This window comes from Anolis carolinensis, chromosome 5 (genome assembly GCF_035594765.1).
Source record: "Anolis carolinensis isolate JA03-04 chromosome 5, rAnoCar3.1.pri, whole genome shotgun sequence".
Classification (NCBI taxonomy): Eukaryota; Metazoa; Chordata; class Lepidosauria; order Squamata; family Dactyloidae; genus Anolis; species Anolis carolinensis.
Window position 1 is genome coordinate 7,506,183 of NC_085845.1, and position 119,221 is coordinate 7,625,403.

The following is a 119,221-nucleotide window of genomic DNA, read 5'->3' on the forward strand; positions in this document are numbered from 1 at the left end:
ACAATATATTATATAATACTTATAATATGCTGGTAGAGTATTATATATATTGTGGCAGAAATAATATAGAACAGTCTAATAATATAATATAATTGATAATATATATAATTTGTGCTACAAAAACAAAGTTTCTGGACTAGAACAACTACTTTCAAAGTAAGGAACACACAATTATCATTTATATATCTATTATATATACTCCAAGTTATGATGTAGCACTATGTATTATATGTTACTTATAATATACTGGTAGAGAATTACATATATTGTGACAAAAATAATATAGTGCAATATAATATAATAGTATAATAAATCTTTATTTTTTAACCTGCCTGCTCTCCCCAAAGGGATTCAGGGTGGCTTCCAAAAGCAAAAAGGCAAACATTCAATATTAATATTACTAATAATATTGCAGTATAGTGGTATAGTACAATATAGTAATATATAATACTAATATTGTGGTATGCTAAGTGGGATTTATATATATGTGGAAAAATGAACAGGGTGGGAGAAAGATCTCTTGTCTGTTTGAGGCAAGTGTGAATGGTGCACTTAGCCACCTTGATTAGCATTGAATGGCCTTGCAGCTTCAAAGCCTGGCTGCTTCCTTCCTGGGGAAATCCTTTGCTGGGAGGTGTTACCTGGCCCTGATTGTTTCCTGTCCGGAAACAATCTTTTTCCCACCCTGGACATTCCACAGATATATAAACTCCACTTGCCTAGTTTCCAACAGACCTCATAACCTCAGAGGATTCTTGCCATAGAAGTGGGCAAAATGTCAGGAGAGAATGCTTCTGGAACATGGCCATACAACCCGAAAAACTCATAGCAACCCAATAATAATACTGTAATAATAATAATAATAATAATAATGTAATCCCATATCCACATTTTAAAATTAATTTCCTTCTCTACTTAAAACAATAGTCTTTAAATAAGAAGTTAAAAAGTTAAAAGGGACTTTCAACCTCCCGCCTTAAAGGCGTGTAATTAAAATATTACTTTTATTTGCTAGCTTAGCTTAGACAATTCCTTTATTCTACCTTATTATTTCAATATTTACCTTCCAAACCCGCAAGCATTTTTACGTTTTCTTTTGCATTGTTTTGTAATGTTGTGAGCCACTTCGTATCTCAATCAAGAGACAGAAGTGAGCGTTGACAATAATGTCAAAATAATAACAATAATAGCAATAGTAATAATAGATACAAATGACTCACATTCTTTAAAAAAAGAAGTTCCCAGTTGACTTCTCCTTTACCAAACAAGCAAACTTGTCCATTTCTGGCCAGGTGTGTTTTTGCAGGTAGAAGCAGGAAGAGCTTACCTGTTGCTTTGTTGTTTTCAACATTCAAATGGGTTTTTCCCCCCAATAGTTCCGACTAATGTCTGTATTTTCCCAGTGGAGTTGTGACTTGTTACTGTAGTTGGTGGTTTAATTTATCTATATTGTTTTAAGCCCTAATTTTGGGACAAAGGTGTTGTTTTTATATTATTATTTTATTATGACACAGCAAACAAGATAGATATGCTGGATTTCATATCACAAAATCACAAGTCGAACACTTCCCAAGTGTCTAGGATTGTGTGATGTATTTTTGGATATTATTATTATTATTTCCAAACTCTGTATCTCAGCTTTCAAAACTAGCTGGACAGACATAGTGTTGCTGGATCTTTGGAGTACTTTTTGGAACTCATGACATGCAGGGTTTGAAGTCAGAAAATACCTGTAAAGAAGTTTGTCTTTGGCTTAAAATACCAAAAGTGGAAATTGATTGCAATTAACTTAGCCATAGAATGAATATATATAATGTGCATCTTTATGGTGCATGCTTTTCTATGCGTATGAATGCACCACGGCCCAAATATATGGGATTTCCCCAAATCATGTTCAGTGTATGTCCAGTGTTCCAACCTTCAAATACCATATAATCCAAATACCAAAAACCCAAGAATCCTACCTAAACATATTTGAGTATTAGAATTTTAGAAAGGGAAGATAAGAATTTTTAAAAAGTTGTGTTTTGGAAAGATAGAGTTACAATTTGAATTACATTTAGAACAATATTAACAAGTTCTCAGAACTACCTGGGACTTTTTTATTTGACCAAAGCAACCACATTTTGAGATTGTATTTGTGTTTGTGAACCAGCAGTTGATTCAAACTAAACAACAAGTTCTGTTTTTAGTCCTGAAATTCATATTGCTGTTTGAAGCAAATGCATCTGTAGGGAATGAAGTCATTCAGGAAGAGTAATTTGCACTCTGTATATGCTCAGAGAACATGATAATGATGATGATGATGATGATTGACACAATGACATAGTAAGACACAGCAAACAAGAAAGATATGCTGGATTTCATATCAGAAAATCGCAGGTCAAACACATTATTATTATTATTATTATTATTATTATTATTGACACAACGACGTTGTATGACACAGCAAACAAGATAGTTATGCTGGATTTCGTATCACAAAATCACAAGTTGAACACTTCCCAAGAGTCTAGGACTGTGTGATGTAATTTTGAATGATGTGCGCAGATCCCAGTAGGGTGGCCTTTTGCAGTTGGCAGATCGTAATTTTGTCGATGTCTATTGTTTCCAAATGCCGGCTGAGATCTTTCGGCACAGCACCCAATGTGCCGATCACCACCGGGACCACCTGTACTGGTTTCTGCCAGAGTCTTTGAAGTTCAATCTTGAGGTCCTGATAGCGGCTGAGTTTTTCCTGTTGTTTTTCGTCAATGCGACTGTCACCTGGGATGGCAACATCAATGATCCAAACCTTTTTTCTTTTCCACAACTGTGATGTCTGGTGTGTTGTGTTCCAGAACTTTGTCAGTCTGGATTCGGAAGTCCAACAGTATATTTGCATGTTCATTTTCCAATACTTTTGCAGGTTTGTGATCCCACCAGTTCTTTTCTGCTGGGAGGTGGTACTTGAGGCAAAAGTTCCAATGGATCATTTGGGCCACATAGTTGTGCCTCTGTTTGTAGTCTGTCTGTGCGATTTTCTTACAGCAGCTGAGGATATGATCAATGGTTTCGTCGGTTTCCTTGCACAGTCTGCATTTTGGGTCATCAGCTGATTTTTCGATCTTGGCCTTAATTGCATTTGTCCTGATGTCTTGCTCCTGGGCTGCAAGGATCAGGCCTTCTGTCTCCTTCTTCAGGGTCCCATTCGTGAGCCAGAGCCAGGTCTTCTCCTTATCAGCTTTTCCTTCAATTTTGTCAAGGAACAAAACAATTTTGTCAATGTTTTGTTGTGCCAGCTGTCAACTCTAGTTTGTAGTGCGGTTTTCTTGTACTGGTTTTTTGTCTGCTGTGCTTTGAGGAGTTTCTGATTTTTTTTTATTATTATTATTATGTGCCTTCAAGTCATTTCCAACTTAAGGTGCCCCAAAGGTGATTCAATCACAATGTTTTCTGAGGCTGAAAGTATGTGACTCTCCTAAGGTCACTCGTTGATTTTTAATGGCTGAGTGGGGATTTGATCCCAGATCTCCAGAATCATTGCCCAACATTCAGTTTACAATGTTGGTGCAGATTCTTCTCTTAACAGATTTTGAGGTCAGATTTCACCCTGGTTGTGAGTTAATCGTGGTCCATAATTCGGGGGAATAATCACACAGGTGGTTGTCTCAACTTGGAAAGAAAGGCCGTTGGGTTTGTTTTCTGGCATTTTCCCCTGCATTTCAATTTTGTATTAAGATAGGTGGCAATTAAGTGGGCGAACCCATTGCCAGGGCTGCATTGTTCCTTGTTGTGTGGGACTTAAAGGCACAGCGTCCATGCCAAGAAAGAGGCTGGCGACTATAGCTATCTATAGTATCTCTTTTCCTTTTTAGGCTTTAACTGGGTTAGCCTTTTGCAATAGGTTTGGTGGCCTCACTTTTATTAGTAAATAGATGTTTGGGCTGGAAGTGGTATTTATAGGTGGTATTTAGGTGGCCTCCAACAGACAAGAGTTCTTTCTCCCACCCTGGACTTTCAACAGATATATAAACCTTACTTGCTTTGTTTTTTCCAACATGCCTCACAACCTCTGAGGATGCCTGCCATAGATGTGGGCGAAACGTCAGGAGATAATGCTTCTGGAACATGGCCATACAGCCTGGAAAACACACAACAACTCTGGTATTTAGAGAGATGAGGGTTCAATGGAGATGCAAAATGCCCGAATTTCAATAGGGACAAAGGCTCTTTCTTATGCAACCCTGTCTTCATCAGATGATCAATTCAAGAAATACGAGTTGTGGTAGAACTTGCTGGGGAGCAGAAGTTGGGTTGTCCTGTTGTGCTCTTGTCCTGTGTATGAGTGAGTCAGTTGGTTGACCATTGTGTGAATAGAAATTGCACTGACTAGAAACAGAAATTGGTCTGATCCATCTTGGTTCTTCTTAATCTGTCATAGAATCACTGAATAATAGAGTTCGCAGAGACCACATGGGCCATCTGTCAAGAAGGAAAAGCACAAATTGGGATGGATGGATAGGTAGGGGATTGAGTCCTCTTGATCAGTGGTGCAAGTCTACCTGGGGTTCATTTTTTTCATGTCAGGAGTGACTCGAGAATCTGCAAGTCACTTCTGGTGTGAGATAATTGGCTGTCTGCAAGGACGTTGCCCAGGGGATGCTTGGATGGTTTGATATTTTTACCATCCTTGTGGGAGGCTTCTCTCATGTCCCTGCATGGAGCTGGAGCTGATAGAGGAAGCTCATCTGCACTCTCCCCGGGTTGGATTTGAACCTGGCAACCTTCAGGTCAGCATCCCAACCTTCAAGTCACAAGGCTTTAACCCACTGCGCCACCGGGGGCTCCTACCTGGGGTTCATGCCAACATATTTTATATATTTGACTAGCATATATAGCATTTCATATATTTGACTAGCATATCTACACTGCATTGCCCATCTTTTGTTGAGACTGCTGGCTGCCTGCTTTCTCCCTTCTCCAACACCGAGAAGGAAATGTCTCCATTCCAATGCTTTGGGCATCTTTCTTTCCTTCCTCCATTTCTCTCATGCATCTTCTGCTTCGTTTTGTTCCTTTCCCCAGCTCTGGGCTCAAAAAAAGGTGTTTCTTTTTGTCCAAGCCTTACAATTGTTTTAAATTGGGTAATGAAGAGTCTGTGTGACAAATCTGGTTCAGATCCATCAAGCCAGGTAGGACCCTTAGCAGTACAAACCAACCAACATACATTCAATGCTTTAACTTTTGTAGAGAGAGATGCTGCATAAAGAGCAGTACTTCCTTGCATTGGGGTTTTTGCCAAGTGGGTGGCCACTGGGTATGGATTTCTCCCCTGGCCCAAACGGGAGAAATCCGAATTATTCCATCTTCTCTTGTCTCCTAATTATTCCATCTTCTTTCATGCCCCTTAGTACACTTAAACCACTGGTTTAACTTTATAATTACAGCCGATCCTCTGTGTCCATGGATGTGTATCCAAAGATCCCGCCATCCAAAACTTGAAAAGATTAAAAATTCCTGTAACGACTAAGAACGACTAAGGCTCCTTCAGGCAGGGGGAATCTTTTTATCCCACCGCTGCCACCAATTTGTAAAGATGCAACCACCAAAGACGCAGGGAGATGTTTACTTTTACTTTAAAGGGTAGCGTAACTTGGTTTAGAATATATGTGACAGAGGCTTGGATGTTGAAAGAACAATAACAAGTTTATTCAGGCACAAGCTTGGTGGTTACAAAAGATGTTTCACTTAGAGGTATTCTTATTAACAGTTACAATACTAGAATGAAATGAATCAACTCTCTAAAGTATCACTTCTTTTACTTAAAGTAGTTAAAACCTATTCCTCTGCTCCTTTCTAACTGTTACTTCAATGGAGCTCTGTGAGTCCAGCTGGGATTGGTTCCCAAAGTCTGAAACTTGGACTATCCAGTGACTTCAAACCACAGTCACCACTGTGATATACTATCACAGAGTCTCTGTGCCTTTCCAGGACACAGACTACATTAAATAAGTCACCAAACTTATTTAAAACCGACTCAAAATGAACAATTGAGTCTCCTTGATCCCATCAACCTAGAATCAATCTTCCCTGTGCCTCATCAGAGCACAGACTGAGATTTGAACTTCCCTGGTTTCCCTAAACCTGGAACCAGTCTATTCCCTGTGCCTCATCAGAGCACAGACTGAGATTTGAACTTCCCTGGTTTCCCTAAACCTGGAACCAGTCTATTCCCTGTGCCTCATCAGAGCACAGACTGAACTTTTTTTAAAAAAACATTCCCTCCTTTTTCATCCAGCTAGCTCCGCCCCTTTCTTGCTAACTTCAAAATAGTTACATTTCTACAGAAGCAGCTATGTTTCTATGGCAACCTGCCTCAGAATGCTGAGCTGGCTACCATCCCCCACGCACTGGTAACTCTAATACTTACCCTTTTAAAACATATACACACAATTTAATATAACATCTGTAAACCAAAATTCATACTTCATTACAATTCCCAAAAGCAAACCTTGGTTTTGCCATTTTATATAAGGGACACTATGTTGTTACACCATTGTGCATCATGGGACTTGGGCATCCACAGATTTTGGAATTTACAACGGTCCCTAGACCAAACCAAAAATCCCCTGGACACCAAATAAGATCTCAGATGTGTATTTTTCTTACTCTGTTATTGTTTTGGAACAAAGGGTCTTGTGACACCTTCAAGACAAACAAGTTTTCTTTGGCATGAGGTCTAGCTGGACCGCAGCCTACTTTATCAGATTTATAAATAAAGTCCGCTTCATTGGGCGGCGGGCGCTTCTGTTGGGTGTTATGTTTCGGGCCGTTTGGAGATTAGGATGATAGTTGGACAGTTCTGGAACTTAAAAGACCACTGAAGCAGAATAATTGCTCAGCTCTGCCTATACCCAAAACAACGAGCGGTGCAAGAAAGCTATTCCTGGTAGAAATGTTGAAATGAGGTGGTAAACAATTCCTTTTGGAGCTGTGGTGGCCTGTTTGTGTGCAAAACAGAACAAAAATAATTTACAGGAATGGAATGGAGAAAGAAAAGAGCCACTGAGAAAGTGGCAGGGCATTTAGAAGAACCAGGTAGTAGTAGTAGTAGTAGTAGTAGTAGTAATAATAATAATAATAATAATAATAATAGTCTATCAGCTCTAGAGTTTGGGACCTACTCAAGATGCTAGGAATCAATAAGTTCATGCAAATATACATACATAATCAAATATCTCAGAGATGGAACCCAGGTCTAAATCTGCTTCATATATAACTTATACACATAGCCTGAAGATTATTATTATTAATATACACTAGAGTCTCACTTATCCAACATTCGCTTATCCAGTGTTCTGGATTATCCAACGCAGTCTGCCTTTTAGTAGTCAATGTTTTTGTAGTCAATCATTTCAATATATTGTGATGTCTTGGTGCTAAATTCGTAAATACAATAATTACTACATAACATTGCTGTGTCTTGAACTGCTTTTTCTGTCAATTTGTTGTAATTTGTTGGTGCTTCATTTGTACAATCTTAACATAATTTGATGTTTAATAGGCTTTTCATTAATCCCTCCTTATTATCCAACATTTTTGCCTATCCAATGATCTGCCGGCCCATTTATATTGGATAAGTGAGACTCTACTGTAATAATAGTAATGAGTACCATCACATTTATTGCAAGAACTAAGACTCAAAGCAGCTGAGACCCAGCGGTAATTTAATATATAACATTTTAATACTTTTGTGCAAAGTTTATGTACAAAAACTGGTACATTGAACCATTGGAGAGCAAAGATATTACTATCTCAAAAGTGTGGCAATTTTGGATTTGGGAGTATTTTGTATTTCAGATTTCCAGATAAGGGGTGCTCAACTTCTATTTCTTTGGAAGGGTGAGCGGTATCTGAAATGTTTGAGTGTACAACAGGATTAGGATCCAAAAGTGACTTTAAACCCTACTAAAGCAAATGGATAACATGAATTTCAACAGGCATCAATGTAAGTTACTGTATTCTAGGCAAGAAAAAAAACTGAAATGTCCCAATATAGGATGAGCAAGCCCTGGTTTGATACTGTGTGAGAATGATCATCGTAGAAGATGGGGTGAGCTTGAGACTAGGACATGGAGCACTGGTTTTCGAACTAAAGAAAAGATGCTTCACCCTAAATATTAGGGAGAACTTTGTGTTGGTAAAGGCTGTTCAACACTGTAATATGCTGCCTTTGAGTCTGGTAGAGTCTCCTCCTCTGGAGGTTTCTAGGCTGGATGGCCATCTGCCGGGAGCGCTTTAGTTGTGTATTCCTGCATGGTAGAAAGAGGTTGGATTTGATGACTTTTTGGGTCCCTTCCAACCTTGATCTACTCTATCTTTGAATTGAGAATGGGAAAGAGAGGTGATTAAAGCAAAACGAAAGTACGAACTGCTATCTCTAATGAACTTCCACCACGTTCCATTCATGGTTCCAGGCTGGTTTTGGAGCCTCCTTGGGCTTAACTGCCAGCAATGAATGAATAACTAGTTCCCCGCTCCCTTCTTCCGTTTGTCTATCACTGCCCTTGAAATTCTTCATGCCGAGTTAATGACAAATCTGAAATACCAAGGGGGTTTCTGAAAGTATGCTTTGCATATGAGCGGCTTTCCACGGCACAACATTTGAATCGGAGACTTGGGAGTTCTCTTTTTCATTACCGTTATCGTTCTGCTAATAATATCACCGGCCACCTGCAACACAACCAAAGATGAAATCTTCCATTGCAGTGCAGACACGTTGGGAATGGTGATGTCAGAGCTTGGGGTGCCTCGACACTGTAGAATTAACACAGTTTGACACTTTAACTGCCATAGCTCAATGCTTTGGAGTCATTGATTTGTATTTTGGTGAGGTCCCAACTCTCTTGGGCAGAGAAGACTAAAGACTTTATAGAACGTCAACTCTCAGGATTCTATAACACAATGATGGGCAAACTTTTGCGCTTGGTGTGTCAAAATTCACCAAAAAACCTAGCATGACTTGGGTGGTGTGTCACTTTGAGAAAAAACCCCATAATTTCGCAATATGTATAGTTTAAATAACAAAAATATATAATTGTAATATATAACTGTATTCAATAAATCAAAAACTATTTACTACCATTATTTCCATGTACAACAATCTATGGCACCTCTTGCAATTTCCACGTTGATTTCTCTCTATTGTAGTTTCAATGTAGTCATGAATAATGAATATAATAATAATAATAGTAATAATAATAATATAGTAATAATATGATAATATACTACAATAATAATAGAATAATAATAGTATATATATGTATATATATATACACACACACACACACACACATATATATATATATATACACACGGCGACCCACAAAACAACAAAACTACAGGCCCCCCAACCTCGAAATTTGACAACACAACCCATCATCCACGCCTCTAGGTTGATAGAACAAAAAGAAAAGAAAAATAAAGTCCTAATTAGAGAGAGAGGAATAATTGCTTTTATCCAGTTCCTGCCAGTTAGAAGGCTAAGCTCCTCCAACTTGGTCTCCTAGCAACCCAATAAAAAATAATAATAAAACCTAAAAATTAACACAATAAAATACTATAACAGAAAATAACTAAAATAATACAAGAAAATAATAAAATATAATAAATAAAAAGATAACTTACAATAAAATTAATAAAAAATTGCAAGTAACGTCAAATAAAAATTGCACAACAATTTTTAAACAATACCACCACCACTTTGCCACAGCAACGCGTGGCCGGGCACAGCTAGTATATTATATAAATGTAATGTACATAATTCCCATGGAGTAAACAACAAAACCACTGGACCAAATTACACCAAATTTGGCCACAAAAGACATAGTCATCCAATCAATCTGCATGTGGCAGCAAAAATGGCTAAGCGTGTCAGTGTTGACACGCGTGTCATAGGTTGGCCATCACTGCTATAACACAAGCCATTGGCATTAAAGTAGTATCAAACTGTATTAATTCTACCGTGTCGATGCACCCAAATGCAGCAACAAATGGCAACTTCTCCCTCTCCAAACCATCATAGCTAGAGATTTGAGTGTTGGACTATAAATCCCTGATCGGCCACTGGGTGACCTCAAGCAAGTCACACTCTCTCAGCCTCAGAGGAAACCCCCTCTGAATGAAACCTTGTGATAAGTTTGCCTTTAGCATCGCCATGAATTGAAAGCAAACGACTGTAAGGCTCACAACAGCATCTGACGCTATCAAATAAAGAGTGTCTAGGAAGATGCAGCAGACGAAATATTTTCTCCGTGAGTCAGAAAATCCCACGCACGTTGTCTCCTGCCATCCTCAGCCATAAAAAATGCAAAGATAAGCAACTCATTACAGCGGGCCTTTGGTATCTACTGGGGTTTGGTCTGATAGACCCTGTGGAAACAAAAATTGTATTGAATACAACAGCACAGTAAAATGGTGTCTCTTTTGTAAAATGGCAAAATCAAGGTTTGCTTTTTGTTGTGTATGTGCGTGTGTGTGTATACACATATATGCATGTGGACATGCATACATGCACACACATACACGTATATATTCTAGCTGTCTATTTCACTTTCATTCGGTCCTCTCTCTGCAGGATGGGAACATTTTCCTTCTACTTTGGAGTCTGGGCTCTTTAGAAATGTGTGCACTAAGTACTGTATATACTTAAGTATAAGCCTAGTTTTTCAGCCCTCTTTTTAAGACTGAAAAAGCCCCTCTAGGCTTATACTCGGGTGAGGGTCCTGGTTGGCTTATATTTGGGTCAGCTTATACTCGGGAATATATGGTACATTTATTATTTTTCTCTTATTATTGGTATTATTACATTTATTATTTTTCTCTATTATTGTTGCTACTATTACATTTATTTTACTCTATTTTTATTATTATTAATACATTTATTATTTCACACTGATCTTATTATTATTATTGCATTTATTGTTTTACTCTATTTATTATTTCATGTATTATTTTACTGTATTTATTATTATTATTACATGTATTATTTTACTGTATTTATTATTATTATTACATGTATTATTTTACTCAATTATTATTCAAAGGATACATAACCCCATTTACATTGAAGAAGATGAGAATAATGATTTGATCAGAGTTGGACAGTCTTATCTTAAATTTGAGCTTTATGTAAATATTCAAAAACATTTAACCTACTGATGCCTCAATTAATGTAATTTTATTGCAATCTATTTTTATTTCTGATATTTACCAACCTTGGCTTATACTGGAGTCAATGTCTTCCCAGTTTTTTTTGTGGTAAAATTAGGTGCCTTGGCTTATATTGGGCTCGGGCTGTGGCGCAGGCTGGAGAGCAGCTGCAATGAATCACTGCAATGAATCACTCTGACCAGGAGGTCACGAGTTCGAGGCCTGCTCGGAACCATGTTTGCCTTGTCTTTGTTCTATGTTAAAAGGCATTAAATGTTTGCCTATATGTGTAATGTGATCCACCCTGAGTCCCCTTCGGGGTGAGAAGAGCGGAATATAAATGCTGTAAATAAATAAATATATAGATATATATTCGGGTCGGCTTATACTCGAGTATATACGGTAATTAGTATCAACAATATGCTGATTTTACCCCCAACAGAATCCATGGCTAGGGATGCATCTACGCTGTATGATGAATGCAGTTTGATGCCACTTTCGTGGCCATGGCTCAATGCTATGAGATCCTATGAGTTATAGTTTGGCGAGTCCCAACACTAGCACATTAGCAGAGAGGGATAATCACCATGTAAAACTACAAATCGCAGTAGCACAATGCATTGCACCATGGCAATTCAAGTGGTGCCAAACTGCATTCATTCTACAGTGTGGATAGTGTTTTGGTACCAGATGCAAAAGTTTCCCAATACTGTTTTGCAAATTCTGCATGGTGTGTGTACTCTTGTGTACTCTTGTGTTGTTGACAAATGAATAGACTTTTAGGCAACAGAATAATGTCACTGTCCTCCTTGTGTCCACTTGCTCTGCGCAAGAGCGGCCTTTCATTTGTCTTTTGTGTAGTGATTATGCCTGCAAAATAGATGTTGTGGCCCTTATAATGGAGCGGTTGTTTGCCCAAACAGAAAAGCCTGCCATTGGCTTATTGCTGGGATGGAAGGAGGCTGGGGAAGAAAATTCAAACCCTTTCCTCTGTTTGGTTTTGCACTCTGCTAACATTGGAGGAGTTGACACTGTATTTATTAGGCTGGTGCATTCGAGAAACAGATTTAATCTCTGGACATTTGGACATGTGCAAGGTTGCATTCCCTTTCGCATTGCACAGGTGAAAACTGGGAAGCAGCCCACATCGGAGTGTGATTAAGATGGCAAAAGTTATTAATTACTTTCTTCAGTCTACTACAATTGATGCGGACTAGAATGTCATTGGCTTTTTTAATTGCTGCATCACACTCTTGACTTATGTTCAACTTTTGGTCCACTAAGACTCCTAAATCCCTTTCACATGGACTGTTTTCAAGCCAGGTGTCTCCCATACTATATTTGCATTTCATGTTTATTGCCTAAATGTAAACATGCCGTAGAATTTAGTAAAACCATGGATACAAGTTCCATGTCATGTTGTAATGATGTCTTCAGCACAATTTCTTTATGAAAATGATAATAGAGGAGCCAAGAATGATCTGCCCTTGAAGTCTTCTGCTGACCATCTTCTCATGTAGTTCTGCAAGGTTTACGGAGAGAAGTTTCCCCAAAACTTGGACGTTCCTTCCACCCTGATATGTGTCTTTGTCGCTATTGATGGATGAATCGATGTCCTTGGAAAGTGAGTTATACAGTAGAGTCTCACTTATCCAACGTTCTGGATTATCCAACGCATTTTTGTCGTCCGTGTTTTCAATATATCGTGATATTTTGGTGCTAAATTTGTAAATACAGTAATTACTACATAGCATTACTGTGTAATGAACTACTTTTTCTGTCAAATTTGTTGTATAACACGATGTTTTGGTGCTTAATTTGTAAAATCATAACCTATTTTGATGTTTAATAGGCTTTTTCTTAATCTCTCCTTATTATCCAACATATTCGGTTATCCAACATTCTGCTGGCCCGTTTATGTTGGATAAGTGAGACTCTACTGTATTTGAGTTATGGTACAGGCAGTTCCACAAGTTACGAACAAGATAGGTTCTGTGGGTTTGTTCTTAAGTTGAATTTGTATGTAAGTCAGAACAGGTACATTCTGTAAGTGTTAACTCCAGAGATAGATAGATGGATAGATGCTCCCCTCTGTGGAGTTTGTTTTGCTGTTTGTGCCCAATTTTGCTGCACTTTCTATCCCTGTGATAATTTGATTGTTGTTCAAACAAAGTTTGGAGATAAAGCTTCAGTGGGGATCCCTTTTCCCCATGATAATAACTCTTTCAGATGTTGGAAATAGCAACCTCCCAAGTCTTTCACTATTTATTTGTTAATCTATATATTTGCTAACCTTCATGTGTATATTGATTTGCCAGTTTGACTGACCTTTTTGGTGTGGGAGGAGTTATAGACGTGATTATACTGAGCATGTTCAGACTCAAGACTCCATTTTATTTTCAGTTTGCACCACACCTCAGTAGAGGTGGGTGTGTGTCTGCTTTACACCTCAGTGGAGGTAGATGCATGTTTTGCATCACACCTCAGTGGAGGTGGATGCATGGCTGACTTTTGGACTTCAGTGAGTACAATTATACCTAAAGACTATGGACTACTGATTAAGAATGATACTCTGTGTTCATAACACAGAGAGAAACCACATCCTAACTATAATTGAACTTTAATAAGAAACGTGTTTGTATTTGTTTATGTTTATATTTGCTAACCTGTATTCTATGTGTATGTTGATTTGTCAGTTGGACTTACCTCTTTAATGTGGGAGGGGTTATAGACATGTGATTGTACTGAGCATGTTCAGACTCAGAACTCCATTTGGTATTCACTTTTGCATCAGACCTCAGTGGAAGTGGATGCATGTATGTTTCTCTTTGGACTCCAATATAGAAGAATGCTTATGGACTTCAGCAAGTACAAGTATACTTAAAACTATGAATTATTGATTAAGAATGATACCCAGTGTACTCAACATACAGAGGAGCTACATCCTATCCGTAACTGAACTTCTATAAGAAATGTGCCTGTATGGTGAATTAATACAAGATGTTCGTGAGTAAACAAGATACATTATTTTTTCATAGAAGACTTTGTTTCTATCTCTGAGTGCATATTTTAACTGAGTGGTTTCAAGGGAGTGTATATCTTCTTTGGCAACAGCAATTACAACTGCAAAGAAACAACCATCCTCTGCTAACCAAATATATTTTTGTAATGCCATGTCTTTAACCTTGGTAGTTTAAAGACATGGTTCTTCAGTCTAACAGCTGAATTATCTGTGTGCCATTACATGAATGCTTATGAATATCACTTGTTAAAAGAGTTGACTTCTAACAAGGTCATGCTTTTCTTGACTAGTGGTTTTGAAAAGATGGTCTCCACATGTTCATGGAGATTTACATTTGCCAAACAGATGTGACATCATTTTCTTCCTTTTCAATAAGGTTATGATTGCCAAAAGGAGATGTGCCCAGAGACTGGGTGTAGTGATTCCCAATATCAGAAGTGGATTTCCCTTCCGAGGGATAGATTTCTCTCATTTCGTATTGTCTCAGGCCCGTTCTTAATTGTGAATCATTTGTAAGTCAGATGTTTGTAATGCGGGGACTGTCTGTATTGTGCATTGTCCTTGGATCGATGTCTGGGGATTTCTCACTTTACCACTTTCCACCCAAACATTAATGATTAACCCACCAAACCCAAAATAGGGCTGCTGCATGCTCTTATCAGGAGAGACACTTAATTTCTAATAGCTAACAAATTTTATGGCTGGGAGTTGGGGTTTTTTTAAATTGCATTTTTTTCACTTTTATAGGAGTCCAATGCCTCTACATGTGGCACAGTATTTGGAGGGTTGGCTGTACTAATTCTTTGTGACTTTCATCTGTAAATCTTTATACATACACACATGTGTCTGTTATTTAGTTCTGCATACTGTATGCACATTTCCGGAAGGCCCACCGTTGTCAAGATACATCAGTATGGATGCAGTGTATAAAGATGTTAGCAAGATCAAATGTAAAAAAAACAGATTTCATTATATTTCAAAGTCAGATGCACCCATTCCATAATATTTCTGATTTTTCTGTGTGGGTGAGGGAAATTGACAGAAAGGAAAACAGTGCAATCATGCTGTAAAAATAAAAACCAGGGAGCTAGATAAGAAAAGAGGAAGATTGCTTTGCAGATGGATTAACAAAAACAAGGCTCCCGTATGAGGCTGTTCATATCCAGCTTCCTTAGAAGTCTCCCTTTCATAAGTTGGCCAATGTCAAAGTCGACTTGATGGCACATAAGAATGACCACGGCAAATTTGAGGCAAGGATATGATCCCACTTTTATCATAGAGTTGGAAGAGAACCCCTGCCTCCTTCTGCCATGCAGGAACACAATCCGATCCCTCCTGACAGATGGTCATCCAGTCTCTACTTAAAAACCTCTGCTGGACTCCAGTGCAGCAGCAGATTCCACTGTTGAACATCTCTGAGCCTCAAGAAGTGTAACACTCCTAAGCGGCACGAACACTGGGAACCAACATAGAAGCCAATAACAATATAATACCTTTATTAAAGCAATTAAAGTTCCAAATGAAAATAAGCAGTAAGGTAGAAGTAGCAATTGACCTTCCAGGAAAGATCAATTTTAGTCCAATAATATAAAGTCTTATGTCCGGTATTAGAGTTCAAAATCCAAATCCGAAACACACTCAAACTCCGTCTGAGTTTTGAGCGGGGAAAAGAGCAGGGAGCAAGAAGAGTCCTTTAGAGAAATGTTCCAAACAGGGATTCAAGGCAAGGCAAACTGGAAGTTCAGGAGCTGAAACGCAGTCCCAACATGGCAAGAAGGTAAACCAACACCCGGTCTACTCCAGAGTAAGCGCACCGTCAGGCCGCTTGGAAAATCAGGAACAAGAGACCACGATGCTTCTTCATCAAAAGTTAAGTTGACACCGCACAGAAGATTCTCAGCGCACAACTTTTAATGAAGTTCATAGCTCCCCCAAAACAGGTGTTAAACTCCCCAAAATGTCCCAAGAGAACTGAGCCTCCAAAACATCATGCCAGGTGCCTGCCTCCCTAATTCTTCCCAAGAGAACTGGGTTCAGCCACAATCGCCTCGCTCTGCCAATCTGGCACTTCTTCGTAAACTTTGCCTTTGAGAGCAATCTGTTTTCAAGAAAGCCCTTCTATCAAACAGTAACCCCTCCGGAGAGCCAGGAAGAGCCGGCACCTTCTCAAGGGTGTCCCTACTTGGCTCTGGTACGGAAATGTCAACAGGAGGTATCTGGAAAGGAATTGAATCTTGCTCACTTGGGAAAAAACCCAAGTCCTCTTCAGTTTGGTCAGCAATGGCTGTGGGGTCAGAAGCACCCTTTGCGGTTGGCCTGTCAACCCATTCCCAATCTACCCAATATTAGCATTGTCTAAAACACATATTCCTTATGATAATATCACGTGAGACCTTATCAAAAGAATGACTGAAATCCTTACTTTACTCTGACCACCTGCTATCTATAGGTTTGATTCCGGAACTTCTGGAGTAGGACTTGATCTTTAACTCAGGCAATTGAGACCATTATCACAGTTTATAGCGCTCTTAGTAGAAAAGAAAATATTGCAAAGGAGGTCTCCCTTTACTATAATCCTGCTGAAACGGGGATTCTTTTCAGAGTTGTTTGAATGGGGAAGGGGCGAACTAGACAAACAAATAACTCCGACTCAGCTCCCTGGAAACAGAAAACCAGACCGGTTCCAATGATGGAAAAGTTTTCTTTTTGTTTCCTCGGTGGTGGGTGCCCGGAATCTCTTAATGCAGGTTTTCAGCTGAGGAAATCAAATGCCTTCGGAGCGGTGAGGGAGGAGCCGGTTAAATATTGACTGTTGGCTTAGTTAAGTTTTGTAGGCTAAATCCTTCCGAGGTTCAGCCAAACATAACAAGCGCATTCCGGATGGGGCTCGTAATAAAGATGGAAAACTTTCTATCTCTCCCCTGCGAGAACTGGCTGGAAAGTGCCACATCGAATCTGTTCCGCTCAAACTGTGATTCGGAAAGCAATATTTTATCATTCAGGATTTAAGAGTCGGATGGAACTCACATAATTTAATTGCACATTCTTGAAAGAAAGCAAAATGCTCTGCAAGAAACGGGTATCTTCTGGTAGTGCTAAATCCCTCCGTTTATCTATATTGAGGCTGCTGTTGATTTATGGCAATCTCATTAATTTCATTGGATTTTTGTAGGCAAGGAATTGTCTTTCAGAGGAGGTTTATCCAATGCCTCCTTCTGAAATAATAATAATAATAATAATAATAATAATAATAATTATTATTATTATTATTATTATTTTGTACCTGCCTCTCCTCATGGCTCAAGGCAGAGCACAACATACTGTATATACTCGAGTATAAGCCTAGTTTTTCAGCCCGTTTTTTAGGACTAAAAAAGCCCCCCTCGGCTTATACTCGGGTGAGGATCCTGGTTGGCTTATATTTGGGTCAGCTTATACTCGAGAATATATGGTACATTTATTATTTTTCTCTATTATTATTGGTATTATTACATTATTATTTTACTCTATTATTATTACATTTATTATTGTATTCTATTGTTGCTACTATTACATTTATTTTACTCTATTTTTATTTTTATTATTAATACATTTATTATTTTACTCTGATATTATTACCTTATTATTATTATTATTATTTTATTATGACACAGCAAACAAGACAGACCTGCTGGATTTCATATCACAAAATCACAAGTCGAACACTTCCCAAGTGTCTAGGACTGTGTGATGTATTTTCGGATGATGCGTGCAGATCCCAGTAAGGTGGCCTTTTGCAGTTGGCAGATCGTGATTTTGTCAATGTCTATTATTTCACTCTGATATTATTATTATTATCACATTTATTATTCTACTCTCTTCATTATTACATGTATTATTTTCCTGTATTTATTATTATTATTACATGTATTATTTTACTCTATTATTATTAAAAGGATACATAAGCACATTTACATTGAAGAAGATGAGAATAATGATTTAATCAGAGTTAGACAGTCTTATCTTAAATTAGAGCTTGATGTAAATATTCAAAAACATTTAACCTACTGATGCCTCAATTAATGTAATTTTTTGGTATCTATTTTTATTTCTGAAATTTCCCACCCTCGGCTTATACTTGAGTCAATTATTTCCCAGTTTTTTTGTGGTGAAATTAGATGCTTCGGCTTATATTCGGGTCGGCTTATATTTGAGTATATACGGTAGTTTAAAATACATCATTATAAATACATATATTAAAATAGATCCTGTGGCAACTAGGTTTGTCAGTAGTCTCCGATTCAAGTAGTAACCATCGCTGACCCAGTTTAGCATCCAAGATCAGATGGTATCCAGTGCCTTTATTTCTACTACAATCCACATTTTGCTGGAGCAACCACCAAGAAGGCTCAGATCCTCACCAGGTGTGAGTTTAATAGTGCTGGGAATGAGAAAAAGCCCTTCCATGAAGACATTAATACTCAGATGGGGCTCATCCGTATGTGTGTGTGCCTTCAGTTTGCCTATTGACCTATGGTGACTCCGTGATTGCATAGCTTTTCTTAGGCAAGGAAGACTGATAAGATTTTCCCAGTTCCTTCCTGAAAAATGGTGCCTCCAGCACCTGAGATTCATCAGTGGTCTCCCATCCAAGTACTAACCAAGACTGAGCCTTCTGAGCTGCCAAGATCTGGTGCTTTTAAAACATCTTCTACCATTAAGGGTGGGTCTTTCTGTCATTAAGAGACAATGGTCAGTCTTTACTCAGCACTGTTTGCAGACTCATCCTTTATCTTCTTTCAGCCTTCCTTTCTTAGTTTGTATCCTGATCCTAATATCCACATTCTCAACTCCTGTGTTTGTAATGTGGGGGCAACTTCACGGTCAGGATCTGGAAATATTGGAATTTCCACACTTGGCATCCTTCAGGTGTGTTTAACTACAACCCCCATCACTCCACAGTCAATATAGCCTCAATAAAGGAATATGGGAGTTGCAGTCCAGTTGAAAAGCACAGATTGGGAAGGACTGTGGAATGTTCTGCCTTGTTTGCATCCTTCCAGAAGTTGCGTTGTCTGGTGAATAACCAGGGAAGGTGCATATTGTTCAGATGAGTTTTGTGGCTGCAATGTGTTCAGATGTTAAGCATAAAAAAATACAAAATGCAATTAAAAATAAATATATTTTAAATGACTTCCAAATGTCGGGGGTCTTGTTTTAACCTATCTTCTTCCATTCCTGTTTTTTCAGCACCAATAACCAGGCCTTTGAATGAACGGGGAACATTTGAAAAACTAGGAGCTGCTGGGTCGCAGCCGGGATTTTAGGCTTGAACCGGCTCATTCAAGTAAATAAAACCGTTGTCCTGTCTTGTTTCCAGGTGGGATAATACATTGATGTTCCAGGCTCAGGAGGGAAACAGATGGTCGCCCACATCGTTTATCCTTCCGTTGTCTCCTTTCAGAATTTCAGGAGGATGGTGAACCTACTCCAGGTATTAATGCAAGCTACAAAGGAGCTTTCCAAGGTGCTGAACCTTATTACTAACAAGGTTCAGCATCATGGACAGTTCCTCAAATCCTGAAGTGGGTTCACCACTCCATTAGCATGGAAGCTGTTGGCGACCACGATATACGATTATACGAAAGTCCACACCTTCATGACTTTCCCAAAGCCAGAACCTATAGGCCAAGATATTCCCAGGACAGATTCCATACAATAAAATCATTCATCACCTTAAAGAATGAATGAGTAATTTAAATTATTATATTTGATAAATTGATCGCAATCGATCTATGCAAATGTCCCAGACCCAACTGTATGATGGAGGAACATTGGCAAGTCTGACCATCATCCTTTTATAGCCCCTTGCTGTGTTCACTGATTTTTTTTTTTAATTCAGGGCCAAAAAAAGACGATCCTCTCACCCACTTGTTTAGCATCTTGCAAAACAAACAAGTTTTGACTCATTATTTCCTTATTTTTGTGCCTTTATCTCCAATCAGTGATTAGAGATAAAAAAAAGCTGTTTGAAGGCTTTGCATCGAAACAAGCTCTAGTTTGCAGCCTTGAGATGTTTTGCATGGGGCAAGAGATCTTGTTTATGGGGTTTTGCATGGAACAAGTGTCTTGGTTTGCAGATTGGCATGGTTGTGCATGAAATGGTAGTTATTTTTGACTAAGTGGCAAGCATTTGCATGGAATGGGGATCCTAATATGCAGACTTGCAGGGCTTTGCATGGGACAAGTGTGCTGTTTGCTTCCAACTAACGATGCTAACAGTAAGCTAAGCTGTTTACAAAACTACACATAACTTATCTACATTCCTGAAGTTGTGCTGTAACCTGCTTCTGCTGAAAACTAACATAATTTTGCGTGTCTGCAAATTTGCTTGCTGCAATTCCAGCGAATCAAGTAATACACTAAAGTCACTGATGCATAGTCATGCATAGTCCATTAATGTGCAACCACGACTCTAACGGTTGCACTTTTCAGAGCTCCACCTATGCCACTCTGAACTATGGATATTACACTATGTAATATGGATATCATATCATGTAAGCATACATGTAAGGGAGCTTACATGTTCATAAAATGCCAACAGGATGTCAGCTGCTATCGTTCCAAGCTTTGAAGCTAGTTTCTTTTCCTTCTTAGTCTCCTGATATTTCCTTTCTGCTTTCAGTCAAAGCTTGATGGGATTTCCAAGGCAATGGACAATGAACCCCAGTGATTCCACCACTTATATGTATTTTGGGAATCCTTGGATGTCCTTTATTTAGGATAAGACAACATCATTCAACCACAAAAAACAAGGATATGGCTTGATCCTTTATCACTGTGGAAGGTGGCACTCATTTGGGGAGGTATCCAGCAATTGGTTTTAAATTTAGGGCTGTTCTCCCCAAAGTCTCAATGCTATTGACAGCTAAATGAAACTGGACTGATGGAAGTGACATTTAGAACTGACAGATAGCGAATCTTAGAACTAACAGATCGTAGAATTGGAAGAGAGCCCAATGGCCATCCAGCCCAACCCCATTTACCATGCAGGAATACGGAATTTGACCACATTTTGGTGACATTTTAAACTTGCATCATTTCGGGACACAGTGATTCAGTTTTACTAGCAAACCGGACACATACAGAAGAGGTGCAGTCTCATACATAGATTGTAATGATGAAATCTATGGGGACACAACATACCTCACAGAAAGCTTTCATTTACATTTTTTATAAATATATAATTTATAAGATAACATAAGTTTCCAATTTTTTTGTCATTTCCAGTTAGATTTCTGTGGCATGCCTACATACTGCAGCTGACAGATTAATGTGTCGCGACCCACAGTTTGGAAAACTCTTAAGCCTCAAAACTCTTATCTCTATGTTATTCATCCTAATACTTGTAAAACCCATTCTTCAGCCAGAAAATTAGTATTAGCAAATAAAACTTAGTCAAACACTAGTGTTAAGATAGCATCGTCCACTATATCCAAGGGCAAGAATAATGCATATTTGTCTATGTTACTATGAAGACCCTGAAAGTCACTGTGAATAACACAGAGATGAGAATTTTTGGCATCTTTTGCCTGGTTTTCATCTAAAATTATTTGAGATATATCTCTCTTCAGAAATATGTAATGGGTTGTTCTGAACAAAACTTGTTTTTATGTTGACAAATACATTTTGTTGTCCAAATACCCTCCACTGTTTCCAGGAACATACATCTTTGTGCAAAAACCTATGAGAATTATAGTTATTGTACAAAAATATGTATATTTTTAGAAAATGTTTTCTGTGTGTGCAAAAGCCAGTCGCTTTTTCACAATGAAATATATCAAAGTCCAGAAGAACATAGTTTTGGGCAAACCCCTTTTCTAGTTAGGATATAATCCAGTGCCAATCATAATAGCACTGGATGTCAGAAGCGACTTGAGAACACACTGCAAGTCGCTTCTGGTGTGAGAGAATTGGCCGTTGAGAGAGAAGTTGCCCAGGGGATGTCCAGGGAAGCTTCTCTCATGTCCCCGCAAGCTAGAGCTGACAGACGGGAGCTCACGCTATCTCATGGATTCAAACCGGCAACCTTTATGTCAACAACCCAATCTTCAGGTCAGCAGTTCAGCCAGCACAGAGGTTTAACCCATTGTGCCACTGTGGCTCATATGTAATAGCACTGATCATATGAGATTATTTTTGTTGTTGATGTAATTTATTTACACAGAACCAAAATAACAACAAAATAACAAGCTTTGTCAAAGGCATGTCATTTTAAATATTGTATACACACACTGAAGGAGGATAGGGGAAAATTGAATGATACAGCTATAAAGCTATATAGTAGTTATAAAACATTATCCAGATATAATACAGAAAACAATACAAGTAAAGCCAAAGGACAAATACACCAAACAATCCAGGATAAGAAAATAAATTAAATTAAAACTCTGAAAGCTATATAAAAACAAGGAAGTATTCTATTGGGATTTAAAAGCAACCATGTCATACTTTTTAGGCTTAGATTTGCCATATTACTACTACTAATAAATAGTAATAAATCTTTATATCCTGCTTTTGTCCCTCACAGGACCCAAAGCGGCTTACAACATATTAAAATCATGTAAACAACAATCCAAATACATTGATAATAAGTATAAAACATCATAAAATAAACAGTTTAAATCAACAATAATATACAACCACATTCTTGTGACATGTCAGATTATATTGGAGGGAACGACTAAGCTAGTACTAATATTGCAATGAGAAACTGCAAAGGAGGGCAACATTTAAAAGGTGTATTTCTTTCTCTCTCTTCAGTCGGCCACCCTTTACAATGATCAGATAACAGAAATTGCCCTGGGAAAAGACCGTTAACCATCTTCAGGCCAAATTAGACTTTTGCATTTATTGCAGATGGTTTTTCCTGAAATGCAATAAGGAAGGCTGATAAGACTGCAGTCAGTGGAGGGGAAACAGAAAATTAACCCTTTCTTACCTACTATAGGTATCATTTGAAAAAGTACCCTCCCCAAGCTGCTATTTTTATTAGGCATAAAGCTCTATTATGGCCAAGATGGATAGGTAATCCCACCATATGATGTATCTCTTGCTATAGAAAGACAATGAAAAGTCCTGCAGGATGCAAGCAAAGATATATTCAATGCTAAGATATATTCATAACGGAGAGCTAACTGAGGGTGCATCTACACCAGCATGGGCAAACTTTGGCTCTCCGGGTGTTTTGGACTCCGACTCCCACAATTCCTAACAGCCTCAGGCCCCTTCCTGGGGGCCTGAGGGGGGAAAGGAAGAGGCCTGAGGCTATTAGGAATTGTGGGAGTCGGAGTCCAAAACACCTGGAGGGCCCAAGTTTGCCCACGCCTGATCTACACTATCGAATGAATGCAGTTTGACATCCCTTTAACTGTAACAGCTCAGTGCCATGGGGGATACTTAGCCTCCTTCTTTGGTGCATCACCAAACTTCAAAACCCACGATTTCATAACATTGAGACATGATAGTCTAAGTGGTGTCAAACTGCATTAATTCAACAGTATAGTTGCACTCATAAACCTGGAACTGCAGCAACCGGCTGCAAGATTAAAAATTGGAGTGAGTTTACCATCTTACCTGAGGATTTGAAATGTTGACCAGTGGCTTCAAAAAGGCTGCTTTGCTTCCTACCTGAAACGAGTCACAAAACATTACATCTTCTCTACAGTCTTAACCTTGTTTGTGTTGTGATTGTTTGTTTAGGGTTTCTTAAGAACTCCCGTTCTTTTTTCCTCTTTCTTTGCACATTTCATACAAACTAGGCTCAGTATGAAAGAGAAGGGGGGAACAATATCAGCATAACCGTTGTGATATTATCTGGTATGCGTAGTCAGAGTGGCATTGGTGTCTTGCGCATATGGTAGTGCACTTGTATTGAACTATTACAGTGAAAGTTTCTGCTCTGTAAAGTCTGTGTTTGTGAGTATGGCTGCATTTGTAGTTGCCTGGAAGATGCATGTTTGTCGTACGATAGGTGTGTGTTGCACGGGGAAGTGGTTGTTCTGTATGAGTGACTTTGTAGTTGCGCACTTGTTGTGACATGCGGCTGTACGTGAAGGTTAGCTGGGGTTTTTATGGTGCTTTGCCTAGTAAGATACTAATGTTGCAATGGTCGTTGGGAGCATGAGAAAATGCATGAGAATAAGGTGGGAGAGGGGGACTGAAGGGCAAATGTATCCCCATAGGCCACCATGGTTGAACAAGAGCTTGTGGAGAGACATTTTGGGGTACCTGGGCAGACCACGCTGCTGCCATTCTGGATGACTGGATATGATGCGTTATCACTACTTGTTGCTTTGTGGAGGGGCATTTCTGGAACCTTTTGGCTGTTTTGGTGTCCCCAATAACATTTTGCAACAAAAACCGCTCCTGGGAAACTTCAGCTGAAACATTTGGGTTGATTTGGAGGAACAATCATTGCATGGAATCTTCTTCTCAAAAGTGACTTCCCAACTGTTGAGTTCTCGCCTCTATCTTACAGTTTTCGAGACAAACAGAAATTAGAAGAAACCAAAACACGAGAAGCTTTACCCTCTGCAATCCTCCTCCTCTTCTTTTTAATAAAAAGACATTATGTGCTAATTGTCCTAAAGAGCAATTGGTGATTCCAGCCTCCATCATAAAACTTAGCTAAAGATGACGGAGATATTTTGTCCAGTTTGAGGAGAAGTCTTGAGTGTTGGATCCTGTGTTGTCTTTGAGGAATAAAGGACATGTCTCGTTGATCTTTTCCAGTTGGAACAAATGGGCATGGTGGCATCCATCTCTTTTGAAGGATAATACAATCAACATAGTTTGGCACTTTTAAGAATAACAATCCACGTGGATGCTGCCTGGGATTGGGGAAAGAGAGACGGTGGCCACCAGCTAATAGGAGGATTCGCTCTGCTAGGATTCCCCGTTCCGCCCGAAAAATCACCAAAATCCCACTCTTAAATTTCTCCCATCAGTGAAATGTGAGGAATACTAGATGGTGAGAAGACTGGGGTTACACATGAGTCATAGACAACAGAGCACACAAAGAGTTCAACTGTGAATCCCTGCATGCTTAGATATATCAGATGGGAGATTGGTCAACCCAATTCCCTTTTATACCACACACTTGCTGTGATTCCATTTTAACCACCATGGCATTATATGGAATCATGGATTTTGTAGTTTGGGTTAGGGTTTTTTGGTCAGCCATAGTGCCTCACCAAACAGTCCTAGGATTCCATACGATGGTGTCATGGCAGTTCAAAGTGGAATCATAGTGACAGAATTATATAGTGTGGAAGGCACCCTGGGGTGGCCCTGAGCATGAGAAACTCAACTAATGTAGGGCTGGAATGAAGCAACATAGTAAAATGCTAATAGATAGTAGCAATGTAGGCGCCATCCAGCCTAAGTAGGGTTACCAGGATGGAAACTAAGGAGGGCCCAAGTACTTTTGATGGCTGTGTAGAAGAGGGCATCTTCAGAAGCTGTTGCTTGCAATTCGGCCAGATCACAAATTACACCTGCTGAAATTCCCTCTTCTGCGCAACTATTAGAGATATAAAAGCTGTCCCCAGTTTCCACTCTGATAACCCTAACACTAATACAGTCATGCTCTTTACTCTTCAACTCTGGTGCCACTTCGCTTCTCTGGGGCTGCGTCTGCACTGTCAAATTAATATAGTTTGACACCCCTTGAACTGCCATGGCTCCGTGCTATGGGATCATTGGGAGTTTTAGTTTTATATGATCTTTAGCCTTCTTTGCCATTCAAAGTGGTGTCAAACTGCAATAATCTGATAGTGTAAATACAACATAAGGCTGAAGAATTAGCTATCTGCAAGCACATGAGAAATGTTTGCTTTACTCATTTGTTTTTCTTTCTTTCCCTCCTCCTCTTCCAGTGCCACTGACTCGTGCCTCAACTTCCAGACCTTGCCATGGCCAAACTAGAGGCCCTCTCTGTCCTTAGTGACCCCAGCTACCGCGGCCAAGAAGCCTTCCGCCCCTTCGAGCCCAGGCTCTCCGAATCCGCCTCCCAAAGCAGCATGGGAAGCGTGGGCAGCGGCGTCGCCGGCGAGCAGGAATTTGCCATGAAGAGCGTAGGGACCAGGACTCAGAACGGCGGGCGGCAGGTGGACGGGTCCCGGAACAGCTACATTCCACGGGAGATCACCAACCGCTACTCTGGGGAGGAGAAGACCTACAAGTCGGAGAAGATCTACATCAACGGGGACCTGCGCAAGAGCGAGAAAGTGAAGGCGGATCTCTGCGGGAACGTGGCAGCCAACAATGAGAAGAACATCCCACCACCTCCCCAGTACAGAGAGCCCAATAACCCACCAAAGATATTGCCAATCTCTGGGAAACTAGACCAGGTGAGGTGCCATTGATCTCCCCAAAAGAAAGGGATTCCTCTGTCTTGGTTAGCGAATGTCCCACCAAAATTGTATTGCAATTGTGCAACAATGAAAGAAGGATAAATGTTCACAGGAGAAGCAATATCCAGCATAGTGTTGGCCCTATTTCCCTCTTCTTGACACAAAGTTGGCATTTAATTTTGTATTTATTTATTTTAGAACACTTTTGTGTTGCATTTCAGTTCTAGGAAAGTTAGCAGAAAGGACTGATACCATGAAGCGAATTGCTAATCATAATAATAACACTATGTAACAAAATCTGAAAATTTTTCTGTTTTGAAAGTGTTATTTCTGATTTAATTGTGTGGTACTTACTTTGAAGGTAGTTGTTATACTCCGGAAACTTTGTTTCTACGGCTGCCACAAACTAGGCTGAATTGGTTGAGACTCTTTAAGATACACATTGAAAGACTAGAGTGAAATGTGCTTTTCCCATGTTTTTATGATAGAACCAATTTGGAAATTACATTTATAACCCAGGATCAAAAATAGTGTTACATAGTGAATTAGAACCATAGAACCCCAGAGTCATCCTGTCCAACCCCATTGTTCCATAGAGAAATACCCACACTGACCACTCCTGACAGATGGCCATCCAGCCTCTGTTTAGAAAATTCCAAAGAAGGATGCTGAAGATGCCCAGAAGAGCCTATAGAAAACATCTGAATCAAAGCAGATTGAGAGTACTGTGTAGACAGAGTACTATTGCTACAACAACTACTACTAAAAATAATAATAATTTTATTACCTGCCTCTCCTTGCAGCTCGAGTATAGTCGACTCTTCATATTTGCTCTGGTTGGGCGCACAGGACCCTATGAAAGTGAAAAAGACACAAATAGAATAATAGAATGATAGGACTGGAAGAGGTCCCAAGGGCCATCCTGTACAACTCCCTGCCATGCAGGAACACAGAATCAAGAACACACCTGACAGATGGCCAGCCAGCCTCTGCTTAAATTGGCGTTTTTAACTTGATAGAACATCTGTCTAGGAATTTCTAGGACATCCAACATAATCTTATTGACTTAATTCCACTGGAAGCTGACCATAGAATTGCACTGGAGAACCTAGAGATTGCTAGGGAGGTGTCCTCTCTAGAAATGTCTAGGTCCTTTAGTATGACCAGATGAAGATAACTATAGAGTTACACTGGAAGACCTAGCGATTCCTGGAGAAAACATTTTAATATAATCTGAATAATCAAGATTCATGAAAATCAGAACCACAAATGTGAACTTCCAATTGTAGCAACTTAAGTTTGGTCCTCAGCTTACTTCAATAGAAGTGTTTCATAAAGTCAAGGAATGGAGAAACTCAGGCCGTCAAGTCATTTCCAATTCATGGTGCACTCCTAAGGCAAAGTACACATATGCAAAGTATGTTTTTGAAGACACAATCCCATGCTGAATTCCATCGACTGCCTACAACAACATTTCATTTTTCTGTTTTTTTCTTTGCAGAGCAACGAGCCCTTAGTTAGACCTTCAGCCTTTAAACCTGTCGTTCCTAAGAACTTCCATTCCATGCAGAATCTGTGTCCACCGCAGAGCAATGGAATATCTGAGAACCGAAAGACCTTGAACCACACCAACAGCAATAGCCCTTCCACTGTCAAAAGCGGCCTGGAGAAGCCCAGCCTTAACAGGACTACCAACCCAGCGGGCGGACTCTCCGATTCGGGCCGCAACTCTTTGACGAGCCTGCCCACGTACGGCACGGGCTATAGTCAGCACGTCGGCCCAATGAGCGCATCAACCAGCCACATCAACCGCATTGGGACGAGCTATGGGGACAAGAACATTGTGGGATACAATGGGATATCTACCTCAGACAGCGGGCGGTCTTCCAGCAAGAGCACCTCTTCCTTCAGTCGGCTCAACCATCTCAATGAAACGATGCCTTTCCACTCTCCTTCCACGGACGACATCATCCAGGACTTGGAGGACCGGCTGTGGGAGAAGGAGCAAGAGGTCCTCCAGATGAGGAGGAACCTGGACAAGAGCGAGGCGGCCATTTACCAGGTCTTTGAGGAGAAGCAGAAGATCTGGGAGCGGGAGATGGACGACCTTCGCCAGAACTATGCCAACAAACTGCAACAGGTCTCCAAGAAGGCCCAGAGGGCCCAGCAGGCTTTGCAGCTCCAGATCTTCAAGCTCCAGCAAGAGAAGAAGAAGTTACAAGACGACGTGGCTCAGCTCCTGCAGCAGCGGGAAGAGCTGGAGAAGAAATTTGTAGCGTTCAAGAAAGAACAAGCTGAGTTTCTTCCCAAGATTGAAGAGACCAAGTGGGAGGTGAGAGACAAATGCCGTTGAGATCTTGCAAGGCAGGGGTGGGGAATATGAAGTACTCCAGAGGTTTTGGAGAACAACTCTTGCAATCCCTTATTAGCTATGATAGCTTGGGACCTGTGGGAGTTGCAATCCAGGTCACTCTGGACAGCTGTGTGTAGCCTACCCTAATGAAAGATATATAATAGATGTTCCATTTCTGTGGATGAACGTGTGCCTTCAGGTTACCTGCTGATTTATGGTGACTCTCTTACATTTTATAAGGTTTTCTTAGGCAAAGAATATTTAGAGGTGGTTTACCATTGTCTTCCTTTGAAATGTAGCTTATGTCCACTGGTTTTCTTTAGCAATTCCTCATCCAAGGTCTAGCCAGGCTTGACCCAACCTAGCTTCTAAGGTCAAATGGGATCTGGGACCTTCAGGGTATTAGCCTTTTAATGTTTCATACCACCCAATATTTGACAAATGAAAACTGAGACACATGTGGCCTAGTGAAATAATAACAACAGCAGCAATAATAATAATAACACCATGTAACAAAAGTTGACAAATTTTCTGTTCCTGGTTTGAAAGTGTCATTTCCTGTTTAATTGTGCTGTACTTGCTTTGACAGTAGTTGTTCTACTCCAGAAACTTTGTTTTTGTGGCTGCCACAAACTTACGTTAAATTGGTTGAGATTCTGTTAGATGTTCATTGAAAAATGAAAGCAAAATGTGCTGCAGGATGTCCCACAAAATAAAAGTTTTTGCAATTTAATAAACCTTTTCCATGTTTTTATGATAGAACCAATTAGGAAATGACATTTATAACCCAGGAACAAAAAATGTGTTACATGGTGTAATAATATTGCTTGTCTCTCTTTGCAAATCAAGGCAGGGTACAACATCATTTTTAAAAAGTGATAAAACACAATTAAAATACACATAGTTAAAATGCAGGTAAAATTCATGTATAAGAGCATGGTCAAGAGGTGTGAACAGGTAGCCAAAGACAAGCATTATTACTGAAGAAGAATGTACTGTGTTAAGCAGAGAAAACTTGGGAGTCTATGTACTGAGTTTAGGAAGGGCAAAATGCCAGTGGTTCTCAACCTGGGATCTCCAGATGTTTTTGGCCTTCAACTCCCAGAAATCCCAGCCAGTTTACCAGCTGTTAGGATTTCTGGGAGTTGAAGGCCAAAAACATCTGTGGACTCCAGGTTGAGAACTACTGCACTATATCTCTCCCTTTTGTGTCCCTCCTTGCTGAATTGAGGGCAATTTACTTCTACTCTTTGAACTCAGTTCGCAGCAATATAAGTAATCTGGGGCTGAAGGAAAGGGAGGAGAGGAAAAACTGGATATATTGAGGAAGGCATAGCATTGTTTTTATGGGGTAACCCTATGGAATCCTAGAATTGGAAGAGTCCCCAGCCAAACAAATGTTGTGCTCACATTTCCACTTCATAGTCCATGCATATGCAATAAGTCAGAGGTCTGAGAAACTGGCAAAAACTCAAGCTTTAAACATATATCCTCCATATTGGTCTTGGCCCTGTAGCTATTGTTACACGGAGAAGCATGAGAATATATGTAGGGCAGGGGTTAAGCAGTCCTACTCCGAATAACATTATTGCAATGTGTAGTTTTGTATTTTAAGTCCAAGCTGGAAAAGAGCTTGACTGGAAGCTGCAGTCCAAGGCTGAGCAACTGCAGCAATTTTATTCTCCTGTGACCCTTTAAGGGCCAAATGAATAGGCAAAAATGCCCCAAAGGGCTAGCTGTGGGTATTTTTGATGTAAAAAGTAAAGCATTGCTACCTGTTTCCTATGCCTGGAAATGTGCACATGAGTCAAGTTGTTCTTTTGAGATCTGATAGTGTGGGCACCAGAGTGGAGAAGCCTGTTCTTTAAGCACTTAAGAATAAACACATTCAAAAATCCTCCATGTGTTCAGGGCAGTGTTTCTATGCTTTAAGTTTTAATTTATTGTTGTTATGCTTTTTATTTTTAGTGTTAACTGCTTTAAGTCATTTTTTGGAGAGAAAAAAGTGGGATGCAAACACTACTAGTACTACAGTAGAGTCTCACTTATCCAACGTTCTGGATTATCCAACACATTTTTGTAGACAATGTTTTCAATACATCATGATATTTTGGTACTAAATTTGTAAATCCAGTAATTACTACATAGCATTACTGCATATTGAACATATTCGCTTATCCAACGTTCTGCCAGCCCGTTTATGTTGGATAAGTGAGACTCTACTGTATTTCTAATTCTTCTTCTTGAGGCAACATACCATGTGTAATAGCCATTATCCATTGTCAGTTCTTGGTAGGAACAACTTGCTTTGATTTTACTATTGCTTGTAGTGTTGCTTGTGGCTTAATCAAAATAGTCAGTTAGAAATGAAAACTGGCAGGTAGACCTAAAACAAAGGTACATTTCAGACATCAAGTTTCTCTCTGATGTCTTTAAAGCTCTGGAACATCCAGAAAGGCGGGTGTTGCAGACAGAGGTGCATGATGCCACAATGCCGCTATTGTCCCACTGCGAAACATACTGCAAAGAAGAAATGCTCTCGTAGCAAGCACTGGTTGGCACTGCTTTTGCATCCCCTTGCAGGTTTCTGCATCCCTGCAAAAACTTGGGGAGGGGGTGGTGGTGGATGAAGGATGCTTTGTGGCATGATCAGAAATCTGGCCAATCGTCACCCAGATCTCATGACACTGAAGGCTGTTGTAGCAAATCCTCATTCAGAATCCTTCGGTGCCCTTCGCTCATTGCTGGCTGTTGTTAGACCAATGCAGGCTCGGCTTCCGTTTTTAAAGAGAGAGTGCTCTGAAAACCTGAGAATGCCATAAGGAACCGTTTGCGCTTCCCTCCTCCCAAGGATGGGGCATAGCTGAGGAATGCCGTAGGAATTGCAAGAGCTGAATTGTACAAGTCCTTGGGGATTTTAATTTATTTTTTCTGTGCCATGGCCTGGATTTTTTTTAAAAGCACCTCCAAATGTCACTGCTGGTGCTGAGAATTGCTGCTGAATGATCCAAGGCAACAGAAACATGGGCTGGCGTCCTCTATTGTAGTTGTGATTTCATATCTTGGAGCTGCAGATATGTATTGTGTTACAGTCAGCCCTCCACTTTTGCAGATTTGATTATTCACAGATTGGAATCTATATGATTGAACTCCAGAGCTGCAGAGTTGCGCTGCAGGACTTAAGCTCTCATCTACACTGCGATACAATACAATTTAAAATTGCATTATATGGTAAACATGGGCTCATATAACACAGTTCAGTGCAGCTAAACTGCATTATAGGAGTAGATACTGATAATATAATGTGGTTACAAACTGCATTACATAACAGTGTAGATGGGGCCTTGGAGAGAACACTTTTCAAGGCATTTATAACTCCTCCAGAACAAGCTCTAATCAATTTTAAAAAAAGACAAAAACGTGCCCTTCACAACACAGGACTAACTCAGCAAACCATGCGTCTAAAACTCTTGCCTTAGTGTAGATCCCAGGAATTGCTACAAACAGCCCTCCAAAAGAGTGGAAGAAATGGATGCAGATGCGAGAATAACCAGCAGAATCCAAGGAGTGATGTTGCAAGACTCTGTGCATCCTTAGAGCCATCCAATAGATCAGGCATGGGCAAACTTTGGTCCGTTAGGAATTGTGGGAGTTGAAGTCCAAAACACCCCGAGGGCCAAAGTTTGCCCATGTCTGCAATAGAGCCTTCAGTTTGTATTGAAAAGATGGGGAAAGGAGAACCCACAAAAGAAGTTTTATTTAAACCTTTAGTGCATCACTCTGCATTTACAATGTAGAACTGATGTAGGTAGACACCACTATCTGCCATATGGGAATTGTAGTCTGGTGAAGCACCAGCGCTCTTTGGCAGAGGAAGCTAAAGGCTGTGCCAAACTACAACTTCCATGTTTCCCTAGCACTAAGCCATGGCAATCAAAATGGTGCCAAACCTCATAAATTATGCAGTGTAGATGCACTTGCGTGTAGTGGTTGCCAATAGTGAGGAATCGGCTCCTTTTAAAAATAATTTCATTCACACATATGTATTCATGCTTTTTAGGGTGGTATTTTATGAATCAGTCCAGGCAAAAAGGCTGATGTTTGTAGCAGAATAGAACCAATTAGAAAGGGACCCAAAATACCATCTAGACCAGGGGTCCTCAAACTTTTTAAGCCGAGGGCCAGTCTACAATCCTTCAGACTGTTGAGGGGCCGGATTATCATTTGAAAAAAAAAATACAAACAATTTCCGATGCACACTGCACATGTCTTATTTGTAGTGCAAAAACAACAACAACAACAAGAACAATGAAAGAACGATACAATATTTAAAAATAAAAACAATTTTAACCAACATACATTTATCAGGATTTCAATGGGAAGTGTGCTCCTGCTTCTGGTCAATGAGATAGTCAAGTTAATTAGGATTGTTGTTGTTGTTGTTGTGTGCCTTCAAGTCATTTCAGACTTTGGGCGAGCCTAAGTCTAAAATGTATTTATTTATTATTTATTTATTTACTGCATTTATTTACATTTGTATCACACCCTTCTCACCCCAAAGGGGACTCAGGGTGGCTTACAAATTATATGTACATACAATATATTATTAGCATAGCACAATATTAGCATTATATATTACTATATTGAACTATACTGTAATATTATTAGTAATATTATATGTAATATAGAATATATAATTAATATTATCATATGGTATTATTATTCGTGTTATATTGTATTACATTATAATACTATTATCAATATTATATGTATATACAATATATTATATTATAAAACTGAGGACGGGGGCCAGGTAAATGACCTCGGAGGGCCGCATCCGGCCCCCGGGCCTTAGTTTGGGGACCCCTGATCTAGACTGACTATTAACCATGGAGGAATGTACAACTAAAGCACTCTTGAAAAATGCCCATCCGTCCTCTGTTTAAAGACCTCCAAAGAAGGACGGTTCTTCTGGATCAATCCCAAGAAGGATGAATTCTTGATACAGTATTATTCTTTGAGTTTTGACCATTTGCCAGACCTTTTCTAACCTCTGTATCCTCGTTCAATGCTTTTATGGGCTCCTTGTAGTGGTTTCTTGGATCCATACCAGGGCTCTTCCAAAGGCTGTTTTTAAACCATTGTGATGTGAGCTTACGATTTGAAGCATGGCTTCTCAAACTTTTCCACTCCTTTTTGGCCAGAGAAATTTTTCCTCGGCCTTGGGTACACAGGTGTGCAAAATAGGTATAAAAATCAAACATTTAATGATAACAAACCAACATTTGCAAAACTTGCTAAATAGGCTCAGTTTCCTTTTTACATACAGCTGAAGCTGCTTCTATGGAGTCCAATGTAAACTGCAAAACAGATTCATGCAAATGCCTAAAACAGCTACGAGGTGGCATTCAGAAAGCTTTTATGATTGCCTATTTTTGGACCCCAATACTGAGCTAAAGGGACCCCATTTAGGGTTGAGAACCACAGTTTAAGAAGCACTGATTTGAAGAAGAAATGTTCTCTGCTCTGTTCTTTATTATTTTGCAGTTATAAGGCACATCTACACTGCAGTGTCCAAGCATTAGCCCAGGCCTGTAGGCTGTTAGGAGTTGTGGGAGTTGAAGTCCAAAACACCTGGAAGGTCAAAGTTTGCCCATGCCTGCATTAGCCTCAACTGAAGGAACTCTTACACTAATCCGACCAAAACAGGGTCCAAGGTGTCTCATCCAGACATATCTCTTTCTCTTCATTTCTCCCAGGTGTGCCAAAAGGCAGGTGAGATTTCCCTGCTGAAGCAGCAGCTGAAGGATTCCCAATCCGATGTCTCCCAGAAGCTAAACGAGATCGTAGGCCTGCGGACGCAGCTCAAGGAAGGCAAGAGCTTCCTCCGGGAGAAGGAAGAGCAGATGCTGACTCTGAAGGACTCCTACAGCAACAAGAGCGTCAGCCTGGACATCTGTGAGAACGAGCTGCAGCAGAAGATGACCGAGGTGCAGATGCTGAGGGAGAAGCTCAGCCAGTGCGAGGCGGAGGTGTCCAGCCTGAAGCAGGCCTTGGCCAGCCTGGGCAGCCCCCACGGCCACACTGACCCCTCTGAGCTGGCGGAGAAGCTGGCTCGAGGGGACCCCTTGGCCTGTGAGAGTGACGAGGCCAAGATGAAGCGGCAGAGCGAGGAGAACCTCGGCGCCCTCAAGAAGGAGGTGGAGCGGCTCCAGGCGGAGCTGAAGGCGGAGCGCCAGCAGCGGGAGCAGCAGGTGGCGGACTTCGAAGGGGAGCGCCGCACTTGGCAGGAGGAGAAGGAGAAGGTCATCAAGTACCAGAAGCAGCTGCAGCTGAACTATGTGGAGATGTACCAGAAGAACCAAATCTTGGAGCACAAGGTGAACGAAATGACCAGCAAAGTCGCCAGCTCGCCGCACACTGACGAGAAGAAAACATGGACTCCATCCAGGTTGGAGAGGATAGAGTCCACTGAGATTTAAGGAAAGGACCAAGGTGTTTAAAGTACGTTTGTTTTGGGTTTTCTTCCCCTTTGCCCTAATTACTGTGCATGTACTTCAGCCGGTGATCTTCCTAAAGAGAATATGCTATGTAACCAGCAGCAGCATAGGTTCGTTTGCACTGGGTCTCCTCCAATCTGCTATGGTGCTCTACAGGTTCCTAAAAAAAGAAAAACTACAAAGGTGTGCTTTCATGTTGGATGGATGATCTGACGTGAGGAGTGTATGTGGTTTGTGTGGGGTGTTTTACTATTATTTTGCTAACTCCATTGAAAAATGTATTGGCAATTTATCTAAAGGAGAGATGGGCAAAGAGCTGGCTGAGGGTTTCATGCAGGACCGTCTTTGTGGCTCCTAGGTTCCTGAAAAATATTTTTCAAAGGGTATTATTTTGTCCTCAATTGCCTTCCAGGGCATATGTAGAGAGGGATTTTGCCATGTTTACTCCTCTGGGTCATTTTAAAGTCCAGAAGAGATTTTTAAAAAACTAGCTACTGAATAGGAATTTATTTTGGGACACTTCCTACTATTAATATGGCCTAAGACATGGTGAAACTGACAGGAGTAACCCTCCAAGGTCACATATTGGGGGTGGGGGCAATGTGGCCCCTTAAATGGTAGTCTCTCTTGCACTATAGTATGATTATCATCATCCTCTGCCCCCTTTTTATGTTCTGCTGATGGAGGCAGTCCTAGATGCATTTGCCAGGGCATTTTAGCTGCACTGGCCAGGGAAGTTGAAACCAATGCACTTGTGGCACATGTAGGTTTGCCATTCTTCTTCCCATTAACATATCAGGATGGGGGGGGGGGGGGCTAAGGGCAAAATGCAACCCTATGATCTCCAATACATGCATCCACATAGCTGTTTTTGTAGCTCTTTTTTTCTAAAATATTTTTCCTTGTTCCCCCACTCTCCCAAAACATTCTAAAATAGAAATATATTTGGGTTGCTGTGAGCCCCTTTGTGCTGCATGGCCATGCCGCAACAGCACTCTCTCCTCAAGCCATCTTCTTCGTCTTCTCCTCCTGTTCTTCCTGCTCTCTAGCCTGTTTCACCTTGAAAAAGCACCCTTCGTGCTTCTGCTACAGTTCTTCTTGTTGCTGTCTCTTTTCTTCCTTCAGTTTCTATTTGCAAAATTTTGTGGCCTCTTCTTTTTTTAAAAAAAGATGTTCCAGGAGTTGCCACTCCTTTAGGAGTGGATGATTATTCAACTCCTTTGGCTTGCAGAGCTTGGCATTCCCAACATACTTGGTTTCTCCTGCATTCTGTTTTTAAATGCCTTGAATGGGAGAACCTGGGCAGTGGTCTTTACAAGAGCGTTTGGCTTGATCAATGATTTAACGGCTTTGGCTCACAGAGCTTTCTTTGTCAGACATTGCATATCTAACTGTCTTCAATGGACGTAGGACCTTGTTGACAGGGTAAGGAGGCAGAACCTTTCTGTTTGGTGGACAGAAGTTATCTTGTTTGTGCTCTATATCACCAAGCACTGTTGTACAGCTTCCTTGTCCCCCAATGTCTTCATTCTTTTCAGGGCTGCCCACCTTTTGTTGTTCTCCTTCCTGCTGATCTTGAGCCTGGAGACTTGCAATCATGTTGGTCTTGACCCAGACAGACTCCCTGAACCACCTTTTAGCTGATCTCCAAAAATGGTGTACCCAGGAGAGGGAATCCAGCTTTTAAATAAGATGTAGAAAACCCCTAACACCTCTTTTGCAAAACCTCAAATTGACTTTTGGACACTCCTGCCCAATGTGCAAAATCTATGTTCAGGTCTGGAGAAGCAGAATTGCATATGTCATGCTACTGCCAACATTTCACATTGGAGAACGTGCAAGATGAAAACTGGGACATGTGTGGTCAGGGAACACCAGAGAGTGGACAAGATGGCCAAAGTTATTCATGAGGTATAACAAGCTGGGAGAGGCTGTAGCAGTTTGGTTTTGCTGTAAGCTACTGGTAATGGTAAGATTCCTCACCTTCCTTCTTTCCCTCCCCTGCTAAGTTAACGGAGTACAAACTATTTTTGCAGTTTGTAGTAATTTAAGCAAATTGAGGACAAAGGGGAGAACTGAGAGGAGGAGATGGAAACTGAGCATTTAAATGCAGCTGGAAAGATGGGGTGACTCAGGACTGTCTCTGCCATATCAGGACAGTTGGGGTGTATACATTGTGCATTGCACATGGATGCATGTCCTCCTTTGTTTGCACATTGGGTTTTCCATTTGCTTTCTTGGTTCAGTCACACAGCCTTGCTGCTCAAGATGCAGAACAATTAATGTATATTTCTTTATGCAGAGATTTAAGCAATACAACCCAAGTTAGGCTCTCACATCCACTTCGGCTATTGTTTTCTTCATTTATTTTTTACAGTGTATATGTTGTGCATATGCACAGCATCTCCAAGAATAGAAGTTATACAGGATGAGTTTCCATAATTCCAAAATTTGACGTACTCCAAAACTATCCAAATGGGTGGCTGAAATAGTGATGTTTCAATTTATATAAGGACATGAGAGAAGCCTCCCACATGGATGTTAAAACATCTGGGCATCCCCTGGGCAACGTCTTTGCAGACTGCCAATTCTCTCACACCAGAAGCGACTTGCAGTTTCTCAAGTCGCTCCTGACACGAAAAAAATGTATATAAAGGTTGCTTCAGGCACAAATTACTCAAAATATAGTATACTTTCACACTAGGTAGATGTCTATGAAACATCAATGAATTTCATGTTTTGACTTGGGCCTTTTCTCCGATACCTCATTAAGTACATAATTACAAATATTGGTATTCCAAAATTCAAATGAATCCAAAATATTATTGGCCTCACATTTCGGATAAGGGAGATTCAACCTGTATTGTTGCACCGTCTGTTCGCAAAAACCTGTGTCAAAGTTTTTTTCTTGTTTTTTTTCCTTGGGTTGGTTTAACAGACTGGAATCAGAGATGAAATATCTGTAGAAATGGGTACAGTATGTTGTTTTTGCTGCTTCCTGGCAGTGCTTCTGTTTGCATACAAATGCAGTTCATGGTTGGGTACAGCCTTGACTGAGTTGGGAGCCAACTATGTAGACAGGAGAAAAATGCTCAGCTGGATATGTTGCAATCACACAGTGAAAGGCATATAAAGAGTTTTTTTCTCTGCTGGGATTCAGGTATACGAGCTCAGTCTGGGTCAGAGCCATTGGGATTTTGCAGGGCAATAGAAAAAGGGCTTTATCACACAAGGCAGGCAAATTGGCATTGCAGCTGGACCATCACAGTCCCTATGAAACAATACTGTGTGCATCCTATTACAGGTTGGGCTCCTCCCAATAATTATTCTCTCCTCTGCTGTTAACAAGTTAAATACATCAATAGCTCACAATCACCTACATTGGTTCTTTCAGTTACCTTGCTATTCTGTACCAAAATGCTGGCAGTAAAATGACATCGGGGTGGGTTTCTCCTCCTCTTCCTCCCCCCTCTCCTCATTATTCCCAAACTTGCCATTTTTAAATTTTCATATTTTATCATAGACTTGCCTTTTTATTTTTAAAAGCTGGAATTACACAATTGCACTAAAAATGAGGAGTGGTTGGAAGACAAGGATATATAGAAGGATGATCGCAGGACCATGAATGGGAAAACTGATGCAATTTCGCAATTGAAGGGAGGTGCAATATCGAAGGTGCTCAACTCGGTGTGTATCTGCTATGAATGATAGAAAGTCTGGAGTGGAATAGCAGATTTGTGTGATAAAGTCCAGCGGCCTTAGCGGTCCCAGCTATACCTGCAAAAGGAGTGTGATTGAAAGAACAGCCTCTCCTGAGAACTTCTAGGCAAACTTACCTAAGAGGATATTGGAAAAAGTGGTCTCCCACATATTTGCAAACATCTTCATTTGGTGCTCTGGAAGGTTAGGTAGCCTTCAGACCAGAATTTCAGGTGTTGGTGAGAACTAGTTTTGGAGGGAAAGGAAATATTCCTTGCAGAAGGGAGGAAACTACATCTTCCTTTGTCTTCTGATGGGGATCCTTTCGTCTGTATTACTACATCCTGACTTCTGTTCTTAAGGTTGTAATGTGTTGCTAGGATGGATTGCCCTGGCTGTATGGTTGCCACTTTTCACACACTCATAATGGAACTTCTTATCGTAGTTTAGAAAGGGAACGTTTGCTAATACAATCCGATTATTTTTTTAAAGCGGGTTATTCGCTGCAATGAGGCAGAATTCAGATAATTTGTTCTGCACTGGAAGTACGCAAAGCATCTGGGTTGCAATGTCACTCTGGGGAAGATCTTGGCATATGGAGGAGGCTTGAAACACTAATGCTGACTGCTTTTAAAATAAATTTTCCAATATCTGGTCCATATAATCTGCCCTCTTGCTTTTCCAAGCAGCCAGGTAAGTACCGCCAGGAAGTCTGCAACTAATGTTTAAAAGCAACAGTACTGTTCATCTCTTACTTCAGTCTTGGAGAAGTTACTTTGTGGAATATAGTTCCCAGAATTTCCAAGACAGCATGAGCACAAGCCATGATAGCTGGGGGATTCTGGCAACTGTGATGTAAACAAAATATCTTTCTTCTGCCTGTTTTGCTGCTCCCTGCAGCTGATATTAAGTGGTACCTCACTTCTTAATATAGGAGTTCCAAAAGTAATGGCAGCTAAATGACCGTGATAGATTTGTCAATTTCTTTTTTCAAAAGGTTGTTTAAACCAATGGTTATTGCAGTGTATTTAGATAGTAAATTGTGTTGGTTAGGTGATGATCCCCTTTTGAATTAATCTGTCCTGCTTCTATTGCCAGCCAGTTTTATTGGGCCAAACAATAGACTATGACATGCAGGGGTGATTGAAAGAGACACAAATTCTCTCCAGGTTTTGGACCATAAATGGATAATCTGCACACACAGAATGCTTAGCACATTCCCAACATTTGACCACAGGTGATGGCTATGAGGTTCTGGAACCATAGTCCAAAAAGCCACTTTTTCCAAGGGCAGAGAGGGATCTCTGATGTCCAGCCAATTTCAGGCTGGTAGGTAATTTCAGTGTGGATTTGCCTTTGGATCCATCACAGCCAAACTATTGTGCAAGCCATGGTTTAAGTTTTTCTAGAAAACAAGGTTAACAATGCATTGGTTACAGTCATTTTGGTTTAATTGTGCGTTCTTGCACTTCAGTAAATCGTTTACCACCTTCTTTCCCACTTGTAGCCACCACGCGAAGATCTATGGCCATTCCTGTGCCATATTGGTGCTTGAGGTTAAAGCTACAAACCACATGCAGAAATACACATAAAGCACCCGTGCCACTTGTGAACAGTGCCCAAAAAGTAGCGTTCGAGATAGTCCCCTTCTTCCGCCTCAGGGCAGGATGGCCGTTGCAAACAAACCTTGCTGTTGATAGTAGCACCAGACCGCAGGAGACTTACTGCTGGGTTGTCAGTATGTGAAAGTGCTTATTAACTGAAATAGGAAAGCAAACCGTTTACTTATATGCTGCTACGTTATACAGAGACAAGTGTACTTGGATGTAAATAACTGTTCTGTATATGTATATATGATTATTAAAGCAAAACGTGTACAAAAAGAGAGAGAGGATGTAGGAGGACTCTCTTAGCAACTGAGTTTTACAGTAAGAGCAGATCTTTGCTGTCAAGAACTGTGCTTTGGAGACTGACTTAGGGGTTCGGAAAAGCCCCATGGATTTCATACAGCATCAAGGTCACAATACACCTCCCTGAGGTTATGACAAGGGGGTCTTGTTTTGGTGTCTGTTTCGTTAACCTGTTGACAGTCGTATGGGGGAACCTCCAGGTTTTTGTTTGTTTTTGACCATTTTGGTGTATTTTTTGATTTGTGGTTGAAACCAAGCTCACTTCAACGGGGCCACAGGGTGCCTTCATCCTGTTTCCGAGGCCTCTGTGAAGTTCCTGACGAGAGCCAGCCCTTTCCTCCTTGCAAATGGGCGGTTGACCGAATATGGCCATGAAATAAAAAGATGACCCCAGAGGACCTGGAAATTCCCTCTGTTGAAATAGCACTTTATAATCTTTGCTTCCGCTTCCTGGCCAATGTGACCAAAGAACTGATGGGAGGATGCGGGATGTGGTAGGAAAACATTGTCTTTAGCACAGATCTGAAACATAAAATTATAACACTGTGGCAAAAGGAGCAGATGCGCACACACTATTTGGGTGTATGATGTGACAAGACTTCTGGGCTGGGTAACCCCTTATCGATCAAAATAACGGGTACTGAAATGTGCACATTTAAGAAGTTACTAGGTGAGGAAGAATGGCTCCCTTTGTTTTCACTCTCTGTTTTGCCAGCTTCCTTCGATCTGTGAGGTGCAGTCTGTACCTTTTTAGATGTTTCTCTTAGCGCCCATGAGGGTTATATCCTCATTCATTCCTTTTCCAAGCAAAAGCACAGATTCTCAGGTAGACGGGTGCTGTGTTGAAACTGGTCTCTCTGTTGGGCATGAGCAGACCAGAATCTGGAAACACTGATCAGAATCTGGGTGATATGTGTAATGCAACAGTTGCATTCAGTTCATGGTTGCACAGGCAGAGTTCTGCTAGTGTAACTATTGCCCATGCAGTTGTACTATCACTGAAAGTGAATAACTGCTGCTAGTGTCTTCCATGTACTGGGATTGCTTATTTCCTCCCTTTCACTATGGGACAACAAAGGAGGCATATTGGGAAATACCTGGTCAGTTGTACAATGTTGATATTCAGCAAAAGTATGGATTAGTCCAAGCATCACCACTTAGATGTGTCTCTGTAATTTTGTGTACAATGTAGGGCCTGGGTTAGTACAATTTTAAATGAATGCTCCCAGAATCCTATGTCCTGTGGACATGTAAGTTGAGCAGTTCTTCGAGATGCAGTTCAAATGATTTACTTTTCCAGGCTCTGCTGCCTCAAGTGTTTTTGATGTTTGTGGTGAGTTTCATGCATGAAAAAGGCCTCATTTGGATGACCCCTTTTGCCTAAACTCTGGGTTAAGAAAAAGCTCAAAATAGCTAGACCTGAGCGCTCACTCACAAGTTTTACACTGTTATAAAATACCAGTTTTTGGGGCAAATAACCACTGTGATTTTGGATAAACAGTAAGCCTTTTAATAACTCAACCCACATAAGTTATGTGGTTGTAGGAGAGTTCTGTGTTGCTCTTGATCACAGGATATATAAGAGAAATATATTTTATATACATTTCACTTTTTGTCCTTGAGGTGCTGAACATTGGGAAGAACATCCTGACTGTAAGGATAGCTGTTCAGCAGTGGAATTCTCTGTTTCCTCGTAATGTATTGGAGACTGCTACTTTGGAGGCTTTTAAACAGGTTGTATAGCCATCTGTTGGGTGTGCTCTGATTGTGCTTCTCCTGCATGGCAGGGGGTTGGACAGGATGGTCCTTTCAATTGTATGAATTTAGGAGAGAATGAGGACCCCCACCATCACTCCCTTTTGGGGCATGTGAAGGGCCAGGGAGACAGTCATTTTGGTGTTACTTCCTCTGATGGTGTCACCTAGTGTGATCCAAACTCAATGCACATATCTAGCAACATAATATATATGTTAAGAGAACTCTTGCTCCTATGGACCTCTTCAGCAGATCCTTTTGGAAGAGAGGTGAGACCCTAGTTCACTATCCAAAGCCCTTTTTTCAGAGTGCTGCCCTGGTTAAACTAGTTCCTGGCCAGGCGGAATTTGCAAAATCTCTCTCTCAACCCAAGTAATCTTTTCAAGGACCAGTCTATGTAGGTGTAGTAAGCAGATGAGAAATGTAATCACAGTTGGTAGAGTGTCACATGTAGATAACACCCCCGCAAAATCTGCAGAGGTGTATGTCTCTCCTTGTGAGCACCAAGATGCTTTGCAAATGCCACACACAGAAAAGACAGAATATGTGGAGTAGAATTTCTGGTGTCTCTACAGGCTGATTGCTATGGCTAAAATGCATATGCACACACCAGTGAATGTGATCACACAAGTGTGCCATTGGAAAGGGCACACAAGTGATGTTATAAACCAGGGAAATGGGTAAATCTCATCACATGGTTGTACATTACATGTGCCGTTGACTTGCACATTGGTTCCTGATGCTTACAGTTAAGAACAAACAATAAACAGCAAGATTCCATTCCAGGGTTCCTCGAAAATATACTACTAAAGAGGGAAAGGAGCACAACAAGTCATGGCTTTAATTTTGCCAGATTTACAGTTGCCTGTGAACCTGAAATACTCTTAAAATAAATGGCCAATGCTTCCAAAGCAAGGATTTGTAGTATGCAAAAGATCAGTCCCTACAACTGATACTACCTGTCTTTTAATTGGTATTAAATGGGGATGGACAGAATATTCAAAAATATGTGGAAAATGGTCAGAATATATGTTTCTCTGGTGTCAAAAATATTATCAAGAAGATTCCTGAACTGACAAAAATTCTGCAATTCAGGCTATATTTTGCACAAAATTTACACCATTGCGAGCTTTGTCACAAAACCAATTTTTTTAATGCAGAACAACAACAATACAAATTCGTTTCTTGTACAGAAAACAAAGTAAGTTCTAAATGGTTTCTTGCAATGGGAAGAAAGTAAAATTACTCATGGCTTCTTTTGAGAACATAATTTGCAGAGGAATAGTTTTCTATTGTGGTATAAAATCAATGAATGGTTGCACTGTGAATAGGACTGGAACATCATCAAATGGTACGGAGTTTGAACCCAGAGGCTTACAAGAACCCTTTGCTTTCTATAAGCTGAGCACGAGCAAAACATCTTGAAATCTGAGGCAGAAAATTCAATTGGAATCTCCCCCATCCACAGAAGGAAAAAAACAAAGTACAAACTGTAGAAACAATAAATAAAACCCACTCATACAATATACATACACTAAAACAAGACTAATAAACTAAAAGACTAGTGTACAGACTTCTCACTCTCTATCCTTTGGTTTTCTAATACTAACAAGTCCATTCTCTTAAGAAATGTTACTTCACACTTCTACATTTAATAATATAATACAAACTCATAAATCCTACAATAATGGGAGTTGTCATTCAATAACACCTGGGGACCCAAATGGGAAAAACTAAAAAGCACCAAGCACTATGTAAAAATTTTTAGTTGGCTTTCTGAATCCACAGATTCTCCATCCATGGATTCAATGGCCGTTTGAAGGCAACCACAATAAGGCTGATGTGGCCCTTGGTGATGAAAATGAGTTTGACAGCCCTGTAGTAAGGGCATCGGAGCCTGGAACAGTAATTTTTCATTTTGGAGGGATTTGGTGATTGAGAGAGCTGTAGTTCATCCCATCCAAAAACCTTCCAACTTTTTCAAGCTCTGGAAAGAATGCACAAAATGTTCAGTTCGTTGTTGAGATATTCCAGCACAGTATTTGATTTCACCAGCAATAATAATAACTGCCAGTCTATACACATTTCGGATTTTATACGGGATGCACCATCTTTCCAGCAATCGGGGGGGGAGGGGAATCTAGACTGGCCCTGCGTTAGCAGTTTGGAAGTGAAACTGCCTTCTTCAAATCCTTAATTTATAAAACAAAGCCTCAATTTCTTTGTTTATCTGCTCTTACTGTGAATTTAAAGCCGGAAGTGTACTGATCAAAACTGTTAATCTTTTGTCAAAAACACTGACTGTTGATGGTTCTTTGAACTACCGTATGTCTGAAATTTGCAAAAAATAAAATTAAAAGGGGGAAATCTATATACATATGTACACACACACACATTTATAAAATGACAAAAATAATAAGATTTCAGAACAGTATAATTTTGGGTTAGCCTCTCTGCTTCTTGCATTGCAACATTGTTCTATCAACTTTGTTTTTACTGGTTATTGTATTTAATAGAATGAAATAAAGTCATTACCTTTTGTTTGTTTAGCAGAGGTATCATTCTAGAATGGTTGCTTATTGCACATTTCAGTCTCCTATTCTATTGTACATCTTCATTGGGAACAGTTATTGCCTTTGGAGTTTTTTTCCTTAATAGTGTAAATAGATATATCTATATAGAGGTATGTGTACATATGTGTGTGTACATATATAAATATATATAAATACATTATACATGTATCTGTCTATATCTCCATCTGACTGTGAAGAGTTTTTATTCAAGCAAAAATTAAAAAAAATGGAGAAAGACCCCCTTTAAAAATTGGAAAGTGGTTGTCTTTTTGTTGAGAGAAATGGGACTGGGGTTGCATCTGCAGCAGGCATGGGCAAACTTGGGCCCTCCGGGTGTTTTGGACTTCATCTCCCACAACTCCTAACATCCAGCTGTTAGGAATTGTGGGAGTTGAAGTCCAAAAAACCTGGAGGGCTGACGTTTGCTCATGCCTGATCTACAGTGTAGAATTAATGCAGTTTGACACCATTTTAACTGTTTTGGCTCAATGCTGCGGGTTCATGACATTTGTAGTTTTACAGGGTTTTTATTCTTCTTTCCAAAAGAGTGTTAGTACCTCATCAACTCCCAGGATTCTATAGCATTGAGCCATGACAGTTAAAATGGTATCGAACTGCAACAATTCTACAATGTAGATGCATCCCTAGGACAACCCCCATTATGGTAGATGGGCATGTCTTTGTGAAATGAATGTTTCAGCTTTGGGGGGAAAATAATCCAAGTGTGTTCTGCATGGACAGCTTTGCACTGTTAATAATTATCCTTTCATTCACACCCTCCAACATTTCTCAGATCAAAACCAGAACATGTGCAGCCAAGAAACATCATAGTGTGGTCAAGACAGCAAAAGGTTATTAATGAGGAAATAATACCCAGTTGGAAAAGGATACAGCAGTTTGTTTTTATCTATTCAGAAGAGCAAGGTTCAACTTCTCTCCTCCCTTCTGCTGAGTTAATTAACAAAAAATAAAACCCTCACTTTTACACTTTGAACTCAGTTTGCACCAACTGTAGGAAGCTAAGGAAGATGAAGAAAGGAAAGATAGGAAATCGAAAATTTAAAAAGTAATAGAAAGGGTGGGACAGTGGGAGTTTAGAAGGATTATCATTGCCAAATTGCAATAATTGGAGGGTAGGGGCTCCTACTTACCTGGCAGCCCTCTTTGGTTGCACCTTTCAGGTCTGTCCTTGTGCTCTTGCAAGGCCTTTCTCCATTTTCTGGCCTTGAGAAATGAGTTCTGCGGAGCAAAACCAGCGGTTAATAAGAATAACGGATGAGGAATAGGCTCTCGTCACAATTGTTCCGGGAGCTTGTCGCAGCCTAATTAAGGCCTTTGCTGAACAGCTTATTTAATTAATAGATCTGCCCAGGCATTTCCATGGCATTTAGTCACAGCCACGTTTGGATGCTTTTGCAGAGTCGAGCTGGGCTCATCATCACCGTAAAGCAACCTGCTTTATTTCTGAAGCAAGTGTGAACCTTTGGGTATGTCAAAACTCAAAATGGAAAAAAGCAAAATATATATACTTTTACGAAGAACACATTTCCAAACATTTCGTGTTAGTAGCATACTTTTTAGACATGCATCATTTTGCGACACAGTAATTCAATTTTACTAGGTTAACCAACCCTACATCTCTGTTTGTGTATCTATTTATTTACAGTATTTATATTCCACCCTTCTCACCCCGAAGGGGACTCAGGACGAATCACAGAACATACATACGCGGCAAACATTCAATGCCATTTATATACTGACAAGACAGATAATTGTACATAAATAAAGGTATATATAGGCTTTTCCCATCTTCGACATCTTGGAGGCTTGTGCTCGATTCTGGCCACGGGGGGGGGGGGGGGGGGGGGGAGTTGATTCATCTATCTGCCGAAGAATTTTGTTTGTAAGCTTCTGTTTTGATGAATCGCCAGCATTTTTCTGGCATTTCCTTATGGGTGCCTTAAAATACCTCACCACTTTTAAGTGGTACCTATTTATCTACTCACATTTTGCTTTTGAATTGCTAGGTTGCGGAAGCACGGCTAAAGGCCAGGAGCTCACACTGACCTGGGCCTTGAACTGTCAACCTTTTGATTGACAAGATTTACTGCACCTGGTGGTTTAACCTGCCATGCTAAAGCCCGGCCCTATCTATCTATTTATCTGTCTATCTAGGGTTGGCTTAATCTCCTAGTAAAATGGATATCTATCTCCGCGTTGAGTCTCTTTTTAGAGAGGTAAAGTGGGGTCCAAATGATGATGATGATACAGACACATAAATATGTGGAGAATAACATATCTTTTGAAAATCTTTCATTTATATATATTTTAAAATATATGATTTATAAGATAATAAAACACATTGCATCATTTTGCAACATAATCATTCAGTTTTACTAGGAGATTAAACCAAACCCTCTATTTATCTGTCTTTCTATTTATCTAGGGTTGGTTTAATCTCCTAGTAAAATGGATATAGTAGATATAAACCCACTTTGGGTCTCTTTTGAGAGTGGGGTCCAAATAATAACGATGATGATGATACAGACACATAAATAAAATGTAATAAAAGAAATCTATGGAGAATTAATGTTACTGTTGAAAATCTTTCATTTATCTATATATATTTTACAACATAAGATTTGTAAGACAATAACATACATTTCCAAGATTTTGGTTATTTCTCATGTTTGTGTGACATACTAACATGTCGAAACACAAAGTTTGGAAAATTCTGTGTTAAACATTTGTGAGCAGGACTACAGGTGCTCTCTCTGCATCCTAGAATATTATTAAGACATAGAGAATGCTTTGAAAATTCAATTTTGCAAAATAATTTCTGCCTCTCGAATTCAGCCTGCTGCCTGGGTGCATAGCTTGGGTGGTTGCATGGAATGTTTGCTCTGGGGAAATGAATGGCCCAAATTGATTTCAATGGAGTTACTGATTACCTGGGTAATTTTCCCTACCTTTGTTAACAGTATAGAAAGCTTCAAAGTTCATGGTAGTTCTAAGGAATGTTCTGAAAGGCTGCTTGGATTTCCCAGGTGAGAAACTTGTACCGCTCCCAGATAGTTCAACAGGAAAGCAAGTGTGACCCTTGCTGCATTTCAATGCTGGCTTTCATCATTGTTTTGCCTGTTAAGCAACAGTGAAAGCAGAAAATCGCTGCCAAAAACATCTGTCCCAAGGCTGGAGTGTTTTTCAAATGCCACTACTGGGAGACCACCTGCTACAGGGATTGTTAAAGTAGACCTTCTGAATCAATGGGATTCTACACTGTAGAATGAATGCAGTTTGGCACCACTTTTAACTGCTATGGCTAAATGCTATGGAATCCGGGGATTTGTAATTTAGTATAACAGAAAACTACAACTCCCATGACTCCATAGCATTGAAGAAATGTTATTATATGGTCACAGATCACAAAAGACAGCATTAACCATGGCAGTTAAAGTGGTATCAAACTGCACTAATTCTACACCCTTAATGAATGGAATACAGGCATTCTCTGAGTTACAGACATCCGGCTTGCAAACAACTCTTAGTTAAGAACAAGGTTGAGACAACAGGATGTGAGAGAAATCTACCCCTTGGAAGGAAAATTCACTCCTGAAAGTGCTGTTATCATGGGGAAAGGGTGTCTCCACTGAAGCTTTATCATTAATCCTTGTTTCCATGACAAGCCAAATTTTCCAAAATCCAATTATCACAGGGACAGAAAGTGAGGTGAAATCTTGCCATGGGCATATATAAACTATGAAATTTTGGGATTTGTAAGTCAAGGAAGGCCATTTAAAAATGTTTGTCACTGGGTTTTAGTGTCCCACCAAACTGAATATCACAGGGTGCCGTCATGGCTGCTAAAGTGAAATAACTATGCTATAAGTATGCAGTGTGAAAGAGCTGTAGAGGCAGCAATCAGCTGCTGTAATAAAATACCTTCCATATGTTCAGTGTTTTAGAATTATTTCCACTGACCATTTTAAATGCCCATCTGTCTTCATTTCTTTTATACCCGATGTTCTTCACGGTTATTAGTGCGGTCAGCAAGTGTGCAGCGTGGCCGGATATGAATCATTTTTCTCAATATCTATCACTTCTATGGTTCAGCAGAATTTAACAGTTAACAGAGAACGCTCCAATTCTTACTTGCATTTTAAAAAGTGACTCCTTGGAAACCAACAGCTGTGCCATGGCATCAGTACAATGTTCCTCCAAATGTACATTACAATTTATAATAAAGTCTTTCATACAGCACTTATACAAGTTCCAGTTTTCCTAAGAACGGTAGAAAAAAAGAAAATGAACTATAAAATCACAAATAATTCAAAGAAATATCAAGAAAATGGGAAGATTTCCTTTGAAAACAAGAAATCTAGCTATTTTAATGTCATTCTGATTTCTTCTATGAAAATGCTCTGACATTTGGGAGCAAAGCTTGGAAAGGTGAGCGTTAACAGTTAATTTTCCAACACTAATCAGGACTTGAATACATTAACAATAATTATTTAAGTAGAATTTATGAAATTCATTACATGAATCATTATTAACACATTAGTCAGTGGTGGTTTTAATTCTTTTTACGTAATTAAAATGATTAGAACTTGCAACCCCCCTACTTCCCAAAGGAACAAAATAATGTGAAACATTAATCATTAAACAGTCTGTTAATGTGGTTGTCAACCATTTAGACTTGGATCTTATCAGCAAGAAATCTCTTTATATCTATCTCCTCCTTGTCATCATTGATGATCCCTCATGGCTGAATCTGATTGTCTTCCAAGGATAGAATCTTGGTGGTGGTTTTGTAAGTGACTGTGGAGACCTATTCTGAATCTGCTCAACTGCTCAACTGCCTCAGGCCCTGAGTTAGAACAACTGATCCGTGTGCCAGTCTGTGGCTAGGAGCTTCCAGATTTCATAGTCCTGCCCCCAAGCCCATAGCCAAGGGTGTGATTTAGGGGTCTAAACCACCCCCGAATTTTTTCAGGTAAAAAAAAAAACTAGTTTACTCATGAATTTTAACTGGTTAACCAAATACACCTGCCAAGTCTATGAGAAGCAAAACTTAGAGACCCTCCAGAACTGGAAGCACTATCTCAATCTAATTTTGAGTATTCACACTACCATTACCCACATTTCTACCAAAGCTCAATTATTGTAAAATCCACAGACTCAACTGCCAGGATATGTATTTCCTGTGGATAAGAAGAGGCATCTAAGCTTTCAACCCAAATGGTTCAGGAGATTTCCCTGGTTAGCCTACTCATTTAATGTACAAGGTGCGCTCTGTAAGTACAGTGTGGTGTTTGGGTAAGAAGTTGGGGTAAAGGTCATCAGCTGCTTGGTGCATTGGTTGCTAAATTTATTATTTATCTGGTAAGAACACTTTTCATCTGAGTGGATCTTTGTCTTGACTCTCATGGCTAGTTCTTGGTCATGCAGCTCTTCTGATGTCTGTCGTGAAATACATGGCCATTGGGCCTGCAGACTAATCCAGCCAGAGAAGTCAGCTATAGCAGAGCACTTGATGAACCAACCTGGGCACAGAAAAATGCTGGACCAGTCTGGCTACCATTGTTGTCGACCGCGTTTTAGGGGATCGGGGCCCTTGAGAGAACGGACCTTGGCGGAGCCAAAAGGAAAATACGAGCCGCAATACAACCTGAAGCCGAAATGAAGAAGGTCCGCCAAAGTTGAAGGAAAATCCGCCAAGGAGTCTTTATTGAGCAATTCAGCTGAAGAGGACTCTGATAGCGATCATTCGACTTACCAGCAGCCCCATACAATCAAAATAAAGCCATATTTATACAAAATTTCAGTCTGACAGCCCTTTGAATTTCCCGCCCTGCTTCCCCGCCCACCTGGTCGTTGATAGGCTAGAAGGTTGAATGAGGCGGGCTTTCGTTTCCCGCCTCGCTCCGTTGGCCCAATAGGAAGCTGCCTTACGTCTCCACTCGGGCCAATCAGGAGGGAGAAGGCGGGAGTTAGCGAAACAATGAGGTGACGGGGACAGGAACCAGAGGATTAAATCCTGCTAGACTGATTTCTAAAGGGTGCTTATTTTATTAATGGCAGCAATCAAGGATGTCCGGGTTTCTGTCACGTATACAGATTTCAGATATGCCTTGGGGTGTCAGAGATGGAAGCAAAGATGGGTGGTGATGAGCCATATTGACAGGCTCTGCAGGGCACCTTCCTGAGGTGTCCTGGGTATTTCTTTGGGTGATCTATGACAATGTTTGCCTTGGGGCGAATCACCTTTAGGTCAGCAACTCCGAATTCGGCGACTCAAGCCCTATATTGTCCATGCAATTTGAATTTGATTGGATTTAGCGGTGGCAGATTATCCTTTTGTTTTTTTGGGAAAGGAAGCCTGGGTCATAGGAAATGGGATAGGTTCTGGGGTTCATGTTGAGTTCAAAATATTTCCTATTTGATTTCATGATTTGACAATTATATGAAATAAAATGAAAAATAAAATAAAGTTGGAATATAACCCAGGCTGGGAAAAATACATATTTTCCGGGGATTCCAAAGAGTACAAATACATATAGGCAGATAGATAGATTTCATGGAAATAAGGGAGAATTCATAAAAGTGAGTTACATTTCATAAAGGGGAATCATGAATGATATAAACAATTGAAAATATTTGATAAGAACCCAGCATGGAAATTCATAAAAGTGGAGTTTTAGCAGCATGATTTTACAATTCATGAAGTTGTTATCTCTTGCCTCAGGCTAAAAGGTCAAACACCTTTTGTGCAGAGAGTTTTAGTAAACCACAGTAAACTCCAGTAAAAAGTCTCAATCACCTTCTACTATAAATATATGGAATATAGAACATAAAGTCTTGATTTTTGAACTATCTTTTACAAAGTCCTGGGGGGGGTGGTCACCTCGATCACACCATCATGTCAGGCTATACAGAGAAGCCACTGAAATCCACAAGAAGCATGTGGACAATTTTGAACAGAAGGGAGGAAACCATGAAAAATGAATATTAAAAAACAGTATTATAAAACAGCAGAGAAACAGGAGAACTCCAGACAGCAAGCAATAAAGTGTCAGTTAACACCTCCCAAATAGAAGGTGTGGATCATAATAAATTGTAGCAAGTTTTTGGTGATATGGGGATATCAAGTCACCTTGTCTGTCTCCTGAGAAATCTGTTTAACGTCCAAGTAGCCACAGTAAGAACAGACAACGGAACAACAGACTGGTTCCAGATTGGGAAAGGAGTACGGCAGGGCTGTATACTCTCACCATATCTATTCAACTTGTGTGCAGAATACATCATGCAATATGTGGGGCTTGAGGAATCCAAGGCTGGAGTTAAAATTGCTGGAAAAAACATTCACAACCTTAGATATGCTGTTGATACCACTCTGATGGCTGAAAGTGAGAAGGAGCTGAGGAGCCTTCTAACTAAGGTGAAAGAAGAAAGTGCAACAGCCGGGTTGCAGTTAAACATCAAGAAAACCAAGATAATGGCAACCAGACTGATTGATAACTGGCAAATAGAGGGAGAAGACGTGGAGGCAGTGGCAGACTTTGTATTTCCAGGAGCGAAGATTACTGCAGACGTAGACTGCAACCAGGAAATTAGAAGACATTTCCTTCTTGGGAGGAGAGCAATGGCCAACCTCGATAAAATAATGACCGTAAGGAAGGCTGAGCGAAGGAAGATAGACGCCTTTGAGCTCTGGTGCTGGAGGAAAATCCTGAGTGCCTTGAACTGCAAGAAGATCCAGCCAGTCCATCCTCCAGGAAATAATGCCTGGCTGCTTACTGGAGGGAAGGATATTAGAGGCAAAGATGAAGTACTTTGGCCACATCATGAGAAGACAGGAAAGCTTGAGGAAGAGAATGATGCTGGGAAGATGGAAGGAAAAAGGAAGAGAGGCTGACCAAGGGCGAGATGGATGGACGGTATCCTTGAAGTGACTGGCTTGACCTTGAAGGAACTGGGGGCAGTGACAGCCGACAAGGAGCTCTGGCCTGGGATTGTCCAGGAGGTCATAACTAAACGAATAAACAACAAACCAGGCAACAACAGCCAGGCTACCTCATTGCAGCAGCTTCCTAGTTACTCCAATGCTTATGCAATCTTCATAGTTAGTTACTCCCATGCTAATGGATGGATCCCACTCAAACACTTGCTAATTTGTGGTTACTAGACATTGGCTGTTTCTTCCTAAAGAGTATCCTGTATTGTATTTCTATACAGTAGAGTCTCATTTATCCAAGATAAACGGGCCAGCAGAACCCTGGGTACCCGAATATGTTGCATAATAAGGAGGGATTAAGAAAAAAGCCTATTCAACATCAAATTAGGTTCTGATTTTACAAATTAAGCATCAAAACATCATGTTATACAACACATTTGACAGAAAAAGTAGTTCAGTACGCAGTAATGCTATGCAGTAATTGCTGTATTTACGAATTTAGCCCAAAAATATCATGATGTTTTGAAATCATTGACTACAAAAATGCGTTGGATAATCCAGAACGTTGGATAAGTGAGTGTTGGATAACTGAGACTCTACTTTACCTCAGTTTTGTAGGCCTCACTAACTGCTCTCTGGGCCTGATGGATTTCACCTTGGCAACTGCGCTGCCATAGCAACGGCAGCAGCGCCCTCTGCCGGCCTCCCAGACCGTCACACCGCATCGGCTCCTTTGAGCATGCGCGCTGCACACGCAGAGAGAGAGAGAGAGAGAGACTTCCCCGCTCCTCCTACAAGGGTTCCTTTCAACAGCGCATGCGTACGTCAATCCACACAACCATTTCCCCCACCTCTTAAATTCGCGAAGGAGTTTAGACCTCAGCCGGCCACCGTAGCTCGTTTCCTCCCGGAACTCATATGACGGGAAGTCTCCTTGAGGGAGGAAAAAGACGAAAGAAGAGAAGCTTCAGTCTGTCAGGAAGAAGAGTTTCCCGGTGAGTGAGAGAAGAATAACGGGATAGGGGAAAGCATTCCTTTCTGATCTTTGACGTTCATAAAGGAGGAGGAAGAAATAGGGGGGAGGAATGGGGTGATGGGCGAAGCCACGCCCCCTTGCGTTACGTCACAGTCGTGTCCCCCTTAGCCCCGCCCCCAGGCTGTGCTGCGAGGGGGCGTGGCTTCCTGGAGAGTGAGTGACGCAGGGTGGGCGGTGCCTTGCCTTTTAGCCACGCCCCCAGTGCATGCGTCACTGAACCCAAGGTGCTCCCCCTTCCCACCACCTCTCTCTCTCAAGGTAAGGGGGAATCTTTTACTAATACGTTTCTTTTGGGGCCAATTCTGGGGAACCCCATGAATCTTTCAGTTGTGGGGACCCCCATAAATTAATCACAGGGTCTCTTATGGGGACACCATGGGTTTCACATAGGATCCACGTGTGGGGCCCCATGCATGTATCACAGGGCCCAGTTATGTGCACCACATACATCTCTCACTTCATACATTTTTGCAGGGTCCTCTTATGGGGAATCTTCTTTCACAGGGCCCAGTTTGGGGACCCCATACATTTCTTGCTTGTGGGAATCCCTGTTACCTTTCAAAGGCCCCTTCTACACAGCCATATATTCTGCTATGATAGTCTGGATTATATGGCAGTGTATTATTATTATTATTATTATATTAATGGAGCCTCCGGTGGTTCAGTGTGTTAAAGCGCTGAGCTGCTGAACTTGCAGACCCAGGTTCAAATCCCAGGTTCAAATCCGGGGAGCGGGGTGAGCGCCCTCTGTTAGCTCCAGCTTCTGCCAACTTAGCAGTTCGAAAACATGCAAATGTGAGTAGATCAATAGATACCGCTCCAGCGGGAAGGTAACTGCGTTCCATGCAGTCATGCCGGCCACATGACCTTGGAGGTGTCTACGGACAATGCCGGCTCTTCAGCTTAGAAATGGAGATGAGCACCAACCCCCAGACATGACTGGACTTAACGTCAGGGGAAACCTTTACCAATAATAATAATAACAACAAAGGTTTCCTCTCAATTAATTAATTAATTAAAAACATTTATATTCCACCCTTCCCACCCCAAAGGGGACTCAGGGCAGAGCACAACATATATATGGCAAACATTCAGTTCTGGAACATAAAATAAACCATAAATATACATAAACACTAAAATCAATGATCTCCACTTTAAAAGCAGTTGTTTAAAAACCATCTCAGATCAGCTAGACCGGGTTGGGTCTACAGGGTAAAGTTTCCTATTGTTGTCTTATTGCACTGTCCCAAAGGCTTGGTCCCACAGCCAGGTCTTGACCATTTTTCTGAAGGACAGGAGGGGGCTGATCTAATCTCACCAGGGAGGGAGTTCCATAGCCGAGGGGCAATCACTGAGAAGGCCCTGTCTCTCATGCCTGCCAATCATGCCTATGACGGTGGCGGGACCAAGATCAGGGACTCCCCAGAAGATCTTAATCTCTGCTGTGGTTCATAGAGGGAGATGAGTTTGGACAGGTAAACTGGCCTGGGATCCTTTAGGGCTTTATAGGCCAAAGCCAGCACTTTGAATTGTGCTCAGTAGCTAACTGGCAGCCAGTGGAGTTTACGCACCATGTTTTTACCCTGGCTGCCTCTCATTGCACTATTTGAAGCTTCAGAACAGTCTTCAAAGGCAACCACGCGTAGACATTAAGTCTAGTTGTGTCCCACACTGGGGGTTGATGCTCATCTCTATTTCTAAGCCGAAGAGCCGGCATTGTCCGTAGACACCTCCAAGGTCATGTGGCCAGCATGACTGCATGAAGCACCGTTACCTTCCCGCTACCTACCCTACCTATTGATCTACTCACATTTGCATTGTTTTTGAACTGCTAGGTTGGCAGAAACTAGGGCTAACAACGGGAGCTCACCCTGCTTCCTGGATTTGAACCGCCGACCTTTCTGTCAGCACATTCAGCAGCTCAGCAGTTTAATCCTCTGCACCACCGAGGCCTCCGATAATAACAATAACTTTATTTATATCCAGCCACCATCTCCCATGTGAGCCAACTTGAGGTGGCTTCCATGGTAACAAAAGTGCAATACAGAACATATAAAATATACATAAGCAACACCACTTGTTTTTAATCATGTCAGAAGTGACTTGAGAACATACTGCAAGTCACTTCTGGTGTGAGAGAATTGGCCGTCTTCAGAGATGTTGCCCAGGGGATGGCCAGATATGTTACCATCCTGCTGGGAGGCTTCTCTCATGTTTCCGCAAGCTAGAGCTGGCATACGGGAGCTCACCCCGTCTCGTGAATTCCAGCCAGCGACCTTCAGATCAGCAGTCCAGCCGGCACAAGGGCTTAACCCATTGCGCTGCCGTGGCTCCTAGCAACACCAAATAATATAAAATAACAACTTACAATAATTAACAGAATATAATTTGAATTCAAATATACATAACTGGCAACAGTAAAGGTAAAGGTTTCCCCTGACGGTAAGTCCAGGTGTGTCCGTCTCTGGGGGTTGGTGGTCATCTCCATTTCTAAGCCAAGGAGCCAGCATTGTCCGTAGACACCTCCAAGGTCATGTGGCCAGCATGACTGCATGGAGCGCTGTTACCTTCCCACTGGAGCGGTACCTATTGATCTACTCACATTTGCATGTTTTCAAACTGCTAAGTTGGCAGAAGCTGAAGCTAACAACGGGCGCTCATTCCGCTCCCCAGATTCAAACCTGCGACCTTTCGGTCTGCAAGTTCAGCAGCTCAGCACTTTAATACACTGGGCCACCTGGGGCCCAACACAACAATACATTGAAGTTAAAAATGAACTATATGAACCAAAACGTCCCAGCCACAGCCCAAGTTAAAAATCCACATTAAAATGTCAGGTGTTTTGTTTGTGTGTGTGTGTGTGTTGGGAGCAACTTGAGAAACTGCAAGTTGCTTCTAGTGTGAAAGAATTGGCCGTCTGCAAGGATGTTGCCCAGGAGACGACAGGGTTTTTGATGTTTTTGCCAGGCTTCTCTCATGTTGGTGCTGGAGCTGATAGAGGGAGCTCATCAGCACTCTCCCCGGGTTGGATTCAAACTGGCAACCTTAAGGTCAGCAACTCAACCTTCAGGTCAGCAGTCCTGCCAGCACAAAGGTTTAACCCATTGTGACACCGGGGGCTCCTATGTAAGGGGTAAATCCAGTAAAATGGCAGGGGTAAATAGCAGGGTTATCAGCTTTCATGACCCGGATTATATTGCAGTGTAGTTTTATATAATCAAGTTTAAAGCAGATAATCTGATTTGATAACGTGGATTATGGCAGTGTAGAAAGTACCAAAAGGTCCACTTACAGGTACTTGATGAATTTATCACAGGTTTTTCACCAGCAAGGAAGAATCAAATGTAGTTTTGCCAGTTCTCTCCTATAGGACCATTTCTACAACGTATTATACAATCCAAATTATCTGCTTTGATAATGTGAATTATATGGCAGTGTAGAAGGGGTGCCTAGGATTCCTCCGCAGTCCTTCTGAGTTGGGGATGTAGCCGTAGCTGCTTTGCGTCTGTCTATACTAGCTTTAAAAAGTAATACAGGAGATTCTGGGAGCAAAAGTCTAAAAAGACACCCTGTCCCATCCACTGGAAGCTCTAACTGCAGCATTACTGACTTCCAGTGACCCCATTTCCTAGGGCATTATAAACCAGGAATACTTTGGCGAGTTCTTTCCTTTGCATCTGGTATTCGTTTTTCACTTTTCTATCAAGGTACACTACTAACCAGGGCAGACCTTCCAAGATTGGACAGGATACGGAGCCTTTGGGTATTTAGATTAGTCCAGATACCTTCACCAAGGAGTACAGCTCATAAAACCCAACAAGCGTGAAGGATTGTTGGGATGCGTGGGAATTGTAGTCCAGCAGTCAGTAGGAAGGCACCCATTCACTTACCTTTGCCCCATACAATGATTGTAGTCTGCCTAAGGAGTTCTAAGTGATAATTGAGTGGCGCAGGCTGGTGAGTAGCCAGCCAGCTGCAGCCAGCTGTAACAAATTACTCTGACCAAGAGGTCATGAGTTCGAGGCCAGCTCGGAGCCTATGTTTGTCTTGTCCTTGTTCTGTGTTAAAAGGCATTGAATGTTTGCCTTATATGTGTATGTGATCCACCCTGAGTCCCCTTCAGGGTGAGAAGGGCGGAATATAAATACTGTAAATAAATAAATAAAATAAGTATGAACCTGACTTTATCCATTTGCCCTAATTGAGTTTGCCATAGATGTCAATAGTCTTCAAATTCTGAAGTTGAGAAGCAGCTTTCTTAGTTCCGCTTCCTAGGAGGATTTTAAAAAGACCATGGAGTTTGGTATTTCCATGGTGTCAAGCCACAAGCAGTAGGGAATGGGCACGTATTCTGTTCTCCCTTTGTGTTGTCAAAGGCTTTCATGGCCGGGATCACAGGGTTGTTGTGTGTTTTCTGGGCTGTATGGTCATGTTCCAGAAGTATTCTCTCCTGACGTTTCACCCACATCTATGACAGGCATCCTCAGAGGTTGTGAGGTATATTCTTCCCAACCTCTGAGGGTGCCTGCCATAGATGTGGGTGAAACATCAGGAGATAATACTTCTGGAACATGACCATACAGCCCGGAAAATACACAACAACCCTGTTCTCCCTTTCTCTGTGTTGCGTTTTCTAGGCAACTTTGAAGAGAATGTGTTCTTTTTGTTCCACAGACAGACACGGGCACTCGGTTCCCTCAGATTTCTTCCCCATGGTGTAACCTGCCTAGAAGTACAGTCAGCCCTCCATATTTGCAGGTTTGAATTATTCATGGGTTGAAGTAAAATGTTCTCTCTAGGAATCTCTGATTATGGAAATTGACCATAGTCATGCTAGCGATTCCTGGAATTGATCTACACTGCCATATAATTCAGTTTCTGAATCTAGATTATCTACTTTCAAGTGGATTATATGAGTCTACACTGCCATATGATCCAGTTTAAAGCAGATAATCTAGATTTGGAAGATAGATTATATGGTAGTGTGGATGGGCCTCTAGAGAGAACATCTTTCTAGGTCCTTAAGTGCAATTATGGTCAGCTTCCAGTTTAAGTTGACCACAGAGAAGACTTAGAAAATGCCTAGAGAAATAGGCATTTCTCTCAAGTAAAAAAAAAAGCACATTTTTCATGGTTTTTCACTTTCACTAGGGTCCTGTTTACCTAACCCCAAGGAATATGGAGGTCTGACTGCATAGCTAATCTTTTCCTAACGGTTCAGGATAAAATTGTGTATCTCTCCGCTATTACATCAAATAGTAATCATATTTCTAGACAGCCAGTATGAATGACACAGTCCCCAGCTTTAGATTAACATAAAAGAAGACATGGGCCCTATCTTTACAGTTGCATAAAATAAATCATACCTTAATGTTTACAAGTTTCCACTGAAGATGGGAACACAGAGGTAAAAGATACATCTTTTTCTGTTAACATGTTTATTATTCAAATATTATTTGTTGGAAAACACTATGAACCCAGTCAAATATAGACATACTATCATATGCTTTGCATCTTGAGTGTGCATATTCAGAAATTTGTGCCTGCTTTTTGTTTATGTAACCTGGGAATTAACTCAGATGATAGGGCCCTCTGCACGCATCGGATAGCAGGATCTGTTCTTGTATTTTTCAGCTGATTCTTCCCTCTATCAAGTTCAGTGTCATAATGCAGTGGAGGACTGTCTGCTTGCCACACTAAACTTTCCAGATTTAACTCCTGAAGTCTTCGAAAATCCGCAAAGCTAGATGGATTATTAGCTTGGTATCTCTTTGCTCATTCACGGATAGAGTGCATGTATAATGCTTGTTTGCAGATGAGAGAGCAAATTGCTTTCCTCCAGATGTTGCTGAATGAATTGCAACTCCGGTTTTGAAAAACACCGGGAATTGTAGTCCAGCAACCTGGATGATCAGGCTTTGTAAATTGCTGCTTTAACGGTAGAAGGTGTATGTCTGGTAACTAAGGAGGAAGATATTGTGAAGAAGTCCCCTCTGCAAAAGGTTATGGATGTGAATTATTGGCATATGGTAGATAACAGAGCTTGAGGCCATTGTACGCTTTATGAGCTTGCAGGTGTTGATTTAGAAGCAAATGCACTTACTGAACCTTTTCATCTACAGAATTCTGCAGTGTGACTCAGTAAAAATAAACCCCAAGGAGGCCTATATTATGCATCCCCATTGATCATGGACAGAAACGCCCCATTGAATCTTAATATTATTTGCTGCTGTTGTAGCCCCTGGGAGCAACTCATCCTGTTTCTTTGAGGAGCCATAGATACATTAATAAACATACAAGGAATACGCAAAGCATTCCTGTATGCGTTCTGCATACACAGTGAATTGTCAGCTTACTTCCCTTTATCACATTGGTGAACTGATGCTGTTTGAAGCTATACTTTTTCTGTGTGTGTGATTTAAGTATGCAATGCAGTTTCTTTGTTCCAAATATAGATGAGGGTGACTTTGGAGCCCCAAGAGCCAAATCCAGACCCCTGAGAAGTACCAGTTCCCTTCCCATCTGCTTGTCAACCTACTGACAGAAGAGGCATAGAGAAAATGTGGTGGTTGTGGCAAACAGAGTCCTAATAATCTATTTTTGTGTGGGTGAGACATTCTGTATCTTTTGCTCAAGGTGACTCCCTCTCATATAAATGGTTCTTTTCTTCTACGAGACTTTCCACACTGCCATATAATCCAGAACAATGTGTATTTTATACAGCTGTGTGGAAGGGGCCTAACTCAGTTCTTTTATATGATTGATTTTATCTAGGTGGAGATGTGTGACCACCTTTAACAAATTGAAAACTCCCATTTTGTTCTCAGCTTTCTGTTTCTACATCCTGAACATTTTTTCTCCACAACCACTTGTTTTAACAGAGAAATTGAAAGTTTGTCACCTACGCCAGCTTCTACAGCATAGGATTAGCTTGCAGGGGTGCTTTGAATGCGAATCTCCTGCTTCTTGGCAGGGGGTTGGGCTAGATGGCCCACGAGGTCTCTTCCAACTCTATGATTCTGTGATTATATTATTCTGTTCTGCATAATAGGTTAAAAACAGCTCTTCTTCTGAAATAAAAATACAGTAGAGTCTCGCTTATCCAACGTAAACGGGCCGGCAGAACGTTGGATAAGCGAATATGTTGGATAATAAGGAGAGATTAAGGAAAAGCCTATTAAACATCAAATTAGGTTATGATTTTACAAATTAAGCACCAAAACATCATGTTATACATGTTATACATGACAGAAAAAGTAGTTCAGTACACAGTAATGCTATGTAGTAATTACTGTATTTATGAATTTAGCACCAAAATATCAGGATTTATTGAAAACATTGACTACAAAAATGAGTTGGATAATCCAGAACGTTGGATAAGCGAGTGTTGGATAAGTGAGACTCTACTGTATATATATTGGTTCTGTTCTCACACCTATTTGTAGTTTAACTTATTCAGCACCAGGTGGCAGTAATAGACTCCTTCCTATTTAGATCAAGATCTGCTTGGAAAAGTAGTGCTCTGTATTGTTTGCAGTTCCATAATTATCTGTTTACAGATTTTGTTTTGTGTGTTTTCCTTCAGGAATGAAAGCATTTTAAGAGGTTCTTTTCAGTGGGAAGTCAGAGTGAAGGGAAAGAATGGAGGAGCTCCTCTTCTGTGCGCCATTCATTTTTGTACTGCCTTTTATAAAAGTATAAAAAGAATTTAGGAAAGACACAGAAGTTTGTTTGGAATATTTGCCTTTGTAGAGGAGGGTTCTAATCAGTGATAGAATCTATCAAACTTGCAATAAAAAAGGATCAAGATGCATGTCATGGGAAAACTTTTCTGCTGAAATCTGGGAGAGTTGTGCCAACAACATTCACAAAACAGCCACTATTGCTTATATGGACCAGAATAGTCTCTGACCTCATAAGCCAGAGTTTCCTAAAGCCCAAGTTTGTTCATTCAGATTTCCAGTCTACTGTTTCTGGAGGCCAGCCATACTAATCATATGCCAAGTCTTTCTGGATCCACTTGTGACCAGCCCTGCAGTTATGGTAATACAACTCAAACTGCAGCAAAATCCACAAGCAGGAATACCATTTTGGGGTCAGCTTCAAAATATAAAATACATTATGTAAGCTTTCAAAGCTTCCCTATCGTCTTCATCCAGCAAATCTTTTTTTAAAAATCATACAGGAGAAAAATGGTGATGTTGTTAAGAGCCCTGTTGTCTATACTCTGTCTGAGGTGTGGTCAGTTGAGATTGAATGATTTCAGTACTATACACACAGAAACCATTAGCATTTCACAAGGGTTAGGGACAAAGAGCAATAAAAGAAGTCACAAAATTTCAACTCCATTAGCAACAGAAAACTAACCTCTTGAGATCCAACTGTTCCTTTCCTATGCTAACTGCTCCTTTCTTGAGCAGAGAATGTTAAATTTCTCAAGGAATCTCTGTTCCATTGGAAATAAGTTTTATATTTATTTATTTATGCAATGCTTTTGACTCAAAATAAACAAATCCAACTCATCAGGCAAAAATCTTTAAAATCATACATAAGAAACATAGTGTGGATTTCGGATCTGCGTTGGTCCACTAGCCATTGGCTGCTGGTCATTGCTAAGTTTCCAGGAAACAGTCAACTCTAGCCAATGAGCACAAGCATCCTGCCAGTCCCTGGCACATTGGAAAAGAATAACTGCAAGTCCCCACACCAGATGCACAGACCTAAGCATTCTCGAAATGCTCCCTCTGGCAAATAACAGGAAAACAGGAGGTGTGATATTTGTGGGGGAGATTTTTTCAGAAATTGCTCAGTTTGCATGAAACTGTACCACCAAATTAGAATAGCTACTGTCTTGTTGAATGGGCTTCTAAAAACCAGACATTTTGGTTGGGTTGTTTGCGTCCCTTTCATCAATATGCCCGTCATGCTGTAGCTTATACTTTATTTGTGCTTCACGAAAGGAGAAGAGACTAGTTTTGTGTAGAAACTCCTTATGAAAACTGAAAACAACACGAGAGGAGAGTTGACAGTGGTGTGTGAAAACTTGTCAATGTTGCTGATATGTGAACAGGGCGACTCTCTAAGCTTTGCTGAACCAAACTAACTTTTGTAAATTACTGTACCTCAAAATACATTCCTCCCTTTCACTGTCTCATTTCTTGACTCTCCTCTTCACTGTAACACTAACTCACATTTCTTGCTCAAACTCATAAATTGTTGCAACTAATTCAGATTTCTCACTGTTCTTTTCAAAATCCCATCCAAACATACAACCAATCTATAGTCATGCTTTCACTCCTTCCCATCAGAAGGAGTGAAAGCATGACTTACCTTATTACGAATGTTTTATGTGTCACATACATAGCCATACTTTATTATAATCTTGCTAGTAAAGACAACAGTATTTTATAAAAGGCCAGAACACAATATTTGGGGATTTTTTCTATCAGCTATTCTCTTTAAGAAGGTTTGTGTTTTGCAAGGGTATGTCTTGGTTTGATTGTGTCAGGAATTGAGCTTTTCCTCTTGACTGAGTAGTTAATAGAGTAAATCCCACTCATTGAGGTATGCCTTCAATGAGTGGAACTGGAAGGAATCCGTGGTGGAAAGAAGCCTTTCTTTCATCTCGCCCCTATGTTATCATAAGTGAATGTGTTTCAGAAGAATTGTCACCTATGCTTTATTGAAATGAGCTTAGTATGTTATGTTAGCAAGATGCATGACAGCCATCATATACCCCTTATCTTTGGTTGTCATTCCTTTTGATCTCTTTTTCTCCTCACTGCATGTGATACCTTTGTACCAACTCTAACAGTTCATGGATAGCTTAAGACATGCTGCACTATTGTATGTAGACAAACACTAATGCCTTTGAGTAATGTCAGCTGTGATGGGGTACAGTCAGGGCCATATGACTCTTGAGCTAGTAATCTTTCCGTTGGACATCTTTTGTGCTGCAGCTGTTTGAAATGCTGGATGAGTGTTGCTGTTCAGAACATACTTTGCTGTAATGTTAGAAAAGAAAAGAGATCCCATCATGACAGGTGGAAGCCACTCATTCTTCATCTGCCCTTTTTTCAGTACCTGGAACCTATTCCCACCTGCTAATTGTGACCATGACTGCTGGGATTATGTGCCGAAGATTTGCAGGGCGATCTTGCAGGGCAGCGGCATTTTCAACCACAACTCAGGCTTGGAGGAAGAAGATATTACCCAGGAAGGCAGAAGAATGTCAGAGAGCCAAAGAGAGAGACAAGGAACCAAAACCTCCGACTATGCTCCGACTGTGGAAGCCTCCAGAATACAGGGTGTCCTTCAATCCCTCAGCGTATCCAGGGGCCAAGTGTGTATACCATGAAAATGCCTCTGTGGGTTTGGAGAGTGGAATGCTCGAGAGCGATTATGGCAGAATTGGTGCCAAACAGGTCCGAAATACATACAGCATTACCTGCTCACGGAGGCTTTCGAGCACAAAGAACACACTGTTGGATTTGGAAAATGATAAGGTCCTCTCTCCTCAAGCATTTTTTAAGCAGCCAACTAGGTTGGTCCCTGTGAAAGATGATAGGGAAATTGCTAATGTAGAGGATTATGACACTAAAGAAGATCCCAGGACATTCCAGAAACAAAGGCCTGAATATGGATCTTTGTGTTACAGCAGGTATGAACTCCCTGAGCCCCTTTCCATGGAGGAGTGTCATCATATCCTGCAGAAAGTTGCTGTTTTCAAAAGCAGTCTGAAACCTGGAGTCATTGCCGATTATTTTCTCAAGCTGAGCTGTTTGCCGGAGGAACAGCGCTCAGCCTTGATGTCCAACACCAGGTTTGCTATGCTGTGTCGTTATGGAGTTGAGAACATCCAAGTGTTTGATATTTCTGAGCTTATTGCGGTTCTAAGGGCTTTTGTGGGCCTAGCCATTGCTCCCACCCACTCCATGCTGAATGTGTATGAAACCGAGTGTTGCCGTCGAGCATGGAGCATGAACCTGGACCAGCAGTTGCTGGTGGCTGACCTGTGGCGATGTTTGGGGCGAGTTGTCCCACGGTATTTAGAGATTCTGCTGAGCTATGTTAACCTCCATTGGAAAGACCTCACTCTGCCCCAACTAGTCCAGCTTGTCTACCTCATTGGTGAAGGGCGCAAAGCCCCTGAAGAGTTAGTAAAGAAACTTGATGTCTTGGTGTTGAAGCATTTGGACTCTCTCAGCCTGGAGGAAGTAGGTGCTATTTGCTTAGGGTTCTTTAAGTCTCAAAACGGTGTTTCAGAACAGACTATGAGAAAAATTGGAGATAAAGTATCTGCCCATATGGCAGACATCAGCAATTATGCCTTAGTCAATGTCTTTAAGATGTTTCGTTACACCCATGTTGATCATGTGGATTTTCTAAAGCAACTCGGGAACGTGATTCCCCCTCGGATACCCACAATAGGCATTCAGGGCATTATGCACATAACGCTTGCCTGTTCAGCTTTGCATTATCTGAATGAAAAGCTTATGAATGCTGTTGCATCTTCAGTACCTTCCAGGGCAGCTTATTGCCGAAGCAAAGACATTGCCAAATTATTATGGTCTTTTGGAAGCTTGAACTATGAGCCACCCAATGCTGAGGAATTTTATCTCAGCCTTGAGGAACAGATGCACACAAAGATGCATGAGTATGACAAATTCCCAGAGCATTTGCTCACCTGCTTGTTAGCGTTGGCATTTGCAGAGCGGTTCCCCCACGACTTGATCGACTATGCGCTGAGTCCTAAGTTCCTCAAACTAGGCAGCAACAGTAAATTTGACCTTCGCAGGGACTTTTTCACCCTTGATGGCACAGTGGAGATCGAATGTCCTGGTTATACGGGGCACCGCCTTCCCCCGCAGTTTAGACAAGAGGCAGCAGAGATGCTGTGGACCCTTGCCCAGAAGGAGATCGCCATGAAAGAAGAAGTGACTGAAGCCCTGTCTTTGCTGCAGGATATGCTGGGTGGGCCTCAGTATATCAAACACCACATGATCCTGCCTCACACACGATCAACTGATTTCGAGATTCATTTAGACTGTGACCGGAAATCATTGCCATTTAACTCAGAAGCTGCTTCTACACTAAAATTAGAACTAAAAGAGAATGGGGTGGTACTTACAGATGATTTAATGTCTCAGCTCGTAAAGGGGACGTCTAGGAGCCAGTCTGCTGTGATTGATTCTGAAGACAAGATTGATATATGCCTCCAGAAAAGGGCTGCATTGCAGAAGCAGTCTCTCTCCACTTCATTTACTGATGGAGTTCCCCTTACTGGGGCCCTCTTGGATGCTGTGACCCAACCAAAGATGCCTTGTGAAGGTCCTCTTCCTCCTCTAAACAAGGAGCAAAACAGAGGCATGAAACTAGCTGTTCAGGTGTCACATAGGAACCATTACTGCTATGGCTCAAAACACCTACTAGGGCTCCATAGCTTGAAAAGGAGGCAACTCAGTCAAATTGGATATGTTGTGATAGAAATACCTTTCTGGGAATGGTTTCCATTACTCCGGCGCAGCCGTTCAGAAAAACTGAGCTATTTGCACTATAAAGTATTTGGATCTTTGGTTTGAGAAAAAAACCCAGATATCACACTGAATCAGAATAGGAAGCAGACATGTTGGGTTCTTTAGTTTCAGCCAAGCTGACACAATCTGTTGTCTTTCCACTGGCGCATAACTCAATTTTCAAAACTGCTCAAGAGCTGTGATCTCTCCACATTGCCAATTTGTCAGTATTCTTGGAATGGATAATTCTCACATTCAGCATGTCCTCTTCTTATAAATGGATTTAACAGTGGCTCTTCTGTAAATAAAATACTTTATATTAGTATAACTTTGTGTCCTTTTTTTCTTGGTAAAGTTCATGGGGAAAATTATAGTTTTCAAGTATTCATGACCCTCAGGGGTCAAAATACTTTTTTAGAAGGGGGTATGCCTTAAAATGTCTTGTAGGGGTTCAAGGAGGCTCCAAAGCATACCCCATGTCTCCTAGAGGGAATATTTTGGTTAAAAACAATGTTTGGGTAAACCAGTGCATCCTGTAGCCCTACACAATCTCCTGAAAGGCTAATGCAGCCTTCTAGCTTTCCACAGCGGCCCACTTCTGATGGTGGATAGTGATGTTTTAATACATGAGTGAAGTAGAGGTCGGTGACTTTTGGCATATTTCCCTCTGAAATTTTTGTATGAGCATTATAAGGGCTCATTGGAAGCTAAAATACTTTTAATCCTGCTTCCTGGCCGTGAGCTATTCCTTCGAATGATAGTATGTTATTATTGTTGAAACAGATGTTTCAATTATTGTCCTCAGCTGAAAATGTTCCTGGTTATGGAGCATTGTTTTCATACAGAGATGCAATAGCAGCATTAGCCTTAGCCTCCAAGCCATTCTACGATAATATGAACTTGTCAGTATTTAACTGTTCTTTATGCCTTCAAGTCAACTCTGACTAACAGTGACTCTGTTCTAAAGTTTTCTTGGTGGGATTTCCTCAGAAAATGGAGTTTGCTGTAGTCCTGAATGGGAATTGTAAACCTGATCCTACTATAGTTCTAGTCTCAAACTCATACCTTTATAAATGCAAATCTCATGCAAGTGAAGAACGTTTTGTATGTTGGAAAAGGTCCCAGGCCTGACTAGTGACATACCGTAGATGCTACTCAAGGTGTATGGCTCACTTGGGCTAGTTACAAAACACCTGGGTTTGACCCTTTTGCAAGTTTCTTAACTAGACTCCCCCATTGCAACTTGGTTGTGGCACTTCATTGGTCAAAACAGACAGGTTCTTCAGTATCGGATTGTTGCTACTGAACTGCATTTCAGTCCCCTTCAGGCACCTCCAGATTATAGTCTTCTTCTCTGCTACTTGTAGGATATGTGCCATTATCTGGAGCGGCAGGAGAACCTTTTCCTGAGTTGTAGCACCAGGGTTTCCCATTGGGAAGCAGGGATCTAGTAATAATGTTCTTCTGAAATTCTAAGGGTGTTATTCACCTGACTTATACTGTAGAAATTGGAGAAGATGGCATTCACTTGGAACTGCTGCTGTCATTTTTAGGCTATAATAACTCGAAGTTTTGATCCAAACTAGAAATAGGTATCTCAACAAACTTAAGATGCTTGCAAGGCACCCAAGGATAGACTATGTTGGAAGACTGATCTTCATCCCTTTTCAACACTAAAATAACCTGAATATCTGATGCCTATGAGAATTCCCATTTTGTATCATCCTGTTTCATCACCGTAGATGCTTCATTACACTTTTCTGCAGTGCTCATTACTCCCTTAATAGGACAATGTCAGAGACACATGCTCCATGTCTTACTTTCCCCCTGTGAGCGCATGAGATTTTGGGGCTACTTTGCTTGGAAACCTTTAGGAACCATATTTAAGAACTCGCAGCTGATGATAGGAATTCCTGTTATGGGCCCTGCCTTGGCACATGGATATGATGCCTCTATATCATGATGATTCTTCTGAAATGGGGTGTGTGTGTGTGTGTTAAAGATGCCACAAAAATCAGGCTTCTTGGAAACAACAATAACCATTGAAGTCCCGCAGAACTCATGCTTGGTGATGTAGAAATTTCAAAATATTTGTTGGAGAATGAAACTGGAGGGTGTGAATGAATATAGGATACAGTGAGGCTGCAATATAAATAAAGAAGGAGGATACTGAAGAGCCCAGAAATATTTTAGAATAGTGGTTTCCAAACTTTGGTCTTCAACTCCCAGAAGCCTTAGTCAGCCTGGCCAACAACAATTCCAGGAGCTAAAAATCCAAAACGTTGAAGACCAAAGTTTGGGAATTGCTGCTTTAGAAGAACAAGAACAACAATAAGTTTTATTTGCTAACAAGGTGATGTACAGCACAGTTGAAATACCTAGGAAAAAAACACATTACCATAAAATACTTAGTAAGATAATTTATCTTCTATTCATATTGTAGAATGTAAATACAATATAAATTTAAAATTCATGCATAGGCCTGCTGGAAGAAATAAGTCTTTAGTTGTGTCAAATTCTGAGAACTTATTTGGCTATCGGATGACTTCCATGAACTGAAGTGTCGGAAAACTTGTAGACTGACACTTGGAAGCTCTTGGCCAACAATGTTCTTTTGCAGGGACTTTCCCAGCCATCCAGGTGAGGAACCCTCCCAATCCAAGGATTGAGCCCAGCTTTGCTCAGGTCTTGGGGTCCCTTTCACAATGCTGTTTCCCATTTCACAGTGGTCTGAAGTGTAGACATGTTTCCCAGTTCTTTCGTTGTTGCAGCTGGCCAAGCTTGGTTGCAAACCCAGCCTTCTACATGACCCTACATAAAGTGCGTATCCTTTGGCCACCAAGCTATTTTGTGTTTGCTAAGGAAAACTGAAGATTGCAGGAGGGAAATTGAGATGCATCCCATCCTTGTATATTAGATCCATCTCTTCTGGCAGTCCTACCCAGTCAGCTTTCAATCATGAGTTTTGATTTGCATTCTATTACCTCTATATGTCAACTCTGTAGCTGTGTGTGTCGTGTTTCTATGAAATTTAATAATTTTATGTTCTTTTTAAAAATATTTGTTGTATCTCGCCTTGAGCCATCAGGAGAGGTGAATAATAAACATCATCATCATTATTATTACAAACAACTGTTTGGAAATTTCATAGAATCATTGTTGGAAGAGACCACAAGGGCCATCTAGTCAATCTTCTGCCATGTAACAACATCTAATCAAAGCACTCTTAACATTCGGCCATCCAGTCTCTGTTTAAAAACCTCTGGAGAAGAAGACATCACTGGACCCCCAGGCAGCATATTCTACTGTCAAATTACTGTCAGGAAATTTAAGTATAATCTGCTTTGAATCCATTACTCTGTGTCCTGGAGCAACAGAAAACAAGATCCTCCAGAGAATAGGAACTCACTCATTGAGGACTAGAATGTTTTTAAATGCTCTTTATATCTCTGACCATTGCTGTGTTTTGATATTTGATTGTTTTATTGGGCAAGGCCCCATGTAAGCCGCCCCGAGTCCCTTCGGGGAGATGGGGCGGGGTATAAAAATAAAGTTGTTGCTATTATTATTATTATTATTATTATTATTATTATTATTATTATTATTATTATTAGAAATTACAGCACTATTTTCACACGTGCCAACTTTGAAGTTGGGCATCAAGATGAAAAAAAATATTAGTTGTTTCTCATATTATCTATGTACAGTAAGCCGTTTTAATTTGCTTGTGATCAGGGCACAAAACACAAGTGGGAAAACTGAATTAAAAACTTGAAGGAACATATCTTGAGGAAGCTGTTAGAGTTGTCAACTTCTGTAAGACATTAACCATATGGTTGTGCTTGAAGACCATATTACTCAAATCTTAAAGTTAAACCCAGAGGTGTGGAAAGCTTGGTTGTATTACTCTCCAGTATTGTAGGCATTGTCTGAAGGAAACAATGGGAGAATGGAGAGTTGCTGGCATGTGTTTGTGGACTTTTCAAAAGTATCTGGCTATCCATTGTGAGAGCAGTAATGGGCCAAAAAGGGCTTTGAGGTGATCCAGCACAGCTGTCCTTGCGATACATCTCTCGCATCATTTGTCCACTATCATTTGAAAGCAACAATAGCTTTTGTTTTTTTCTTTTAGAATCTCATTGAAGATTTGGGAGGTGGTCTCCCCCTCGGACCATAACGATGGTGATCAATGTCTGCCTCCCACAATTCAAGCCGAGAATCCACTGCAATAAGGTACGTGGTCTGCAATACAAAAAAGGGGGGAGGGCAGCATCAACATTGGGTTGGGAAAGTATTCATTTCAGGATCATGGGGCATTTTGACTCAACAGCTAATTGCAGAACTAAATCAGCAATAGTTATGTATAAGAGCTCCCTGCTGCTCATGCATATCTTTTCTGAGAAATGTGCCTAATGGCACCTGTAGAGTTCTCCCAACACATCATTTGCATGGAACCAGAAAAAAACCACAAATACTCCCAAAAGGAGGAGGCCTTTGTGTCCTCTGTAACAAAAGTACAAAGCAGATTTCTTCCCTGTTAAAGGGAGAAAAACACTGAGTTTTCAAAAGAACCTCCCCCGTGTTCAGTTGCAGAGCCAGAGTTTAGAAAAGTTGCTTTTTGGAGCTATCCCAAACTGAAGAGTAGAGCCATATTCTTTGCAGATGGTCCCAGGCTGAACCCATAGAGTGATTATGTGTTGTGTCTTCAAGTTCCCTGTTACTTGTTGCCTTATGGCAACCACATGAATTTCATAGACTTTTCTTAGCCAAGGAATACTCAGAGGTGGTTTTGCCAGTTCCTTCCTCTGTATCTCCAATGAACAAACAACTAGACTTATTGTTTGTCGGGAAAGTTTTGATTTTGTTTTCCTCCAAGTCAGAAAATTGGACTTGTCTCTTCCAATCCTATGATCCGATTGTGAAGTGGGTTCCTTGTTTCTCGCTATCTTAAAAGGAAATGTTACTTTTACCCTGCTGAGGCTTTGGTGCATATCAGAAGAATATTTGCTGCTTGAAGACCTTATTTAAATCAGGTTTATGTCTGTTTGGGATTAAAGTTAATATTCCTTCTCCATCTGGGTGCTAGCCCCTGGTGGTGCATTGGGTTAAACCCTTGTGCCAGCAGGACTGCAGACTGATAGGTTTGCAATTCGAATCCGGGGAGAGCAGATGAGCTCCCTCTGTCAGCTCCAGCTCCCCTTGCGAGGACATGAGAGAAGCCTCCCACAAGGATGGTAAAACATCAAACACCCGGGCATCCCCTGGGCAATGTCCTTGCAGAAGGCCAATTCTCTCACACCAGAAGCGACTTGCAGTTTTTCAAGTCACTTCTGACACAAGAAAAAAAAATCTGGGTGCTATTTTTTCTGTTTAGGCTGCAAATGACACATTCTTATTGATTTGAACAGTTCCAAATTATCATAGCCACAAATCTCTGCTATTCTTTATGGTTTCTAGCATTGCCTTTGTACCCCTATCAATGTCCCTGGAAGTCCACGTTGCATTAGAGTACTGGTAAAACGTTCTAAACAAATATGGCCTATAGCTTTCTTCTTATCGGTTTTGGGTCAGAGTTTTATCAAGATAAAGTGGGATGATAATAGTAAAAACAACAATAACAAGAAGATCTCTTACTGTAGTAGGAGACGTCATGTCCAACTGAAGTTAAAAGCTTAATTCTCAGTGTTTTAGTTAACAATTTTTAAGTATGTACTCTCATTTTCCTTTTCAAAGTCATTTGAGACCAACTTTCATGTTCCTGGATTGTATTCCACATGTTCATTATAATCGCAATCAAAGAGTTTAAAACACATTCAGATTCTTTTTGAAAATTTTATTGGCAGATCTCTGCTGATGGATATGAAGTCGAAAACCTGATCTCCGAAGATCTTGCCAAGAGAAACCGTGGCTTCCGCTGTGAATATTTCCTCAAGCCCCCGGTCCACGTGACTCTGTCTTTCCCGTTCAATGTAGAAATTTACCGGATTAACATAGACGTCTCCTCAGGTGGTTGTCACAACGTCACAGGGCTGGATATTTACACATCTACCTCATCGAGCAAACCCTCTTGGGCCGGCCCAGAATCTCTGTTCTCAGCTGGGCAACCTGCGTTGGACAAAGAGACTTTCACGTTAGTGGGCAAAGCAGTGCTGAAGAATCAAAGCAAAGTGGCCTTCAGCAACCGCGGCTTCAAGCCCAGGCCTCCTTTCCATCATCAGATGGACACTCCTTTCTCTTTTTCCGGCTCGGGGTCTCTGGACCTGTGGAATAAAGGCCCAACCTCCCTGAGCAGTGTGTCGCATTTGAAGATCTGCATCACCCATGTGGCAGGCGGAGGCCTCCCTTGCCTTAAGAAAGTGGAGGTTTGGGGCCAACCAGCCAAATCCTGTTCTCATGAAGTGGTCGACGACGTGCTACGAGTGGCCTCCATCTCCTTGGCCCCAGGCGTCGGAGGCCAAGCTGCCAGTCTCCCGTCTCCTATGGAGAGCGACGTGGTGCCCTTCGGCAACCCAGACAGCCAGGAGCAGAAGCTGATCGATGCCATTCAGGACATCCCCGAGGAATTCCTGGACCCAATCACGCTGGAGGTAATGACACTGCCCATGCTGCTGCCCTCTGGCAAAGTGATCGACCAAGGCACCCTGGAGAAGTGCAACCGGAGTGAGGCCTCGTGGGGGCGAGTGCCCAGCGACCCCTTCACCGGGGTGGCCTTCAGCCAGCACTCCCAGCCCCTTGCCCACCCGTCCCTCAAGGCTAGGATCGACCACTTCCTCCTCCAGCACAGCATTCCCGGCACTAACCTCCTCGGGAGGCGGGCCCAGGCCTTGGGGACGGTGGTGGCCTCTTCTATAGCCATGACTTCTCTCAAAAGGAAAATAGACCTGGTGGAGCAGAAGCTGGGCGGCCAACGTGAGGTGACGGAACCTTCCCGCTTTTCGGCAGCAAACTCTGTAGTCGCCTCTACCTTGGAATCCTGTGCGAAAAAAATGAAAATGGAGTGTGATGCAAACTCCTCCCAGATGGACTGCTCAACAGGTACCTCGACTCCTCTGTCTTGCTTTGCAGAAGAGCCTGCCCCGTGGGTTGCTAGTACAGTTTATTTCAATTTATTTATTTATTTCCAACATTTATATCCCGCCCGTCTAACCTGAAGGGACTCAGGGCGGCGTACACAATTGGCAATAATTCGATGCCTACACATAATTAAAACATAGTAATGAAAATCCAATTAAAACAATATAAAAATATAAAACATATGGTTAAAAATCCGTTCATCCAAAATCCTCGTGCTGTAGCCGTAAATCAGTCCGGGTTGTCTTTATCATTTAATCTTCGAAAGCCTGGGCACATAGCCATGTTTTCAGGGCTTTTCTAAAAACTCAAAAGGGTTGGGGCTTCAGGTTTCAGTAAATTCCCTGTCTATGGGTCTTACTGAAATTTAGAAGTTGTTGGAGAGGTACGTTCCTGCCCTGAATGCAAATATGACTAAACACCATTACATTACAGTGTTCCCTCACTATTTCACGGTTCACTTTTCGCGGATTCGCTGTTTCGCAGTTTTTCAATGAACTCTAAAAAACTATTATAAATAATAAAAAATTACAATTTACAGCCTAAGAAAGGGAGAAAGGAGAAGCCGAAGGGAGAGAAAAGGAGCCCAAGAGGCAACAGGAGGAGAAGGAGGTGATTTATCAACACATGATTGGTTGATAAAGACTTAAAATAGTGTATAACTACTAAAATAATATATAAATATTAAAATAAATATAGTGTCCATACTTCAAGGATTTTCACATATTGCGGGTCGTCCTGGAACGTAACCCCAGCGATAAATGAGGGAACACTGTACTTGACTTCTAGTCCCAGCAAACCAAATAGTTACTTTGGAGGACCTAGCGATTCCCAGTGAAGGATCTTCTCTAGGAATTTTCTAGCTCCCCAACACAACTGTATGGTAACTTCCAGAGGAATCAAGCCGTTGAATCACATCTATCAGATTTCTAGAGAAATCTTTGTTCCTCAGGCACAAGTAAGTGAAACCATGGATATGAGTTCTGTGGTTATAGGACTCTGCGGAGAAGAGATGTTGGATGTTTATTTAATTATATTATTATATTATAACCGCTGCCACCAGTGTAAAGATGTTTATAATGCGGCCACCAGATGTAAAGGGGATTATCCACGCTTGCCACCACTATGGGAAGATATAGCCACTAGCTACTTAGAAAGGAGACCTTTTAAATTTTGTTTTTCTTCTTTCTTCTTGTTTGTTTTTGATGGTAATATATATGACAGAACCTGAGATGTTTAAAAGAACAATAACACGTTTATTCTGGCACAAAGCTTAATGGTTACAGTAACTTTCTCTTAGAGGCACTTTGGTTAACAGTTGCAAGGCTAGAATGAGGTGTTTCAAACTTCTTAAAATGTCACTTCTTTCTTTACTGCTCTAAACTGCAGTCACCCTGTGAATTACAATCACAGATTATCTGTTCCAAATCAGGAGACAGACTACCTTAAAATAAGTCACCAAACTTATTTTAAATTGACTCAAAAATAAGCATTTGAGCCTCCCTGATCCCTTCAACTGAGGATCAGTCTTCACTGTACCTCATCAGGGCACAGACTACTGCTTCTTTTTCAAACCTGCACTTCTCCACCAAAATGGCAGTTGGCTCCGCCCCCTTCTCCATGGCAACCAACTCATAAGTGCAGAGTAACTGAAATATTGACCCTTTTAAAGCGCAATTAAACATGAAATCTGTAAACTAAAAAATTCACACTTTGTTACAGACTCCTACTGTATTGCTTGTCCAAAATCATGTTAGTCCTTGTGGAGCATGTGTAGGGTGGCACAAGAAGGATATAAATACATCTGTCTCTGTATAAGGTAGTTTTGAGGGTATTCATGTCTAATCTCACTTTCATGGAGTTGCCCTCTATTTCTGTATATCATTGGTCTCATCCTGCTACCTTTTGACATTCATGAATTTTACATCACTTCACTCTTTGAGGTATATCTGGTCATTTTAATCAAATACTTGATATTCAATTCTACAACCAATCTGACTTTGGTTCTAATATCAGCACTCTGAGAACTTCCATAAAATAGTATCACTAGATATTACTGCTTAAGAAACAAACTAGATGCAGTATCTGTTGAATAGCTAGCCTAGCTTTCACAGATGTTCCCTCCAGATGTGTTGCATCACAGTTCCCATCATCTCATTAGCACATCTGCTGGTTGAGGAAGCTTGTAGCCTTTCGAACAACAGAAAGTAAACAACCTTCCCTCTCAGTATGCCAGCTTGTTAAACATTTAAATGTGGTCAGCTCCCTAAGGCACTCCACCCGGGGATTCATGGCTTCCAGACCTTTGACCATTTTGGTTGCCGTCCAAATTTCTGGTGCCCAGAAATGGACATGGACCACAGTGTGGTCTGACCAAAGCAGAATAGAGTGGGACTATGGCTTTCCTTAATCTAGATACTATACTCCCATTGATGGAACTTGGAGTCACATTGGCTTTTTAGCTGCCATTGATTCATGTTCAGCTTGTGGTCTATTGAAAATCCTAGATCCCTTTCATGTGTATTGTTTTTAAGCCAGGTTCCACTTTTCCATATCTATTAAGTGAGTAACAGCCATGGATTTCGGCTATCAGTCTGTGACTACTGTACTTAAACTGAACAGTTTTCTCACTTTGGTTGAAGCAGCTCCCTGTAATTTTCTCAACTACTGTTAGAGTATTACTGGTGAGACAGAAGATATCCAATATAGCAGCTTAATAATTTCACAATTTACAGCTGTTTCTGTGTAATCCGTTGTCTGTTACCTCTGGTTCCTTATAGAGGTAGCACCATTTATTGATTTTCTGGTTAGTTTAAAAAGCCAAAGGGTCAAGGTAAATTTGAAATTTCATTCAACCCAGGTCATAATCTGAAATTACTTTTAGAGTAATGAGTTGCGATTGTAATTTCCAACGCCTAAATTGGTAGCCATTATAATTACAATTTAAGAGAATTATTATTTGAGTCGATTTCATTCTAAAACCACTAAATGGTTACTTTTTAAATTTAAAATAACCCTCATAATGCTGTGACCTTGTAATGGGATCATCATGTCTTAGATAATGTCAGTGCTTGAATGCAAAGTTAAAAAGAGAAGCTGTATGATACTTATTTCCTTTGTGTCACCTTCTGTCAGAACCCAATGGCAGTGCCTTATTTATTTTGCTTCCAATTGAGCTCCAGTTCATAGGGCCAAGTATATGTTTTCTTCTGGAGGCAGCTCTCCAGATCCGTGCAAAGAGATAGATAGATCTTTCTCAGAACATATCACCTGGAGATGTGCTTCCATTGCAGGGTTGAAGAGTAGAAGGTCAATGTGTTGAGGTTTGCCATCATGCCAACTGATAGCCATGTTTAAATTTTGGAAAGGAAGTCCTATTTAGGAAGCAGCAAGCTTGTTTTCTGCTGCTTCAGAGACTGAGACGCAGAGGAATTGATTTGAAGTGCACGAAATAAGGGTTGACATAAACATTAGTAAAACCTCCCTGGCATAGAGAGCTGTTCAAAAATGGAACAAGTTTATTTATTTATTTACAGCATTTATATTCCGCCCTTCTCACCCCGAAGGGGACTCAGGGCAGATCACATTGCACACATAAAGGCAAACATTCAATGCCATGACACAGAACAGAGACAAGACACAGGCACCGGGCTGGCCTCAAACTCATGACCTCTTGGTCAGAGTGATTTGTTGATTTGTTGCAGCTGGCTTGCTTTCCAGCCTGCGCCACAGCCCGGTCCTGCTGTTAATAATAATATAATAATTTATTCTTATAACCTGCCTCCATCTCCCTGAAGGGACTTGGGGCAGCTCACATGGGGACAAGCCCTAAAACATCAAGTTGATGTACAATTTAAAACATAAAACAAATTACAGAATTGACATAATATAACAATTATTTAAAACATCATTAAAATAAATACAACCATATCAATTAGAAAGTGAAGTGGAATTGTTCAGGTTGCTTGGAGGGGCAGGCTGTACAGCCGTGAAAATAGGGCCATGGCAGCATAAAGTGCTAAAAGCCGGGCAGGAGTACTTGGGATTGTGCAGTGAGGTACAGGCGGATTTATTAAAATGTGCATTTAAACAGCCATGTTTTCAATTCTTTTCGGAATATGGCCAGGGTGGGCGCTAGTCTGATCTCTCTGGGGAGATAGTTCCAGAGCCGGAGGACCACCACCGAGAAGGCCCTCTCCCTCGTCCCCACCAACCACTCTTGTGACGGTGGTGGAAGCGAGAGGAGAGCCTCCCTGGCAGATCTTAGAGCCCGCGCTGGTTCATAGGGAGAGATACCATCACGAAGGTAAGCAGGACCTGAACCGTTCAGGACTTTGTAGGGTCATAACCTGCACTTTGAATTGAGACCGGAAACTTATTGGCAGCCAGTGGAGCTGCTTCAGGAGAGGTGTGGTATGCTCCCTGCAACTAGCTCCTGTTAACAATCTGGCTGCGGACCTTTGCACCAAATGTATTTTCTGGGCCGTCTTCAAAGGCAGCACCACGTAGAGTGCATTGCAGTAGTCCAGTCTTGATGTAACCAATGCCCGGATCACCATGGTCAAGTCAGACTTCTTGAGGTACGGTCTGACTTGTCTTACAGTGTGGTGGAAACTTCTTCGTTGGAGGTTTTTACGCAGAGTCCAGATGGCCATCTATCAAGAGGGCTTTGACCATGTGTTCCTGCATGGCAGGACGGGTTTGGACTGGATGGCTTTTGGAGGTCTCTTCAAACTCTAAAGCAGTATGTCATGTACATGTATTTGTGCCCCGCCGTCATCTTCCCAAAAGGATCCCTCTGGTAGTTGTTGGCAGTGTGAATTGCACCCCTGTTCTCAACCAGCAGTGATGTCTGTAGTTCAGTTTGGATCTCTGTTGATGACTGAATTGTCATCTGATTTGTCGATCCCTTTACGGATATCCAGAATGTCTATTTCTAGGTATATTTTTCCCCACCTTTCTCTTTGCAGAACTGGTTTCTCACGAACAGAGGCTTTCGGAAAGCTTGGATAGTGCCTTGAGCTCCGCACTCAGCAACATGCCGTTGTTCACGGCTACCTTGGCAAAGGGGCAACAGCAGCAGCCACATGGCAGTTCTAGCAGCCCATGGAATGCAAGCAGCGCACATGGTAAAAAGGCACCGTTTTTGAGAAAAATTGCTCTGGGTGACAATCATCCCAGAGTTTCTCTTCCCAAAAGAGGCTGGGAAGAGGCTCTGGGTTGAGATAATGTTGTCTAAGTAACCGTTCCTAGGATTCATTTTCTTAAAGCTGCTGGAAGTGTTTTGGTTTTAAATTTTAGAATACCTGAATTTCCAGATACCTATAAAGCAGGCATGAGCAACTGTTAGGAATTGTGGGAGTTGAAGTCCAAAGCACTTGGTCTGTCGCTCTTGCCTGGCGAAGAGGCAGAAATATTTATCAATACTGTGTATGAATTGTAAAAGTTTGCCCATACCTGCTATAAAGTGAGATATCTTGGAGATGGATTCCAAATTTAAACATGGATTCCAAATCTAAACATGGTTGTTTTATACACCGTGGTTTTAATCATTTTGTGCATTGAACCATCAGAAAGCAAGCAGCCACTCATCTGGGCAGTTTCAGATTTTGCATTTTGTAAATCTAGAAAAGGGATGCACAAAGAAGTACACAGTGTTTAAGAAAGATTTTGCCCTAGGTGTTGATCTTCCAAGTCTTACTTCCTGAAAGAGGTTAGGAAGAAGCTCTAGCTCAGGAAAAAAATAAGATTCAAAGCGGCTCACGATTTAAAAGAACAATATGATAAAACATACAAAAATGAATATTAAAGTCCAGGTAAAGATCTATAAGAGATTTATAAGAACTGAGAGGATACCTGTAAGTCTGGGATATGAAGTATAAAATATAAAAGTAAGGGAATTCCAGTTCAGACCAAACTGGAAATTATGGGGGCAAAATTGAAATAAAAATGGCAGGGCCTAAATCAAATATTGAAAAGGAACTTAAAGACAAGAAAGGAATGGCAAGGAGACCCTCACAATCAGACAATATAAGAATGAAAGATATTTTAAAAGAAATTCAAAGAATGTCAGAAAAACAGGATAATTATCAAAAAGAAGCCCAAAAAATGTCAGAAGAACATAACAAGCAAATATGGGAAATGAGGAAAGAAATAAAAGATGAAATTATTCAACTGAAGGATGAGATGAGAAAAACATATGAGGACATAAAAGACTTAAAACAAAATACTGCAAAACTGGAGAAAACACAGGACAAAATCAAGAAGAAAATGGATAGTTTGGAACTGAAAAATACAAAGATAGAAAGATGCCAAGAAAAACTAGAACAAAGAGTTTCAGCTCCGTTTCAGAAATGTCCAAGAGGAGGAGAATGAAAATATAAGAGAAATAATAACAAAACTAATTGCAGAAATACTGCAGAGCCCACCTCAGGAGATAGAGTCGGAATTGGACAGATGTTACAGAATACAGACAAACTATTCCAAAAAGAATAAAGTGGCAAGTCCAGGTAAAGCTCAGGTAAAACAATACAGCCCATTTGTTCCTGAGCCATGAACATTTGCCTAAAATAGCAGCTTTGGCAGTTCTTACTATAAAAGGTAAGTGGCTTTTCTGTACAGGGAGGGGGATCCAAAGTGGAAGGAAGTTCTGCATTGAAATGTATAGCTGATGAGGAATTGCTATGGTGAATTTGCTTCCTTTCCCTTCTTCCCTTTGTGCATCTTCCTGCAGATCTCAACAGCAGCAGTAGCGCTGGCGGCCAGGGCTGCTCCTCCTGCTCTCGGACCTTTTCTTTGTACTTCAAAGCAGAACCTGTTTATCAGCTGCCTTGTGGCCACTTGGTCTGTCGCTCTTGCCTGGCGGAGAAGCAGAAATCTTTATCGATACTGTGTATGAATTGCAAAAGGTTGGTCGCCACACACGACATTTTGAGAGTCCATTTCTAGCACTTTTCTCTCCTTACACGCTCTCCGGAATGGTGTGATCCGAAGCGTATGTGAACTGCATATGGGGTGGGGATGGGGCTTGGAAAAAGCCGAGGGAGGCGACATTGGGTTCTGCGAGGACAGAAGCCACGCCAGCCTTGCAGGCCAGAACTTCAGGAGGTTCTGAAGAAGACTCATTTTGCCTTCAGAGAGAAATAGGCGGTGCTGTAGCATTGAAGCTTGTGCCAGAGCTAAAGAGATCAAAGGATAATAAAGCCATATGCTTCTCTATTTTCTTTCTTTTTGTTCCAGAAAGCTTGTTTATGGACAAAAGTTGCATCCACGTAACATGGCATATGTTCACCTGCCATGTTTTCCCTTTAGTAAGAGAGCTTTACGGTTATAATGGATTAAATATACACAACTTAAAAAAGAATATCTGCTGTGGCACCTGCCCATCATTGGCTTCTTCCCCAAAGAACCCATGAAATCAACAGTATCCCACTCTCCCACTCACCTGGGAGAGATGGGTCATGGGCAATGTTTGAAAAAGTGCTGGTTCCAATTCTCATTAGTTGTGCAACATGTATTTAAAAACAAAACATCAGTTTGTTGTATTTGCACACTTATTTGTGGTTGCTCTTGATTTCTGTTGTGCAACTAGGTCAGAGAGGTGATCCATTTCTCTTCCTGTCCGTCAGATAAATATGTAAGCCTTAATAAAAAAAGATGCTCAGAATCCGCTGATCTCTTCTGGGCTTTTGCAACAATGGTATTCTGTTTTATTTCGCTTGCATTATCTGGTGCAAAGATAAGTAACACAGGTCAAAATCTGCAGAGACACTTCACCAAGATCGATATCTTTGAAGAAATAATACATACCTGCATTACAGAGCATCATATTGGGTCGCTGTAATCCATTGGTACATACAATGGCTGTCCTTCTTGGAGATACATGTCTTTATGAGAATATTCATATCTCCTCCTCAATGGAAGAATAGGTTGGGTGTTTCTTTAAAAGCCTCAGTATTGTGATGCCCAGTGAGTGGCAGCAATTGCAGGAATACACTGTGCCACAGCTTTAAAAAAACTATTTGGAAAGCAATTTCACCATCTTTCTGACCTCTGGAATTCCAGGTCACTTCCTCTGTTAAGTTTAAAATGTCAGGAAAGAGAAACTACATTTTTAACCCATTATGGAATACTCTTATTCAAATTTGTTGTAACAGAGTAGTACATCTAGTTGCCATTGTGTATATGAAGACATGCAACTCATTGCCATGGATGAATCTGTGCATTGGGTTGTGTACTTGGCTGTACCTTTGGTGGCTTGTTTCATTTGGCCCCACATTGCCATTCAATGCAAAGGGGACATTACACTCTGCCTGCATAGGTTTATGCTACACAATTCCATTTTAGGATCTATAGCCAGGACATAGGGATAGTGAAGAGGGACTTAACTAAGCCTTTACACCAGATGTTTCCATGCTGCTGTTCCTTCAGAGTGGAGAGGCCATCTGTTGCATTGGCCATATCTTGTTATATCTACTTATTTATAGCCTACGTTCTTTCCACATGGAACCCAAAGCGAGGAAATATCCACTGGGTAAAGCTAATGGGAATGGAGGAAGAACCCCACTGCATTCTGAGCCCCAACTTACAAAACAGAGGAGAATACCATACAGCACAAATCAATATAGATCTATGTGTAGTGGTTTGAGTGCTGGACCTGATTCTGGAAACAAGACTTCAAATCTCTGCTATGCCATGGAAAGTCCCACTCGGTTTTAGAGAAAGACATTGGTAACTTGGAGACACAACAAAAAAATCAATATGAACTGGGCTGCCCAGCTTCTGTAAGACAAGTTCGTCTTGTTGTTCCAGGGCAGGTTAAGACAACAGCTGGAGAACAATTTCAACAGAAAGGAGGAAACCATGAAAATGAACAAAATCTACCAGTATTTAAAAAACTCAAATCAGGACAGCAAATAAAGAGCAACACTCTGAAAATGGGAATTCCAGACATGAAACAATCAGGGCCAGCTAACACCTCCCAACAAAAGATTCCCCGAGGCAGGAATCAGCCAGGCTTTGAAGCTTTTCAATGCTAATCAAGGTAATGAATTGCAACATTCACTCTCACTTCCAACAGACAAGAGTTCTTTCTCCCACCCTGGACATCATTCCACAGATACAGTAGAGTCTCACTAATCCAAGCCTCGCTTATCCAAGCCTCTGGATAATCCAAGCCATTTTTGTAGTCAATGTTTTCAATATATCGTGATATTTTGGTGCTAAATTTGTAAATACAGTAATTACAATATAACATTATTGCGTACTGAACTACTTTTTCTGCCAAATTTGTTGTCTAACATGATGTTTTGGTTCTTCATTTGTAAAATCATAACCTAATTTGATGTTTAATAGGCTTTTCCTTAACCCCTCCTTATTATCCAAGATATTCGCTTATCCAAGCTTCTGCCGGCCCGTTTAGCTTGGATAAGTGAGACTCTACTGTATATACATCCCACTTGCCTAGTTTCCAACAGACTACACAAACTCTAAGGATGCAATAGATGTGGGCATAACATCAGGAGAGAAGGCTTCTGGAACATGACCATACAGCCCAGAAAACTCGCAGCAACCCAGCAATTCGGGCCATGAAAGCCTTTTGACAACACAGCTGGAGAACAATCTTCCTCCTGCCTAAGTTTGTATTGGAAGTGGCTGGACATTTTTGTTCAAGGTGGAGCGGTTTCAATCCATTCAAGAATGGGAATGTGGAAATGGGAATGTGATGCTGTTTCACACTGATACATGCATTGTACACATTGGTATACAAGCATGCGCGTGGACATTGGTACATTCACTTGTGTTTTAGTAAAGTTTACAACCTTAACCACCTAGCCTGAGAGGTTTGTAGCACTTTTGGTGCTTAGCGTGCAAAGAGTTGCATTCAACCTGATGGAGAATTGCAAGGTTTCTGTTACATTTGCAATGCAAGAGGGACATTTTCCAAGTTTATCCATGAGGACCAGGCCCCAGATATAACATGTTTGGGAAAATCTACCTGTTATGATGATAATGACAAACTGAGAAGCTGGGAATGTACTATATTAGACACATATGAGTTTTCCTGTGGAGCTGGACAGTTGCTCATTCTGGACCTTGGAAGAGGATCCTGCTGGACGCTTCAGCCTTTTGCTGCCTCCTCTACAGTGCTTAATAGCTGCCTTTCTGCCTTTAACCCTTGAATTAGTAAGTTAGCAAATGCCATTAAGTGATTCCAGGCTGGGTTGTGCAGATCTTCCTTAACTGGTGAAAAACATTTCATTAACCTTCCTTGACTTTAAAGAGCGTAATTGCATTTTAATCTTTCATTCCTGCATTATCATTCTAGGCAGCGGTTCATTTGCGGGTGGATAATTCCTGCTAATGTACTTTTAAGATACAGTCTGGTCTGGCCTTTTAATGCTTTCATTCGTTCTGGAAATGACACTTGGAACAGTGGCTGGCTTTTAAAAAGAATTAAGAATATTAATAAAGTTCTCCGCCTGGGTCATAATTCTTACCGTCTGTTTAAGATTTGTAATAGAGTCTGATTCAAACCTGCTGAGAGCAGAAGGGGATGGAAATTTGAAATGAAACTAATGTCAATTTACTGTTGTTCAAAACTTTTTTCTTACTTATTAAAGCAAAAGGTAATCAAACCATAAAGTCAGAACAAACAAGTAGAATGCACTGTATTAAGTGGCAAGGAAGCACAGGTATTGCTTATGAACTGAAAATTATTCAAGTGAAATTAGAAGTAGCCAAAACAGATGAGCATCTTGAACTCTGAGGTTTACCTGGGAAGGAATCCCACTGGAGCATTCAGCACACCAAAATACCCAGGAGTCACTCTGGACCATGCTCTGACTTATAAGAAGCACTGCTTGAATATCATGGAAAAGGTATAATAATATAATATACAAAACCTGACTGGCACAAACTTGTGATCACAACCAGATATAGTGAAGACATCTGTCCTTGCGCTTTGCTACTCTGCTGCTGAATACTCATGCCTAGTGTGGAATACATCTCACCACGTTAAAAAAGTGGATGTGGCCCTTAAATGAGACATTACGCATTATCACAGGATGTCAATGCCCTACACCACTGGAGAAATTGTACTGTTTAGCTGGTATTGCACTACCTGACATCCGTCGGGAAGTAGCAGCCAGCAATGAAAGGATCAAGGCAGTGACATCTCTGGCTCACCCTCTGTTCGGCTCTTAATCAGAAAGCCAGCACTAAATCAAGAAACAGCTTGCTAAGATCCACAGAGATCCTCGCAGGAACACCTCAGCAAGCAAGAGTCCAAAGGTGGCAGGCTAAAACCTGGAACCTCAATCCATCGCTGATGCCAGATGAGAGACTCCTCCTGGGCACACCAACAACGGGGCAACTTGGAAGGTGCTGAACAGACTGCGCTCTGGCACCATGAGATGCAGAACCAACCTTAAGAAATGGGCCCACAAAATGGAGTTCACAACATGTGAGTGTGGAGAGGAGCAAACCACAGACAACTGACTACAATGCGGCCTGAGCCCTGCCTCATGCACAATGGTGGACCTTCTCAAAGCCACACCAGAGGCACTCCAAGTGGCCAGCTTCTGGTCAAAGGAAATCTAGTATAATGCCAAGTTTTAAACCTTGTGTTTTTAAATACATTATAACTGTATCCTCAATTTGCTTCTGACACGATAAATAAAAAGTAGCCAAGAGGCATAGCTTGAGTATTATGCAATACTAAATATATACCCAGCATTGCCTGGGTTTGCGTTGTCTTGTCTTTTCTTTTCCACCTATCTTTTCCTCATACACCTTAAAAGTCCTCCTCTCTTTTCATTTCTTTATTCCTTGCTTTCCTTTGCATTCCCTTATACACTTTCCCCCTGCTCACTAGCTCCTTCCTTCCTTCCTTCCTTCCTTCCTTCCTTCCTTCCTTTCTCTTATCTTCCCTTCTTCTTTCTTTCTTTCTTCTCTCATACCTTTTCCTTTCTTTTCCTTCCCTTCTTTTTCTCGCCAACCCTTCCTACATTCTCCCTTTCTTTCCCATCTTTTTCTTTCTTTCCTTCCTTCATCCACTTTCCTTATTCGCATGTCACCTAGCAGCAAACAATCTGCTTCACTCCCTTTCTTTCCCAGTCACACAACATTGGGACACTTCACCTAGCCATGGCCAATCTGCTTTTTTTGGAAAATGGAAGATTTTTTGGGAGATTTTATGATCTTTGGAGAGATGCATAACCTTGTTAGAAGTCATAACCTTTTGAAAAACGATGATGCCATAACCTCTTGATAAAAATCATGAGGGTTGAATGAAAAGTAATGCCTCCACCTTCATAACTCCTCAACAGATGGCAGTCCTGGTCTGCGGCAGGTCCTGGCTTGTTCAGTTGACTCTCCTCTACAGTTCCATTTGGTGGGAAGCCTTAGCATTGAACGGTTGTGTTGTTAAAGTGCAAAATATGGAACCCTGCACAGACGGTTGGTCAATGGGACTTAAGCAACGTGCAGTCATTGAATTCTTGAGAGCAGAAGGTGTCACCCCAAAGGAGATTCATCAGAGAATGCAAGCTGTTTATGGGGATTGTGCTGATGTGAGTCCTGTGCATCGTTGGGCAAGCAAGTTTAAAGATGTTGAGATGGGAACATCTGACTTGCGTGACAAACAAAGAGCTGGAAGTCCTGTGGCAGCAACCACCGAGTTTCACAAGCAAAAGGTTGACAGATTGATTCAGGACGATCATCGTATTACTCAGAGAGAAATTTCAAGCATCATCGGCATTTCACAAGAACGTGTGGGTCACATGATTGCTTTACTTAGCTATCGGAAGATCTGTGCACCATGGGTCCTGTGAGACGCTGGATGCGGAAACAGAGTGTTGACTTCTTCCGTGACGGCTTCAGAAAACTTGTTCATCATTGGCAGAAATATGTCCAAATGTCTGGTGATTATGTGGGAAAGTGAATAGTGGTAGTTAAAGAGCACATTCTAAGGATTATTTCTGCATTTGATTTATTAAAATATTCCCATCCAAACCCCAGTAACAAAGGTGGAGGCATTACTTTTCATTCAACCCTCATATATAATACAATAAGCAATCTGACTTATATACATAACAAATAACTAGTGGAGGCTTGAAGAAGGTTGCTACTTCCAATAGCTTTGTTCCTTTTCATTCCCTCTGCTCTGGTTTTTCATTCCAAACCCATCCATTATTTGAAGGTGTATAATGAAAGCTATGTCTGCAAAGAGTGGTCCAGATTCCATCAAGTCTTTGTGGTACAACAAACAAAGAAGCAGACAAACAAATATGCATACATACATTGTCTTTTATATATCGAGAAGGTGAGTTTATGAGTTCAGCATGTCCCAGCAGAGGCAAACGGGAGATCCTTACTTGAAAACAAAGGAGATAAGTAACTCTACAGATATTCACAATCATAAAAGACCCCAGGGGCCATCCAATCCAACCCCATTCTGCCATGCAGGGGAAACACAATCAAAGCAACCCTGACAGATGGCAGCCCAGCCTCTGCTTAAAAGCCTCCAAAAGAAGGAACCTCCATCGGACTCCAAGGCGGAGAGTTCCACTGCTGAACAGCTCTTCTTACAGTCAGGAAGTTCTTTCTAATATTCAGGTGGAATCTCCTTTCTTGCAATTTGAAAACATGTTTTAGGCCTTGGAGTGACCCAAAGGTCTTGGCTGCATTTGCTACAGACATTAAGCCCCCGGTGGAGCAACGGGTTAAACCGCTGAGCTGCTGAACTTCCTGACCGAATGGTCGGCGGTTTGAATCCGGGGAGTGGGGTGAGCTCCTGCTGTTAGCCCCAGTTTCTGCCAACCTAGCAGTTTGAAAACATGCAAATGTGAGTAGATCAATAGGTACTGTTCTGGCAGGAAAGTAACAACGTTCCGTGCAGTTATGCTGGCCACATGACCTTGGAGGTGACTATGGACAATGCCGGCTCTTTGGCTTAGAAATTGAGATGAGCACCAACCCCCAGAGTCGGACACAACTGGACTTAATGTCAGGGGGAAACCTTTACCTTTACATTTTATTAAGCCTATATTACACTACACAGTTATACAAATTTGATACCATGGAAGCCAGCGTTGCAGTTTGAGTGTTATATTAAGATTCCAAGTCGTCGGAGTTCGAACCTCCACTCCTTCAGGGAAACCCAAGTCACACTCTCTCAGCCTCAGAGTGCATCAGCACTGTAGGAGGCCAAAGCATAAAGGCTGGAATACAAACAGCAATATATTTGTGCTTAAAGCTCTCCCTGTTGGCAACTGAGCCTTGGGAGGGTCATTTGAAGCTGAAAATATGGGGTTGAAACCATACAAAAGTTGGGGATCACTCAATGATGGAGTCATGAAACTGGAGCACAGCCAGTGGGGAAGCCCTTGTTCTGCTTTGTAATGCGACGGCCTCCACTTCTGACTTAGAGATGCTCCGACGTGCAAAGGATGAGTACGTTATATTCCCAAAGAACAAGGAAATTGAGGTTTTTTTCCCCTGCTCGGTTGTTAAGCAAGTGAGTGTAATGCAGCTGGGTCATTATGACACTTGATGTTCCTTGCGCGCCCCTCTTTCATTGCATGTGAACGTTTGTGCTCCAACGCCGACTATATTACAGTCATTTGGCCATGTCATCATGTGTGTATGTGGCTTCGGCAAAGATGTATAAATTACCTAAAGTACAGTTTAGCTGCAATTTGAGGATAATGCCCATTAATTCGGTCATCTCCTTGTAAGAGGTTCTGGCAGCTGCTCCTCAGACACAACAATAACTGCAGAATGGGCAGAGAGATAATATAATTTTATATAGATTTAGCAACTGCGGGAAAGCTAAATGGCACCAATTTAAGCACCTTCTGTCAAAGTAGAGTATATATTTCTCATAGGTACCCACTGACCTTCAGTTTTCCCTTCAAATACCTGGGAAAAGCTAAGCAAGCCATATCATGTTACATCCATATTTTCATCTTTACATTGCATGTAAAGGTGAAAGTGGTTTATAAAGTGGAGACTTTTTAATAATCTTACTTACTTAGGCAATCCCTCGTTGTCCAAATATGATGGCCTTCCAAATGTATTGTCTTGGCGTTGCATACATAGGTGACTGTAGAGCCCTATTCTTGACCCGCATGTTCTTTCACAGTGAGGACATCAGTTTCCAGATGGAATGCAGTCCCGATCAGGGTTGGCTTGACACTCCTTTGTCTTGGCACGATTCTCTCTTTCATCCTCTATTTGTGCCTCTTCAAATTCCACAGCACTGCTGGTCACAGCTGACCTCTAACTGGAGTGCTCAAGGGCAGAGCTTCCCAGTTCTCAGTGTTTATGCTTTAAGGTTAGCTTTAAGCCCATCTTTCAATCTGTTTTCCTGTCCACCGACATTCAGTTTTCTGTTTTTGAGTTGCAAGTATAGTAACTGCTTTGAGAGATGGTCATCGGGCATTTGTACAACATGGCCAGTCCAATGGCATAGGAGTGTTGCTTCAATGCTGGTGGTCTTTGCTTCTTCCAGAACGCTGACATTTGTCATCAAACACTCTCTGCTTCATACGGAAAAATGCTGCACTCGCAGAGCTCAGGCGGTGTTGTATTTCATCGATGTTGACTTTTGTGGAGAGGTGGCTGCCAAGGTAGCGGAAATGGTCAACAATTGCTTCAGTTCTGGTGGTCGTGGCTTCTTCTAGCATGCTGACATTTGTCCGCCTCTCTTCCCAAGAGATTTACAGGATTTTTCAGAGGCAACGCTGATGGAATCATTCCTGGAGTTGAGTGTGATGTCTGTAGACAATCCACGTTCTGCAGGAGTATAACAGGGTTGGGAGGACAATAGCATTATAAACAAGCACCTTGATATCTCTATGGATGTCCTGATCCTTAAATGCTCTCTGCTTCATCCGGAAAAATGCTGCACTCGCAGAGCTCAGGCAGGTTGTATTTCAGTGTCAATTTCAGTGTTTATTAATCAGACCTCACCTGGAATAATCTGGTGTTCAATTCTGAGCCCCAAAATTCAAGAAGAACAAGCTGAAAGATGTCCAGAAAAGGTGACCAATTTCTTTCCTCACACAAATCTCCCTTTCCTCCATTGCCTTGGCTCTTGCTTTATTGCCAATGTGACAAACTTTGGATTTGAGCTCCTTTGCTTCCACTTAGGGTGCATCTACACTGTAGAATGAATGCAGTTTGACACCACTTTAAGTGGCATGGCTCAACGCTATGGAATCCTAGGAGCTGTGCTTTGGTGAGGCCCTAGCAGAGAAAGCTAAAAACTTTGTAAAACGACATAGCCCTGAGCCATGGCAGTTCCAAGTGGCATCAAACGGCATTATTTCCATGGTGTAGTTCAGGTACATGCAAACTTGGTCCCTCCAGGTGTTTTGGACTCCAACTCCCACAATTCCGCTTAAGCGGCTGAGAGGGAAAAGGAAAGGGTCTGAGGCTGTTAGGAATTGTGGTAGTTGGAGTCCAAAACACCTGGAGGGACCAAGTTTGCCCAAGCCTTGCGTAGACGTACCCTAAGTTGTCTGTGCTTTTGCTCTGGGTCCTCTTCTCCAATTAAGCAATGAAGCCGAGCTTTAACTATGGCTCTCAAAAACTAAACTGCTTGCTAATCTTGCCCTGTGCCTCCGAGGGGGTCTTGCTGACGTGTTTCCCTGTTTGCAAAACCCTCCTTTGCATATTCATCCCACGTTCCTGGGGTCATTCCCCGCTGGTGTCAGGCCTGAGACGTCTCTTCCGTTGGGAACGGCACCGCATGACGGTGTGGGGCATGCAAGGAGAAGCAGCTGGGGGCAACGGGAGGAAATTAAAACACAATACGTCAAAACCTAATGAGAAGGGACTTGGGGAAAGAATGGGTTCAAGTCACGTAGCCCTCTCCAAATTCCTTTCCTTTCTTTGGGCAAGAGTCATTCCGCAAATGTCAAAAGCAAACGAGAAGCATCATTAAAGAAAGGATGAATGGAAACCAGTGGTAGGCCGTCAGTCTCTGATTATCTATCTATCATCTATCTATTCAGCAATAAAAATGTTATTATACAATGTGTAATAGGCTTGCCATTGAGAATAAACTTCTGTTTTTGCCTTCTACCCATCTGGATCTGATTTAGCCTTTTGGAATAGCTAGACACACCTGGCTTCTGAACACACAATGGTTCTTGCCATTTCTGAAATCATTCAACACAACCATAGGATTTTTAGTGTGCTGCTGTTGTGACGCAGCTACAACTTCAGATTGACTCTGATGAGGATAATGGGATTCAGGTTCAAAACCAGGTTCAAAATGTCCCTGTTGTAGAAGATGAGGAAAGGAGAGTGCAAGTTCATTTTCCCACAGCAAGGAATGATGTTGTTGATACTGAAACTACCCAAGTGCAAATTGACTTGGAAAAGGAGGACAGTTCTCAGTCTGATAATGAGGCTCAGCAAACTAACGAGCAGGCTGACCTTGATGAAACAGGTTCCTTAGATCAAGCTGACCGTTTGGAATTCAGGGTTCGGAGGAGTGTGAGAATCGCAAACAAGAGGGAGGTTAGGGGCCAGAGAAATGCTTTCATGCTTTACAAAGGGTATTAAGGCAATGTGTTTGGAGATAAACCTTTGTCAAAGCAACTTTCGTTTAACCAAAAAGCAAGCTCTCGTTTTCCTGGATTATCTTGCAGCTCTTGTGTTCATGTTCTTGGGACTTTGTCATGCTCTAATGGGACCTTGTTTATCCCTTGTGATTTCTTGAATTATTCTCTAAGGCTTTATTTTGTTACGGTGTTTGGAACTTTACTTTTGTTTTTAAAGAACCTTTTATCTTCTATTTTCTAATAAACTAAAAAGACTTCAACCTGTGTGCAGTTTGGTGTATACAGCAAGGTGAAGCTAACCTGAGGTGCGACAGCTGCACCCCTTGAGCTTTCTGACAGGGTGAGAAAGGTGGGGTAAAAATGCTGTAAATAAAAATAAACAAATATCTCACAAAACTACAAATCCCAGTATTCCATAGAGCTATAGCAGTCAAAGTGGTGTAAAACTGCTATAATTCTTCAATGTGGATGCAGCTGAGGTCTTTCAAAGACATGCTAGGAGTAAGAGGTTATGATACCAGATTTATGCTGGCATTTTAGGTTTTGGCCTATACACTTCAAGGGCCAAGTGGTTACAGGGAAATACACTTATCCAAACAGGAAAAAACTGTTTTTCCACATCCAAACTGTCAGGGAATTGTCGACCCAGACTTGATGGATGAGCCAGGTGCCACCTCTGCTCACCCCATCAGACCACTTTGCAAATGGCAAAACTGCACCAACAAAGCACGACACCTTTGCTGATTTATGTCTGCTGAAACTCAACGGCTCAGAAGGCTTTATTTTACAGTATTTCAATACTAAACTCCAAAGCTATCCGGACACATGTTGCATGTCCATCTCTCACAAAGTCCATTCTCTCTATGCACAGAAGCACCTCCTGCATTCCACAGTCTGTGATGTATCTTCCTGTCAAGTAGCTCAAACGGAAGTCCTTGTTCATTTGCCCTTCCAGCAATCAATCAAAGCCTTGCTGCAATTAACCTCTGGACTGCTGGAATGCTTGCCAGAATGAAATACATACATATCATAGCAACAATGGATTACACATTTCACTCCATATCAACAAAAACACTAACACACACCATGTCTTGTTGGAATTAGCAACTTTTTCAAGCCTCCACTGGTTGTTTATTGTGTGTATAATTCAGATTGCCTACTGTATTGTATATGTGCATATTGGTTTACTGTTTTCCTTTAGATCTTTGTTGTGGGAGGGGCTCCAGACTATGTGATCAGATCTGGGATTGTTCAGGACTCAGACTGCATTTTAGAACAGTATGCCTTTAGACTTCAGCAGAAAACAGTATGCTTAGAGACTTCAGTATTAACTGTATGCTTTAGACTCAATTGGACTTTCAGACTAGATAGAGACTCCATTAGACTCTCAGAACAAAGAGATGCTTTGGACTATGGACTAGTGATTCTGAGAAATATGTCCTGTGTTACCTACACAGAGAAATTACTTCAAATCCTACTCATTGGGATCAAGGGAAAGACCAACCCAGGTATGGAAAAGGTGCATCCAATGAAATCCACAACTAGGGTAGAAGTTGAGTCGTCCCAATGTATTTCTCCTGTAAAATGGGAGATTTGGGGCTCAACGGGATCAAGGGAAGGACCATGTTACACCCCAAGGCTGCGAGGGCACCCTGAAAACCACACCGGTAGCCAGTATCACAAGCGAAGCAGTTTATTGAAGAATATATATATATATATATATACATATGCAAGTAGGTAGCATATAAAGTTAATATAAAGAATAGTCCATAGTATAAAGTCTTTAACTGTTCAAATCAAGTCCAGTAAAGTCTCTCAATTGTAATCCACAAATAGAACTTGTTAGTTCCAACAAAGAAGTCAGAGTTAGTCCATAAACGCCATCCAAACAGAGTCAGCCAGAAGTTGCAAGGAACAGGAACAAAACGCTGCAAAACCACAAACTGTAATCCACTTGTGAAGCAGCCGCTAGGAATCGAGGTTAGCAAGGCAAGATAAACTCGAGAGTCACAAGGCACAAACACGACTTGGAGATCCTGAAACCAGGCACGGAAACAAGGCAGGGAACAAGGCAAGGAGCAAGATACTGGAACATGGAGTCCTCTCCCAAGGAAGGCAAAGTTGACACCTCAACCAGAGCAGGGAGTGAGGCACCTTTAAGGAGTTCTCAAGGCTACAAGTCAATGAGAGTTGGGAGACACAGAACTTCACACGGGAAAGTAGTCATTACTGCGCCTGAGAGCCAACCTTCGACTCCATCTTACCCCCTCTCTTTGACTCCTTTCCTTCGCAAAAGATTCCCTCCGATTAAAAGCAGTATCCTCCCCTGCGTCAACAACATCTGGCAAAACCAACCTTGACTGAGGATCGGAATGCTCGCCAATTAGTGGATTTTCTGGCTCCACAACTTCAGGCACCTGCAAAGGCATTGGGCTTTGATCCAAGTCCTGGATGGGTCCAAAATCCGAGTCAGACTCTGAATCAAACTCTAACTCCTGCTGAAGAACAGGCCGTGATGGCTGAGTTACAACAGGCCAACCCAGATGTGGAGCAGGTTCATCCAATGAAGTCTACAACTGGGGCAGATGTTGAGTCCTCCCAACATATTACTCCTACACAATGGGAAATTTTGGGCTCAATGGGATCAAGGAAAGGGCCAACCCAGCTATGGAAAAGGTGCATCCAATGAAGTCTACAACTGGGGTAGATGTTGAGTCCTCCCAACATATTACTCCTACACAATGGGAAATTTTGGGCTCAATGAGATCAAGGGAAGAGCCAACCCAGCTATGGAAAAGGTGCATCCAATGAAGTCTACAACTAGGGTAGAAGTTGAGTCCTCCCAATATATTTCTCCTACACAATGGAAGATTTGGGTTTCAACCGGATCAAGTTATGGAAAATGTGCATCCAATGAAGTTTATAACTGGGGTACAAGTTGAGTTCTCCCAACATATTTCTCTTATAAAAATGGCAAACGTAGAACCAGAGAAGGCCACTATGGAAGCTCCTTGCACAGATGGGAAGATGAGTGGGAAGTATGTTTTTGGCAATGTGAACTGGGATGGATGGTTTCACCTCCGTCATGGTGTTGAGTCACTGCAAGGTGCCATCTGCAACCTGGCAAATCCATCCTCCACGAAATCTTGTTGGAGCAAGGAGTAGGCAAAGGGAATTATTTAACTTGTCGGCAAAGTGCCAAGTTCTTCCGCCCACTTTGTCCCAGGGACTAAAATATCTAAATAATATAGATCATAGAGCTGGAAGCTATTTTAAAGAAGAGAGTATGCTATGAGATGCTGACACGATTCCTAACACAGTACTGTTGGATTATTGTTCAGGTGTGGATGACTTTGGTGTCTTCTTCGAGTTGTTACTTTTTGGAGAACATTTCCAAAATTGTTGTCCAAAATGCGAACATTTCCAAACTCTGGTCATTACATTTGTTCATTCATCTTTCCCCCAAAAAACTATGGACAAAGTAGCATAAGTATTGGGAAGCACTTTTCCATTGGTATCACACAATAGGGTTGTTGTATGTTTTCCGGGCTATATGGCCATGTTCCAGAAGTATTCTCTCCTGACATTTCGCCCACATCTATGGCAGGCATCCTCAGAGGTTGTGAGGTATGGAGAAACTAAGCAAGGAAGGTTTATATATATCTGTGGAAAGTCCAGGGTGAGAGACCAGTGTGATAAATAATAAATTATTTACCTTCCCGCCAGAGCGGTACCTATTGATCTACTCACGTTGGTATGTTTTCAAACTGCTAGGTCAGCAGAAGCTGGAGCTAACAGCGGGCGCTCACTCCGCTCCCGGGATTTGAACCTGGGACCTTTCAGTCTGCTATGTAGTATTTACTTTATTTACGAATTTAGCACCAAAATATCACGATGGTTCAAGCATTTTATACTCTATTGTTTTAAATGTATTTATTGCATTTTGTTAAGTTATCCAATTGTTTAATTGCTTATGTTTTATGTTTTTGTATTGTATATTGGCATTGAATTTTTGCCAGACTGTGAGCCGCCCTGTGTCCCTTCGGGTGAGAAGGGTGGGATAGAAATGAGGGAAATAAAATAAATAAATAAATAAATGAATAAATGTATTGAAAACACTGACTACAAAAATGTGTTGGATAATCCAGAACGTTGGATAAGTGAGGCTCTACTGTAATACTGTACTTTAGTTCATCTTAAGATCCTGTGTATAAAACTATCCATCTATGTCACCAATTATCATATTTAACTTGAAACCATCCATCTATGTGACTGGTCACACACTCAGAAAAGGATATCATAAAGCCAAGAGACACTCCGCTGAAATTGTTCCCAGATTTATTTTCTAACGAAATAGCGTTTGCGCTGCAAAGAGATAGAGAAAAAGATATCATAAAGTCAAGTGACACTCTGCTGAAATTGTTCCCCGATTTATTTATTTTTTTGTGATGCAAAGAGAGAAAGAGAAAAAAAATCACGAAGTGGGCCTCTTTGCTATTTTGATCACATTCCAATTTATGCTGATGATGAATATATGAAAAACAACCGAGGAGAAGCTTTGGGGACCTGAGCTTGTCTCGGCACCAAATTGGCTCAATTATTGACTACGATCGGAGCCCGGAAAGTGGAAATAAACACCCTTGGCGCGTGTGGTATTACGTGGTGGGTGGGCAGAAGCAAGCCAAGGCAGGCGAGCATAAATAGCCAGGTGGACCGAGCTGGTGCCAGATGCAAGAGTTGGAAAGCAGAGCTGCGAGACCATCACCACCACCATGCCTCCAGCATCCGTCCCAGTTTGCCTCTTCTGCCTGCTTGCCTTCTCTTCCGCCTGCTACATCCAGAACTGCCCTCGGGGAGGAAAGCGGGCCTATCCGGACACCGAGATCCGACAGGTAACGCCGAAAGCTGGCTTGGGTTTGCATCTGCGGGAGAGAGATATTCCTATGCATGGAAGAGAGAGAAAATGTTGCTTCAAACTCCTTTTATTATCTTCCAAGTCTTCTGTTTGTTGTTGTGTGCCTTTCAGAGAGCCTAAGGCAGGCATGAGCAAACTTTGGCCCTCCGGGTGTTTTGGACTTCAACTCCTATAATTCCTAACAGCCGGTAGGCTGTTAGGAATTGTAGGAGTTGAAGTCCAAAACACCCGGAGGGCCAAAGTTTGCCCATGCCTGCCCTAAGGTGATCCTGATTTTTCCTAGCTTTGGATATTGGACTGACTCCAATTCCCCGCTCGGCCATGGAAACCTTGCACAAGTCACACTCTCTCAGCCCCAGAAATCTCCACAATAGGTTTGCTTTAGGGTTGCCATAAGTTGCAAGGCACACAACAACTATAAAAGTAAATGGCTTTTTGGCTGAATTGTTCATAACAATAGTAACTAGTTTAATTCTATGTTAGTATTTACTTTTTGCATGTTTTGAATTGCATTGCTTTTTAGGTTGTGAGCAGCTTTGAGTCCCAATAAGTTGTGAGCAGCTTTGGAGGGGAAAATGTGTATATATCGATATAAATATAACAATAACAAATGTCCTATCCCAGTCCTCAAACCACTACATTATGTTGGTTTACCTCTTCAGTTATTGTTGTTGTTGTTGTTGTGTGCCTTCAAGTCATTTCCAACCTTTGATGAATCTATAACAACAACAACAAATGTCCTATCTCAATTCTCAAACCACTACATTATGCTGGTTTACCTCATCAGTAGTAGTACTAGTAGTAGTAGTAGTTGTTGTTGTTGTTGTGTGCCTTCAAGTCATTTCCAACATTTGATGAATCTATAACAACAACAACAACAACAACAACAAATGTCCTATCCCAATCCTCAAACCACTACATTATGCTGATTTACCTCATCAGTAGTAGTAGTAGTAGTAGTAGTAGTTGTTGTTGTTGTTGTTGTTGTGTGCCTTCAAGTCATTTCCAACATTTGATGAATCTATAACAGCAACAACAACAACCACAACAACAAATGTCCTATCCCAATCCTCAAACCACTACATCATGTTGGTTTACCTCTTCAGTTGTTGTTGTGTTCCTTCAAGTCTTTTCCAACCTTTGATGAATCTATAACAACAACAACAACAAATGTCCTATCCCAATCCTCAAACCATTACATTTTGTTGGTTTACCTCTTCAGTTGTTGCTATTGTTGTGTTCCTTCAAGTCATTTTCAACCTTTGGTGAATCTATAACAGCAACAACAACAACAACAACAAATGTCCTATCCCAGTCCTCAAACCATTACATTGTGTTAGTTTACCTCTTCAGTTATTGTTGTTGTTGTGTGCCTTCAAGTCATTTCCAACCTTTGATGAATTTATAACAACAACAACAACAACAACAAATGTCCTATCCCAATCCTCAAAACACTACATTATGTTGGTTTACCTCTTCAGTTGTTGTTGTGTGCCTTCAAGTCATTGCCAACATTTGATGAATGTATAACAACAACAACAACAACAAATATCCTATCCCAATCCTCAAACCACTACATTATGCTGGTTTACCTCTTTAGTTCTTGTTGTTGTTGTGTGCCTTTAAGTTATTTCCAACCTTTGATGAATCTATAATAGGTTGGACTCTATCACAGAGTTGTCTTGGCAAGATTTGTTCAGAAGAGGCTGAGAGATTGTGACCTGCCCAAGGAACTCAGACTGGGTTTCAATGGCTGAGCAGAGATTCAAATCTTAGTCTACAGAGCCATAGTCCAAATGCCCAAACCACTGCACCATGTTGCCTACACTATGTAACACAATTTTTGTTCCTAGGTTATAAATATCATTTCCTAATTGGTTCTATCATAAAAACATGGGAAAAGTTTATTAACTGCAAAAACTTTGTTTTAGCGAGAGGGACATCCTGCAACACACTGATTATCTTTGGACACTGAGTACCTTTATTTCCATTCTTTCTCTGCAAAATGGGTATAATGCAGCTCTAGCTCATTGCATGTGAGTCCGCTCCAAGTTCTAATCTGAACATCAATGGAGCTATCTCAAGTGTTTCACCCTAAATGGGTCCAGCACCTTGTACAAAACCCAAAGTGGATCCATTATTGACAATCCTGGCACAAGCAAGTCTTTGGACATTCAGCATTATCAGTTGGATCACCTTTAGCAGTCATGACAATTTTGTGGAACCTCCAAGTTCAATTGCAGTATACCTATTGATTGTTAGAAGAGTGTTGTGAACTTTTCTGTAGTATCTGGTTGGTAAGGGGATCTTGTAGCTTTCCTGATGATAGTAGACTACATCTGCCCTCATTTCGGAACTCCTAAAATCCAACAGTATCTGGCACCCTACTTCTATGCGGATGGATGCCTTTCGTCTGATGCTCCAACACTTTGCTATCATCCAAAGCATTGTGCATGGACTTAGTCCATGATGGTTAAAACTCCCATATTAGAGGGACAATTAATCCACTGCAGGTTTCAATCCTGGAGTTTCAGGAGCTCTCCAAAGTCCTGAATCCTCTTCTGAAATAGATTCAGCACTTTGGAGAGCTCCGTGTCGTAAACCTGAAATGTGCCATCTCACTGATATGGGAGCAGCCACTGGTCTTAGGTAAGTATTGAATGACTATGTGTATATGTGCCTTCAAGTTGATTCATGGCAACCTCGTGAAATTTATAGGTTTTTCTTAAGCAGGGTATAGTCAGAGGTGATTTTGCAGTTCCTTCCTCTGAAACAGAGCCTAGAGGTCCTGGTGTTTATTGATGGTGTACCATCCAAATACCTTGCTTAGCTTCCTTTAGGGCTGTGACATGCGTGTCAGCACTGACACGCCTAGCCATTTTTGCTGGCACGCTGCCGCATGCAGATTGATTGGATGACTATGTCTTTTGTGGCCAAATTTGGTGTGATTTGGTCCAGTAGTTTTTTTGTTTACTCCATGGGAATTATACATATTACATTTATATATATGTACTAGCTGTGCCCGGCCACTCGTTGCTGTGCCGTTGTCTGGTGGTGTTGGTGAGAAATTGTTGAGGTAGTGGTGGTATTGAATGTCTTTATGTTTAGTATGCACACTGAAGTGGATTATATGGCAGTGTGGGGTCAAGATAATCCAGTTCAAAGCAGATAATATAAGATAATATAAGATTCTAAATGGGTTATATAGCTGTGTGGAAGGGCCTTGAGTCTACACTGCCATATAATCCAGTTAAAATCTGATAATCTGTGGAAGAGGCCTAAGTGAGGCCTCACTGTGCCTGTCCCCTAGGCTGAGTAGGTTGCTAGGAGACCAAGTGGGCGGAGCTTAGCCTTCAAACTGGCAGCAATTGGATAAAAACTATTATTCCTCTCCCTGTAATTAGGACTTTATTTTTCTTTTCTTTTTGTTGTATCAACCTAGAGCCGTGAATTATAGGTTGTGTTGTCAAATTTCGAGGTTGGGGAGGGGGGGGCTGTAGTTTTGTTGTTTTGTCCGCTGCCCTGATGCCATCACTCTTTTATATATATATAGATTATATCATTCTATGCAGTATATTATCATATTATTACCATTATATTATTATTATATTATTCATTATTCATGACTACATTGAAACTAGAATAGAGAGAAATCAGCGTGGAAACTGCAAGAGGTACCATAGATCGTTGTACATGGAAATAATGGTAGCAAATAGTTTTGGATTTATTAAATACAGTTATATATTACAATTATACATTTTTGTTATTTAAACTATACATATTGCGAAGTTATGTTTTTTTCTCTCAAAGTGACACACCACCCAAGTCATGCTAGGTTTTTTGGTGAATTTTGACACACCAAGTGCAAAAGGTTGCCCATCATTGCTTTAGGGCAGGGGTCCCCAAACTAAGGCCCGGGGGCCGGATGCGGCCCTCCAAGGTCATTTACCTGGCCCCCACCCTCAATTTTATAATATAATATTTTATATCAGTTTTAATAATATATTATATATACATATAATATTGATAAAATATAATACAATATCATACTAATAATACCATATAATAATATTAAATTATATGTTATATATTACATATAATATTACAGTACAGTGGTATAGTTCAATATATAGTAATATATAATGCTAATATTGTGCTATGCTAATACAGTAGAGTCTCACTTATCCAAGACTCACTTATCCAATGTTCTGGATTATCCAACGCATTTTTGTAGTAAACGTTTCCAATACATCGTGATATTTTGGTGCTAAATTCAGTAATTACTACATAGCACTACTGCGTATTGAACTACTTTTTCTGCCAAATTTGTTGTATAACATGATGTTTTGGTGCTTAATTTGTAAAATCATAACCTAATTTGATGTTTAATAGGCTTTTCCTTAATCCCTCCTTATTATCCAACATATTCGCTTATCCAACGTTCTGCCAGCCCATTCATGTTGGATAAGTGAGACTCTACTGTAATATAATATATTGTATGTACATACAGCTGCTCTGAGTCCCATTTGGGTTGAGAAGGGTGGGATATAAATGCAGTAAATAAATGTAGTAAATAAATAAATGAATAATTTTAGACTCGGGCTCACCCAAAGTCTGACATGACTTGAAGGTAAACAACAACAACAACAACAACAACAACTTGACTATCTCATTGGCCAGAAGCAGGTCCACACTTTCCATTGAAATCCTGATAGATTTATGTTGGTTAAAATTGTTCTTATATTCAAATATTGTATTGTTCTTTCATTGTTGTTGTTTTTTGCACTACAAATAAGGCATGTGCAGTGTGCATAAAAATTTGTTCATTTTTTTTCCCAAATGATAATTCGGCCCCTCCACAGTCCAAAGGATTGTGGGTCGGCCCGCTGCTTTAAAAGTTTGAGGACCCCTGCTTTAGGGTGTGGCAAAAGCTTTCCAATGTTATCATTCAATCTGCCTCCCATTTCCCCCCATTTAGTGTATCCCTTGTGGTCCTGGGAACAAGGGGAACTGCTTTGGCCCCAGCATCTGCTGCGGGGAAGAGCTGGGCTGCTACTTCGGCACCACCGAAACTTTGCGCTGCCTGGAAGAGAATTACCTGCCTTCTCCTTGTGAAGCTGGAGGCAAGTCTTGCAGTGCGGGCGGGAGATGTGCTGCGTCCGGCATTTGCTGCAATGATGGTAAGCAAAGGGGAGAACTCATGTATTGACGGATAAGGTAGCAATCAAAGAAAATATGATCAAATGGGCTAAGAACCTAGGGGAAAAAATTTATCTAGTAGAATGGGAAAAGGCCTGGAACTCCAGATTAAAAACTACATATGCTATAGAATTGAAAGAAAATTGGATTAAAATGTTTTATCGCTGGTATTTGACCCCTCAAAAATTATCAAACTATTACCAAAAAAAACATCAAACAAATGCTGGAAATGTGACGATCAGGTGGGAACATTTTTCCACTGTTGGTGGACATGCAAAAGGGCAAGAAATTATTGGAAGGAAATCCACCAAAAAGTGCAAGAGATGTTGCAAATTAAGGTAGAGCTGGACCCAAAGTATTTCCTCTTGGGGATGCTCAATATTGAAAAAGATAAAAAATAAAGAAATTCTGTTTAACTATCTCACCACTGCGGCAAGAATGATATATGCAAAACATTGGAAAAATAAAGAAACCCCCGAACTAAGTTGCTGGTTAAATAAGGTGTTGGAAATTATGAACATGGACAAATTGATGTATTTACTAAAAAATAATAATGGCATACCAAAAAGGCAAACAAATTGGGACTTGATAAAAAAATATCTAAGAGAAAAACAAATGATGATGTTAATTTAAATGAATATCCAGCGGTAATAGATCAAATGCAAGAAGATGTAAAGTATCTGTGTATGAGATGGAAGTCAAATTTTACTATTTATTTTATTGGTATTTTTGGTCCATTATATATATATATATATATATATATATATATATATATATATATATATACACACACACACACACACACATACACACACACACACACACACACACATACACATGTCTATATATATATACACATGTCTATATATATAGATATATATATACTGCTACTGTTTTGTTTTTGTTCTTGTTTTTTTCTGTTTTGTTTTTTGCGTTTCTTTTTGTCCGTCTTCCTTCTTACTTTATTGGATGATCGTTTGTAATTTGGGGGTTTTCTTTTTTTGTGTCGGTTGTTCCTTCCCCTTACTCTTTTTTCATTGTTTCTATGCACATCCCTCACCCTTTTCCACAATAACCTCTTTGTTTTCATACTCTTGCTGTTAACCTTATTTGAAATTTCAAAAAAAAATTATGTCGGTGTGAGGGTTAAATTGAGACTTATTCAGCTCTCCGTCTCAATCTCCCCTCCGTCGGCAATCTAGCAATCTGCTTAGACGCACGAACACACATACACACATAGCTGTCTGCCAAGCCCGGCGGTTCTGAACTTTTATTGCTTTAATTACAGCTATTTACACGAGCACAGCCGGAAAAGCTCATCCATGTGTCTGGCTAAATTGATAGTGACCGGGGAAGAATATTATCGGCGTTCCTTTCCAGTGACTGATGGCCGGCTATGTAACGGAAGCTACAAAATGTCACTCTAGCAGTAAATCTTACTCTATGCGTTTAATCATTTCACTACTGGAATTTCACACACACACACTAGCTTTAACAATGAGTGAACATTTCATACCACACAAACCATAACTCTGACAATTTATACCCCACCTGTCTCTGTAATGGGGACCCAAGTTGGTTAACAAGCTGGTGAAATGAAGTTACAACAAAAAAAAAATCTGGGCAAAAGTTCGGCATCATCAGATGTAACTAAGATGCTGGAACTCCATCACTGGAGCTACATATGATGATGATGATGATGATGATGATGATGATGATGATGATGATGATGAACCCACCAAAAAAACCCCCTTAATATTCAGAAGCCGTTGCAGCACCTTAAATGAAGGCTTTGTTGCAAGTGCTTCTCTCAATGCTTCAGAACGGCCAGGAAAATATCCAGAGTCCATATCAACTTTGGTTGTGAAAAGGTAGTTCAAAAAATAAGATATTGGGAGACATGTTCGAAATATAGGTTTGGGAGGTCATGTTGAGATAGTTTAATTTACTGTATATACTCGAGTATACGCCTAGTTTTTCAGCCCTCTCTTTAAGACTGAAAAAAGCCCCCCTCGGCTTATACTCGGGTGAGGGTCCTGGTTGGCTTATATTTGGGTCAGCTTATACTCGAGAATATATGGTACATTTATTATTTTTCTCTATTATTATTGGTATTATTAAATTTATTATTTTTCTCTATAATTGTTGCTACTATTACACTTATTTTACTCTATTTTTATTATTATTATTAATACATTTATTATTTCACTCTGATCTTATTATTATTATTACATTTACTATTTTACTCTATTTATTATTACATGTATTATTTTCCTGTATTTTTATTATTATTACATGTATCATTTTATTCAATTAATATTAAAAGGATACATAAGCACATTTACATTGAAGAAGATGAGAATAATGATTGGATCAGAGTTGGACAGTCTTATCTTAAATTTGAGCTTTATGTAAATATTCAAAAACATTTAACCTACTGATGCCTCAATTAATGTAATTTTATTGGTATCTATTTTTATTTCTGAAATTTACCGCTCTCGGCTTATACTGGAGTCAATGTTTTCCCAGTTTTTTTTGTTTTTGTTTTTTGTGGTAAAATTAGGTGCCTTGGCTTATATTCGGGTCGGCTTATACTCGAGTATATACGGTAATTTACTTATTTAAATGCCACCTTTCGCCCAGAGTGGGACACTGTAAGACTTGTTTTACTTGATGTGTTTTACTATGTCTGTAATGTTTGGGCTTGGCCCCATGTAAGCCGCAGATCCCAGCAGGGTGGCCTTTTGCAGTTGGCAGATTGTAATTTTGTCAATGTCTATTGTTTCCAAATGCCGGCTGAGATCTTTTGGCACGGCACCCAATGTGCCCATCACCACCGGGACCACCTGCACTGGTTTCTGCCAGAGTCTTTGAAGTTCAATCTTGAGGTCCTGATAGCGGCTGAGTTTTTCCTGTTGTTTTTCGTCAATGTGACTGTCACCTGGGATGGCAACATCAATGATCCAAACCTTTTTCTTTTCCACAACTGTGATGTCTGGTGTGTTGTGTTCCAGAACTTTGTCCGTCTGGATTCGGAAGTCCCACAGTATCTTTGCGTGCTGATTTTCCAATACTTTTGCAGGTTTGTGATCCCACCAGTTCTTTGCTGCTGGGAGGTGGTACTTGTGGCATAAGTTCCAATGAATCATTTGGGCCACATGGTTGTGCCTCTGTTTGTAGTTTGTCTGTGCAATTTTCTTACAGCAGCTGAGGATATGATCAATGGTTTCGTCAGTTTCCTTGCACAGTCTGCATTTTGGGTCATCAGCTGATTTTTCGATCTTGGCCTTAATTGCCTTTGTCCTGATGTCTTGCTCCTGGGCTGCTAGGGTCAGGCCTTCTGTCTCCTTCTTCAGGGTCGCATTCGTGAGCCAGAGCCAGATCTTCTCCTTATCAGCTTTTCCTTCAATTTTGTCAAGGAACTTTCCATGCAATGTTTTGTTGTGCCAGCCGTCAGCTCTAGTTTGTAGTGCGGTTTTCTTGTACTGATTTTTTTGTCTGCTGTGCTTTGAGGAGTTTCTGATTTTTGACTTCAATCAAAGCAGGTTCTTCACTTTGCTTGACATCTTCTGCCAGGGCATGTTCTTCTTCTTTGACTGCTTGTTTTACTTGTAAGAGTCCTCTGCCCCCTGATCTTCTAGGCAGATACAGCCGGTCAACATCACTGCGAGGGTGCAGTGAATGATGAATGGTCATGAGTTTTCTTGTTTTTCTGTCCAAATTGTCCAGTTCCACCTGTGTCCAGTTTATGATGCCAGCAATATATCTTATGACAAGCATGGCCCAGGTGTTTATGGCCTTGATGGTGTTGCCTCCATTGAGCTTGCTTTTGAGAATTTTTCTGACCCTTTGTGTGTATTCTTTACTGACCACAGTCTTCACATGTTCATGCTTGATGTTGCCAAGCTGTAATATGCCCAGATATTTATAGGCCTCTGGCTGGTGACACTTTATTGTTTGGCCATTGGGCATATTGATGCCCTCACTTTCAATGATTTTTCCCTTCTTCAATGCCACTGTCGAACATTTGTCCAAACCAAATTCCATGCTGATATCAGTGCTAAAAATTCGGACAGTGTTGGTCAGAGACTGGATTTCAGTTTCCGTTTTCCCATATAGCTTCAGGTCATCCATGTACATTATTATTATTATTATTATTATTATTATTATTATTATTATTATTAATATTATTATTGTCGCCATATGATTTTGTTACCTTCTAGCCATCCCATGAACATAGCCTTGCTTTGTGTTTCTTCCTTGTCCAGAGGGCTGCACCGCAGATGCCACTTGCGTGGACGAAGATGGTGGAAGAAGCCGGGCATCCTCTGAAAAGAACCTGACTGTGATGGACAGTTCGGCCGGAGACCTGCTCCTCAAGCTGATGCACATGGCCAATGCCAACAAGGCACAGAGCAAGCAGTCCTTCTAAAAGGCCGGGAATACGGAGCCATTTGTAGTCCTTCCGTGTTGCCTTCTGGAGAAGAAAAAGAAAGAAAGGAACCGTTCGTGACTCAAATTTAAATACACAGCAAATAATAAAAAGTCTTTTCTGGCATCATAGAGTGAGATCTATTCTTGAGCGAAAAGCTTGACCATGGGAGCACCTACATTGTAGAATGGATGCAGTTTGGTTCCACTTTAGCTGCCATGGTTCAATGCACTGGAATCTCAGCCTTCTCTGCTAGAGGTAAAAGCAAAGGTTTCCCCTGACGTTAAGTCTGACTCTGTGGGTTGGTGCTCATCTCCATTTCTAAGCCAAAGAGCCGGCGTTGGCCATAGACACCTCCAAGGTCATGTGGCCACTGCCATGACTGCATGGAGCACTGTTACCTTCCCGCCGGAGCAGTACCTATTGATCTACTCACACTCTGGGGGTTGGTGCTCATCTCCATTTCTAAGCTGAAGAGCCGGTGTTGTCCGTAGACACCTCCAAGGTCATGTGGCCACTGGTATGACTGCATGGAGCACTGTTACCTTCCCGCCGGAGCAGTACCTATTGATCTACTCACACTCTGGGGGTTGGTGCTCATCTCCATTTCTAAGCCGAAGAGCCGGCGTTGGCCATAGACACCTCCAAGGTCATGTGGCTGGCATGACTGCATGGAGCACTGTTACCTTCCCACCGGAGCAGTACCTATTGATCTACTCACACTCTGGAGGTTGGTGCTCATCTCCATTTCTAAGCCAAAGAGCCGGCGTTGTCCGTAGGCACCTCCAAGGTCATGTGACTGGCATGACTGCATGGAGCACTGTTACCTTCCCACCGGAGCAGTACCTATTGATCTACTCACACTCTGGGGGTTGGTGCTCATCTCCATTTCTAAGCCGAAGAGCCGGCGTTGGCCATAGACACCTCCAAGGTCATGTGGCCATTGGCATGACTGCATGGAGCACCGTTACCTTCCCGCCGGAGTGGTACCTATTGATCTACTCATATTGGCATGTTTTCGAACTGCTAAGTTGGCAGAAGTTAGGGCTAACAGCGGGCACTCACCCCATTCCCCAGATTTGAACCGCCAACCTTTTGGTCAGTAAGTTCAACAGCTCAGCATTGAGCCATGGCAGTGAAAGTGGAACCCAACTGCATTCATTCTAGTCTAGATGCCCAAATTGGAGATCGAAATGGAGAGGTGGTCAATAATTCAACAGACTATGCCGCTGAGAAATATTTCAGCCGGTAGGCTGTTAGGAATTGTGGGAGTTGAAGTCCAAAACACCCGGAGGGCCGAAGTTTGCCCTTGCTTGGAATAGCAGCATTTGCACAACACATTCAGTGATTGGATGCTGTTGTGTAAATGTAAACACAATACATAATGCATAAACACAATGTACATTGCTCTATGTGAAGCTTTGGGCAGAACATTTCTGTTGCGCTATGGCCAACCCATATGAGCACAAAGCCAACCATAAAGTTGTATGACGACTGGGTTTACATGATATGGAGTTATATAGCAAGTGTGAATTTCTGAATTGCAACACTGCACTACTGAATGGGCAAACAAAGGTGAAATTCACGATCAAATGATGAAATGCACATCTCTGTGTGTAATGCACAGCATAGATCTGCATGCAACGCACAATGGCATCCCATGCACAATAGCAACCGTCACCTAAATATGGACTTTGACTTGAGATAAAAATACAGATGTGGACAAATTACTTCTGCCAAGGAAGTTAATGTTGGGAAATGTGAGATATTGCAGTGGATCTCTCAAGCAGAGTAATTAATTAGTCAGGCAGAAGCTTAACAAAAAAAACAAAAAAAAAACACCCAACACATTCAGGGACAGAAGAAAAATATATTAGCTTAGGGTTCTTTGAGATATATATCTATATCTATCTCAAAGAACCTTAAGCTAATTTATTTTTCTTCAGACTCTGAATATGTTGGGTGTTTTTTGTTCAGCTTCTGTCTGACCAATTACTGTATATACTCGAGTATAAGCCTATTTTTTCAGCCCTTTTTTAAAAACTGAAAAAGCCCCCCTCAGCTTATACTCGGTTGAGGGTCCTGGTTGGCTTATATTTGGGTCAGCTTATACTCGAGAATATATGGTACATTCATTATTTTTCTCTATTATTATTGGTATGATTACATTTATTATTTTTCTCTATTATTGTTGCTACTATTACATATATTTTACTCTATTATTATTATTATTATTATTATTATTATTAAGACATTTATTATTTTACTCTGATCTTATTATTATGATTGCATTTCTTATTTTACTCTATTTGTTATTACATGTATTATTTTCCTGTATTAATTATTATTATTATTATTATTATTATTATTACATGTATTATTTTACTCTATTATTATTAAAAGGATACATAAGTACATTTACATTGAAGAAGATGAGAATAATAATTTAATCAGAGTTGGATAGTATTATCTTAAATTAGAGTTTTATGTAAATATTCAAAAACATTTAACCTACCAATGCCTCGATTAATGTAATTTTATTGGTATCTGCTTTTATTTTTGAAATTTACCACTCTCGGCTTATACTGGAGTCAATGTTTTCCCAGTTTTCTTGTGGTAAAATTAGGTGCCTCGGCTTATATTCGGGTCGGCTTATACTCGAGTATATACAGTAATTACTCTGCTTGAGAGACCTACTGCAATCTCTCACATTTCCCAACATTAACTTCCTCTGCAGAAGTAATTTGTCCTCATCTGTATTTTTATCTCAGGTCGAAATCCATATTCAGTTGAAGGTTACCAAAGAATTGCTATTGTGCATGGGATGCCATTGTGCATTGCATGCAGATCTTATGCTGTGCATTGTACACAGAGATGTGCATTTCATAGTTTGACTGTGAATTTCACCTTTGTTTGCCCATACATATACATATACATATCCATATACATATCTATATATACATACACACAAGCAACTTTATTTACAATGCGTGCCCATAATCAAGGACATGGTCTAATGGGAAAAAGAGGGGGAAGAAGAAATTGTTGCAGGTTAGATTGATGCATTAAATGAGTAGTAGGAGTGTTAAGCCTACAAACTCGAAGTCGGCAATTATGGACGCTAGTACTCAGTGAGTTGTCTTTTTCCATGCTTCCACCATGAAGTTTTGGAAAAGCAGTGGATCATAGACCCATAACTTGATACAAAGAGAACCTTAGAAATGTTATTTTTAAATATCTTTTTACAACTGTAACTTCCAGAATTCCTCAACCAGGATTGTTCTTGGACTTACAATTTATTCGTATATACATTCATACATATATAGTTAGTTTTCCAAGTTCTGGGAACAACCCCTTAAGAGTCAGGTTGAGCAACTGGTAGCCCTCCGGATATTACAATCTAAATGGGTTCCTGAGTCAACTCAAACACGAATGACCTACTCTATATATAATTGAAAATAAACCAGTTCAGTAAACAATATGTCTGGCAAATTAGTTATACTGTTTAAATTCACAGTAATAACAAACAACATCAAATGGATTGTCCAATATACATTGAAATGCAGTCGGCCTTAAATTTACAGTAATAACAAACAACCTCAAATGGATTGTCCAATATACATTGAAATGCAGTCGGCGTTGTGTATTCTAATGCTGAGAAGAATAAGTCCGCCAGACCAGTTTCGGCCCCGCATCAGGCCTTCCTCTGGGGGTGAAGTTCCAAATTTAACACTTGTTCTCCTTAGAGATACATGTTTTTTACAGTGGAATGGGATACTCTGCTATGTGTTGGGTTCTAATTGAGAGCCCTCCGGATATTGCCAAGCTCCAGCTCCCATTAGTCCTAACCAGCAAAGGCAGTGATGAAGGTGTATTGGGAAATATAATACCTGTATTGGAAACTATATATTGAATGTAATCATATTAAGAAGTAGGAATAGGAAAATATGTAGTCACCAGCAGATTGTGTGCATATAGCCTTAAAATACATTCTGCCCTAGCAAATAGATCTCTCCCCATAGCAAAGACTAAAGTTCACTTAAAGAGGCCTCAAACATGCAGAAACATCTGCTAAGTGTCAACAGACCAGATAAGCCCGTACGGGTAAACTGAAGACAAATTGAGGCTTTTAGGGTTGTCAAGGGGAGCTTAAAGGGGTGCTAATGGAGGTCGAGGGGGAGCCCTAAAAGCCTAGATAGGAAATTCCTCAGATAAGCCCTAATGGAAGGTCAGAGGTCTTGAAATTAGCCTATATTTTAGGAAAATGCAAAAGTAGCTTTTCAGTAAAGTGCAAAGTAAGACTTTTTTGACACTAATTGGTGATGGATAATGCCTAGATGATGTAGGTAGATGGAGGGAAAAGGGTATATAAGAACCTGTGTTCCTTTGTTCCGTACCTTCGCTTTCCTGATTACAGGAGGTCTTTTTCCTTATTGCTTATTCTCTCTGGCCACTGAGAATAAACCTTTTTTTCTACAGCCACCGGAACTCTCTTTGTTTCATTACCTCAAACCTTTGTCTGCCATTTCAGCAGTGATGAGGAATGATGGGAGTTGGAGTCCAACAATATAAGCAGAGCCACCCTATTTGTGCCCTTTTTGCCAAAGTTTGATCCAATCTTTCTTTATTCTCTTTTGGGATAAGAATAAAAATATTCTGCCTGATTTATGCTCTCCAGTGAAATAGCTCTTCCCACCCAGTAATTGTACTAATACAGTCGAAGACATGAATCTCCTTCCCTACCAAACCGCTGCCTTCAAGGCAAGGTTGTGCTGACCAGAATAATAGATGAGTTGGTGTTTTCCCCCTTTTATCTCTCCTGCCCGGCTTCATTGAAGGAAGTCAGAGAAAAACAGTAGCATCACTTCACACCAATTTCATTTCATTAGCCCATTTGGGAGTAATGCTAGTGCCACTGAAAGTTGCCAGAGAGAGGTCGAGGACCTTAGATTATATTTTCTGCTAAAAACTGCCTTGGGAGACGCTGGCCAGGATTTCATCGGTATACATTCCTCTACAGAAGCAACTAAACATTTTTTTTCCTGATGAAGAACATCCAGATTCAGATGAAGGTCATGGAAGCTTTAAAGTCTTGATCCAGAACTGAGAAACAATATTAGGTCTCTGCTGAATTCCTTTAATTGACCACATGTCTATTAGAACTGTATTTTCCAAACAATAACGCACAATGGGGTTACAAACAATGCATTTCTATCTAACAGGACTTTAACAACCTAGTGGGTGAAGTTAACACATATGTGTCAGACTCAAGGTCTCCAGATGCTGGACTACAACTCCTGTAGACATCATGGGTAGAGCTGATGGGATTTGTGATGCAATCACATCTTGAAGGCTGCTGTTTGTTCTGTTTAGTCAAAAGAATGGGGTTTGTATTGAGATACAAGGCTTGTGGGTGTTATCTCTTGATTTAAAATGTCCTTTAAGATTTAAAATCCCCAACCTCAGAGTCACAAGTGCTGTTGGGTTGCAATTCCCATTATCCCCAGCCCACTTAACTGGGCAAAAGTTAAAGAGCACCAACCACTATGTTAAGAAGTATATAGTTAGCCCTCTGTATTCACGGATTCTCTCAGGGGATGCTGGGATGGGGAGTTGAATCGACCATCCATCGCCCTGACTGATTTGATGAGTCAGTTCTCTCCTTCTGCTCATCCGAAGGACCACCTGATGCAGCAGCAAAAGTGGCACCAACAAAACGACAGCTTAGTCGTTATTTACTGCTGATTCCAGCAGGTCTAATTACTTTATTATACAAATATATACAGTTGCTGAAAGCAAGAATAGCCTCTCCGCATACATGGCACTTCTTCTCCGCTCAGCTCGGCTGTTATCTGTACAAGCCTAGCCACTCCCGCATTCCTCGGTTCATGATGAAAGTTCTGGTTAAACAGTTCAAACGGAAGCCCTGACCTATTGGTCCTGTGCGCAATCAATCAAGCTGGCTTAAGCTTAACCCATGCGCTGCTGGAATGCTCTACCGGAAACACACAGTTGCAAACACCCAACAGCATAAACTTGATATAACATTTCACTCCAACAACAGATCACACTAACAGATTCTTCGTCCATGGATTCAATGGCCCTTTGAAGGCCACCATAAGGTTGATATGACTCTCGATGAAAATGAGTTTGACACCCCTGCCTCAGCAAGTTATACTTTTTCAGAGGAAGGACAAGGTGCAACCCCTCCAAACAAATCCAGCCAAGAAAAGCCTTAAGATCACTATAACGTGAAAGCACACAACAGCATCATCAACAACAAATTCTACCCAAATTGTTTTTGGATGATACTCAAATTCCCCATCGCTTTTGTTCCTGAGTTATCAATGTCATTTCCTAATCGGTTCTAACATAAAAGCATGGAAAAAGTTTATTAAGCTGCACAAATTTTGTTTTTGTGGGTGGGAATTCTTGGAACACATAACAGCAAGTCATCAGAACAAAGGCAATTCAGGCCAAGATCGAAAAATCAGCTGATGACCCAAAATGCAGACTGTGCAAGGAAACCGATGAAACCATTGAAAATCTCCTCAGGTGCTGTAAGAAAATCGCACAGACAGACTACAAACAGAGGCACAACTATGTGGCCCAAATGATCCATTGGAACTTAAGCCTCAAGTACCACCTCCCAGCAGTAAAGAACTGGTGGGATCACAAACCTGCAAAAGTATTGGAAAATGAGCACGCAAAGATACTGTGGGACTTCCGAATCCAGACTGACAAAGTTCTGGAACACAACACACCAGACATCACAGTTGTGGAAAGGAAAAAGGTTTGGAACATTGATGTCGCCATCCCAGGTGACAGTTGCATTGACGAAAAACAACAGGAAAAACTCAGCCGCTATCAGGACCTCAAGATTGAACTTCAAAGACTCTGGCAGAAACCAGTACAGGTGGTCCCGGTGGTGATCGGCACATTGGATGCTGTGCCAAAAGATCTCAGCCGGCATTTGGAAACAATAGATATTGACAAAATTACAATCTGCCAACTGCAAAAGGCCACCCAACTGGGATCTGCACACATCATCCGAAAATACATCACACAGTCCTAGACTCTTGGGAAGTGTTCGACTTGTGAACCTCCCTCGCTCTTAACCAAGGGAATATTTTGAAAAGGGAAAGACGCCCTTGCAAGTCAGGAAGAAGAAAAATAAATATCCATTAATCTTATAAAAGCATTTTCTTCTGAAATATTTGTTAAACTCTCCTACAGATATATAGGCATTAATCCCCTGCATGCATTTGCAATCCCTATGTACTTATATATCTCTATCTATCTATCTATCTATCTATCTATCTATCTATCTATCTATCTATCATCTATCTATCTATCTATCTATCTATCTATATACATTAATTTTATATATGAATTTCCCCCTCATCTGTTTGCAGGTCTTTGCAAATCCTATATGCATATAGATCCATGTACCTGCATATCTATATCCAGATATATATATATATATATATACACACAGTAGAGTCTCACTTATCCAACATTCGCTTATCCAACATTCTGGATTATCCAACGCATTTTTGTAGTCAATGTTTTCAATACATCATGATATTTTGGTGCTAAATTCGTAAATACAGTAATTACTACATAACATTACTGCATATTGAACTACTTTTTCTGTCAAATTTGTTGTATAACATGATGTTTTGGTGCTTAATTTGTAAAATCATAACCTAATTTGGTGTTTAATAGGCTTCTCCTTAATCTCTCCTTATTATCCAACATATTCGCTTATCCAACATTCTGCCGGATAAGCAAGACTCTACTGTATATAGCTGAGGATGTGATTTTTTATTATTATTATTATTATTATTATTATTATTATTATTATTATTATTATTATTATTATAGTGGAAAAAAGTCCAAATACCTCCCATGAGATCGTTTCTTGTGCACCTGGATTCCTGATCCTTATCTCTAATTTGTAGTCTGTCTGTGCGATCTTCTTGCAGCAGCTGAGGATGTGATTTACTATTATTATTATTATTATTATTGACACAACAACATAGTATGACACAGAAAACTTGGAGGTGTCTACGGACAATGCCGGCTCTTCGGCTTAGAAATGGAGATGAGCACCAACCCCCAGAGTCGGTCACGACTGGACTTAACGTCAGGGGAAAACCTTTACCTTTACCTATATACATATACATACACACACACACACACACACACACACATATACACACACACACACACATTATTTAACCTACTGATGTCTCGATTAATGTAATTTTATTGGTATCTATTTTTATTTTGAAATTTACCAATAGCTGCTTCATTTCCCACCCTCCGCTTATACTCAGTTCAATAAGTTATCCCAGTTTTTTGTGGTAAAATTAGGTGCCTTGGCTTATATTCGGGTCGGCTTATACTCGAGTATATATGGTAACTGTTTGACAGTGGATCATTACATGAGTCTAGACCAGGCATGGGCAAACTTGGGCCCTCCAGGTGTTTTGGACTTCAACTCCCACAATTCCTAACAGCCGGTAGGCTGTTAGGAATTGTGGGAGTTGAAGTCCAAAACACCTGGAGGGCCAAAGTTTGCCCATATCTGGTCTAGACTCATGTTTGAAACTGCATTATATTTGCCACATATATCCAGCCTTAATGACAGATCCCAACTTTGGGAGGAGGTTGGACTAGATGACCTTAGGGTTCCCTTCCAACGCTATGACTTTCTTATTCAATGAAGAAAAAGGCACTTACTGTTTGATGGGGATAACAGCACAACTTGACCCACTCTTGGTTTGCGTGTGTTGCAGCTCTCTGCAAAACCAGGATTGATCCAACCTTTTTTATACATACTTGTGTTCGACGGAAGACCTACCAATGGAGCGAGCGGCTTTTGCATTTGGGACCCTCCTGCTCTCCAATGATCTTCCTCTTCTGCATTTCATCATATGATGGACATTCTTTGCTAATGTTTCCCCTCTTTTTTCTAATTTTTAAATGGATTCTTGATCATGCAACATCACTCAGCTGACCCAGGGCAACAAAGAATATTTCCTTTGACCTCGGCGTTGTCTTTAAGTGCCAAATCTTAAAGCAAAGGAAAGTAAGTGGCAAAGGCCACTTTTTGGACCGTGAATCAGAGCGAGTGACAAATTAGGCAAGTCAGGAGCCAAATATATTACTAACCTACCATATTAATTCCAGTGGAGAGTATTATAAGTCTATAAGTTTATGAGATGGTTCATTGACTCTAACAAAGGTCAGATAAGGAGGATCAGGTACAACAGCCCTAGATATGAGTCCTGTCTGGTTCCATTAATAGTTGATATTACTCATTTTGATTCATCACTGTCACTTTATCTAATGAGAAGAATAACTTATCTCTGGTGGCTGTTGGCTGTTGGTGAATTCGCTTTGGGTTTTAGTCCAAACTTTAAAGAAGTTTCCAAACTGCTGAACTCTATGATTGGTTGGCATTTGATGATCGACTTATGCAAGCATAGGTTCCTGCACATTTTGGACAATTGTGGAAGTCCATATTTAGGTGAAGAAACAGCTAAGTGACACTGTGTATGACACATGTCGCCGTGCATTACAAACTGCAATCATGCATTTCCCCTTTCTGTGCAGTTTTGAAAATCACCAATACACAATCAACATTTCACTCTGCCAAGTAGAAAGTAGAAAGTTACGAGGGTTGAATGAAAAGTAATGCCTCCACCTTCGTTACTTGGGTTTGGATGGGAGTATTTTAATAAATCAAACGCAGAAATAATCCTTAGGATGTGCTTTTTAACTACCACTATTCACTTTTCCACATCATCACCAGACCATTGGATACATTTCTGCCAACGATGAACAAGTTTTCTGAAGCCGTCACGGAAGAAGTCGACACTCTGTTTCCGCAACCAGCGTCTCACAGATCTTCCGACGGCCAAGCAAAGCAATAATGTGACCTACACACTCTTGTGAAATGCCAATTATGCTTGAAATTTCTCTCTGAGTGATACAACGATCGTTTTGAATCAATCTGTCAACCTTTTGCTTGTGAAACTCAGTGGTTGCTGTCACAGGACGTCCAACTCTTTCTTTGTCAGGCAAGTCAGATGTTCCCACCTCAACATCTTTAAACTTACTCGCCCAACGACGCACAGGACTCACATCAACACAATCACCACAAACAGCTTGCATTCTCTGATGCATCTCCTTTGGGGTGACACCTTCTGCTGTCAAGAATTCAGTGACTGCACGTTGCTTAAGTCTCATTGACTGACCGTCTGCGTGGGGTTCCATACTTCACACTTTAACAACTATTCAATGCTAAGGCTTCCCGCCAAATGGAACTGTAGAGGAGAGTCTACTGAACAAGCCAGGACCTGCCGCAGACCAGGACTGCCATCTGTTGAGGAGTTACGAAGGTGGAGGCATTACTTTTCATTCAACCCTCGTAGTTGATTTAATTTATACATCATTTCTTCTCCCACCACGAGGCTATCAAAGGCTAAAATCCTGATAATGAAAAAGTTAAATAATCATATTACATTTTGAAACACATCTCCTTGTGTTGTGCAAATATTCCAAAATCTGGGGGAAATAATGCAAAATCCCAAACATCAAGCATTTTGTATAAGGGATATTAAATGTGTACAATATTTCATACAGCCATATAGAGCTCTATAAGTCACAACCAGAACTTTAAGTTGTGCATGGAAATAAAACTGTAGTCAATGGAGGCAGTTTTGTATTCCCTGTGACAGGCTCAAAAGTGCATCTATACTGTAGAAGTAATGCAGTTTGACGCCACTGTAACTACCATGGTTCAAAAATCCACAATCTTCTCATCTAAGAAAAGTTCATGGTTTTGCATTCCCTAAGTTGTCGAAGACATCATAAGCAGATCTAAAAGATACTCCAATGTTTATCCCTATGAATGTGTTTATTCTTGCTTTTCAGTCTTGTGCTCCATCTACTGGTCCAGGAGAGAGGGAAAAAGTATAGATCTTTCTTTCTATAACAAAAAAAAAATCCACTTAGCAGATAAACTAATGCTACTTAATAGAACTTACACAACTTGGTATGGTGAAATGTCAGGAGAAAATGCTGCTAGAACACATTGGTCAGACAGCCCAGAAACCACACAACACTCCAAACCTATGACAGGTAATTAAACTTCCCGCCATACAAATAGTCAATCGGTGAGGATGTCCAATGGAGTCCTGAACTACTCAGGATACGGATCCTAGATGGACAGTTTCTGGACCAATCAGGAGCAGGCACAGGTTTCTTGAACAGCTGTCAAATCTATATATATAAAAGGGTAATGAAATTTCGGCCTAGGACAAAACAACAAAACTACACATCCCAGAAACACTAAACTTGGCAGCACAACCCCTCATCCATGCCTCTACGTTCATACAACAAAAAGAAAAGAAAAATAAAGTCCTAATTAGAGGGAGAGGAATAATTGTTTTTATCCAATTGCTGCCAGTTAGAAGGCTAAGCTCCGCCCACTTGGTCTCCTAGCAACCCACTCAGCCCAGGGACAGGCAGAGTTAGGCCTCACTTAGGCCTCTTCCACACTGCCTATAAAATACAGATTATCTGATTTTAACTGGATTATATGGCAGTGTAGACTCAAGGCCCTTCTACACAGTTATATAACCCATTTATAATGGACTTAATGTCAGTGGAAAACCTTCACCCTTTACCTTAACTACCACCAATTCCTCAATACTTTATTTCCCATACCACTATACTTCGCCACAGCAACGCGTGGCCGGGCACAGCTAGTGAAATATAAATATTCTATATTCACAATTGCAGTCTGTCAGTACTTTGGAGTGCTTTCTCTGCTGACATCCTCTCTGGCCATTGAGAATAAACCTCCAGTTTCGCCTTCTACCCATTTGTGCCTGATTTAGCTCATAGAAAGCAAAGCATACTGGGCTTCTGAATCTGCAATTTCAGCAGAACTGAAATCACTCAACATCGCCAAGAAATCCCTGTGATCGTTCGCCTTAGAGTCATCATAGGTCAGGTACCACATGCACACTATATGACTTCTATTCCTGCTTCATAGGATGCATCTGTCAGAGTATTTTCAGCAGTAGTTGGATGGAAGCAGTGGAGCACAGAACGAAGAGACACTCAGAGACGTTGGTAAAACTATTTACAAAGTTTTACTGTATGCAGCAAGAATCAACACAAACAGACTTGCAGACGACAAATGAACACAGGACTGTTCTGTTCTCCAACAGAACTTGATTCGAACTCTAGGCAGACAGAACTCAACTGAACTGAACTGAACTGATGCAATCATTATGCACAAACACTTGTGTCTGGATACTCCCTAGTTCCAGCCACACATCAAGGTCATCATAGCTTCTTGGCAATTAACTCTTTCCACACTATGGCACATTCTGGATGATGCAATCAGTTGCAATACAAACATGGCACAAATTGCATTTAAACACTATGCGACCCCCGAGCTGCCCAGGCTTTCGAAGATTAAATGATAAAGACGACCCAGACTGATTTACGGCTACAGCACGAGGATTTTGGAGGAATGGATTTTAATCATATGTTTTATATTTTATATTGTTTTAATTGTTTTATTAGATTTTCATTGCTGTTTTAATTATGTGTAGGCATTGAATCGTTGCCAATTTGTACGCCGCCCTGAGTCCCTTCGGGTGAGAAGGGCAGGATATAAATGTTGGAAATAATAATAATAATAATAATAATAATAATAATAATAATAATAATAATCACTATCAATATACAAATTCCACATTAACAGCATCAACACCAGGCACAGGCAAACTTCGGCCCTCCAGGTGTTAGGAATTATGAGAGTTGATGTCCAAAACACTTGGAAGGCTGAAGTCCACCTATGCCTGATCTACACTGTAGAAGTAATGCTGCTTGGCACCAGTTTAACTGCCACAGAGTTGTGGGAGTTGTAGTTTGATGCAACCTTTAGCCATCTCTGTTGAAGAAGGCTAATGCCTTGCAAAATACAACACCTATGATTCTATAGCCTTGAGCCATGGCAGTTAAAAGTGGAGTCAAACTGAATTAAATCTATAGTGTAGATGCAGCCATAGAGCATGAAACAGAAACTCACTTG

At 40.8% G+C, this 119,221-nt stretch overlaps 4 protein-coding genes and 1 long non-coding RNA gene across 9 annotated transcripts; 4 read left to right on the plus strand and 1 right to left on the minus strand.

Moving 5' to 3' along the window:
• Positions 1 to 23,010: 23,010 nt before the first annotated feature.
• LOC134299524 (uncharacterized) lies at positions 23,011 to 54,342 on the minus strand. 3 transcript variants are annotated; one of them, XR_010006742.1, is made up of 6 exons: positions 53,960 to 54,097; positions 49,553 to 49,681; positions 46,552 to 46,639; positions 28,477 to 28,867; positions 23,831 to 27,463; positions 23,011 to 23,123 (listed from the first exon to the last, which is right to left on the minus strand). It is a non-coding gene; the product is annotated as an uncharacterized LOC134299524 (long non-coding RNA). The 3 variants fall into 3 exon arrangements; XR_010006741.1 differs by lacking the exon at positions 53,960 to 54,097 and adding an exon at positions 54,206 to 54,342 and having other exon boundaries at positions 23,011 to 27,463; XR_010006743.1 differs by lacking the exon at positions 28,477 to 28,867 and having other exon boundaries at positions 23,011 to 27,463; positions 53,960 to 54,090.
• lzts3 (leucine zipper tumor suppressor family member 3) lies at positions 26,170 to 45,582 on the plus strand. Its single transcript, XM_062982566.1, has 3 exons — positions 26,170 to 26,607; positions 28,112 to 28,942; positions 34,723 to 45,582. The coding sequence occupies exons 1-3, from the start codon at positions 26,170 to 26,172 to the stop codon at positions 35,443 to 35,445; spliced, it is 1,992 nt and encodes a 663-aa protein (XP_062838636.1). The 3' UTR covers positions 35,446 to 45,582.
• Positions 54,209 to 81,673, plus strand: ubox5 (U-box domain containing 5). 2 transcript variants are annotated; one of them, XM_062982567.1, is made up of 5 exons: positions 54,209 to 54,349; positions 71,038 to 71,138; positions 72,749 to 73,940; positions 78,947 to 79,105; positions 80,710 to 81,673. In XM_062982567.1, the coding sequence occupies exons 2-5, from the start codon at positions 71,085 to 71,087 to the stop codon at positions 80,922 to 80,924; spliced, it is 1,620 nt and encodes a 539-aa protein (XP_062838637.1). In that variant the 5' UTR covers positions 54,209 to 54,349; positions 71,038 to 71,084; the 3' UTR covers positions 80,925 to 81,673. The 2 variants fall into 2 exon arrangements, with proteins under 2 accessions (XP_062838637.1, XP_062838639.1); XM_062982569.1 differs by lacking the exon at positions 54,209 to 54,349 and adding an exon at positions 54,574 to 54,648.
• fastkd5 (FAST kinase domains 5) lies at positions 54,222 to 67,233 on the plus strand. 2 transcript variants are annotated; one of them, XM_062982564.1, is made up of 2 exons: positions 54,222 to 54,349; positions 64,471 to 67,233. In XM_062982564.1, exon 2 carries the CDS (start codon positions 64,506 to 64,508, stop codon positions 66,969 to 66,971), a length of 2,466 nt encoding a protein of 821 aa, XP_062838634.1. In that variant the 5' UTR covers positions 54,222 to 54,349; positions 64,471 to 64,505; the 3' UTR covers positions 66,972 to 67,233. The 2 variants fall into 2 exon arrangements, with proteins under 2 accessions (XP_062838634.1, XP_062838635.1); XM_062982565.1 differs by lacking the exon at positions 54,222 to 54,349 and adding an exon at positions 54,524 to 54,648.
• A 14,594-nt stretch (positions 81,674 to 96,267) lies between the features above and the next one.
• On the plus strand, positions 96,268 to 106,224 carry LOC134299523 (vasotocin-neurophysin VT-like). The gene is made up of 3 exons (XM_062982570.1): positions 96,268 to 96,444; positions 101,446 to 101,647; positions 105,935 to 106,224. The coding sequence occupies exons 1-3, from the start codon at positions 96,325 to 96,327 to the stop codon at positions 106,096 to 106,098; spliced, it is 486 nt and encodes a 161-aa protein (XP_062838640.1). The 5' UTR covers positions 96,268 to 96,324; the 3' UTR covers positions 106,099 to 106,224.
• The last annotated feature ends 12,997 nt before the right edge of the window (positions 106,225 to 119,221 follow it).

Bases quoted from the DNA above. Each gene is read 5' to 3' on its own strand.
- LOC134299523 (XM_062982570.1), top strand. From the start codon at position 96,325: ATGCCTCCAGCATCCGTCCCAGTTTGCCTCTTCTGCCTGCTTGCCTTC. The intron at 96,445-101,445 runs GTAACGCCGAAA...CCCCCCATTTAG, and splicing joins CGGACACCGAGATCCGACAG to TGTATCCCTTGTGGTCCTGG. The intron at 101,648-105,934 runs GTAAGCAAAGGG...TTCCTTGTCCAG, and splicing joins CGGCATTTGCTGCAATGATG to AGGGCTGCACCGCAGATGCC.
- ubox5 (XM_062982567.1), top strand. From the start codon at position 71,085: ATGGTGATCAATGTCTGCCTCCCACAATTCAAGCCGAGAATCCACTGC. The intron at 73,941-78,946 runs GTACCTCGACTC...TTCTCTTTGCAG, and splicing joins CCAGATGGACTGCTCAACAG to AACTGGTTTCTCACGAACAG. The intron at 79,106-80,709 runs GTAAAAAGGCAC...ATCTTCCTGCAG, and splicing joins GAATGCAAGCAGCGCACATG to ATCTCAACAGCAGCAGTAGC.
- fastkd5 (XM_062982564.1), top strand. From the start codon at position 64,506: ATGACTGCTGGGATTATGTGCCGAAGATTTGCAGGGCGATCTTGCAGG.
- lzts3 (XM_062982566.1), top strand. From the start codon at position 26,170: ATGGCCAAACTAGAGGCCCTCTCTGTCCTTAGTGACCCCAGCTACCGC. The intron at 26,608-28,111 runs GTGAGGTGCCAT...TTTTCTTTGCAG, and splicing joins TCTCTGGGAAACTAGACCAG to AGCAACGAGCCCTTAGTTAG. The intron at 28,943-34,722 runs GTGAGAGACAAA...CATTTCTCCCAG, and splicing joins TTGAAGAGACCAAGTGGGAG to GTGTGCCAAAAGGCAGGTGA.